This window comes from Salvia splendens, chromosome 4 (genome assembly GCF_004379255.2).
Source record: "Salvia splendens isolate huo1 chromosome 4, SspV2, whole genome shotgun sequence".
Taxonomy (NCBI): Eukaryota; Viridiplantae; Streptophyta; class Magnoliopsida; order Lamiales; family Lamiaceae; genus Salvia; species Salvia splendens.
This window is the reverse complement of record NC_056035.1, coordinates 34,167,213-34,310,170: the sequence shown is the minus strand read 5'-3', so window position 1 is coordinate 34,310,170 and position 142,958 is coordinate 34,167,213. Positions and strand designations below refer to the sequence as shown.

The 142,958-nt window shown below is 38.1% G+C and overlaps 11 protein-coding genes, 3 long non-coding RNA genes and 3 pseudogenes across 18 annotated transcripts; 3 read left to right on the top strand and 14 right to left on the bottom strand.

Moving 5' to 3' along the window:
- Positions 1-3,924: 3,924 nt before the first annotated feature.
- On the bottom strand, positions 3,925-8,528 carry LOC121801031 (annotated as a pseudogene).
- Positions 8,529-13,403: 4,875 nt separating this feature from the next.
- LOC121797754 (sugar transporter ERD6-like 16) lies at positions 13,404-16,493 on the bottom strand. Its single transcript, XM_042196460.1, has 17 exons — positions 16,278-16,493; positions 16,075-16,137; positions 15,899-15,988; positions 15,752-15,811; positions 15,582-15,647; positions 15,439-15,504; positions 15,281-15,356; positions 15,118-15,182; positions 14,946-15,038; positions 14,781-14,861; positions 14,565-14,696; positions 14,420-14,482; positions 14,284-14,343; positions 14,129-14,182; positions 13,982-14,041; positions 13,778-13,892; positions 13,404-13,700 (listed from the first exon to the last, which is right to left on the bottom strand). The coding sequence occupies exons 1-17, from the start codon at positions 16,434-16,436 to the stop codon at positions 13,585-13,587; spliced, it is 1,419 nt and encodes a 472-aa protein (XP_042052394.1). The 5' UTR covers positions 16,437-16,493; the 3' UTR covers positions 13,404-13,584.
- Positions 16,494-21,076: 4,583 nt separating this feature from the next.
- On the bottom strand, positions 21,077-25,492 carry LOC121801269 (7-dehydrocholesterol reductase-like). 3 transcript variants are annotated; one of them, XM_042200721.1, is made up of 14 exons: positions 25,389-25,492; positions 24,767-24,899; positions 24,279-24,501; positions 24,093-24,148; positions 23,728-23,830; positions 23,579-23,644; positions 23,283-23,396; positions 23,020-23,146; positions 22,819-22,919; positions 22,384-22,509; positions 22,226-22,290; positions 21,898-21,979; positions 21,738-21,820; positions 21,077-21,242 (listed from the first exon to the last, which is right to left on the bottom strand). In XM_042200721.1, exons 2-14 carry the CDS (start codon positions 24,859-24,861, stop codon positions 21,176-21,178), a joined length of 1,308 nt encoding a protein of 435 aa, XP_042056655.1. In that variant the 5' UTR covers positions 24,862-24,899; positions 25,389-25,492; the 3' UTR covers positions 21,077-21,175. The 3 variants fall into 3 exon arrangements, with proteins under 3 accessions (XP_042056655.1, XP_042056657.1, XP_042056656.1); XM_042200723.1 differs by lacking the exon at positions 25,389-25,492 and adding an exon at positions 25,225-25,373; XM_042200722.1 differs by lacking the exon at positions 25,389-25,492 and adding an exon at positions 25,133-25,282.
- A 1,213-nt stretch (positions 25,493-26,705) lies between these two features.
- On the bottom strand, positions 26,706-31,980 carry LOC121799592 (squamosa promoter-binding-like protein 7). The gene is made up of 10 exons (XM_042198998.1): positions 31,350-31,980; positions 30,647-30,819; positions 30,156-30,370; positions 29,996-30,070; positions 29,781-29,888; positions 29,254-29,371; positions 28,485-28,620; positions 28,145-28,301; positions 27,453-27,986; positions 26,706-27,233 (listed from the first exon to the last, which is right to left on the bottom strand). The coding sequence occupies exons 1-10, from the start codon at positions 31,868-31,870 to the stop codon at positions 26,943-26,945; spliced, it is 2,328 nt and encodes a 775-aa protein (XP_042054932.1). The 5' UTR covers positions 31,871-31,980; the 3' UTR covers positions 26,706-26,942.
- A 14,157-nt stretch (positions 31,981-46,137) lies between these two features.
- On the top strand, positions 46,138-47,869 carry LOC121799279. The gene is made up of 3 exons (XR_006050235.1): positions 46,138-46,544; positions 47,148-47,242; positions 47,535-47,869. It is a non-coding gene; the product is annotated as an uncharacterized LOC121799279 (long non-coding RNA).
- A 3,284-nt stretch (positions 47,870-51,153) lies between these two features.
- LOC121801030 (protein DOS2-like) lies at positions 51,154-52,368 on the top strand. Its single transcript, XM_042200502.1, has one exon. The coding sequence runs from the start codon at positions 51,154-51,156 to the stop codon at positions 52,366-52,368; it is 1,215 nt and encodes a 404-aa protein (XP_042056436.1).
- An 858-nt stretch (positions 52,369-53,226) lies between these two features.
- Positions 53,227-56,300, bottom strand: LOC121801476 (BI1-like protein). Its single transcript, XM_042200975.1, has 4 exons — positions 55,939-56,300; positions 53,929-54,042; positions 53,687-53,844; positions 53,227-53,605 (listed from the first exon to the last, which is right to left on the bottom strand). Exons 1-4 carry the CDS (start codon positions 56,204-56,206, stop codon positions 53,402-53,404), a joined length of 744 nt encoding a protein of 247 aa, XP_042056909.1. The 5' UTR covers positions 56,207-56,300; the 3' UTR covers positions 53,227-53,401.
- Positions 56,301-57,148: 848 nt separating this feature from the next.
- Positions 57,149-57,746, bottom strand: LOC121801029 (heavy metal-associated isoprenylated plant protein 19-like). The gene is made up of 3 exons (XM_042200500.1): positions 57,720-57,746; positions 57,526-57,607; positions 57,149-57,408 (listed from the first exon to the last, which is right to left on the bottom strand). The coding sequence occupies exons 1-3, from the start codon at positions 57,744-57,746 to the stop codon at positions 57,149-57,151; spliced, it is 369 nt and encodes a 122-aa protein (XP_042056434.1).
- An 8,567-nt stretch (positions 57,747-66,313) lies between these two features.
- On the bottom strand, positions 66,314-67,653 carry LOC121798824. Its single transcript, XR_006050097.1, has 3 exons — positions 67,320-67,653; positions 66,788-66,849; positions 66,314-66,527 (listed from the first exon to the last, which is right to left on the bottom strand). It is a non-coding gene; the product is annotated as an uncharacterized LOC121798824 (long non-coding RNA).
- Positions 67,654-68,936: 1,283 nt separating this feature from the next.
- On the top strand, positions 68,937-76,647 carry LOC121799586. Its single transcript, XM_042198994.1, has 14 exons — positions 68,937-69,263; positions 70,213-70,294; positions 71,145-71,248; positions 71,740-71,866; positions 72,482-72,576; positions 73,067-73,190; positions 73,283-73,363; positions 73,856-73,954; positions 74,371-74,526; positions 74,624-74,684; positions 74,766-74,836; positions 75,049-75,093; positions 75,733-75,909; positions 75,997-76,647. The coding sequence occupies exons 1-14, from the start codon at positions 69,226-69,228 to the stop codon at positions 76,435-76,437; spliced, it is 1,701 nt and encodes a 566-aa protein (XP_042054928.1). The 5' UTR covers positions 68,937-69,225; the 3' UTR covers positions 76,438-76,647.
- Positions 76,648-76,972: 325 nt separating this feature from the next.
- Positions 76,973-78,661, bottom strand: LOC121800343. Its single transcript, XR_006050481.1, has 3 exons — positions 78,261-78,661; positions 78,038-78,168; positions 76,973-77,947 (listed from the first exon to the last, which is right to left on the bottom strand). It is a non-coding gene; the product is annotated as an uncharacterized LOC121800343 (long non-coding RNA).
- A 9,071-nt stretch (positions 78,662-87,732) lies between these two features.
- Positions 87,733-90,137, bottom strand: LOC121801485 (endo-1,3;1,4-beta-D-glucanase-like). Its single transcript, XM_042200985.1, has 7 exons — positions 89,842-90,137; positions 89,225-89,246; positions 88,858-88,978; positions 88,673-88,763; positions 88,500-88,589; positions 88,160-88,260; positions 87,733-88,034 (listed from the first exon to the last, which is right to left on the bottom strand). The coding sequence occupies exons 1-7, from the start codon at positions 89,987-89,989 to the stop codon at positions 87,894-87,896; spliced, it is 714 nt and encodes a 237-aa protein (XP_042056919.1). The 5' UTR covers positions 89,990-90,137; the 3' UTR covers positions 87,733-87,893.
- A 3,491-nt stretch (positions 90,138-93,628) lies between these two features.
- Positions 93,629-102,962, bottom strand: LOC121801028 (annotated as a pseudogene).
- A 7,818-nt stretch (positions 102,963-110,780) lies between these two features.
- On the bottom strand, positions 110,781-113,609 carry LOC121798217 (pentatricopeptide repeat-containing protein At5g19020, mitochondrial-like). Its single transcript, XM_042197108.1, has one exon. It carries the CDS (start codon positions 113,564-113,566, stop codon positions 111,503-111,505), a length of 2,064 nt encoding a protein of 687 aa, XP_042053042.1. The 5' UTR covers positions 113,567-113,609; the 3' UTR covers positions 110,781-111,502.
- On the bottom strand, positions 110,877-111,438 carry LOC121801027 (annotated as a pseudogene).
- Positions 113,610-116,753: 3,144 nt separating the features above from the next.
- On the bottom strand, positions 116,754-118,786 carry LOC121798807 (uncharacterized protein At5g19025-like). The gene is made up of 2 exons (XM_042197998.1): positions 118,011-118,786; positions 116,754-117,010 (listed from the first exon to the last, which is right to left on the bottom strand). Exons 1-2 carry the CDS (start codon positions 118,742-118,744, stop codon positions 116,974-116,976), a joined length of 771 nt encoding a protein of 256 aa, XP_042053932.1. The 5' UTR covers positions 118,745-118,786; the 3' UTR covers positions 116,754-116,973.
- A 7,089-nt stretch (positions 118,787-125,875) lies between these two features.
- LOC121799582 (DUF21 domain-containing protein At4g14240-like) lies at positions 125,876-131,580 on the bottom strand. 3 transcript variants are annotated; one of them, XM_042198989.1, is made up of 16 exons: positions 131,349-131,580; positions 130,673-130,741; positions 130,483-130,589; positions 129,477-130,397; positions 128,901-128,977; positions 128,575-128,658; positions 128,365-128,478; positions 127,964-128,047; positions 127,808-127,879; positions 127,639-127,706; positions 127,473-127,560; positions 127,325-127,398; positions 126,938-127,232; positions 126,812-126,858; positions 126,674-126,746; positions 125,876-126,569 (listed from the first exon to the last, which is right to left on the bottom strand). In XM_042198989.1, exons 4-16 carry the CDS (start codon positions 129,721-129,723, stop codon positions 126,525-126,527), a joined length of 1,368 nt encoding a protein of 455 aa, XP_042054923.1. In that variant the 5' UTR covers positions 129,724-130,397; positions 130,483-130,589; positions 130,673-130,741; positions 131,349-131,580; the 3' UTR covers positions 125,876-126,524. The 3 variants fall into 3 exon arrangements, with proteins under 3 accessions (XP_042054923.1, XP_042054921.1, XP_042054922.1); XM_042198987.1 differs by having other exon boundaries at positions 129,477-130,589; XM_042198988.1 differs by having other exon boundaries at positions 129,477-130,589; positions 130,673-131,580.
- Positions 131,581-142,958: the final 11,378 nt, after the last annotated feature.

Below are 142,958 nucleotides of genomic sequence, written 5' to 3'. Positions count from 1 at the left end.
GAACCTTGAACCGGCGGTTCGGCGGTTTGAACCGCCGGTTCAACCGAATTTCTTTAAAAATTATTATTTATAAAATTTGATTTTTATATTTAAAATCAATTTTTACAAACAAATGAATACAAGAAATTCGTAATAGCCCATATATATTTGATGGGCTTGCGAATTTATGAAACCATTTTTGGTTGTTTCTCTTTTATAGAGACATCCTTGAATGTTTTATGTTCCACTTTCGATGTGGGACAAACTCATTCTTGGTTGTTTCTCTTTTATAGAGACATCCTTCAATGTTTTATGTTCCACTTTTGATGTGTGACAAAATCATTCTTGGTTGTTTCTTTTTTATAGAGACATCCTTGAATATTTTATGTTCCACTTTCGATGTGGGACAAAATCATTCTTAGTTGTTTCTCTTTTAGAGCATCCACAGTGGTTATAGCCCAGCAATAGCCCAGTCATAGCCTAGCCACAAACTCCTCCTGCCACATCATCAATACTAAAAATCCTCCTGCCACATCAGAAATAGCCCAGCCATAGCCTAGCCATATCATAAATAGCCCAGCCACATCAATAGCCACATCACTAATAACACAATATACGGAATTTAATTTACGAGACATATACGAGAAACATTAATAATACTATTTTAATTTTTTTTAAAAAGTACAATAAATTAAAAAAATACAAAATTTTTAAAAAAGTACATTAATAAAAAATACAAGTGGTGCGAATGAAAATGAAGTGCAAATCGCGTATATATAGTGTTTCGAAAATTAAAAATAAAAAATAAAAAATTCACTAGGCTATGCGCTGGGCGATCCGGGCGCTGCAATGGAGCCGAGCGGATCGCCCAACACATAGCCCAACGGATTTTGACCGCCTAGCGCTAGGCGAAATTGATTTCCGGAAAACCGCTCGGCGGTTTTCGGCTCCTCCAATGGTTCGCCTAGCGACCGCCTAGCGACCGCCTAGCGCCGGCGGTGTGATAGGCGGTGCGATAGGCGCCATTGTGGATGCTCTTATAGAGACATCCTTGAATGTTTTATGTTCCACTTTCGATGTGAGACAAAATATGTTGAAGTACTTTCTTTTATAACTACATATTTAGAGCATTCATTCATCTTTTTCTAATGTGAGATACAAAACTTTCTTTTGTCTCTACTTTTCTTCATGTTTTGTACGATATATATAAACAAAATTATTATTCAAATATATTCTTGATTGATAAAAATAAAGAATTATTGAGAAATATGATTTGTATATAGAAAATATTTATTTGTATAATAATTATTGTTAGGTTTATACAATTTGTATAAGAATTATTCTTTCAATGTGTATAATATTATTTATTAGTTAACATATACATAAATTTATAAACATAAGCAAATCATTAATGATAAATAAAATATTAAGTAGTGTTTATTAATTTTTGTAAATAAAATATATTCATTATAAGTTGAAATACACTCTCTATAATTCAATACACTATAATTCAAGTAGTGTTTTCCCTATAATTCAATACACTCTCTTCCTATTTAAATGCTCAAGTCCAATATTAAGTATTGATATTTTAAAAATCAAAAGGTTTAACTTTAAGTAGTGTTTATTAATTTTTGTAAATAAAATATATTCATTATAAGTTGTAATTTTTAGTCTTATTCAAATTTATTATCAATAAAATTGTAACTTTCACCTTATTGTTTGAAATTTGTTTAAGCACATTTTATACATAATAAAGACTAAAAAGACAAAAAAAAATTACTCCATACTTAAAGTTGGATTTGATTTTTAAAATGCCAATACTTGGATGAGAGTATATTGGATTAAATATTCCATATTTAATGATTTGCTTAGGTTTATAAATTTATATATATGTTAACTAATAAATAATATTATACACATTGAAAGAATAATTCTTATACAAATTGTATAAACCTAACAATAATTATTATACAAATAAATATTTTCTATATACAAATCATATTTCTCAATAATTCTTTATTTTTATCAATCAAGAATATATTTGAATAATAATTTTGTTTATATATATTATACAAAACATGAAGAAAAGTAGAAGATAAAAGAAAGTTTTGTATCACACATTGGAAAAAGATGAATGAATGCTCTAAACATGTAGTTATAAAAGAAAATACTTCAACATATTTTTTCACATCGAAAGTGAAACAAAAAACATTCAAGGATGTCTCTATAAAAGAGAAACAACCAAAAATGATTTTGTCACACATCGAAAGTGAAACATAAAACATTCAAGGATGTCTCTATAAAAGAAAAACAACCAAAAATGATTTTGTCCCACATCGAAAGTGAAACATAAAACATTCAAGGATGTCTCTATAAAAAAGAAACAACCAAGAATGGTTTCATAAATTCACAAGCCCATCAAATATCTATGGGCTATTATGAATTTCTTGTATTCATTTATTTGTAAAAATTGTTTTTAAGTATAAAAATCAATTTTTATAAATAAAAAGTATTTTTTTTAAAAAAAAATTCGGTTGAACCGCCGGTTCATGCCAAAAACCGGCGGTTTTGAAACGCCTCGTGAACCTGCGGTTTTTTTAACCGGAACCGGAACCGCCGGGACCCTTGGCAGGCCGGTTCCGGTTCATGCATATGATGAACCGTGAACCGCCGGTTCATGAACCGGAACCGGTGGTTCGGAACCGTTGTGCATGCCTAACTTTTGATATGAGCCATACTAATGAAACTTTATTAGAAGAAATTCTATGTTCAATATCATTCGCAACAATCCTTGTGTTTCCAAAAAAAATCATTCATGTAAAAAATTCAATCTTTTATGATTTGTGATGAATATATTATGATAATAGATTTTGCCCCCTCCAATCTTTAATATTCACAAAAATTCAATCTTTTATGATTTGTGATGAATATAGTTGTAGGTGACAACATGTAGAATTTTGCACTAATATGATTTAAAAAGAAAAAGAAAAGAATAGTTGGATAGAACATGGGGGCCGTATTTGGAGGCTCAGTTTTGATACCATAGTATGTTGGAGATAGCCCAAAACTGTACTGCTAGCTATCACCATAAAACAGGAAAAATTTGGATCTTTAGTAGTACAACACTAAATTCACCAAATCCTCTATGAAAGCATTTATATCTCTTATATTTTTGTAAGTAGTAAAACTTAGTACTATTTCTCAAGATCTTCATTTTGTGCTCCACCTTTGATCAAATGGAGGTTCAGTTGCAAAGGAGCTATATTGAATCTAGTAAAACCTTGTTTCGTGAGGTAACAACACGACATGGGGAAACTGCTGATCATAATTTGTTTTGTTGTTTGTTGGTTTTGATGTTTTTGTGTTTGTTTGGTTGAAGGGACTCTTGGATGGTCAGTTTATTCAGCTGCTGATGCTTCGAGATGAGAGCAATCCTGATTTTGTGATGGAAGTGGTGACCCTTTTTCTTTGAAGATTGTCAACAAATTCTGAATCAACTCTCCCAGACCTTGTCATTATTCCCTCTCTATCTCTCTCTATGATTCTATCTATCTATCTATATATGTGTGAGTGTGTGAGTGTGTGTGTGTTTTACAGTAATAATAGTTGTTGGTTGCTGCATGTGTGCAGGAATGAGCAGAGTGTGGACTTTAAGAAGGTTGATGCTAATGTACACCAACTGAAAGGTAGCAGCTCAAGGTAATAACATGCTATCTGTGTTTGTTTGTGTGATTTTGGAATTCTAATCTAACTTTGATTTTTATGGTGAATGTACTACAAGACTGGATTTCTTGGTCTCAATTCTCAACATGGTCTGTTTGTATGATGTAATAAAAGTATCAAGATTAAAATCAAAGGCTAACTTGTAGATAACATTGAGTAAGACTTTTACAGTATTGGGGCTGCGAGAGTGACAAGTGCTTGTATTGCCTTCCGCAGCTTATGTGACGACCAAAACGTTCAAGGGTATGTATGGCTTCTGGATCTTCGTCTTGAAACGTGATTGCTGTCCAACACTCTTACCAAACCACCACTGTTCTCATCTATAGTTATCTGCCCGTCTTTGGACAGCATGCCCGTTGCTAGCACGCCAAGATTCTTCACTATATACATCGTCTTCAGGAACAGCTCATTGCCTCCTAAGATCACTGCACCAAGAATTTCCCCCAAAAACATATCCTGCAAAAGGTCAACGGAGACCTGAAGTAAAAGTCACAATTAAAAACATAGGTGGCAATTTTAAGATGTTTCTACCATACCACATGTTGATATCTGGGATGAGTCCTTTTTAACGAGTGCAGTCTTGAAAACAGACGCCTTGCGAATATTGATTCAGGTGTCTTGTTTGTGAGGCGGAGGCTGGCTAAAATCCCATTGAATCGACTGACTCGTCGTTGTACGTTGAGTGGGACTAGTGTGATTTTGTGTCCAGACTCAAAAACTCTTTTTGCAGCTGAAGGATCAAGAAACATGTTGAGCTCTGCAAATTTGTTTGTTGGAGTGTTGATGACATTTCCTTTATCTGTTTCATTTTTGCCAATGTGCCCTCCAACTAACAATATCTCCTGCAGATTTAGTGAAAGAATCAACAGAAATTATTACACAAACATAACACTAATCTTATCTTTTTCTTGCTTTTGTCCACATACCTCAATGGCAGAAGTCGACTTCTCGCCCGAAAGAATAATCTTTGCAACATTTGTCAATGGCCCATTTGTCAAAATAGTAACTTTTGATCCGGGCGTGAGAGACTCTATTAATGACTGCCATATCTCAAGAGTTAGGGGCTGTCTTAGTTCAGGGTGTTCAGTATCTCTAGGAGCTCCAAATTTCACTGAATTTTCTGCTGTATACCTCCGAGGGCTACGTGGTAAATCACGAGCAAGTCCATAGAGGGTGTCGGAGTCAAGAAAGCCGCCACTACCATGTGGGATGGCCTTGATGTACTTGCAGTCTCCAATAGCTGAGAAAATGGGATCAGTCTGGTTGACTGCAAACACATCTCCTAGACCAACGGGAATGTCATCGCGTCCCATCATGTGTAAAAGGTCATAGACAACATCAATCGTTGCTGCATTCGCCCATCCTGTAGGACTCACTATGATTGCCTACATGCAACTAATGTGCTTATTAGAAACTACTAACGGAGATAGAAAGAAAAAAAGTGAAGGATGCAAAGAATGGATTCACCTTGAGATCTACAACTTCAACAGGTAGTTTTAGGAGATAAAAGAGTGCTAGAAAATCTCCAGCACTCATATCCATGTCGAAAACGACCTTCTTTCCAAGCTGCCTTCCTTTAAGGTCTGGCCTGTACAGGACTTCTTTGTAGTGAGGAAATTGCTTTGTGAAATTGAACTTTCCAGATTGTTCTTTTTTGTTCAAAACCTGAAACATTATCACATCATTCTTAACTTCTCATGATCTCATGAAGCAAGAGATGTGAGATTATGGAGAGAAAAAAAACTCACAAACTCACATTTAGAAAGTTCCCAAAAAATTATCTGTTCAATTTGCTGTTTCTGTCGCGATTAGGCTTAGCTCTCACAGCTACAAGAACGCGTACGCCTCCTTCACCAGTCACTTCTGCAGTATATCCATCCTAAGTAATATAGCAACACATCAGAAGTATGCTCTAGGCACATCTAGCTACAAATGAATTAGGTAAGAGAGGTGGTAAGATGAATAACCTTGCACCTGCCCTTCCCATTCTTCGCAATGCGAAATGGATCGCGCAGTCCAGTCTGAACATGGCCGCTGTGAACACCATCTCTTCTTAAACCAAACTTTGGTTTTCGGACTCCATTGAATAATGGGTTTGATCCATCCGATGCACCATATGGCTCGTTTGAGGTGATCTGTCACGACCGCCCTTCTAGGGTATAATAAATGCGGCGATCGCGACTTAAACGGACTCAAATGTAACAAGGAAAATAGGCTAGGGTTTCATCAAAAAGGTTTGACCAAAGTATTTAATGAACAATTAAGTATAGGAAAAGAAGGTCACGCTTTAGCAATGAAATCCAATGAAGAATGACTACCATAATTTAGGTCAAAAGGGCAAGGCTCAAAATAATCCAAAACGTAACATGTCTCAATCTCTCAAACAAGAATTCAATAGTTTCAGTATTAACCCAAAGATAAGAGTAATCATGTTTTAGCGGAAGCATCCAAGAGAAAAGTGAAGTCATGTGTGAAGACACGACGACACTCGGAGTTCCAAGACAGTCTCATAAATTTAATTAATTTTCTCAACACCACCAACCGCTCGTCGCCACTCAACCTGCACATAAGGAAAACACATGCAGGGCTGAGTACTATAATAATACTCATGGGGCTCATGCCGAAAACATTTTCAATAAAAGTATTATTTATCATGCCATACATAAGTAACCATCGGGGTTTAGCTTTAGAAAGGCCCGAGACACTCAAAATCATTTCTCATTGTAAAAGTCAATTGATCAGTCATTTTCCCATAGACGTTAACCATACCTGCCAATACATGACATGGAATGTGGCCACAAACCAAGTCACTAGACCGGCCAGCCCGTACGCTAGCACACAGTCTACCAAAGGTGTACACTAGTCCAAGTAGGGTTTGCGGCCCTACGAGGACCCGAATTCGATTTAAATAATAATGGCTTCAAGCCATATCAGATAGGCACGTTAAAATCAAACAAGGCATGATAAACACAATTTCATTCCCATCGATAAAACATTTAGGACATCGTCCTTATTTAAAAGAAAGCCCACCTCGTCTGCTTAGATCTTAAGTACTTTCTTCCCCTTGCTATCACGCTGAGAGCGCGAGTTATCACCTTTAAATTATGTGTAACACAAATCAGTCTCAATCATTGACTCAAAATCATGCATGTCCCCAACGTTTCCCTTTTGCCCATCGATTCGTTGTATATTTATCATTCACAATCAAGACATGCTCTTCATATCCATTTATTCACACACAACTCCAGATCTATCATCAAATCAAGGTCACGCATGAGTGTTCCTCAACACACATCACACGCACGCACACACACAACACGCACACACACGCACGCCGACACACACACACACATCCCATTCATCAATTGGGTTCCCCTTTTTCACTCGATCTATATGCATGATGGTTCAAGAACATCGATTAAACGATTGGATGAGGAAAGACAGATCAAACAAAAATACCTCTTCTTGATAGAAACGATCGGTAGAAACAAAGTATAATCTTGATTCTTCAAAAATTCTTGAGGCTTCAACTTAAATTCTTCTCAAAAGATGAAGAATTCAAGGAGAAAAATAGAAGAAAAATTGAGAGGGAGTGGGAGAAGTGAGAGGCGTGAATTTGGGAGAGAGAGGCGTGTAGTTTTTATTTAGGTTTAGGGTTTCTCTATTATTTATAGAGTGCAAGATATAATATTTAATTAAATAAATTAAAGATTTGAAAAGATATGGAAGAGTGGAAGTTGGCGTGAATTAGGAGAGAAAATTAGGAGGAATTCGAAATCTAGGGTATTTAACCTATGATTTAATTTGGTATTTCACGGAGTAGAATAAAATAATACGGAGCAGAATAAAAATAAAAATACTCCCAATAATATATGGAGTAGGCAATTTTATTCCTTCTCCCAAAAGGAATTAAACTCAAATCCTAATAAAAATAGGATATGGCAAGATCTCCTTAGGTATGGTAAGATTTGCTAGAATATTTATATTTATTCATGGAAGGGAATAAATAAGGGATCAAAATATATAATAAACAATTCCTTCTTCCCTTAAATAAGGGGAAATTTCGAAATATCCCTAGGAATAAGGTAGGGGTCGAATTTCTCATGGAGAAATAAAGAATAATCGGGTTTTAGATTTAATTAGGATAATTATCCCAACAAATAATTAAATCCAGGAAAAAATAGAATTCCTCTCCAATAAATAATAGTGGTCGAAAATTTCAAATAAAAAGGGCAAGGTAATTATTGATGATCCTATTTGATCTCACTTACCCTTAGAAAATAATTCACCACAATATATTTCACCCTGCATCGATTATTCAAACAGTCACGTCATAATTCAACAAGATTGACTATTCCATATTCTCGTCACGTCTTCAACGATATTGACCATTCAATGGCCACGTCATTTCTCCAACAATGTTGACTATTCAAACCAAGTCTCAACTCCAAAGCACAATTAGGTCACATAGAAATCAAGCAATTAATTCACTCGTCAATTAATCCACATACTTCACGACATTAAAACATTTAATGCAAAATTTTAGGGTTCGAAAATTATGATTCAAAAAGTGGGGCGTTACATGATCACTGTGATATTCATGTACTCCATTTCAGCAAACTCATTCTCCCCATTAACGTTGTTTTCTGTGAGCATGATGGAAGCTGCCACACCCGATAGGAATGAATCCCACATGAAATAACTCTGCACTAAGTGATGTTTTTTTCACAAAGTTGTTATTCTACTTCATCTAGTTAAAACCAAATGATGTTTCTGCAACTGCGTACCGTGAAGAACTCATCATCAAACCATGTGTCGCGAGCCATTTTCAAGGACTTGAAGCAGTACTGCGCCTCTCAAACTCCTCAAAGAAGTTCACAGTTATGGGGATGGTGTTGGTGGCATCCAGTGGCACAAGAGTGATTGGGGTCCCAGAATGTATCACCTGATCACACAAACAAATGCCCCACGGCCCGGGTTAACATATCTAGAAGCTTCTGGAAACTTAAGTTTTATCTGGTTCAAATTACATCAATTGGAGTAGATCCGTAACTACGGCACTTCTAGCGAAGAACAAGGTTGCTTTCATCAATGGCACTCTTCTTCGGCCGGCCGATGATGATCTATTGTTTTCGGCGTGGCTTTGATGCAATAGTATGGTTGTATCATGGATCAGGAACTCCATTTCGCCCCAGATCTGCTCGAGCATCATGTATATCGACAATGCACATGAGATCTGGTCTGGTCTACGTGATCGGTTCTCTCAATTGGATACAGCTAGAGCCTATCAGCTGCGGCAGAAAATCATGTCGCTCACGCAAGGGAATGATGATATTAACACCTATTTCACTAATTTGAGAATACTTTGGTATGAATACAGGCACTCTCAACCTATTGCTTGGTGTGTTTGTGGCACATGTCGATGCAATAGTGCATCCAAGTGGCATGCATATCAAGAAGAAGAGTGTAGCATGCAGTTTTTGATCAGACTGAACTCAAGTTTTTCACAGATCCGATCGAGCATCCTATCTATGATTCATTTGCCTTCTTTATCCAAGGTTTTCTCCCTTGTTTTGCAGGAGGAAAGGCAGCGTACAATTGATGGCAACACATCCTACACCTCAGTTGTCACTCCTTCAATGAGTGAACAGTTATACTCTGCCAATGCTGCTCAATCTTACAATAGGAGTAGGTTGTGCTCTCATTGTGGTAAAACCAATCATACAGTGGATAAATGTTTTGTTTTGCATGGATTTCCACCTAGCTTTGGCAAGGGAAAAGGAAAATTCAATCCTAAGGATAGCAGTTTTCCAAAATCTGTCAACTATGTGGAGAATAGCTTTGATGAATATGATAAGGCTGCTTTCTCCAATAGAGCTGTTGTGCCATCTCCTGAGCAGTGTCAACAGCTTATTCAACTCCTGCAAACTCAACTTCCTGCTACGGCCACTCCCCCTCCATCATCATCTTCAGCCTCACCAAATGATCTCCCATCCACAAACTGTACCTCATTCACAGGTACTATCTCATTCATTCCTTTTGTTGCTTCAGTGACTACATCAAATCCTCATTAGCTGCTAGATACAGGCGCCACTCACCATGTTCGTTGTGATTTGTCTGTGTTTGACACTTATTCATCTATCAAAAATGCATCGGTGCACCTTCCTAATGGTGCAACTGCCCCAGTCACACATATTGGTTCCATCATCTTAAACTCATCTATAACTCTCATACCTGTCCTTTGTGTTCCCAGCTTCACTTTTAATTTGATCTCTATCAGTTCTCTAACTTCCTCACTTCAATGCACTGTTGTCTTCACTAATAATTCCTTTGAAATTCAGGGAGCTTCTCAGACAACTGTGATTGGGAGGGGTAGTCGAATAGGGAATCTATACACCTTAGAGACTTCTGATCTAGAAAAGAATCAAGGCTTTTCCATGCCTTCTGCCATCTCTTCCTTTAGCTAATTCTTCTGTTGTTTCTTCTTCTTTTTCAGCCTCTACTGTAATTCCTTGTACAAATATTGTTACTGGAATTGATGTATGGCACCAAAGGTTGGGACATTTATCCTATGACAAATTAAAATCCATGTCTGATATACTTCATTTCACACATAAAACTGCCTCTTTATGTGAGATTTGTCCCCTTGCTAAACAGAAACATTTGTCATTCATGAGATAGAAAGTATAGCTGCTAATTGTTTTGATCTTGTGCATTGTGATACCCAGGGACCCTTCCAAACTCCCACTAATCAAGGTTTCAGATATTTCCTCACTCTAGTGGATGATTGCTCTAGATTCGTTTGGACTTTCTTGATGCAAAATAAATCTGATGCTGGAGTGATACTACCCTAATTTTTTAATACAGTTCTCACTCAATTTGGGAGGAAAATCAAAGCCATTCGGTGTGATAATGCACCTGAACTCAATATCCCCTCTCTGTATACCTCCTTTGGCACTGTCTTGCAACATTCATGAGTTGAAACCCCTCAACAAAATGCCAGGGTCGAGAGGAAACATCAGCACTTACTAAATGTTGCTAGAAGCCTTCTTTTCCAATCTTTCTTACCTATCCAATTTTGGGGGGATTGAATTCTTAGTGCCTATTATCTTATAAATAGGATTCCCTCCTCTGTTTTGCCAAACAACTCAACCCCTTTTGAAATCCTTTTCCAGAAAGCACCATCTTATTCAGACTTGAGAGTAATAGGATGTCTGTGCTATGCTTCAACACTTCAAAAAGGCAGAGATGAATTCTCCCCTAGAGCAACTAAGTGCATTTTGCTTGGATATCATTCAGACTACAAGGGATATAAACTATTGAATTTGATGAGTATGCAAGAACTCATCACAAGAGATGTAGTTTAGAACTCATCACAAGAGACGTAGTTTTTCATGAGGATGTCTTCCCTCTCTCACACTTAACTCCATCTCATTTTCCACATCCTTCAGAAACACCAGAAATAAATCCAGATATTTCACTCCCTGCACCTGCTATTCCTTCTTCTTCCTCTAGTTCAGAAAATGACAGTTCTAACTCTAATATTTCTAGAACTGGAAGAACAATAAAGCCACCATCTCACCTCACTGACTTTATTTGTAATTATGTCAGCTCCAATTCTCCATATCCAATCTCTGCCTACTTCACTCTATCCAAACTTTCTCCTGAGTATCTCAAATACATTATCATCATGTATGTCGTTTATGAGCCTGCAACATATAACCAAGCCTCACAATACCATGAGTGGCAGCAAACTATGCAAGATGAGCTTTCTGCATTTGCTAGAACAGAGACTTGGTTTGTAACTGTTCTACCACTTGGAAAAGTACCTATTGATTGCAAATGGGTCTACAAGGTGAAGTATAATCCTGATGCATCGGTTGAGAGATATAAAGCAAGGTTTGTGGCCAAGGGCTTCACTCAATTAGAGGGTGTGGACTTTCTGGACACTTTTTCCCATGTGGCTAAGCTGACTACGGTTAAACTCTTATTAGCTCTTGCTGCAATACATGGGTGGTCCCTATCTCACCTTGACATAAACAATGCCTTTCTCTATGGAGATCTTGAGAAAGACATATACATGACTCTTCCACCAGGCTATAAAGTGGACTGGCAGACTGTTGAAGGGGCAACTCCACAATCAACACTAGTTTGCAAATTAAAGAAGTCTCTCTATGGCTTAAAACAAGCATCTAGGCAATGGTACTTGAAGTTTTCAGAAGTATTGAAGGGCTTTGGTCTGCAACAGTCTGCATCAGACCATTCATTATTCTTCAAGAATGATCAAGCTGGTTTCTTTGGACACTAGTTTTCAAATTAAAGAAGTCTCTCTATGGCTTAAAACAAGCATCTAGGCAATGGTACTTGAAGTTTTCAGAAGTATTGAAGGGCTTTGATCTGCAACAGTCTGCATCAGACCATTCATTATTCTTCAAGAATGTTCAAGCTGGTTTCTTTGGCATTGTTGTATATGTGGATGACATTTTAGTAGCCACAACTAACCTTGAAATGACAGAGAACTTCAAAAACTTCTTGTCACAACATTTCAAACTCAAGTATTTAGGAGTTCCTAAATACTTTTTTAGAGTTGAAATAGCAAGAAACAAGAAAGGAATTCTAATATCTCAAAGAAAGTATGTCATGGACTTGCTGAGAGACACTGGAATGCTAGGATGCAAGCCTTCATCAGTGCATATGGATCCATTAAAGAAACTGAGAATGGATTCAGGAAAGCCCATGGAAGGTGCATCAAAGTATAGAAGACTCATTGGCAGATTGCTATATCTATGCATTACTAGGCCGGATGTGACTTTTGTTGTTCATAAATTGAGTCAATATGTATCTAATCCTACTGATGAACATTGGGAAGCTGCAGAGAAAGTTCTGAGATATCTAAAGGGATGTCCAGGCCATGGACTATTCTACTCAAGCAGTTGCAAGCTCAATCTCAACATCTTCTGTGATGCAGATTGGGCTTCATATCAGGACACAAGAAAATCAATGACAGGATATTACTTGTATCTTGGAAGCTCTTTGATATCTTGGAAAGCTAAGAAACAAAACACTATCTCTAGATCATCAGCAGAGGCTGAGTATAGTGCAATGGCACAAGCTACATGTGAGGTGGTGTGGTCTGTGGCCCAGCTTGCTGATTTTGGGATTAAAGTAGAGAAGGTTGTGCCCTTATATTGTGACAATCAATCGGCTATATACATCTATTCGAATCCAGTTTTTCATAAAAGAACAAAGCACAAAGAGATAGATTGCCACACTGTGAGGGAAAAGTTCTTGGAAGGAGTCATTAAGCCTCTACATATCAGAAACAACTTGCAAGTTGCTGATATCTTCACTAAGCCATTAGGGCCGATGGCATTCCATTCTATACTCAACAATATGAATATTGAGAGCCTCTACAATCCATCTTGAAGGGGTATGTGAAAGTTAAAGAATGGAAATGCAAAAAGGAAGAGTTCATGCATGGAATGAAGAGTGAGGGAGCTCACTCATGCATGGGAGAAAATAGGCGTGGAGTTTTTTGATATGGAACATGCGAGAGCTGACTCATCATCTAGTCGGAGTCTAGTCAGCATGGAGTTAGTTAGGAAGGTTGTTAGGAGTTAGTTACTTCAACACAAATATCTTGTTGTAGTATAAATAGCTAGCTAAGAAGCTTTTGTATTATGATTTTTTTGAAGAATCCATAAATAAAATCTTCTTTCCTCTCGATCTAGTTATCCAATATGGATCATATGAATTCGGTTTCATGATTTTCACACAGAGTTTGAACTTTGAAGCCAACAACAAAGGCAATATACAGATCAATATAATGAAATGTTGTTGGCTTTGTTTTGTGTGAAGAATAAACATTGGTAGAATTGATATTCATGAGCTTAGAGAGGCCTGAATTTCTTCCAAAGTTTTTCCTTTTGTCTCAGGCATGATCTTCGCCACAAACACTATTGTCAGCGCGCAAAATGCAGCATAGATCGAAAACGTACCTAAAAATTAAAATTTCAAACGCATTAGAGGTTGATGAAAATTTTTTGAGGATGAAGTGAAGAATGATGCTTCTTACCAGCAGAACTCCAGGCCATCATGTAGTTGAAGGTGAAGGAAATCAACCATGCACCTAACCAGTTCACTAAAACTACAACACTCCCTGCTACACCTTTTATATGAATTGGGAAAATCTGGAAAAAAAAAAAAAAGATAATGTCAACACCACCAACATGTATGTATGTGTGTTTTGTGTTTGGTTGTAATGAAAAATGTGGAGTACCTCTGACATGACCACCCAGGGAACTGGTCCTGTCCCTACAGAGAAGGCTGATATGTATACCTTTTTCACAAATAAAATAAAAAAACATAAATCAGCCCATTACTCTAATAATTGCTTCCTCTACAAATTCATTAAGCTCATTTTTACCAGTACTCCAGACACAGCAAGAAATGGGACACATTCAGCCAAGAGATTTTGCTCCTGTTTTGTTACAAAACCAAACAAAATAAACATTTCTTCAATTTTACAAAAACTGGATCATATACTAATGCTATGTTTGTGCATTGCAATTTGCTTCAAACCTTAAGGAAAAATGAAGCCCCTGTCAAGATGCATCCAAGGCATGTTCCTGCTGAGGATATCTGAAAAACGAAAAAAAAAATCGAATAAATTTTGTGATTCTTGTTTCTGCAAAGGATTTGAATGAAGACCACTCACCATGAGAAGAGGCCTTCTTCCTGATTTATCCATTAGTACTGCTCCAACCATAGTTATAGGAACCTGTCACAAATACTTCTCACTTTAACAATCTTCAAAGTTATACTAGTACAAAATTAATTATTTAATTATTTGTAGCAAATACCTGAATTATGGCATATGCAATAGTCCCAGCTTTTCCTGAAGAAAAACCTGCAGCTACAAATGTTTCACTAGAGTAGAAACCAATCCCATTTATTCCTCCAAACTGCTGAAAAACCATCAATCCCACACCAACCTGAAACGTACACACAAACCTCGGTTACACCAAACAAGCCAAATCTGCATTTAACTCATACACATGAATGGTGTTGATCCTTACAGTGACCGGACGAATGTATTTGGGGTCGAACAAGTCCACTATTCTAACTTTAGGTTGATCTAGTAGAACATCAATGCTGGCCTAAATACACAATAATGTCAAGATAAACGCGTTAAACCAGTCTCAACTGAACAAAACAAATTGAGCACAAAGGAGATGTAGTACTTGAATTTCATTGGCTTCTTGCACTATATCAGCATTCTTGCCGCGAAGTCTGTGCAATGCTGATTCGAACTCTTTCTTCCGCCCTACTTTCGCCTGCAAGAAGCACAGTTTATGGATCCGAATGTTTAGTTTGAATTTTATTTCTTGATCAAATTATTGGGGTGAATCTCACCAGCCATCTAGGGGATTCCGGGACGAAGAATAGGCCAACGAGAATTAAAAGGCAAGGGATCAGCCCTGTGTATATCAAAACATGGCAAGTTAGAAACAGAAATCAGCTATAGCAGAGATTTATGATGATTTTTTTAACCTAAATTTTATTTTTTTGAACTAACCAGTTAAAGCTAATGTTCTCCATGTTACAACTGATCCAACAATGTATGCAGTTGATGCTCCACAGACAATCATAAGCTGAAAAAAATTGTGAGAAAAAACACTTCTTTAAAATGTTATTCTAACTCTCTGTCTCAACAAATTGAGGCCTTTCCCTTACCTGATTCAACGTTGCAAGTCCCCCGCGAAGATTCTTTGGCGCAATTTCAGCAATGAAGACAGGAACCTGTTTGCATAAACATGATTTTAAGACTGGTTCATTTGAAGTAAGACACCATGGATTAAGACAAGATAAAAGCTTACCACATAGGAGAATATTCCTATGCCGTAGCCAGTGCAGAACCTTCCAACATCAAGAAACAGAGCTTCCTGCATTCAAATAAACATTTTACCAAAGAATTAGAGAAGAAGTGAAAATTTAGTATAAAAAATTTAAGAAATCACTAGAAATTATGGTTGAAAAACACGCTAACCATGGAGAAATAGACAGCCAGCCACCCTGTGATGCAGAACACAGCTGACATTCTCATTGCCTGTCCCATGAAAATAACCAAGAAATTTTTGTAAACAGATCAAAATCTGAAGTTTGCAACATCTAAAAAAACTCATGCTATTGGTACCCCTTTTCGACCAACGTAATCTGCGAGTCTACCGCTTGTAACCGCTCCAATCATAGCACCAATGGTTATTATGGATCCAAACATAGAGAACTGCATGAATAATTGGTTAAAGATCTCACCTTTCCATCTTTTTCATTATCAAGAACATTAGAAAAATAAAAGAACTCAATTAGTACCTCAGATATAGATAGATTTAAGTCCTGTCTTATAGCCGATTGAGTAGGTGAAGTATATCCCACCTGCAAAGAAATTAACTTGAGCTACTAAACATTCTTTTTTTTTGGGTTTGATCCCTTTTGTGTTACATATTTGATCTTCACAAGCAACAAAACAAGAAAGCGGACATATTTTCAAAAAAAAAAAAAACCATAGGACTTACACATGATCCAAACTGAAATGATCCACAAACAGCAACACAAGTACTCAACAAAACCATCGAAATCGATCCGTTTTGTTGGTCCGAATCGAGGCAGTTGGCCTTGTGTATAAAGGGCTTCTCCAGGCCATGTTCAACATCTTTGTGTTGATCAATAGCCATATCTATGTTACTTGTGATTAAGAAAAAGAAAAATGGTGCATGCAATAATGGAAAATGGAGGCGTACATTTATACTGGATGAGTTAGGCGTGTGTGTACATGCAGCTGCGGATTAGTAAGATTCGATAAAAAAAATGAATTGAGTTGAGTTGTGCAATCTTAATGATTAGGTACTAAAATAATATTAAGATGGGTGTTTTTAGTAGAATTCATGTGAATTCGAAGCTGTCACTGACGTGGGATCTTGTCTACTTCATATGGAGGGGTCAGATTTTACTCTGCAATTTGTAACAAAATAAATCTACTCTGCAATAGGCATGTGAGTGTGGATATATTGATATGTGCACTGTGATGAAGTGAAATCAAACTATATATGTCATGATTTTCAGATATTGAACCTATGGTTTTCAACTTCTAATAAATAATTTAATTGTATGGGAGATTGCAGAATGGAAATTAATTCAAATTCTGTATGTTAAGTATGGTCTCAATATAAAAAGTGGAAATGCAAACAAGGAAAATAGTCAAAAATAGATAGTAGTATTAGGCAAATCGTGTTGACCTGTATAACTAAAATTCAAACTATTACTTAAATAATGGCAACACAGCTCAGTGCTAGAGAGTGTCTTTAATTAACTTCTGTAAATTTGATTCAAATCTTAAATTGGTTTGTGGAAATTAATAATCAGATATAATTCATGTTAAAAAAAATTAGCCGATCCATCTCCTGATATTTGATTATTGGAAAAACACATATGGAGGTTCTTATACTAGTATAATTTGTTTCATCATGCACTTTTATAAATTTTTGTTTCATCATGTCTTTGTATAAATGCATCATGTTTTATTAAAAAATGTTATACTTTTTTATTTAGTTAGGTCTTTATACCAATACATTTTAATTTAAAAGGTTATATATTATTTTTAATTTAGTTAGATCTTTATTTAGCATACTTCGTAATTTAATTTATTTAATTTTTTTTCTCTTATTAATTTTGATATTAGTTTAGTTGCGAACTTATTATTTGTTGAAAAAATGAAAAAAGTTATTGATATTACATGTTATTAACTTATAGTTTTTTCAGTTTTTCAATAATTCACGAATTCATATTGCAACGGAATATTTTCAACAATATTAACAATAAAAAAGTGCTCATATACTTGCGATCAATGTTTTAAAAACCGGACCGGACCGGCCGGTTCGACCGGTCGGACCGCGAACCGGTAGGTAGTCCGGTCCGGTTCACCCCTTTAAACCACCACTGCATTGAACCGCCGTGAACCGATGGAACCGGCTGGTCGGACCGGTTGGACCGTGAACCGGAAACCGATTTTCTATTTTTTTTAAAAAAAAATTTATAAATTTGTTGTTGGTAGAGGTTGAACTCATGACCACTCTTCTAGTTAAGAAGACCTCTACCACTCCACCACATGGGCTCATTGAACAATTTGAACATTAAATATTTTTATACATTAACCATTAATTTTATCTACAAAAACTAATAATTCATTTTAATTTTATTATTCTTTAATATAATTGTTAATTATAATATATATAATTATCATCCTTTATATTTTAATGATGATCTACTTATCACCTATATTATTATTAGTACCATATAAGATTCATTATTTACTATAAATAAATTTTTTATATTACATACTTAATTTATATACCCTAGCTATTGACATTAATGAATAATCATATCTAAACTAATTAATAAGTACTTAATTCGTATTTAATTATATATTATTTTACGAAATAAATTTTCTTAAATTAATATAAACATTATCTATTTTAATACATGAAATATTAAATTCTTTATCTAGACTAACTAATATTAAATATATATATCTGAATATATTTACTAAATTTTAATATTATTTATATTTATACATCACTAATTATCTATAAGGTTTAATGTTTTGTGATATATTATTAATTGTAAATCATTTACTAAATTTAATACTATATTTTTATATATATTTGCAACAGTAAAACGGTTAGACCTGTGGTTCGACCGGTTGGACCGGTTGAACCGTGAACCAGTAACGTCGCCGGTTCGCTTGCCGGTCCGGTTTTTAAAACATTGCTTGCGATCGAGTTGAACAACTTTTAGTTAATATACCAGAAATGAACAGGCTATCAACCTAAACTAATAATGCTAATAACGGCACATATTATCAATTTCATAGTCAAAACGCAACATCAAATTCATTTTCATAATTATAATTAATAAAGGGGCAAAATACTATACTAGAAAAGTTTTCTTTAATTAAAAAACTTGATTTATCCCATATTATATTATTATTAACCCAATAAACAAAATATATTAAGACGAAGAAAAGTAATACCAAGTTACGAACGAAGTTGCACTTTATAATTTTTATTTTTATTTTTATAGTATTCCTTCATTTAAAGCAATAAAACGTAAACACGCCTATTTTCATATACTTAGATTCATTTAAGAGGAGAGTAAAAATTGTCAGTTATACTCAATTCGAATAAAAGTTTTCAAAATACAATATGTATAAGATCGACGTGTACGGACGAGAAACAAGCTATCATTATATGGAGTACTATCAATTTTGAATTTATTAGTATTTAAAAAAAGAAAATATTTTTTTATAATATCGGTGATCATCATGATTGCTGTAATCAACAAAATCAGTCGACACTTACATTTTGTTGGTTGGATTCCAAATTAAAACTAATACTAATACTAATACTAATACTAATACTAATACTAATACTAATATTATATGGAATTCAACATATATAATCTTGCAAGTTGCACCATCAAATACAAATTATTGTAAAATTGTTTACACCTTACCTTGTCCTGGCTGCTGGTTTCCAAATTTATAAAAAAGGCATTTGTTTTCTTACCGCTTTAGTTAATTATTTATTTATTTTTATACTCCATATCCAAAACCATCATTTTCATACTCCAAATTATAGACGATCCATCCGTTTTTTAAGTGCCAGTATTTGTTTTTTTGCCCATTTTTAATGTCAAAATACAAAAAATTTGAGTAAAATATATATGCTAAGCACTTATCTTTGACACCTTGGTTGTGTTTCTTTCCATTGCTGTAACAAGTGGTTATATAAGGAACTTACGTAGAATCGGGCTAGCATGTCTATTTTGTAGGTGTTCAATTTTAAATTATACGAATTTGATCTCAATTATTTAGCATATAAGATGTGGTTATTATTTTTATACGTCTCTATAATATTAATTATAAACTCAAATATACACAAACAGCCCCTAAGAGCAGATGTAGAAAATTTATTTGCGTAAGCTTAAATCGAATATATAAAATGCAGTGGTTCATATAAATTAGAGATTAGTTTTGGCCATTGATATTTCATATTTGTATAATTTATTATTGCTATGAAAAAGCATTGTTATAATGCATAAATAGCATTTTTTTTGTAAATTTTTTTAGTAATAAAATACTAAATTGATGATCGTGAAATATCTTTATATTATTATCCATTTCTATTTATTATAGAGAGATAATAATTTGATTCAAAAAAATGGTGACATCAGTGAAAAAAAGTTAGGTTTTTGACTAAATTATACTACCAATTATCTCCGTTTCTATATAAACTGAAATCATAACATGCCACATTATAACTGAATAACATCGTATAAAAAATCTATATTATCAAGTTATGAATGATTTTTACAAGATCTAAAATTCATATATATATATATATATATATATATATATATATATATATATATATATATATATATATATATATATATATTTAGAAAAGACACCAGTCTTGTCTTTCAATTTTGAAAGACTAATCTCCACCGTAGAACGTGTTACATGCTTAACCGGGAAATTATTTGAGCTTGTCCAAAGGCCTAGGAAAAAATACTACTTCTATAAAACAAAAAAATTTAATAAAAAAGTTCATCAATGTGCAGTGAGGCTGATTTGGGCTGTTTATTTTAGTAGAGAATCACAAGTATCTTTCTTTTCTTTATTCGTGTTGCGTGACTCCTTTCTGAAAATATCTCCCCTAAACTACTGCATATTTTTGGCATGACATGAAGTTTATATTTTTCTATTTTGGACTATTGTACTGTGTGATTTGCAACAATCAGCACCAATCATTTCGTAAATATTCAAGCAGTGGAGGTCCTTCTTTATAAGCACAGAAATTTACAAATAAAATCCAAAGAAATAGAATTGTTATAGATCCATCTATCTCATCTCACTATTTTAAGAGGCTGTTGTTCATGAATGGGAGCTGTTTTCTGCAGATTGTGTTGTTTCGTAGCAAAGACTGGAACTTGTGCATAAGCTATGGTTGAGTTGATTTATTTGATGCTTCAATTTATAGGGATAATGTGTTTTGAACTAAGTAAATCTCATTCATCTGATTATATCAATGTTTGATCTTCTGAAAGATAATGCTTTTCCAAGAACTTCTCTTTGATACAAAAATTATTTTTAAGGGTGATGGTTTCATTTTGTGATGCTTTTCCCAATAAAAAATCATTTTGATCACAAGGATTTAATGCAACTGGTCTTGATCATAGATTTGCTTTGCTGCCCAGAAAAATATTGATATTTAAAATGGAAGTTCATGCAGTAACTGAGAAACCGTGTCAAATCTACAAACAAAAACAGAAGCAGCATTTAATTAATAGATCAAAAATGATCAATGCAAGTGAGTCCTCAACAATGTCAAAATATTGAAAGATCCACAAATTACTAGTAAATTCCAGGTATAATCCTGCTAGGGACCTTGTCGCAATACAGCTTCCAGTACTTGCCATACCTGCACCAAACAGAAATAATTTCCAATCAAAATGTTACAATCAATGAACACATGATCTATAATCTTACCACATTCATAAATCAAACATGTAATGCAATACTGACCCAGTCTACGATATGCGGGAGTTGTGCTAAAATGAGATTCACGGTGATATGCTTCTATTCATGGCTAAAAGCAACCGGCCGGGATCATTCAATACAACGGTATGAACATGATACCAAGGCAAATCCATGGAAAATACCCCTTTAGTGAAGAAAAATAGACACTAAGTAGCTTTATTGCATTGGAAAGGTTATACCATGACTATCCTATAGACTTCCCCTGTTCAGTAGATTACTTCCTAACAAGGGTTAGGATTCTATATTTTATTCGTAATAATGGAAGAATTATGTTCATAAGAACAACGACAAGCAAATTTATTCTTTACTCGATAAGTACCAATATGCAATGGTGAATTGATATAACATCTACGTGAAGATAATGATGTGTGCTTACTTTGTTTTGCATCTGTCATCATCCCTCTTAGCTCGGTCAAAAAGAAGAATTGTAAGGAACACCACATAAAAGTATGGGAGAAACTGCAAGTTAGATGAGAGGAGGCCGGGGTTAGGAAGGTGTTAAGTTTAAAACTTAAAAATGTTGGTGAGAAGCTTACATGGTCGAACAGAGCTGGTACAGTCCAGAAGAAGGCTCCCAGGATTTCCGGTACATAATGGAAGTGACGAGCTAAGCCCCACCTGTCGAAGCATAATTTACTTTTGTTATTTCTTTACGTATTAAGTTTTGATCAACCCGTGTTCCAAATCATCATTTAGTGAAATATTTTGAGCTGATGAGTGTGAAGCCTGAAGCTAATGTGGAAAGGTGATATGAAGCAATAAACCGCACCAACGTTACGTGTACAAAGATAGGTCTTTGTATGACCGGTAGTCGTTGTGTTTGGAACTTACTTTTACATGTAATGTATTTGGAGCATGACTTACCATCCTGATGTCAGTAAAAGGCTGTTTTTTGTCTGACCGGTAGTAGTTGTGTATGAGGCAACAATCTACATCAAATTTGAAAAAGACAAACTAACAATTTAATAACTCTTTCACCAATACGATAACTAAACAGTGAGATCACGGATCATTATCACTACCTTGGATGGTGCTTTTCCCCAGACCAGGCATTTCCCATTCGTCCTCCTAAATTCTTGCCTTTGCCTGTCACAATCATAGTTTATGTATATGCAGAGTATGCCTGCCACAAGAATCAATATTGCAAGCTGCAAAACAAAGTTAATTAAGGGCAAGTTAGAGATAAGAAACTGATATAAGGTTGAGCAAGATCTCAGTCGCAGAGTACTGGCCATGGCATAAGTCTACTATCATTCAGAATTTCAGCCAAACCATGATTATGCTAATTTGTTGTATATGTAAAAGTTGTGGTTTTATTGTTTTTACTTTCCTATAAGGAACCTGAACAAAGATCTTCGCACCTATGCAAAAAGTAGTAGGGAGGCATCTAAAGAAGCCAAAATCTTGCATATTGCTTTATCACTATTTGACTAAATGCTAAGTAACTGAAAAAATACCTTAACTCCAAGATTCAAAGGGTGATTGACAAGGTACATGCCAGGAGATGTATATATAGATGGGACCCACACCAAACAACCCCAACAGATGTAAAAGCCAGCTGAAAATGCATCAAGTAATTTGGAGTTATGGAAACAACAATCACCCAATCATGAGGAAACTTGAGATACAATCAATATAGTGCAAATGCAAAACCAGACCTCTATCATGAGCTATATCCATTGTGTTCCAATATCCGGCTTCCCACCAAAAGAATTTGGTTACATATACCAACATTAATATTGTGTTAACCAACATAGAATCGGATAGCTTTCCATATGTTTCGTACTGCAGGGGGGAACAACATAGAGTGGCCAATTGCCATCATAAGCAAATTTTCGCATTTTGAGATAGTTAAAGACAACTAAAATAATCACGAGCGAAGACAAGAGTTTCCATGAACAATGATTTCAGGCAGCATTACCTGCTTTATGCAATAGGTAACAGCAAGAACAGCCCAAGACATCATCCCAAATCTGCAGTTTGTGAACACTTTGATATCGAAGTTCTCGCCAATGCGAGGATAAAGCTCCATTCCCTGAAAAGAGATAGCGCATCAATCTTTGACTTCCGGTTAAGTGGTTATTGTATCAGCAAACTAATTTCCACAATTTATGTACAAAGATTCCATCTGTCTTTCATTAAGTTACTGCTTTTTTGTGCTACACAGCTGTAGGGAAGGAAACAAAGATACAATGAGGATATAACCAAATTTCTCACCCAATAGAAATCAATAATTAGGTTTCCAGACGATCCAGAATCTGTTGAAGATGGCGCAACATGACCCTTGAGAAAAATAGAGTAAGTGTCAGATAAAAACATGTACAACTGAGAACAAATGGAATATCTACATAACCAGGAATACTTACTTTGATGTACAAGAATATACAAAAGATGAAGCTCCCTAAAATTAGTGCAGAAAATATCTCTCCCAAATGGTCGTAAACTATTGTAGGATTGAAAATTCCAAACCTGCGAAAAATTACAAAGATATCCATAAACCACCTTGGCTTAAAACATTACTACATTTAACCACTTGTGGAATATATATATCAAGAAACAGTGCTTGAGAGATTTTGAGCAAGAACTACACCTTCGTGTCAACAAGCACTTAGCAACTAACTGCACAATGCTCAGTTTCGAAGAGAATGCCGAAATGAACATTATGATAGTACTTCAGAAATCTAAGAAATAAAGCGTGCCAGTTGTGAGAAAACTCTTCAAAGATCCTTACCACCAGAGGCCAAGATACGTAACCAGTGTCACCACATATGCTAGAACTCCATTAGCCTGTGATAAGAATACGGGAAAACAAAACAAGACTGAAGCCTTTAATGCACGGTGAAAGACACACAAAAGAAACCCAAACACGGAAATCTATATATTGTTTCCACCATAGCAGCACAGACAGACATACTACCTTATACACAGGCTTATTCCCAGCAGGTGAAACCGGGCCCTCGACCCTTTTCCCGGGGAGCAGCAGCTGGAGGGCAGCCTCAAAAGCGGCATAACAAGCAATGATCTTCCATGCAGTGGCAGTGGGCTTTGGCCAGATATCGATCAATCCCTGCTGGCCATGCTGCCTTAGGTAATCCCATGTTTGCAACACGGATCCATCAGCATGCACCATTGTATACCATCTGCACGAACATCATTCAATGCATACTGTGAACAATCGCATCTAATAAAGTCAGTCAACGCCAATGATGTGTTTAGGTCAAGTCGCAGCAAATCCAATTACATAAATCTAGCACTGAAAAATCAATAAAAACAACCGAATCGAGAATCGATCTAGCGACAAAAACGGCTTTCACAGAAGGAGACCACAAAAACCTTCAATTGGGATTCAATAATCGGATTTGATTAGCACCAAAACTAACAAAACAGAGAAAGGGGAGAACTTACAGTAGAATCACAAACGGCGGACAGAGAGATAGGAGAGAGAGCATAGAGGCATAAGTGAGTAAGGGCGCGTGCACCAAATCGGCTTCTGCCCCCATTTCTCTTCGTCTTCGAGAGTGAAGTGAGAAGCTCCGGACTGCAGATTTAAACCAGACGCCAAAAACAGTTATGAATTTATATATGGAAAAGTAAGACAGACGTGCCTACGCATTATCGTAAGTATCCTCTATTTTTTTACAAAAATAAAGTCATTTCTGATCATTTACTACATCACATCCAATCACATTCTCATACCCACACATCTCTCTTCCCTGCCAACACAAATAACTTCAATAATTGCAACACACGAAATCCATAAATCTACCATACCTATAAATTCATCGAAATTTAAGGGCAGAACAAGGAAACAAACTAGGTTGATATCAATGGGTTGTCGAAAGTCTGTGGATTATATACTATACCTCTGACTTCAGTTATTAAAGATGCAATCTTCAGTTTTCGATTTATTTGAAAAAGAAATAGGATAAGAAGCCTAATATTAGGCCTCGAGGAGATTAAATCTACTGCACAGCTTTTTCAATGCAAGAATTATCGATCCCATAATAAGTATAGGAGCATTGCATACCTGAGCAAGAATTAGGAATCTGAGATTTGATTCTAGGTTTGTATCGGTAGTTCACAGGCTTGTGAATTAAGCTAAGACTCTAATATTTCATTAAAAAAAAGTAAATATTAAATGCACAGTGCTCCTCATGTTAAATACTCCATCCGTCCACTTTAGAAATCTCGGTCACTTTTGCACACTCATTTTATAAAAATATAATAGGTAAAGTAAGAGAAAGAATAAATTAGAGAAAACTCTTCTCAACATTATTATCTCTCATGCTTTATCATTTCTCCATTTTAACGATTTATTATCATTTTTATAAAATGAGTGCGAAAAAGTGACCAGGACTCCTAAAGTGAGACGGAGGAAGTAGAAGAGTTAAAATTATGTGATTATTTTTTATAGAGGTTCGTCGTAACATTCTAAATGTTTATTTATCGAAATTAATACTTTAAAAAGTATAGAATTAAATATAAAATTATGAAATTCTTAAACTCGAAACCGTAAATTCAATTAGCATTAACAAAATTTAGTTTGTTGCATATGAATTGAGCTAAGAACTCTACTTTATAAAAAAAAGAAAAACTATTATCTACATATCTTTAAAATGTTAAATAGAGGAGTTAAAATTTTGGAAAATAAATAATTAAAAACAATATAATGAAATTCATAAAATCAAACTGTAAAGATAATTAATATTCACTTATCATGTATCAAACATTAATTTATTGTATGTATTAATTGAGCTACAAACTTTAATATTATGTAAAGAAAATAGAAAATAGTAGGAGTATTTTATAGCTTCAACATATTAAATAAATGAGTTAAAAACATATAATTATTTTATTTGATCGAGTTTTGACCATAACGTTCTAAATATTAAAAATAAAAAATATCAGTTGAATAAAATAATTTATTAAAAACTTTTCTAGAAGCTACATGAAAGTTGATTAGGTTAGTTTTATAATTAAAAAAGTGAACTTACATTTGAAAAAAGAAAATGCAGAGACAATTAATCAAATTAAAAACACAATAAATAAAATTGTAGTACTACATAAAAATAAAAAGTATCCTCTCCGTCCTATAATAGATATCATAGTTGGGTGATGACATGTGATATTAGGAGATGTTATTTTGAGGTGAAAGAGAATTTTATATATTGAGTGAGAGAATTTTTTTTATAAAGTCTTATGACATTTTTATAGGACAAACTAAAAATGAGAAAACACAACATCTAATATTTATAAATCTCATTGCGAAAAGAAGTTGTTCACTTGCAGCAAGACAGGAGTAAGTTTTTTGTAGTGCTAGCGTGACTAGAATTAGAGCTCCTTATTTTGAGACTATAGTGTTCACTCATTATAAATTGCATTTGAAAATTATATACTCAAACGTCTAATATAAACCTTACAAGAATAAAGTTCACAAGGTACACCATTATCATGACCAACAGAGTTACAAAACACCCTAAGATTACAACTATCTTCAAAGCTATGGCAAGATGCACAATCAAGATCCACGTGCAACGCGCTGTACATTCGACTACAGTGTAGCCAAGACAGGCGGCCGTATCTATTTAGGGTTGTCAAACAAGCACCTCCGGATAGTGGTGGCGATCTGGTCGACCTTTTGAGGGTGGAAGAGGGCGACACAGGCTCCCAAACAGATGCAAACGGCAGCAACAGCCGTCATGAGGGGCCGCGAAGTTAGAAATGTACGTGATGACATGAGACTGGGTGATTTTTGTGGCCGATAATGACTGTTGACATTCATGACTACCTCTTTGTTGATGAGAGGAGCTGTTGCAGCAACAGCATCCAGTGATGAAGCCTCTCTTCCCCAGGGAATGTCGCCTAGCGTTTCCTGCAAAGTTTAAAATGGCACCGCAACATCAAATGCCAGTTCCATTTAGATTTTCTGCTATAAGTGATATCAAGAATTGGTCAATTGCCTCTTATTCAGATTTGTGTATTTTTTGAATTTCATGTACATGAACTTCTGATGAACATATTTTGCTTAGGTAAATATCTATTATTGATAAACTGAATATCCAACAAAAACTAGGAAATTTGGTAACCATACCGTTTTAGTGGCACTAGCTTGCACAACGAAACGACCATCTTTGCTTTGATGTTGAACATTTCCATCCGATGCAGAGGTCGCTGCAGGACCTCTATCCTGTGTTCTGTGGTCAAGCATAAGCCGTACAATCCCCATTTTTGTCTTTAATGACCTCATATCGGAATCAGATACTTCAGCAACATCAGTTTTATCTATTGAAGATTCCAACGAGCGAAATACTCTCTCCAAAATTACAGAGGGTCCTTTCTCTATCAGAAAGTCTAACAAATAGTTGAATCTTTGTGCGTCTGAAGAGGTCAATGATTTCCCCGACACTGGTTTCTTCAACGACCATCCTAAATCTAAAAGAAACCCCGAGAAACGTGTTTGTCTTGAGGCTAGGACTCCGCATGCAGGCCTTGAAAGTGGCGCAGGTTGTTCTTGGGAGGATGTTGAGGTATCAAAGGTTCGTTGCAAGATCTCTATTTCTTCGCAAGTTTCTTTATTGCCAAAAAAGATCGGAATGAAGTTTGATAGACCAGACTGGTTCTCAACCTGTACAAGCAGCTCAGTCACGGAATAAGGAAACACAACAATGCCAATGTTTTATCATTCCAATTCGTATTCTTTTTGATGCGTAATGAGAAACAACCACATAATTAGTTTACACAAGAACACCGAAAGAGCAAAGGTGAGTCGACCACAATCCTCACCTCAATGAATGCCGGCCCAGAGAGATTCATGTCAGTTTCAGGAACAGATATCTTAACCAGTTGATGGTTAAAATAGTTGGTCTCTCCTTTCTTACAGCACAGAGACGAGACACAAATTTTGTACGCCAAGTACCGTCCATCACAAGAGACTAGAAATCTGCCAAAGGCAATCGAAGAAACTACTTGTCACCTTGAAGAAATCCATATTAATGAGAAATTGAAATATTACATGAAGATCAGAAAAGGTTAAGCCATATGAAACACAGGTATTCTTGAAAAAGAAGAAACCTTGAGGAATAAAGTCAAGCAATATCTTATCAGGAGTAGAATCCATATATACCGAAACTTAGGTTGGAGCAGGTCACTTCCACAAGCTACAAACTCCATCTGCCTGCCGGCCTCAAAGCAAGTCGGGTAGATATAATGAAGCTTAGGATATTTATCCTTTATGCTGACTGGTATTACTGAATGTGCATCTGTTTTCACAAGAATCCAGCAAGATATCGGAAGGTAATTAGAGATAAATTTTTCTTCCCAGTGCATCAATCAAATAGTCCATAACTCCAGGGAGAAAAATGTTCCACTTATTCCCATCCACTCAAAATATCATAATCTTGGGATAAAATGTAGTCAAATATTCTTAAAGAATCTAACTCTTAAGTCGTCGGCATGCATTGTTTATTGAAAATAGCCGGCATGCATTATTGACTGGAAATGCAAACACAATTTAAGGATATCAAAAGTTTTAAATTTTGTGCCTGCTGTTGATTCAAAGTTAATTTATTCATCTTTAGTCTGAAAATGTAAAACACAGTTCACTTCCTTACACGATAAGACAACTTCAACCGCAAATGAATTCGCAGAACATATCCAAACACAATTTTAAGCGCTTCAAGCTCAATCCAGAAACAGAGCAATCTATTCCTCGGCAGTTTACAAAATTTGTGAAGGTGACGTTCATGAATCGATTGAACTAAACTACAACAAACTTTGAAGGTAGTTTATACAACTAAATCTTTGCAACTGACAAAATAAACAAATAAATTGATGGGTGATCACAGATGTCAACAAACCAAGACCATTAATCATACAGTAGAACTCAAACCAACCTTTTGTGACACGGAATATCATATCATTGACATAAACAAGCATTGTCCCTTTTCCAGATAGCATGCTCCCAGGCGAGCCAATAAGATCTTTTATGCATGAAGCTGGTTTATCCAATAACTGTTCGAGGCAAGAATACAGAATAGCTAGGAATAAGATATCTGTAAGGCCTGTACTTAACAATAAAATGTCCGTACCATGACTAGATACATAATTCAAGAAGGGCGGGCATGGATCATAACTATTTATGAACTATCATATCATGCAAGAAGACGTGTATGAATCCTGATTATTTAGAGGAGCTATATCCAATTGATGTAATCAACATAACTGTAAGCAACAATACAAAAGTATTTAACTATCATTGTTCGTTTCTCTGACACTACATTTAGACTTAGAGTGCAGCCTCCCCATATATATCATTTTATCGTTTATCTTAAGCTCAACTTATGCTATATGGATGAGGACTAAAACTTTACGAGTATCCATATTTGCACCAAAGATATGAAGAATATAGATCTGGGATTACCTTAAGCCACATTGGCTTTGGCATTGCTATGAAAGCTGTCAAAATTGTACAACCTGGACGGATATAACCCTCCAACTCAACAGGCATGCTAGCCAACCATTCAAATATCTAACCAAAAATAGTAAGAAAAATGTTAAACCCATCACTTTACTGATAGAGATAATATTGATATATCTCCCTTATATACTAAACTGCAATAAGAATCTGTTGAATACTTGCAGTCTCAGCCGTCGAGGAAACTCAGCAGGGTTCCAGTCATACAGCTTAAAGGATATTCGACCAGTTGGACACTGAGAGGAGTTTAGAAGCAAAAGGGATTAAACTCAGCTAGAGTGAAAAGTAAATAAAAGACAGATGCATGAGATAGATGGTTACCACGGAGGAAAAATTGTCACTGTAAGATGCAGCGCGTTTAGAGTTTGGACTGTGCTTATGCCCGTTAATATGAATTTCACCGGGTACAGGAAACGGTGCAACCCTCTCACCAAGAAAACTCTGGGCATCTGGATCAGAAGATACTGCCGTGACATGTCCATCCAATTTCAACAATATTTCCTTTTCTTCAATCTGAATGCTCGGACTCGCTCCATCTGGAGCATCAACAATTCATTTAGGATGGTCAAGAACATGCAAAATGCTAGCTAATTCCCCCACAATCGTTTAAGAAAAAAACAAAATCATATCGTGGAGCAATAATTCCTCATAATTTTTCAATTTCTAGCAACATATGATCTTAGGTTCCTTCTAAGATTTAAGTATCTAAACACTTAGAAGCATTCCCCAAATCATAAGGACTGTGGGAAATGAGGTGGTTCAAAGCTGGTAAAATTGTAAATTATCATCTGCACCATATACAACTGTCATACCTTTTCCTCCATCATCATCTTCCTTGACATCATCAACCAAAACAACTTGTGGAGGTTCCTTATCTGTGCCTCCTCTAGACTCATTAGATTTTCTTCGACGTCTGTCATTGTGTTTTTCTAATTTTCTCCGGCAACTTCGTTTACCCTCATCAAAATTGGACAAGAGATGAAACCTGCCAGCATCATGACATATTTACATGTGAGAAAAAATTGCCTAGGGTAAGTTAACTTCAGCGAGAAAGATACAAAACTTCTGCTAACTCCATTACAGTTGAGTTGGATTATGATTTGCATCAATGAAACAAGTGATTGATTTCCTCACTACTCTTACTCAGGCATATATAAGCCTCAACTCAACTTGTATATCGAACTGACATAATCTGCATCCCCGTTAGAAGGAGCATTACCATGAACGACAATGATTTAGTACAGTGCAGAAAATTAAATACCATCTCTTGTAATTTGAAAACCTAATATCCCAAGTGAGAGGGAAGAAAGATCCAATTGACAAAGGAATAAACATAAGCAATACACACCCAATGTTCTATTATTAAATGCACTGGATAAAAAAGGGAACCAATTAACCAACTTCCCGAATAACCATCATGAAACTCACAGAATCAAAATCAATCCATGTTCTCACTTCACAACTGATGAAATCAATCCTCACAGAATCAAAATCAATAGGAAAAAAAAAACTTACTTTCCACACTGCTGGCAGTATCTCTTGCTCTCCCCATCGAGCACCACGACGGCGGCGTGAGCGCACTGGAGGCAGACGCGGTGGCGCTTGTGATAGCCTTTGAGCTCACTGATGTCGGCCTCGCAGCCCGGCACCTGGCAGAGGAGCGGGCCCGCGGCAGGGGCCCGGACCGCTCGGGTCCGCTTCTTCCCGGGGAGAACGGATTCCTCCTCCTCCTCCAATTTCTTGTCCAATTCGGGGCACGCGCACGGAACCACTCCCGCCACGAAATTCGGGCAAAGCAATCTCGGGTCCCGCTTCCTGACCCGGCCCAGACTCTCCGACTGCTGGCTTTGGTCGGATCCGGGCTCCTGCTCCGGCCCTGACCCGGGCTCGGAGATGGCGAAAGGGGTGTTGAGGGCTTCGTCGATGTCGAAATCCAGGAAATCGGACCAGTCGAAGAGGGCGGATTCGGTGGGGTCGGCGGCCGTGAATGGGAGATACACTGGGCTAGGGATTGGCGGCGGCGAGTTGTGCTCCATTTCTTGACTGCGGCGGAAATGCAGGAATTTGGCGGAGTGGGAGAGGAGGGATTACGAAAAAAATTTGATCTTGATGGTTTATCTATGATTTAAAGCAAAGGTGGACTTGGTTGCAGGTTATGGCGGTAGGTGTGTAGGTGGTTAACCGAAGGCCTTTAGAGCATCCACTACGCGTCCCGCGCGGCTCGCGTTCCGTCCTGGAGGGACGGTTCCGCCGCGGGACGCGTTGCAACGTTCGTCCCGTCCCGTAGCCCGTCCCCAGCCGTCCCGTAGCTCGTAGCCGCGAGACAAGGGACGCGTCGTTCCGACACGCGCCCGGGCGACGTGTCGCGCCCCCGATGTATGCGTGACGCCCACTCGCTGGCCCGCGAGTGGGCGTCGTCACGGATGACGCAATAATTCGTTTTTTTTTTAAATTCGAATTTTAATAAAAAAAAAATTATTTTTCAAACGGTAATGTCACCGTTAATTTTTTATTTTCTTTTTTTTTATTTTTTATTTATTTACTCTATAAATAATCCTATTTCATACTCATTTCACACACAAACACACATCTATTCCTCTCAAATCCTCTCTATAACCACTCCAATTTCATCTTAAATCAACTCAAACAAATGGATCCTTTTGAGCAAATGCGTCAACTAATGGAACAATCACTTGAAGAAGATCGACGCCGAGAGGCGGAGGAAGCCGCGCCGCCTCCAAGACGCTCCCGGACATACATCCATCGCAACCGCGCCGCCTCCACGACGCTCCCGGACATACATACATCCATCAACTAATGGATCCTTTTTAATTTTAATGTTGTTTTAATTTTAATAAAGTGTGTTTGTTTTAATTGAATTGTGTTGGAAAAAAAAATAAAAATGAAATTTAATGAATAGTAATTTAAGGGACGGTTAAGGGACGGAGCGTTGCAGTTTCCGTCCCTTAGTTAAGGGATGGAGGAATAAAGTATAGTGGTGCCCTCAAATAGTAGTTTAAGGGACGGTGGGGGGACGGTGGGGGACAGCGTAGTGGATGCTCTTATTATCTGAGAAATCTCAAATAGTGATGACAGAATAATGATGCCTGTTGTAATGGTTTATTCTTTTCATTCAACTTAAGATCAACCGTGCATTACATCAATCTATATAGGAGGAGGCTATACAAAATAAGGTAAGATCTACCCTAATTTTAATTACCTTATTCTCGGTAATTTACAATCAATTCCATATCTCCACAATTTTTTGCACTTTGATTTGATTCTCATAATCTTCTCACATTGATTTACTTATTTCTTTCCAACACTCCCCTCAAGTTAAGTAAGGGGATCATCCATACTTAACTTGCCCAATACTTCATAGAAACTTCTGGAGTCCACAGCTTTGGTAAGAATATCAGCTAGCTGGTCTTCTGATCGGACAAACGGTAGTTCCACAATCTTGGCTTCAATGTTGTCTTTGATGAAGTGTCGATCAACTTCAACATGTTTTGTCCGGTCATGTTGTATTGGGTTCTCAGATATGCTGAAAGCTGCCTTGTTATCACAGAATAATTTGCAGGGTCCGGAAGGCATCAATTCCAACTCGGTCATTAGTCTTTTTAGCCACAGGATCTCAGTCAATCCACTCTTAATTCCTCAAAATTCTGCTTCAGCACTCGACAAAGCTACCACCTTTTGTTTCTTACTTCGCCAGGTGACCAAATTGCCACCAACGAATGTGAAATACCCTGCGGTTGACTTTCAATCAGTTGGATTTCCGGCCCAATCAGCATCTGTGAATCCGTGTATGTCCATATGACCATGCTTCTTAAACATCACTCCATGTCCCGGAGTTCCTTTTAGGTATCTAACGATCCGCAGTGCTACTTCCCAATGGGCTTCTTGGGGTTTGTGCATAAACTGACTCACCACCCCAACTGCGTATGCGATGTCCGGTCTCGTATGTGACCAGTAAATTAGCTTTCAAACCAAGCGTTGATACCTTGTGCGATGAGTAGGTTCTGCTCCTTCTACTATCTGTAGTCCATGATTCTGCACCATAGGAGTATCTGTTGGCTTGCAATCCAACATCCTAGTTTCTTCCAGTAGATCGAGTACATACTTTCTCTGATTAATGAAGATTCTCTTCTTTGATCTCAATACTTCTATTCCCAGAAAGTACTTCAGCAGTCCAAGGTCCTTCATATGAAATTCTGAAAACAAGTTCTGCCTCAACAGTTTGATTTCTTCCTCGTCATCGCCGGTGAGGATCATGTCATCTACATAGATGATCAGGCAGGTAATCTTTCCTTCCCTCTTTTTCAGAAACAAAGTATGATCAGAGTTGCTCTGCTTATACTCGTACTTCTTCATTACTTCGGTGAATCTCCCAAACCATGCTCGAGGTGACTGTTTCAATCCATACAACGTCTTCTTGAGTTTGCATACTTGTCCACTTTTGAAGTCTTCAGAGAAGCCTGGTGGGGCTTCCATGTATATTGGTTTCGAGAGTTCACCATGCAGGAAGGCATTAGTAACGTCAAACTGGTGTAGGGGCCACTCCTGGTTGGCTGCAATGGAGAATAGGACTCGGATAGTGTTGATTTTGGCAACTGGGGAGAATGTCTCGGCATAATCGACTCCATATGTTTGAGTGTATCCTTTGGCCACCAATCTCGCCTTGTATCTCTCAATCGATCCATCTAGTCTCCTTTTGATGGTGAAGACCCACCTGCATCCTATAACTCGCACACCTTCTGGCTTGACACATACATCCCACGTCTCGTTCTTCATCAGTGCAATCATTTCTATCATCATCGCTTTCCTCCAATGAGGCATTCTCATAGCCTCCTCTGCTGTTTGAGGTACCTCTTCTTCTTCATATAGAGCGGTTGTGAACGCCCTAGCCATTTCTATGAGGTTGGCTTTAGCAAGATTTGCTATTGAATACCTGCTCTTAGCCCCGATTCTCTCCGGAATGTATCTTTTAGGTGGAACCCCTCGAGTGTTGCGCTGGGGAAGGATGTACCGACCAGTATCTCCATCAATGGCAGTGACTTCATCTGTGCCAGGATTGTCAATAGGAATAGATGTACTTTCAGGTTCAAGATCGGGAGTTACCTCAGATATCACTGGAGGAGGATACTGCGGCATGGTTGGCTGAGGAGGATCTACAGTAGACGTGACCTGCTCGGCGGTGGCACTAGCTTGTTCTGTTGGTTCCGCCTCGGAGATGCTTGATTGAGACACCAACCAACTTGGGGGTCCACTTATCTCTCCTAGGTCATTTCCACTACTCTCCCCCTGACCTCTAAGTTGGGTTTGGTAAAAATACTCACACTCAAGGAAGTTACAATTCATAGTAGTGATTATTTTCCTAGATGACGGATCATAGCACCTATATCCCTTCTGATTAATCACATACCCAAGAAGACACATTTCACAGCGCACACAGAAAATTTCGTCTGTTCGTGTTTTGGAACGTGTACATAGACAGAGCATCCAAAAATTTTAAGCGGAAGAGTGAGAGTTTCAGGGATTTTTGACATTTTTGAAAGGACTTGAAGTGGTGTTTTCATATTAAGTACTTTCGTAGGAAGACAGTTAAGAAGGTAAACTGAGGTAGCAACTGCTTCTGGCCAAAGAAATTTCGGGACATTTGAATAAAAAAACAGAGCTCGAGTTATTTCAAGAAGAATTCGGTTTTTTCTTTCAGCTACACCGTTTTGCTCCGGTGTATAGGGACAGGAGGTTTGGTGCACTAACCCGTGTGTTTTAAAAAAAAATTCCATGTCTTTATTGACAAATTCCCTCCCATTGTTTGACCGAAGAACCGAGACAGTTTTGTGAAATTGTGTCTGAATCATTTAAAAAAATATGGCAAATTTTTCAAACACTTCAGATTTATTTCGCAAAAAATACACCCAAGTCATTCTTGTGCAATCATCAACAAACAGGAGAAAATACTTAAAACCATGATCACCAGTAATAGGCGCAGGGCCCCACACTTCAGCATGAACTAGGGAAAAATGTCTTTAACAAGCGTATTACTGGATTTAAAATACTGTCTATGATTCTTAGCCAAAACACACGACTCACAAGAAATGTCTTTAAGATGCGAAAATTTCGGAAAAAGTAATTTAAAATAACCCGCAGACGGATGACCCAACCTTCGGTGCCACAACCAAGCTTCCCTATTAGCAGATCCGTGAGCAAGCATCGCGGCGCCACCTTGGTGAGCTATCTCGTCCACATAATAGATGCCTTGACGCTCAATACCACGCCCAATTATCCTCCTCGTCCTGATATCCTGCAACACACAGAAATTCGGGTGCATCAATAAAGTACAGTTCAGCTCCTTAGTCACGTGACTAATAGACATCAGTTTGTGAGACAATTTCGGCACATAGAGACAATTATTGAGTTTCAAATTTGGAGATATTTCAATAGTTCCACTTCCATGTACAGATGTTAATTCGCCATCTGCGGTTTGAATCTGGCTTTTAATTGCTCCATTAAAAGTAGAAAAATCCTCCCTATCATAAGTCATAGTATCTGTAGCTCCGCAATAAAAAATCCACTCACTTTCAGTATGACCCTTCAAATTTTTTGCCATGCACACAATATGGGTGTTTTCAAGGGGTGCAAAATAATTAGGACTAACAAAAGGATTTTTCGAAACTGGGGGGTTAGTTTTGTATTTTCGGCTTTCAGAGGATTCAATTGCATAGACAAAACATTTTGGGGCAAATTATGTGATTTATCGGATCTGGGGGACTTATGTGCAATGGGAAAAGCTGGATGGGGTATATTTTGACATTTTGGGGAACTAAGGGACTGATGTATAAACACAAAATGGGGGTTAGGGTTAAACAACCCTAACCCGTTACCTCCGAATAGTCCGTCGTTCCTCCTAAACTCGGTGATTGCTGCCTCCCCAATTGCTCCGCCTCTGTTCTCCGGCCATCCTTGAGCGTCGGCGGCCTCTTGTTTGCCCGCTCCGATCGCCGGGAATGTGCCCCATCCACTTTCGGTTACACCGATCGCCAATCTTGCTTTAGCCTTTTGGTTCTCATCCCACCATTCCGGGAATCCAACAAGAAGGAAACACGATTCCTTCGTGTGTTTGTGTTTTCCACAGTATGAGTACCACAATTTTGACTTGTCTTGTTTGAATGGCCGGGGATTTGGGGCGGTTGGTGTGCCGAGGCGATGCGGCGGTTGTCCACTCCTCTGCTGGTTGCGGGCCGCGAATCCGATCTCGATCCCGCCCGATGATGATGTATCGTTGGTTGCGACGGTGGATTCGATGGTGGTTGCTGGCATGACCCTAAGCCGGGCAGTCTCCCTCTTAATCCAACCGTACGCGGCCTCGGCTGAGGGCCACGGTTTGTCTTTGAGCACCTCCCATTTCATTTGGTCGTACCTCGGGTTCAGGCCGGTAAGAATTTTGAAAAGCCGCCGTGTTTCAATGTATTTTCAGAATTGTCTGATTCCTTTGCACAACACGTGACGGGTTGTTCTTGGCACTGATCCACGTCTATCCATGTTCCATGTAAGTGCCGCCAATATGTTTCAAGGCTCTGTTCTCCTTGTTTAACATTTTCTGCCTTCTCCTCTAGATCGAACAGTAGGAAGGGATCGGACGTGCTTTCGAACGTCACGGCTAGGCTTTTCCATACGGCCTCTGCCGTTTGGTGATGGGCGAAATCGATGACGATATCAGTTTCGATGTTGTCTAGAATCCACGAGAAAACGATTAAGTCCGTTTCCTCCCACTTCGTATAACCGGCCGTTCCTCGTTCGGGCGGTGGCGGGTTGCCGTTGATGTGTCGGAGTACACTCCTACTCCCGATCTGAATTTTCATGAGCCGCGCCCATATTGAGTAATTTGTTCCATTGAGCTTCACGGCTATGGTAACATTCTTACTCACTCTCAGTTTGTGGTCGTCTGGGAGATTTGGTTTGGTTTCGGTTTCTTTGGTTCCATCCTCGGCCATGACTTGGTTTTTGCCTTAGGTCGGGAAAGGTTTATTGGGCTAAGATGATGTTTTTTTCCGAGCGTTTGCTTTGATGCCATGTTGAAATGGTTTATTCTTTTCATTCAACTTAAGATCAATCGTGCATTACATCAATCTATATAGGAGGGAGGCTATACAAAATAAGGTAAGATCTACCCTAATTCTAATTACCTTATTCTCGGTAATTTACAATCAATTCCATATCTCCACAATTATTTGCACTTCGATTTGATTCCCATAATCTTCTCACATTGATTTACTTGATTTCTTTCCAACAATACCATTGGAAAGCCAATCTCTCTATTGTAGTACGTACATTTTTTCGTATCATATTTTCTGTTGTATTATTGTATGTATGTAAAAAAAATATTAAATAATGGCAATGTATATTTGTCTTTAGCTCTATAAATGAATGGCTCTTACACTTTTTTTAATGATTGGGATATAAATCTATCATCTTAGTGTTAAATATAGGATACAGCAACTTTTTCTCTACGAGTAGACGAGTTCACACGAAATAATGCTTTCTTTTATGATTCTAATATTCTATATAGTAGGAGTATAAAGTAACTTTTAATGAAACTTAATTAGAGACATATGGGTTGGTTTAACTTTATAGGGTTTTTTCTTTCCTTAAATGTGTGTAATATCCCCAATATGTATGTCTGTATATCACAAGTTGTTACTATTAATTTGAGCTATTCTCACATTAGGGCTTTTTATCGTTGAAAATTAAATAAGTAACTAGGATGGTGAGTGATTGAGGAGAACAATCTTCTCACATTCAAAGCTTTTTGGGTTTTACTATTATGAAACCACAATTATCGACCTCATATAAAAACTTTACTTATATCAACTTCACCTACTACAATGATTAACTCCAAAGGAAGCTAGTAAATGTGGAATCCTGATTTGAGTGTTGACAGTGAGTGATATATAAACAAATGCATAAACATGCTAGCATTTGCCACTATTCTTGGACGATATTTTTCTCTTAATATTTTATATAAAGATTAATTATTATCCTCAAACTTTCAATCATAATTATTACCCATGAGGACTGAAGAATCATGTATTTTTATCGCAATGGATGTTTCATAAAATTTTATATATTTATTGGCGAACGTAATGTGAATAAATAAACTAAGTGTTGTTCAGCTACTACCACTAATTCTCCGTTCTTAAAGAATATGCACTTTGGGTTCGGCACGGGTTTTAATATAAATTTGGTAAAGTAAGAGAGAGGTAGAGAGAAAAAGTAAATAAAGTGTTATTAGTGGAGAATGAGTCACACCCTATTAGAGAGAAAATAGTTTCCAAAATTAGAAAGTGCATATTCTTATGGGACGGACTAAAAAGGAAATAGTGCATATTTTTGTGGGACGGAGGAAGTATATAATTATATGTTTAAAATTTGTGAAATTATTTTAAATGAAAAAGGTGGCTATGACTAGTTATTATATGATTATAGATTCAATCTCATGAACCAAATATAATGGTGTTTAGGGGCGTAGCCAATGTATTGGCAGGTGGGGCATTTGCCCCTCCTCAAATTATCCCACATACATATATTTATCTATACTTTCATTACAATAAAGATATAATGCACAATTTATTCACTAAATGTCCCTCCTTAAATTCTTAAAAAATTTCTCTAAATATATTTTTGCCCATCTTGAGACTTTATCCTAGCTCCGCCCTTGAGGGTGTTGATTGTAATGGCTTATTATGATGTGATTATCCATTTAAGATTAAATTGTGAAATTATTTTTTCAGAATGACTATGAGTTTTATCATATGATTATCCATCTAGGATTAAATTGTAATATTAAATCTCATAAACTAAATATAATTAGATATAATATTTAAAATTGAACATGGCCAATATATATTTAATCATTGTGAGATATAATTTTTAAAATCAAGCATGTCCAATATATATTCAATTATAAGATATAATTTTCCAGACCGAACTAATAGTCAAGGATTAATCTCTTTGATCTCTTTTAGATAATTAAACCAAAAATGTGGAGCACTATTTGCCATAAAAATGAACTTAGAGACTCATGGTTGCGCTTGTTCATTAAAATACTGTTTTAAAGTTGAATTTACAGGGGCTCCTATAGACTATAGTCATATGACTCATATATAGATATTTTTATTTTCTGCTTCACGAAAAGGTGAGGATATATATATTTTCATAATCATGATTTCCACATGTTCGACTTTTGGAGTAAATCAAACACATTAATTAAATTGAATGATTCCCTTACTTTTGTATATTCTCTGTAATGTTGATGAGCTTTTAAGTTAAAGTCTCACAACCAGTGTGTCTGTTTTATCAAAGCTATGTGAAGGTCGATCTTGTAAATTTATTACAGTATAACTTATTGTTCATATATATATTAATGATTCTTCTATGTTAATCTTTAATAAGATATTATAGTATTTATCTCTTAAGGAGTTCTACATAACAAACTGATTAAAAATTACGTCCATATTCATTGAGCATCTATGATAGTAACATTTTAGTTATGATTAACAAATTATAATAATAAATTGATAAAATTTAATAGAAGACAATAATTAGTAATTAAATATTTAAAAATTATGATTAGAATAATCAATATTAAAATATTATTTAGTGCTCAATTTCAGCTGTTGTGAGTTGCTTTATTTTAAGTTATACTTATCAAAGTCCCTATTTATCATTGAAAACTAAAAAATTCAAACTTTTGAAATATATATTGACATATCAACCACATCCATCTCTTCACGTCAAACTAAAGCAAGGCCAAAAGGGTCAAAACCTCCCAAAACCATTATCTAATTGCAGATTAAACCATAATTTTATTAATTAACATTAAAATTTATAAGGTTAACTTCAAGGTCGTTGGACAGTTGCACCAAATTATTAGGAGAGTCGTTGCACTCAAATGATCATATTGCTTACAACTTAAGTGATCAATCATATAGTACTACTATTATTTATTTTTGGTTTAGTTTTCCCCAATCAAAGTTAAATAATTATTATAAATATTACTACTAATTTTTATGCCTTCAATAATTTTGGTCGGCCATTTTTATAATATTATGATTATGATATGCACATAAAGTCAAAACAAGCTTTGAAATTCTAGAATTTCATGAGATTCCACTCAACTTTTCTTTAATCTAAATAATTTTGTTTTCATACCTATATGTCAATTCAGTACTATAGTATCATCTTTGAAATTGGGCCCAAACTTATGGGCCTTGAAATTAAATTAAAAAATGGGCATGTTTAGTTATTAAGTGAACATTGGGCTGAAAATACTTGTTTCAACTGATTTATTTGAGTCGTCACCTCCGGCTCCGCTGCAATCGAGTCGACGCGCCACCACCACCTCCGGTCTCGGCCTTATCCCATCAGCCGCCCCCCCCCCTGACCCTGCTTGAGGTTGGTTATTTGACTCAAATTTGGGGTTTAAAGCTCAATTTTTTTGGTGTGATGTAGAGCTCGGATATCTTTCTGTTTGTTTTTATCTGCGAGATTGTGAGGATGTGAGTGATGCTGAAATTGATTGGTGAGGTTGTTGGATGTTTTATGCACTGTTATATGAGAAGTCATTTATATGAAGTTCACTGCACACAACATGTTCGATGAAATGCTCGTTCAGTGTATATATTTTTAATTATGTTAATTTCGATTATGTGATTGACCTATCCAATTAGCCGAGCCTGTCGATCGAGTAACTGAACATCCCGATCGGTGTCGGCTACAGCTGCACCAAGTTATTTTTTAGAGAGCGTTGCATTCAAATCAGTTAAATGATCATAATGTGTCGGCGTATATTTCTTTTTGGTTTAGGCTATCCCCATTCAAATATCAAATGAGATTGCAAAGAATAATTTTATATGCCTTCAATGATTTCGGTCGGCCATTTTTCTTAATTGTATGAATCTTTATTGTTATGGTAGTTTTTTTTCCTATGAAATGCAAACGAAAATCATCTGATCAGTATAGTTTCCTATTTGCGAAGTATTAGAGACTATAGAGAAACCAAAGGCAAACATGTATGGAAGGATACAAGAATTCCGTGATAAAAGTGTAATCTTTAGTGTATCTGTGTTTTTCTCATTTGAGATGCTGCAAATTTTGGCTGCTGAAGTTAATTTTCTAATTTCTGGTTGCCCTAAAATCTGAAGAGTCTGATTTTGAGCCATAAAAATGGGAGAGAAGAAGAAGGCAGGTGCTATGTTGGTTCGCCTTGTGTCGGCAGCTGGAACTGGATTCTTCTATGTCGTGAAGAAGACGAAGAGGCTCCATACCAACAATATCAAGCTGGAGTTCCGAAAGTATGATCCACGTGTCAATCGCCATGTTTTGTTCACGGAGGCGAAGATGAAGTGAGTATGAACTCCTATTTGCAGGCACCATGTGCGTTTCTGCTTGCCTTTTGTTGTGAACTGATTATGCGGTTAGTTTTGAATTGAATAATGTTGGATTGATAATGCTATTTGTTTGGATAGAAAGTCTTGGAATCGTGTTTCCAATAATACCGTTTGAAGTTTAAATTTTAACGTAATACATTGATTAGGGTTGGAATCAAATGTGGCATCTGCTGGCTTTGGCATTGGCCTTTAAAGATTTAGCTGGGTTTTTACTTTCAATGCTGCTTGTAGTTTATTCTTGATTTATTGATATTCCCATGTCCACCATCGGTTCTTATTAGGCCTTTCAATCCCATTTGTTGTATTCAAGTGAAATTTCTAGTCAATTCGTGCATTGTGATTTGGCCTAACATCTATATTAGTATCATTGTTGATGAGGACCCTACCTACCAAAGTTCTTGGTTTGGATCTTATGATTTGGTTATTTCTATGTCCATAGTCAAGAACATGAATAATGTTTTGAACAAATGAAAGCTGAGTCATCATCCTTCATTTTCTTCTAGCGTGACTCTCTAATAATCAAATTGCTTGTAGATAAATCTAAAGGAGAATTGAATTAGTTTACAGATACAAGTTTCAATGTTTCAATACAAAGTTTGTTCCAACTTAATGAAAAACAATGGAAATATAAATTTCTGTTTGAAGAAGCTCAAATTTGTAAAAAAGAGCAAAAACGAAACAAAGATGTTACGAACGAAATTAGTCTGCGTGACTCAAATCATGCTTAGTCAGATTATAGTTTAGTAAATTCAATTTTGGTAATCACCCAAAACTCAAATGAATTTGCCATAATTGTTTCACATGGTTGCAACTCCATATTCTCTTCCTCTAAAATAAATTAGAGACAGGTTCATCCAATGTTAATTGCGGGCATCTCGATATTAAATCCCTAATCAAATCACCATTGCAGTGGACTTGAATAAATACTTTGAGGGATTAAAGATTGGAAAAAATTACTAGGAGTCTGGGTGAGGGGATAATAAACAAATAATGTACTAGTAGTGGTGACGGGAATTTGAATAACCCCCAATTTGATCGTTTTCAAGAGAATCTTTTGGCTTTGATTTTCATAACCTCTGCATAGTGTTCTTTTTTTTTTATCCCACATCGAGTTACAGAAAAACTGAAATGAGTTATAACAGCATCAACAATGGCGCCCGTCCCGGCAGAATTCCGATCGGCGTGCCGAAATTCCGCGGCGGACGTCCGCCATTGTGCATGGTATGCACGGATACGAAATTCCGCCGAGGACACCTCAGTTCCGCGGCGTTTACGCGGAATTCCGTCGCGACGCCGCGCGGACGTCCGCCATTGCGTTGACTCCCACGGACGTCCGCGCGGAATTCTCGTTTATTGCATTAAATGTTTTTTTTAAAATTTCTATAAATACGTCCCGTTGAACTTTATTTCATTCGCACCACTTGTATTAACGATTATCTCTCTCTACATTTCTTTTATATATCCGGAATGGCTGGTAGTGGTAGTGGTGGACATTATGAACACATGATGCGTCTGATTCATGCACGTGTGCGGGAATCAGCGGAGAGGGAGGAACAAGCGGCCTTGGCGCCAGCGGTACCTCGACCCATCTATCGTCGAACTATAATACCCCGGGACCACCTCGCTGCCCACGCTCGGTTGTATGAGGATTAATTTGCGCCGGAGCCACGGTTTGGGGAGAACCTGTTCCGGCGACGGTTTATGATGCATCGTCCGCTTTTTCTGCATATCATGGGCGCTTTGGAGCGTCGATACGGGTATTTCAAGGTGCGGGAGGATGCGGCTGGTAAACCCGGCCACACGCCGATTCAGAAGTGCACTGTCGCAATCAGGCAGCTGGCATACGGAGGCGCGGCCGACATGTTCGACGAGTACCTCCACATCGGCGAGACGACTGCCCGCGATTGCCTGAAGTATTTTTGTCAGGGCGTTAGGGAGATATTCGGGGATAGGTATCTTCGGAGGCCTACCCCCGAAGATTGTCAGGCTCTGCTGGATATGCACGGGAATTAGCTCGGGTTTCCGGGGATGTTAGACAGCATAGATTGTATGTACTGGGAATGGAAGAACTACCCCGCTGCCTGGAAAGGGATGTACACTACTGGTTTCAAGGCCAAGAATCCCACGATGATCCTTGAAGCGGTAGCTGACTACCGGCTGTGGACTTGGCATGCCTATTTTGGAGTAGTCGGGTCTAACAACGACATCAACGTCCTCCAGTCGTCGCCCCTTTTCAACGAGTAGTGCATGGGCATTGGTCCGGCCGTCAACTTCGTCGCCAACGGCAACCATCACAATATGGGATATTATTTGGCGGTGGGATATACCCTATGTGGCCCGTCTTTGTGAAGACGATCAGATGCCCAACAGATGAAAAGAAGATATATTTTGCGGGTCGCCAGAAGGCAGCGCGCAAAGATGTGGAGCGGGCATTTGGTGTGCTCCAGGCTCGATGGGCGACAGTGAAGGGTCCAACACGGCTGTGGTATGTTGACAGCATCGCCGACATCATGTACGCATGTATTATCATGCACAACATGATTGTCGAAGATGAAGGTCCATCACTGACTGATTGGACCAATGATGATGCTGGTGCTGCGGGTCCAAGCCACGGCGTGGCCACTAGCAATGTACGCATGGGGATACCCCATGACGATGTCGATCGAGTCTGTGCATTTGCCGACATGCGCCAAAGACAAGCCCATGTTCGGCTCCAGAACGATATTATTGAAGAAGTATGGCAGCGGAGGGGTCGTCGTTGATGTAGTTTTTAGTTTTTAATTATTGAAATGTTTTTTTTAATTTGGTGAAATATACTTTTCTTTTTTTATTTAATGGAATTTTTTTTCCCTATTTGTGTCGAAATTTTAATTCCGTAAATTGTTTAGTTCCGGAAATTGTTTAATTTGTGAATTTGTGGTTTTTTTAATTTTGGGAAGTCCTTGGGGATGTCAGCCACTGTGCAATGGGAAGTCCTTATGACGTGGCAGTGCAGTGGGAAGTCCGTATGACGTGGCAGGAGGTGTTTTTAGGAATTCCGCCAGAAATTATGCGCCACTGCTGATGCTCTGAAGTGAGTGATATGGGAGGGTGTACGCATGGGTTGTGGGGCCCGGTTACACGCGCTAGAGATTTAAACCTTAAACGGTTGTGGATTAGGTTGTTATGCCGAGGGTTTTTCCTCTTAAAAAAAAAACGTCCGATGTGAATAAAAAGGAAATTGTTAAAGACTTGGAAATTGTGAAACCTAAAAGCTGAGACTTAAGTGAAACCTAACATCCCGAGAATGTGGAAATTGTATGTATGTTTTCTGATTTCCATTCCCCAACGTCTAATTTCTCTTAGTAAATAATTTTAAATTTTATATTTTCGGTTCTTTGGTTGACATCTGCTTACTATGTGACCAGAAGGCAATCTTTGAAAGGTGAGTTACTTCCTCCGTATGCGAATAAGGGTTTCGTTTTTTCATCTTCATGCGTCCGCAAATAGGGTTACGGTTCATAATTACTATAACTGGTAAAAATGCCTCACTATCCACTAATTCATTTCATTCACTATCCACTAATTCATTCCATTCACGTATCATTTTAAACAAGTGAAGTGAGATTTATATTCCAATAATATCTTCCACCCACTTTCTTAACATTTTATAAATACGTGCCAGAAAGAAAGTTGACGGAAGTGTGGAATCTCCAAGTAAGTGCCCATATAGTAATTTACTTTGTATCCTTCATATTTTAGTGTCTAATCTTTGCTCTTATTTTTGCTATTCTATCATAGGTGGGACCATCATAGCCTAAGCACTAGAAATAACAAAGTAACAACTAAAAAAACAAACAATTGAACTTGGATTTCACTGAAGAACTCATATTCCTAACATTAGAGGCTTATTTTGAAACTAAAGGGTGTGTTTGGTTGGTCTGTTAGGCTTCCTAACTGAGTCATTTCTATGCTTAGCAGATGTGTCATTTAGCATTTCTTGATGGCCCGACTTTTGGGACAAGGCCCGGCGAAATAATCGTAATTCTTGAGTTAGGGAAACTTGACAATGTACCTCATTTACCATTTCTGTGTTGTTGCGTTACGCGATTTTCAGTGGAAATATCCCAAATTACCCCAGCTTCCCTATTTCCCCTTCAATTCACAATTCGAAACCAATGCTATTCTTTTCCTTCTTCGCGTCGGAGAAGACATACACGGTGACCCAAGGAGAAAGCTCTCTAAATCCGGCAAGGGCGGCCATATCAACGACGAGGTTAGGTTTTTCTCAATTTAGCTTCGACATATTCGTGTTTTCCATGGGTTCCGAATATGAATGTGACCCAAAATTCAATTATGAGATTCAGCAATAGATTATTATTAATACCACTTCCAGAAAATGTTATGTAATTTTGCATTTTGTCAAACTTAGATTTACACTTGTAGCATCAATTAATTGGATCTGTTAATATGGATGTTTATGTTTCCAATTTTTGTTGGTTTCATCTTGTATATGTGTAAAATGCATAAATACCAGTACTTGAAATTTTTGTAAAATTTTAGTGAATCCTATATATATGAATTTACACTCTATTCTTTGTCCAACTCTGTGTGAATGTGTATTTTTCCAATTTCTGAGGAAGATAGATTCAATGTTAAAAGAAAGTACATTGATTGAAATTTTCATTATTTTGTGCGAATTGTCGTGAATAAAGGAAAAAATTTCATCCACATTGCTTCTGTTTTGCTTTCACATGATGCCATTATGGCTTTATCAGCTGCCAAATTGAGGTTTGTGGTGAAATATTGTTTCCTTTCATTAACCCTTTATGTTTGAGCTTTCCTAAAATTATAGTATCTGATAATGATTCCATTTCAGCGGAGTAACGGATGCCTGAGTGGCAGGCAGCTATTGCTTCGAGTTTCACAAAGTTGGAATTGCTTGATCTAAGTGGGAATGTTTCAGTCTCTCTGGTACTGATAATTCAATAGCAGCAAATTATATGAATATGTTGATATGTTTTAGGGGAATAATGTTTAGTCTTGTTTTTAAAATTTGCTTAAAATAAATACTTCATCAGTGACAGTGGTCTTGTGATGATCTGCAATGTCTTCCGTGAAACATTATCAAAACTTCTACTTGCTCTTTGCCCCAACATCACCTCGAGTAATGATATATCCTGCATCCATGTGACTTCCTTTTCTGATAAAATGTTTCTCAAATCATTTTTGTTGGAACTCATTTTTATGCCTTCCTTGTCTGTAGGTGGCATTCTATTTGCTGCCCGTCCGGAACTTTTATGGACTGTGGAATGACCATATGTGATCCAAATTGTGATAAGTCCATTGACGAAGAGGATGTAGCAAGATGCACCTACAGAAAATGAAGTCGGATTAAATTTCTACACCAATACGACAACATTATTGAGTATTTGCGAGTTTAAATCCATATCGGTGCTTTGCTTTGATAAAGGGCTTCAGCCGATGAATTTACAAGATGTGGCGGCGTGGGTGACAAAATAAGGTGAAACTTTCTAATTAGAATGTATTAGGTCATTGGAGGGTATTATTTTAAATACAAAAAAATTTCATGGGTAAAAATGTCTTTTTCGTATCTCAGTATCATGGATACCAAACAACAGATGCGGTTTTTGTAACTTAAGAAAAAGATTTGAAAAAAAAACAAACTTATGAAAAAGATTATCATTTCTTGCTCAACACCATTTCTTAAGAAATGCAAACATATGAACCAAACTAGTCCTAAAAGATCAGTAGTATATCATTTGGAACAACTCAAGATCTAATTAGCATTGCCGTGTAAGAACATCAGTAATGACGTCCGTCTTGGCGGACGTCCGACCGGCGTGCCGGACGTCCGTAGCGATGTCCATGCGGATGTCTGCCATTGCAGAGATACGACGGACGTCAATGCGGACATCCCGATTTTTAATTTTTTTTGTTTAAAACTCTATATATACAGCTCGTTGAACTTCATTTCATTCGCACCACTTGTTTTAACAAGTTTCTCTCTCTCTAAATTTCTTTTATATATCCGTAATGGCTAGTAGTGGTAGTGGTAGTGGTGGGCATTATGAACACATGATGCGGCCGATTCATGCACGTGTGCGGGAGGCAGCGGATAGGGAGGAACAAGCGGCCTTGGAGCCGGCGATACCTCGACCCATCCATCGTCGATCTATAGTACCCCGGGACCAGCTCGTTGCACACCGTCGGTTGTACGAGGATTACTTCACTCCGGAGCCACGATATGGGGAGAACATGTTCCGGCGACGTTTTAGGATCCATCGTCCGCTCTTTCTGCGTATCGTGGGCGCTTTAGAGCGTCGATACGGGTATTTCAGGGTGCGGGAGGATGTGGCTGGTAAACCCGGCCACACGCCGATTCAGAAGTGCACTGCCGCAATCAGGCAGTTGGCATACGGAGGCGCGACCGACATGTTCGACGAGTACCTCCACATCGGTGAGACGACTATCCGCGACTGCATGAAGTATTTTTATCAGGGCGTTAGGGAGATATTCGGGGATAGGTATCTTCGGAGGACTACCCCCGAAGATTGTTAGGCTTTGCGGGATATGCACGGGAATCAGCACAGGTTTCCGGGAATGTTAGGCAGCATAGATTGTATGCACTGGGAATGGAAGAACTGTCCCGCTGCCTGGAAAGGGATGTACACTACTAGTTTCAAGGCCAAGAATCCCACGATGATCCTTGAAGCGGTAGCTGACTACCGACTGTGGATTTGACATGCCTATTTTGGAGTAGCCGGGTCTAACAACGACATCAACGTCCTCTAGTCGTCGCCCCTTTTCAACGAGCAGTGCATGCGCGTCGGTCTGGCCGTCAATTTCGTCCCCAACGGTAACCAGCATAGTATGGGCTATTATTTAGCGGATAGGATATACCCGATGTGGCCGGTCTTTGTGAAGACAATCAGATGCCCAACTGATGAAAAGAAGATATACTTTGCGCAACGTCAGGAGGCAGCGAGCAAGGATGTGGAACGAGCATTTGGTGTGCTCTAGTCTCGATGGGCCCCAGTGAAGGGTCCATCACGGCTGTGGTATGTTGATAGCATCGCCGACATCATGTACGCATGTATTATCATGCACAACATGATTGTCGAAGATGAAGGTCCAGCGCTGACTGATTGAGCCAATGATGATGCTGATGCTGCTGGTCCAAGCCACGGCGTGGCCACTGGCAATGTACGCATGGGGATACCCCATGACGATGTCGATCGAGTCCGTGCATTCGCCAACATGCGCCAAAAACAAGCTCATGTTCGACTCTAGAACGATATAATTGAAGAAGTATGGCAGCGGAGGGGTCGTCGTTGATGGAGTTTTTAATTGTTGAAATGTATTTTTTTTTATTTTGGTGTAATGTACTTTTCTTTTTTTTAATTAATGAAATTTTTATTCTGTATCCGTTTCGAATTTTTAATTCCGTAAATTGTTTAAATCCGTAAATTGTTTAATTTGTGAATTTTTATTAATGTGGGAAGTCCGTCAGGATGTTCTTAGGGATGTCCACCACTGTGCAGTGGGATGTCCGTATGACGTGGCATCCACAGTGGGAAGTCCGTATGACGTGGCAGGAGGTGTTTTTGGAATATACGCGGGGATGTCCGCCGGGACATCCGCACCACTGCGGATGTCCTAAGAGCATCTCCAATAGCGGCGAGCGCACCGGCTCGCCGATTTTTGGCGCTCGCCGGTCCGCTCGCCGAACTATTGCAGCCGGCGAGTACCAAATCGGCGAGCGCACGCCGATTCCCGAGCGCTCGCCGATCGGCTGGCCGCTATTGGAGGCTCCCGATCGGCGAGCAAAAATTTTAATTTTTTTTATGTAATGTTTTTTTATGAAACTCATTCTTGGTTGTTTCTCTTTTATAGAGACATCCGTGAATGTTTTATGTTCCACTTTCGATGTGGGACAAACTCATTCTTGGTTGTTTCTCTTTTATAGAGACATCCTTAAATGTTTTATGTTCCACTTTCGATGTGGGACAAACTCATTCTTGGTTGTTTCCCTTTTATAGAGACATCCTTGAATGTTTTATGTTCCACTTTCGATGTGGGACAAACTCATTCTTGGTTGTTTCCCTTTTATAGAGACATCCTTGAATGTTTTATGTTCCACTTTCGATGTGGGACAAACTCATTCTTGGTTGTTTCTCTTTTATAGAGACATCCTTGAATGTTTTATGTTCCACTTTCGATGTGGGACAAACTCATTAATGAGGATGTTGTAATGTTATTTTAATTTTAATGAAGTGTGTTTTTTTTAATGTACTTTTTTTAATTTAAATAATATTATTGAATTTTTTCGTATCTGTGTCGTAAATTTAATTCCGTATTTTGTGTGATTGTCAATTATTTATTTTATATAATTTTGAGTAATGTGGCTAGGCTATTGTTAAGTTATTGCTGGACTATTTGCTTGTCCTGATGATGTGGCAAGAGGATTTTTAATGCTGATGATGTGGCAGGAGGAGTTTGTGGCTGGGCTATGGCGGATCTATTGTTATTGTTGATGCCCTAAGTAACTTAGATCTATTGCACATTTTTAAAAAACTTTTCACTCAAAAGTTGCATTTATAAAAAAGTAAAAATATGATTATTTTATTATGGAGTATTCAACATTGAATAAAATTGTCGCAAAATATATGTTCCGGTATAGATTTACATTTTACGGTAGTGGATCGCCTATACATATATTCAATTGACAAAAAACAAAAATTGTAGGAGTAAAATACACATCACACGCGTGTATATATATACATACACAAATCCACGATCTGTATCTATCACCTTCTTCCCAATAAGGCATCACTTACCCAATTTGTCCCCTTTCTACTCCGATGGACTTCTTCAAATCAGTCTTCTCGGAGCCCTCCCCCTCCCCTTCCCCACCTACAACCCCCACCTCCCCAAACCCCTCTCCCGCCCCATCTTGGGGAATCGGATCCTCCCTCCTCAAAACCATAGCCTCAAAATCCGAATCCTTAATCGACAACTACTACAAAGATCTCCAGGAATTCAGCTCCGGCATCAAGAAAGAGACCTCCGTCATCCGCCAAGCCGCCACCCGCGCCGTCCAAGACCTCCCCGCCCGCCTCGAGTCCGGCGCCGCCATCGCCCAGGAGTCGCTCGAGGCCGTGGGTCAGGCGATTGACAACGTGGGCTCCACAGTCTCCGACATAATCGGTAAGGATTTGAACTTTGCCTCAAATGATAGTCATTTGGATCAGGGCGATGATGACAATAGCGTAGGAATTAGTGATAGCCGTGATGCGGAATTGGGTTTCAGTGCTAGTGTTAAGCCCTATAGTAGGATTGATGCGATGGTTCGCGCCGTGCAATGTGATATCCGTACTTATATTGATGAAGTGGAGGAGAGTGGCTATGCCGATTGGAGGTTGGGGTTTGTGTTGGAGGAGAGGAGGGGGGAGATTGAGGGGCTGCTCGGAGAGGATGGCGCGGTCGCTGAGATTTACGGCGAGGTTGTGCCGGTTAAGGTTGATGAAGAGACGTTTTGGTGCAGGTACTTTTATCGGGTTGATAGGGTTGTGAGAGCGGAGGAGGCCAGATTGAGGATGGTGAAGAGGGCCATTTCCGGGGAGGAAGAGGAGGAATTGAGTTGGGATGTCGATGACGATGATGATGATGAGGATAATGGTGAATGTAGGTTTAGAGATGAGTTGAAGGAGGGTGAGGTGGTGGAGGAGAAGGGAAAAGGGGTGGAAGGGTTGGGGGATGGAGATGAAGAAAAGGAAGGAGGAAGGGATGGCGAGGGTGGTGGTGTGTCGGGTGTAAAGGGTGAAAATGAGAGTTTGGGGGGGAGATCAGTGTGCAATGAGAAGGAGGCTTCATCGGATGGGAAGCTAGGGAGTGATATCTCGATCATCTCAAGCCAACGGTCATCGCACGCGGATGATCTTGGATGGGACGAGATTGAAGATATTAGGAGTGTTGATGAGAGCAATGTTGATCTTGGGAAGAAGTTGGTTGCTGAGGAGGAAGATGATGAAGAGCTCACTTGGGATATTGAAGATGATGATGACCACCATGTTTAACCTGTCATGTGAATGATATAGTAATGTATTCTGCCAAATGTTGATAACACTATGCAGTCTAGCTCTTTATGCACCTTTTAATGCTTCCGTTCTATTCTTAACATTGTGTATATCCCCTTTTGGAACGATTGTATTGTGTCAGGATTCGAACCGTGACTCATTTCTTGATTATACATCATGTTGAATCTTTCTACCTATGTTTTTGTTGCTAGTGTTCAGATGATGCACTGAATATGACTTCTTCTGACTGTTGATTGACATATTAATGGGCAAATTCATGCATGAAAAGGGAGTTTCCTTTATCTATTCATGTTACCACATGCTATAATTTGATGGGAGGCTTATGTAATATCAATAGATTGATCAAAGGTCGGAGTGTAATACTATTAATTACACCTTCCAAATTGTAAATTAAGCCACTCTTGTGTGTGCGGTGTTCTCCACGAAGGCAAGATAAGAGGTTGCAATACAGGGGGCAGAAGACGGAGGAGAAAGGGGGATACGATCGGCAGTGGAGGAGGAGGAGGAGGGGGAAAGAAGGTGAGGAGAAGGGTTGACGTACTCCCTCTCTAATAAGCATTTCAGTAGTAAACAAAATCGTATATTGATAATGTGGAGTAAATTAGAGAACTTAGATTAAAGGCAAGGGTCAAATGATAAAATTGACACCATTTTTAATATAAAGTTCTGCAATGAAACGCTTGCCATCTGTGAAGTATTTGGAAACTGTGATAGAGTTTCCGAGTTGTATGCAAAATAAGTTTAGGGTTTAGGGGCATATGATGCATCATTTATCCAGTGACACTGGATTCTAAAGTATATCCGTTGCTTCACAAATTTCTAAGGAATAACAGAAAGTAGGGACAAATTGTGAATTCCTTATTCACATTTAAGTTGGGATAATATTTTGTTCGAGCACACAACTCAAGTGCAGTGACGTTAACATTTTCATAGTTTCCACATCAACCAAAACAAAACACTTCAATTATCTAAACACATAGGAGCGTCTATGCACTAGTAATTAGAGTGTGCCTCAGTTATCTTGTTTCAGCATCCGCAGAATGGTAAGGAACAGGTTGAGAACGTCGAGATAAAGGGTGACCGATGCCCAGATGTACTCATCGTATGTGAAGCGCTTGATTAGGTTCTCAGTATCATAAACAATGTATCCTGAGAAGATTATGGCACTGATCGCGCTGTAGACAGCGACAGAGGTAGATCCCAATGGGTATACCATCTGCATTTACCACAGTGGAATACAGTTTAACAGCTAATTCCAACATATGGAAAGAAAAATAGATCGGAAGAGAGGAAGTACCTGAATAAAACTGGTCAAGATCAAGATGAACAGGCTAGTAAACAAGATTGGTCCCAGAAAGCTGAAGTCTTTTCCTTTCTTAGCAGCCCAGAAGGTGTAGCCAGTCAGTGCTGAAACTACAGCTGAGGTCAATATCAAGGCTTCAAGCACAAGTCTTCCTGTACGTGATGGCAGAGTAGGGAGAAGGATTAGACAAACAAACCCCGTGTCGAACTCCTGCGATTTTGTAGTAAGTTACCAACCTTCAGTGTTAGCGCAGCTCACTCCAACAGTTAGACTCATAGAAGCAGTGAAGAGTCCGAGGAAAACCAAGTTCAATGGATGCTTCTGGCGATAGATATGGAGTGGCCACAACACTGTCATACAAATCAAGTTTCTGTTAAATGCTCCAAACATAACAGAAACATATTAAAATCAATATTATTTGATGCAATTGCTCCTCTGTACTTGATAGACATTGTATCGGAACAATCATATTCCGTAAGTAAGAAAGTTCCAGTCAGATAGAGAAATGCACAACATAAACCTCACGTAAATTGAAGAAATGGTCACTTAATCTTAGCTATCAGTAAATAACACAGCATGTGTAGCTAACAGTTTGCCATATGTATATGTTAACTTCCTACACATTCTATCAATCTAACAAAAAACAATACATTGGTACAGAAAATCATGATTTGTGAATTATAGCCCACAGGTGAAGGAAAAACCATAATTCAGTAGAGTTACTGTGAGTAATTAAACATTCCATTATCAGGAGAATCATCTAAAACTTTAAGATAAAAGTGATAAACCACGTCATATATACTCCACGGTCAGACCTGAAGGTATGAGACCACATTCAGATGATATCTATCAACATAAGAGCATCCACAACGGTGGTGGGAGTGAAGGCCGCCGTCCGTGCCAGCGGCGAGGACGAGGACCGCCGCAGCTGGCACGGCGCTGCTCGATGCATGACGGCTTATGATTGGGCAACGGCCTTTGAATTATTTTTTTATTTTAAAAATCGTTTTTAAATTATATAAAATGATTAAAAAAAAAAATTTCCAAATCCCAAAAATATGACCGTTTTTTCCCCTTTTTCTGAATTTTTTTGAGTTTTTTATTTTTTATTTTTTTTCCCCCAAAATCATCTATAAATACACACATTCATCATCCATTTATCACATCAATTCATCTCCCATTCATCTCTCATTCTTAAAATTCTCATACAAACTATCAACACATTCATCCCTCATTCAAAACCTCAAATGGATTTCACCCATATTATGGCGGAAGCGGAACGCGAAGAACAAGAATACTACGAACAACATCGTGCCGCTTACGAAGCATATCTACCCAAGGTGGTCGACGTTCGTGAAGATGCTCCACAACCCGCACGACCTGAGGCGGGTTCTTTTTGCGCAGCGCCAAGAGTCCGCGCGGAAAGACGTTGAAAGAGCCTTCAGGGTCCTTCAAGCCCAATTTAACATTGTGAAGGCCCCGGCTCGGCTGTGGTACGTGAATAATATCGCCGACATCATGTTCACGTGTATTATCTTACACAACATGATTATAGCCTACGAAGGGCCAAGAGCGGCTAGCTTCTACGACGAGGATGAAGCCGGAAGCTCAACAGCGAGGTCTCCCCCACGCCGAGGTGAGCATACTACGGTTGGCCAGAGGATCGAGACAAGACACACAATGCGCGATACCCGAACCCACATTCAGCTACAAGAAGACCTAATCAAACACATGTGGGCGAAATTCGGCAACGAGTAGTGATTTTTTTAATTTTTAGTATTTTAATTATATAATTTTTAATTTTTAGGATTTTAATTATGTCGTTTTTTATTTTATTTGTCATTTGTAATATTATTTATGTTTTTTTAATGAATTTTAATATTATAGAAATGTTTATGTTTAATTGAATATTAAATTAATTGTGCTCGTCCTTGCGGAAGAGCACAGTTGTGGGTGTTGTGCTCTTGCCAGAGAGCAGACATGAATAGTACCGCCCGGGCCCACAACCGTGCCGCTGGCAAGAGCACGGTTGTGGATGCTCTAAGCACCTATTAACCAGCTGCACATCTGCAAATTTAACCTACCTCATGCGAGTCAGTTCCCAGATCTATTTAGTATTTGATTGGAAGGCACAAAAGTTAGGTTAATACGAGGTGTAATCACAATTTTCAATCATAAATGTGGCCGATTCATCAAAATTAATCAATCATCAGAGGAAAGAGTGCAATTAAATTGATCGCACTCACAGATGAAGGGAGTGAAGACGAGGAAAAGCAGTAAGCCAGAATTGGCGCGAAGGAGGTCGTTAATCGGCGCGTAGAGAACAGTGGCGGCGGTGACTGCGGTGGTTACTAGGATCTGCGCCGCCAGTATGCCGTAGACTTTGCGTATGAATCCCCATCGCAGCAGATTCTCACCGTGGCCGATTCCAGGGTAGAGGCGCTCCCCGGACTCTATGTCAATGTCTCCGACCTTGTGGGCATCGGCAGTACTGACGGCGGTGTAGGTGTGCATCTTGCAGATCTGACGGTTGGATGATTCTCGCCGACCTTTCCTTCTCTCTCTACGAATTTCGATTGCTTAGAAATGGAATGCAATGAATGTGCCTTTTTAATCGATTCGTGGTAATTTGCTTCCCTATCCCATCCACTTGTTAATTATTGAATTATAATTTATTTTTTTATTTATTTTGCAACTAATCATATTATTGGATGTCAACTAAAAAGTCACATTATATGATCTTCCAACAAATCAAATTTTTAATATTGACATAAGTTGATAGTTTAATTTCGCCACGTTGTTGGACGTCAACAATAACGACGTCACATTATATGTAGTCGTATTATACAAAGTTAAATAAATACTATATGATTTATATCAAGAAAAAATGAGCTGGAAGTGGGAAACGAGCAAAGAAACGAGAAACATGAATACAACTTATGAAATGATTTAATTTATCATTTTGCTGCCTTTAATATGACACAGTTTTGTTGATGTGTGTCATGTAAATAACTCATTAATTTATGCCAACATGGAAACCCTAATGAGTTGTAAAATAAGAACAAATCGATAGTTTGATCATTTACAAGCAGATTTTAAAACGGGTATGTCGCATGGAGAATCAAAAATTGGCGAAAGTTAGGGATTTACAAGCAAATAGTATACCATTATCGGACGGTTGGCATTCGAGCTGCGTTAAATAAACATAAAGTTTTAAGAGGGCATTGATGAGTGCAAGGTGTATAAGCACTACATTGAGTGCACGCACACATGTTGCAAAAATGCCGGTCGTTCAAAGGAGCTTTTTGATTGCTATGTCATTCCTTTCTGTGTATCTGTTAACATATGGTATTTAGTATATTACACTTTTCAATTGGTCTTGAATATAATTGTTCTCTAACGAGCAAAGGTCATTCTTCCTACTCTAACATTTTCTCCACAGGATGTGCACATGTTTCACATGATTGTACAAGAATTTGTGTTTTCATCATTGAACATCATGTGGTTTTCACCGTCTCCATAATAGTGATCTCGCCAATAACTCATACTACCTTCTTCCCCGCTGCAATTCATCTCTTCTTCCTCATCCTCATTCCCCACAAGCTCTACTTTCTTCCCCGTCTTCTTCCTCAATTTCTTCAACACCTTGTGCGGATCGATCTTTCCTATCACTACCACCCTGTCCTCCGCCATGTCAGTCATCACCGTCTCCACGCCTGTGGATCGGAACAACTTGTTGATTCAAGATTATATATATAGTATTTTTTTGGAAATGTGTTATGGCCTTGAGATATAAATTGCCTATAAAGAGAAATGGATATATATGATGAAACCTTTGAGTTTGGAAATTGCTCTGCCAACTCTTCTTTCACAGGCATTGCAATGCATAGGAACCCTGTATTCTGCCTCCACAACCTGTTGTTTTCCAATTGTCATGGAAATCATTTTGTTGCTTTTATTACATAGCCACACATCAAAATTTATAAAGCATACATATATATGTAATATTTGAATGTGTGTATCTTACTCTGTCTGCTTTCTTGTAGCAATCCATTGAGATATTCATTGGAATTGAAGAAAGAAATGAATTATTTTAGGCAGGAATCTGGAGGATGTTGTAGGTGGATACACTTTTTTTCCCCACTTTTCTAGGGAAGGAGAAATACTGTTAGTTATTTCAGTTATTTAGATGGCCCTACGGTAGTATTATATCTGATTTGGTATATGTTCTCCAACTAGTTTGGTCTGCTTTAGAAGTCAAATCTTGTGGTGAATTAATTTTTTCAAGAGTAAGTTCACATTTTAAAATTGATTATTTAAGGATTAAAATCATAAATATGTAAAACAATTTTAATGTACAGTCCCAAAACATATATTTATGCATATGCACATTTGATATAAATTGTATGCAATTTGCATTGTTTATGAAATTAATCAAAACTTCTTTCTTATCCCTACCACAAAACCAACAATCATAATTTTAGTTATATTGTATTAATGGACAGGATAAACACTTCAATATTGTCCATATCAAATAATTAATAAACAATAATAATCATTAATACCAAAGAGTCATACAAATATAAAGATACAATAGCTAAGTATGCACCACATAAAAAAGTTTCAACTATAACAATAACATATTAGTTCATAAGTTTTGAAAAAAAAGTTATAAGCAATATTAATATTGGAATTACAAATATAATCAACCTCATAGTTACATGTTAAATATTATAATAAAGAAAATAAATCAAATAGATAGAAATGTCATTCATGGGCTTAGGAGTATTTATTTTCATCTAAAAAAATTGATATATCAAAAAGATAGCTCAAAAGATATTAATGACCCTTAAAAGATATTTTCAAATATTACGGACCAAATTGCTTTCTTGGCAAAGTTTGCAAGCAAAAAAAAAACATTCCCTCTTTATTTAACAATATGTCACCCTTTATATAGGGTATAAAGTATGTGTATATAGTAAGATTTACACTCCAAGTATTATTGGGAACCAAGTATGATTTGTGACAAACACAGATTTTGCATGTTTTTAAGGACTAAATTTGACTTGTTTTAAATGTCAATCATGCAAATTATGTTCTTAAATTGCATATGTTATACTTTTTGTATTTTTGACGTGTTTGTTGATAAATGATAGAAAAAGATAGAAAAAGATGAAAATAAGGCTAAAGTAAAGCACCCTCTGTTCGAGCTCATTCTGCCAGCGATTTTGAAATCCAGTCAGTGCTTACTACATGCCATTCTCTTCGTCTTCGAAAGAGCTTCGCGTGGATATCTTGCATGTCTCAATCGGAGTTCTGTGGAGAAAGTTATGACAATTCTACGAAAGTTGCGCAGTGCAGTCAAAGCTGGCGGGAATTTATGCGGAAATTCACGGAAGAAAAGAAATTATTATATTCTGAAACCAAATCTCTCATATTTCTTGTAGGGCACGAAATTTATCAAAAATAAACATTTTTCCAGCCTATAAATACCTCTGAACCTAATTCATAATTTTTATCTCAGAGCCTCCAATCCTTCTTCCTCTCTACAATTCTTCCATTCCATATTCCACCCTTAAATTCATCCATCTTCCATTGAAGCGGAGTTCTGCAGATCCAGGCAAGAGAAGACTGAAGATTGAAGATTCAACCTTGGGTTTTATCAATTTCTTTCATGTCTCGTACTTTATTTGTAGTTTTTACTTGTCTATGAGTTAAACATCAATTGTGGAATTTTTGTGAAGATATTCGATTGATTTTCCTTGTTAGCTCTTGTAGTTATTTGATTTATCCTTGCGCTTTCTATATTCAATTGATTAGCTACCTCTTGAATACATGTTAGAGTTGATTAGAGTACTCGGGGGACGAAATAGTTGACTTGGAAAATGGATAATTCACACTTTAATTCAACAGAACTCGGGAGAGTTGAGGTTTCACGTGAGGTCATTGGTCTTAACGATCTTTTAGGAGTTAGATGTTAGAGATTTAAAGGGGACTTTTATTTCAACACCTAATCTACGGATTTCTCACCTCGGGAGAGGGTTTAATCCAGTTAAGTGACCGACTTAATAACTCTAGAGACCGTAATTCAAGAAAGTCGATTGTGTTTTGGATCCTAATATTCTACATTCCTATGCGTGCTTTGTATCATTGTTTATATGCTTTCTTTTTATTTGTTTATTTATTTTTCAGTCTAGTTTAATAAAATCAAACCCAAAAAAAACATATGTGTCTTTAAATAGTATATGACGCTTAGTATATGATAGCCAGTTGCAATCTTATTCCCTGTGTTCGATATCCCGGTACTGACCTTTAGCTATAATAGATCTACCCTGGAAACTTGCAGGTATTTTAGCACTAATAAATAGTGCATCAAGTTTTTGGCGCCGTTGCCGGGGAATATTATTGCTTTAAGCTGATATTGTAAAATGGTTGATAATACTAATTTAGAGTGTAATATTTTGTATAGTTTTATTTTAATTTTTTTGTTTTATTTGTTTTGCAAGGAGCACGAAGCATAACAATGGATTACTCCAGTACAAGATAGAATTATCTGCTACAACACTTGATATGCTCCGTAGAGCGTGGGTGAGATATATACATTTGATTGCTCCCTTGTTTGTATTAGTTTTCTTCTTTAGTTTTCTCCTCCGTAGAGCTGATGTTTCTCCGTATAGTTGAAGTTTAAAAGAAAATTTATAAAAAAATCCTTTCTTTTAACTTTTCTTTCTCGTTGTTTTTTTTTTGTTTTTTTGTTTTTTTTTGCTTTTTATACTTTTACTTCTAATTTTCTTTTTTTTTCCTAAAAAAAAAACTTAAAAAAAAAACCTCCTTCCCCTCTTTATATTTTATTTTCTCCACACAATTCACACACTCATACTCCAAATTCACACCACTTAATCACATTTTTTGAATTCCACTCATTCGTATGCTCAACTGTCAACCAACCAAGGTATGTTCTTTTAATTTCTGAGCTTTGATTTTGAATTTTTCCTTGAATGGCCTTGTTGTCGATTTATATATTGGAAGTTTGGATTGAAGTTTGATGGAGGATGATGAGTTTATGAGTCTTGGATTTTTGGAATTAATTATTGTTGGGTGTACTTGAGTATGTTGATCTTGTTGGATGAAAATTGAATATCACTTTGGTTTGATTGTTGATACACATAGTTCATGTTCATAGTATTGCGAGGCTATTTTATCTTGCATGAATTGTGTATATTTCTAGAGCTTAAATTTTTTTTTTGCTTGATCTTAGTATATTGTTGAAAATTTTTGCAATTAATTGGGGGATAGAGAAGATTACGGAGGATGAAAAATGATCATGTTAAGGTAGATAATTTGATTTGCATATTTTATGCCTTGATATGATTAAAGTTTAGGGGATTGCCACATGTTATGCATTGTACTCTACTATAATTTTCTTCATTCTATGCTCACATTGCGAAATTGTAGGTACATAAGGCATCCCAAAGAAAATCCCGAGAATGGGGGATATTTTATGAGCCTCAAAGAACGTCAAGCTAAAGACGTTAACCAAGCGCTTGTTGGGAGGCAACCCAACATTGGTATCTTTTTTATTTAGTTAGATTTGTTTTCTTAGTTCACTCACATCTCCACCGACTTTTCAAACTTATTCTTAACGTAGTTTTGAATAAGTTTGGGGGATGAAGTGGTGGACCGTGAGTTTAGTTGTTTTTGTTTGTTTTTATTTGTTTTTTTTAAATAAACCCGAGGTGAATCTTGTCATGAGCATAACATAGAAAATTTAGAAATACTCATGTTTAGGAACCTCAGACCGAGTTGCCTATGATAAAAATTTCGTGTATGTGTTGGTTGAGTTGACTTGATGCATTGATTTGAAGGTTTAGTGAAAAGGTGCATAAATAATGAATTGCTTATTTGCCTTGAATCATGCTCATACCTTGTAAGACTTGAGCCATAAATTTATTTCTTGTGTGATTTATCTGCATTCATGTATTTGTTTCTAGAACTTGCTCCTAGTCTGCCTAAGTTTGCATAGTGTTTAAATGATAAAAGTGGACATTAGGCCATCCTTCTTAGCTACTTTATATATCCAAATTTATGACCTTATTCAAAATATTTTTCCCTAGCTAGCCACTTTGAGCCTTTAAAGCCTTTTTCTTTGGAAGCTAAATAAAAGGGAATATCCATACACTCTTGGTGAATTTTAGTTTATATTTTGTGAAAAGAGTTGGAGAGATAAGGTAGAAAGAAAAGTAGTGTGCTTAGTTGAGAAAAGTGCATAGACATCTATGGTTTGAATGAGATAATTGGCTGTGCATAGAAAGAAAAAAAGAAAAGATGTACAAAAGAAAAAAAGAAAAGATGTACAAAAGAAAAAAAATCAAAGGAATTTGGGAAGTGAGAAGAAATTTAGACAAAGTCTAGAATTTACTGAGATTCGAATTGTTGGTGCGGTGCTATGTTTGATGTAGTAGAAATTGATCATTTTTGCTATGTTTGGGATTAATCACTTTTTAGCCATATTTCCTCAACTTACCAAAGAGCCTACATTATAACCGAAAATAAAGACCTTTCGGATTTTTGATTTTAATCACATAAAGTAGAGTAGGGATTAGACATCGAGCAATCCTATGGTAAACTTTGCATATTGCATGATCTGAGAGCATATATTCTTTACCTTATACACTTTGAGAGTGAGTGATAAACACACTTCTAAACACTTGTGAGCGCATGTACTTCAAGGTGATCAACGAGCTAGTAATGAAAATGCACTAATAAGCTTTGCTTGATTTGATTTGTATTCTTGTCACACTCTTTATTTCTTGTTACAATTTTTGAGGCAACTATGAAGTCTAGTTCTTAGCATCCGTGTTACTTTAGTAGTTTTTCTCTTATTTTGTTTGAGGACAAACAAATAATTAAGTTTGGGGGAGTTGACAAACACAGATTTTGCATGTTTTTAAGGACTAGATTTGACTTGTTTTAAATGTCAATCATGCAAATTATGTTCTTAAATTGTATATGTTATACATTTGGTATTTTTGACGTGTTTGTTGATAAATGATAGAAAAAAATAGAAAAATGTGAAAAAGGCCAAAGTGCAGCAGCCTCTGTTCGAGCCCATTCTGCCAGCGATTTTGAAATCCAGTCAGAGCTTACTACATGCCATTCGCTCCGTCTTCGAAAGAGCTTCGCGTGGATATCTTGCATGTCTCAATCGGAGTTCTGTGGAGAAAGTTATGACTATTCTACGAACATTGCGCAGTGCAGTCAAAGCTGGCGGGAATTTATGCGGAAATTCACGGAAGAAAAGAAATTATTATATTCTCAAGCCAAATCTCTCATATTTCTTGTAGGGCACGAAATTTATCAAAAATAAACATTTTTCCAGCCTATAAATACCTCTGAACCTAATTCATAATTTTTATCTCAGAGCCTCCAATCCTTCTCACTCTCTACACTTCTTCCATTCTATGTTCCACCCTTAAATTCATCCATCTTCCATTGGAGCGGAGTTCTGCAGATCCAGGCAATAGAAGACTGAAGATTGAAGATTCAACCTTGGGTTTTATCAACTTCTTTCATGTCTCGTACTTTATTTGTAGTTTTTACTTGTCTATGAGTTAAACATCAATTGTGGAATTTTTTGTGAAGATATTCGATTGATTTTCCTTATTAGCTCTTGTAGTTATTTGATTTATCCTTGCGCTTTCTATATTCAATTGATTAGCTACCTCTTGAATACATGTTAGAGTTGATTAGAGTACTCGGGGGACGAAATAGTTGACTTGGAAAATGGATAATTCACACTTTAATTCAACAGAACTCGGGAGAGTTGAGGTTTCACGTGAGGTCATTGGTCTTAACGATCTTTTAGGAGTTAGATGTTAGAGATTTAAAGGGGACTTTGATTTCAACACCTAATCTAAAGATTTCTCACATCGGGAGGTGGTTTAATCCAGTTGAGTGACCGACTTAATAACTCTAGAGACCGTAATTCAAGAAAGTCGATTGTGTTTTGGATCATAATATTCTACATTCCTATGCCTACTTTGTATCATTGTTTATATGCTTTCTTTTTATTTGTTTATTTATTTTTCAGTCTAGTTTAATAAAATCAAACAAAAAAAACATCTGTGTCTTTAAATAGTATATGTCGCCTAGTATATGATAGCCAGTTGTAATCTTATTCCATGTGTTCGATATCCCGGTACTGACCTTTAGCTATACTAGATCTACCCTGTAAACTTGCAGCTATTTTTAGTGCTAATAAATAGTGCATCAATTTAATTATAAGATCACACAAAATAATTCATTAAATTCACGCAATTAAAATCAAAAGAACAAAACTTAAACATGTGTAGCACCAGTGAAATTGTTACATATAGGGGTGGGAAATTATACCGAAATACCGAAATATCGGACTTACCGTACCGAAAAAAATACTGAAAATACCGATTCTTTGGTATACCGCAGTTTCCGGTACGGTATGATACCGTACCACAGTGTTTCGGTACGGTAACAGTATCAATTTTTCTATACCGCGGTATACCGGTATACCGATAGATTATTATATATATATATTAATATTAAATATGTTATAATATATATTACATTTATATATATATTATATTAAAAAAATTTAAAAATAGAATTCTCTAAAATTTAAAAAAATTTAAATGTAATATTTTGGATATATGTTATATTAAATTTTAAAAAATGTATATTACATTTATATATATTATATTAAATAAAATTTAAAAAAATTTTTATGTAATATATATATTACATTTATAAATATTTTGGATACAATAGTTTTTTTTTCAGTATACCGTACGGTATGGTAACGGTATAAAAAATTATCATACCGGAATTCCGATATACCGGAAATTCGGTACGGTATCAGTATGGAATTTTGACATATCGTAATTTCCGGTACGGTATGCGGTATGCAGTGGCGGAGCCAGAGATTTCATAATGGGGGGTCCAAAATTAAACTTAAAAAAAAATTACATAAATTAAATTATAAGGTTCAAAATGTAAAAGTCAAATGCAATCACATCATAACATTTGTCTTCTATTCTTCATCTTCTGAAACCGCTGCATAATAGTTTCATTGGTAACTTTAACAAACACATCCTTTTCGATGTAAGGAACTAAGCAATCATTCAATAGTTGGTCTCCCATGCTATTACGTAGAGAAGTCTTGATGATCTTCATTGCTGAAAAGGCTCTTTCTACTGATGCAGTGGCAACTGGTAAGATCAATGACAACTTAACTAATGAATAAACCATTGGAAAAACTTCATGTTTCCTTGTAGAAACCATCTTTTGAGCAAGACCACTGATTCCTGATATTTGTGAAAACTTTTCATCTATGCGCACATCGAAAATAAAGTTCTCAAGTTGACTTTTAAGCTCGGACAAAGCAACTTCAGAAAATTCAGAAGGATAATACCGTGCAAGACGAAGCAGCTTCTCCAAATCAAATGCAGAAAATCAACCTTACTTTTATCTTCATTCGATAATTCTTGAGGTTGAATAAGTGAATGTTCAACTGATGAAGAATCAACGGAAGAAAGTTTCTTGAAATAACGATCCATATACCTACAAAAATAGTCAACACTGATTAAGTTCAAAATATTTGATATTTTCTGTATGCAAAACTATTAACACACACATCAAATAAAGAATTGGAGTTATAAAATTCCAACTACAGAACCACCGTAGTCCGTAGCCATTGAATTACATAAGCTATCTTCTTTCTCCCCCTTTGAATTATTATTGCAGCCAAACAAAAAAACAACCTATGTAGAAAAATTAATTGAATTATATTTGAGTTTTGAATATACCTAGTTCTAGTTTACCAGATTTCAGACTTGGAACGACAGAATGAATACGCTAAATTCAGACTTGGATTGGAACGACAGAATGAATACGCTAAATTCAGATTTGGATTGGAACGGCAGAATGAATACGCTAAATTAAGAGGCACGATTCATATATATTTTGCTGAAACCTATCTCTAATATTATATTTATTATAAATTATAATTATTGTGAAATTACTAAAATACCCCTAAGTTTTTTAAGAATTAGTGGGGGGACCATGGGCTCCCCTGGCCCCACCCTCCCTCCGCCCCTAGTTACAGATGCTAAGATATACACTACTATATTTAAAATAAAAAAAAGGAAGCTAACGAGTACAAGCCCTCAATCTTTAAATTATAGAATTAGGTCGTTCGATTAATCAAAAATTCGGTTTTTGCTCAGGCCGAATTGAAATATAACAAGAAGTTGATATATTGGGCCATGGTGAACTAAATGTATCTAATTACTAGTACAAGTTTCAAACCTAATTTTATATCCATTTGTTTAATGCTGGTCAGATCAAAACTGCATACTGAAAGTCACCCCCAACTAGGGGTGTGCATTCGGGTTTCGGTTCGGTTTTTCACCCAAACCGAACCGAAACCGAAAAACCGAATTTAGGCTAAAATCAAAACCGAACCGAAACCGAAAACCGAAAAACCGAAAACCGAAAAAACCAAAAACCGAACTTAAAAAACCGAAATAAACCGAAAAACCGAAATTTTGTGCAATTTTAAAAGGCCTAAAAACTTAAAATCGAAAATAACACAAAAAATCATAGTAACACAAATAACATCCACCAAAACATAATAAAAAATAAAGTTTCATGATATCTAATTAATTTACAACATATTATAACAAATTAACAATGTAAATCCATTCCCAAGTCTTCAATCTTCTTCGTTCCACGGGATGAGCTTTGGCCATATCTTTTGGCCATAATTTTTATCATAAGCTTTGAATCAACTTCGTAAAATCTGAAATACAAAATAATACATAAGTTAATGTACAATGAAGCATAGAATATATGAATGTATAAGGAAACTGGAAATGCTACTAACAGTAGATAGGTTGAGAAAATAAGAATAAAAAAAATTTGAATCTGGGGCAGCAGATCTGGATGATTAAGGGAAGCATCCAATTTTTAAATATCATAACACTTAATTTAAGCATATGAATTCAGCTTCAATACTTGCAATATTCATTTTTAAATACCTAGAATTCAAGCTAAGCATACCAGTAATATTCTTGTCTCTGGGAATTTCTTGTCTCTGGGAATGTCTACGAGCAACGCAGGACCTGCCCAAATGTGAAATTCATGCCATTACAAACCATTTCAAGCAGATACAGCAATCAAACCATCAAATGCAGCAAATCCAGATAATGCAGAAGTTATTAAAGCTCATTTAGCTGAAGCAACCTAACTTCACTTGACAGCATTTGACTCGTTAGCCCGAGAGCAAGTTTCATAAGTAAGACCACATAAATAAGGTGAAATATACTTCGAATTCCTAAACTGTTCATCTAACAACAAGGAAATCAGATGGCAATATTATTATAAATATATGAGACCTAAAATTCCAGATCCAATTAAGCATAAATTAGTAAACCGATTTGGGAGAAACTAATCTGCTAGTTGAGTTGCTAAAAACAGAGATCATAACTACGCATAGTAGATTCAAAGTGATAGCCTAACCAAATCTGCAGTGTAGAAATCCAATTCGAGGTGGAAATCAGCAATTACAGAGAGTGAATTGAAGAATGGTTACCATTGAGTACTCTGAGGTCAAGGGTATCGGCATCAAAGCCTTGTTCGGAGTAGTTCGAAGTAGAAATGGCCAGGCGCGTCGACGTGAGTGCCGGCGTGGAGCGGCAATTTGAGCTCGGAGAAATTGAAGTCGGAGCCGTTCTTCATGCTCCTGAGCAGCGTGAGGAACTTGCCGAGTCTGTTGGAGGCTTAGAGCTCGTGAGATTTAGCCTTTAGGGTTAGAGACTTAGAGTGGAAACCGGAGTTGAGAGTGGAGGAAGAGAGATTGAGAATTGAGAATGGAGGTGGAGAAATTGAGAATGGAGGCGGAGAGGCCGATTGGAAATGGATGCAGAAATTTTTTTAGGGTTAGAGTTATATATATATTTTATTATATTTATATTAAATAAATTCGGTTATTCGGTTTTTCGGTTTTTTTCTTCGCCCGAACCGAACCGAACCGAAAAACCGAAATTTTTATATTTTCAAAACCGAACCGAACCGAAAAACCGAAATAACCGAACCGAATTTCAAAATTTCGGTTTGGTTCGGTTCGGATATTCGGTTTTCGGTTTTTTTGCTCACCCCTACCCCCAACACCAAAAAGAGAGAAAAAAAACCCTTTCATAATCTTTAATTATTCTACCCATATTAACGAAACTTATAAACTTTTACTCGGAAGACCCTTCAAGATCTTGAATTATCTACTCATGAATTCATTAAATTTACAATCTTTTTTTCCTACTATTCAGATAATGACATGTTGATGCCGTTAATTAAAGGATTAATTTGACATTATAGTGACACTATATTAAAAAAAACTAGTAGTAATAAAAATATGACATGCTAATATATGGCAGGTGTGGAACTAAGAGCAAGCAACTAAACATGTAATCAGAGATTGTTGTAGGCGACATTCTCTTGCAATTTTGGGACCATTTTTAGAAGCTTACAGCAACATCCCTTTTGAATTTTCAATTTTGAAACCCTAATTTATTTCCCAGCAATTAACACTTGTATCACTACAAACACAATAACAGTCACTTAATCACATTCTTTTTTTTTTCAAAACTCATACTTACAGTATTATTTTTATTTAGTTATTTGTACTTTACTATACTATATTCTATATAGAAAAGCGACATTTATTCAATTTATTGGCTGCCGAAATGAATGAGAATGCTAAAACTGAATAAAATGAAAGTGCTATTTTATTAAATGAAGAAATAGAATGTGGCGTACAAAATAAATACAACATTTATGACTTAACGTAGTAATTCACAAATATATTTAATGGGAAATGCCTTGTGGATATTACGTTGACGTATACACAACTACACAAGTAACACAATAAAAAAAATATCAGTTAAATAAAAACATTAATTAAATAAATTATGTTAAATTGGTTGGATTATACTTATCCATTAATCAATAATGAGACTGCAAATTAATCAATCCAAACTTATCATAAAGAACTAAGATGAATGTGATATCAAAATTTAATTTTCATTAGACCAGAAATCCTTATTTAATGACAGTTAAAATAAGGAAAAATAAATATTGTACTTGAAACATAAATCAACACAACTTGCAAGGTCAAACTGAAATTTCCTAAAACGTTTCATGCTTTTTCTTTTTCTTTCTGATTTCAGAAATCAACAACAAAAAAACAAAATCAGAAGAGCCAGATTCCAGTTCGAATCTCTCTCTCTCTGCCTCTCTCTTCTGAGAAGAAATAGAAACGTCATACTATAAGAAACTGTGCTGCTTTTTGAGCCATTTTCTAATCTGTGACGATACACACATACATACTTGTATATCGCGATTTATGTTTCAATTGCATGATTTATTTCGTATATTGTTTTCTATAATTCGACAAGAAGAGTGAAGGGGGTGGTCAGGAAAGATCTTGATTGCTTGAATCTCTAATGGAACAGCTCATCAACTTCATTATAAGACCGCCAAGGTGAGAAAAATCAAATCTGAAAATTCTACAGCAATATTTGTGTTTGTTTAATGATTTCAAGTTTCAATCTTTTTTCAAAGTCTGATGTGAATTTTGCCTATTTTCATGCGTGTGTGAGAGAGATTGGATTTACTGTCGGAATTGTGTGTGCATTTTTGGTAGTGGGAATTGTATACATCCCACCTTTATGAGAATTTTATTTCTTTTTAACTAATTTTGACTACTATTGGTTTGATCTTACAATTGTTTGTATTCGGTGCATCGGTGGTTAGGTATTTGCGAAAATCATGTATCTGAATTTGGGTTGTGAATTCTACTTCCAGTTTTAGAATGCTGCTGAAGTTTTTTTATTTCTTTTTATTGGCTGAATTTTACTTTCTTGTAAAATTGATTCTCTGGTTAATATAATGAGTATTATCAGCGAAAGTTTGGAGTCTTGATCTTGAAGTGATTAGCGAGTAAGAATTAATTTTTAGGGGAGGTTTCCGGCTTGATTGAAACCTTCAATTGGGATTAAAATTTTCATCTCACTCATGATTAACGGAGAATCCTTGACAGAGTTGATGCCCTTATAGCATAGGCTAACATAGTTTCATTTATTTCATGAGATTAACTAATTAGTGAATTCTGATATACCCTAACTTAGATTTGCATGAAGGAGCAATCAAAGATGTTTTGTTTTCCTTTGAGCATTGATTTAGCCAGGATTATTCAACATTGTGTAGGGATTCGAGTACTGCATCGAACACTCTTAAACATAATGCAGTCTGTTATAGTTGAAGGGTAAGAAATAACACATATATAATGTAATTAATATATGTAAATGTTGGCTCAACTGGTTCTAAATGTAACGACTGCAGAATATTTATGGCCTGGCTAGTTTTTCTATTTTCTTTGGTTCATATGATGGACTAACCAACTGATTCAGCTTCCTTTATCTGGATTGCAGAGCTGAATACAATCCAAAAAATGATTTGTTAGACCAAGAATTTTTGCTAAAAGGCAAGTGGTACCAGAGGAAAGATCTGGAGGTAAACAGTCCTTATATATAACCATCATTAAACATCAGTTCCCCCGCTGCCTGCATTGCATTTATATTATCACAACTAGTTCTAATACTGATAGAGATCAAGCTAATGATCTCCATTATCTCTTGAGATTATTTTCATTATTATGGAGATTGTTGAAGATTACAATTGATAGAGATCAAGCTAATGATCTCCATTATCTCTTGAGATTATTTTCATTATTATGGAGATTGTTGAAAGGTTACTTTAAATGTTGAGGATTTGTTTCTTTGTTTGTCTACAGGTTGATCCTTATAAATAGCTCCTCTTTAGAAGAGCTAGATATCTCGGAAAATAAAGTGTATTAGGACGGTATCAACTGTAGGCCTCTTCGGAGGATTATCTTGGCCTCTTTGGAGGATTGTTCTTCTTTTATATTTATTGAATCTCAGTTCTTGTTTTACTTCCGCCTTTCACTCCATATCAAATACGTTCATATGCTTACTTGGCTATGTTTATACATGTTATATCTGCTGCTACTGGACTGTCTTACTGTTTCTTGATGCCATGCCAATGGCTTATCGGGCTTAAAGTTTATTTTCCAGCTGGTTTTTCTTGTAACATGACATGAGCTCACACTTAGATTTGTTATTCTTCCTCATTTTTTTTCAAGCCTTCACTTTTCTCATTAGTCATTTATCAATGTCGTTTGTTTTTTTTATATCTTCCTCGTCAGCTTGAAATTTAAGGTTCTTATATTAATTAACTGTTATTTTAGGTTGTGTTTCATAGGCAAATATTGGGTCTGACTCATGATGTTTTCCTCCCAATCCAGAAACATTTAGTGAGATAAAGTGATATGTTTGACCTGCAGGTTAAAAATAGCCGAGGAGATGTTCTGCAATGTAGCCATTACATGCCCGTTGTCCCTCCTGAAGGAAGTACACTACCCTGTGTAATCTATTGTCATGGAAATAGGTTAGTTATTCTGATAACTGGAGAATTATTCTGGTGGAAGTTCCGGAACCCTTTCATCAGCGTAATTGGGTTTGTTTGAATAGGGTTTGTTTGAATTGGGTTCCAACTCTCAATTACTGTTCCGTCTTCCATCAGCTCTGCTTGCTCTTGGACTTTAGCTATTGCTGTTTCCTTGCTTTATGTTATACGCTTTATGTTATACTCCGATTTTATATGTTCTGCATGCCATCGCCCAGAATCACACAGCAAATTTGTTGAAACTTTGTTCTTGTAACCTTGAATGTGAGGGTGGGGGGGTGGAGGTACAATTAACACTATATTGATTGGTTACGAGTTATGATCCAACATTTATTGAATTGTCACATATCTTGATGAATCAGTACTCCCTTTATATTTGAAACCATGCATATCATGTGGAAGCTTGATGTTTAGTTTGTCCCTTTATTCCAATTCATTTCACAAAGTAGCTCTTTGTCTTGGACTTTCTGCAGTGGCTGCCGTACAGATGCCAGCGAAGCTGCTGTTATATTGTTACTATCAAACATCACAGTTTTTACTCTGGACTTCTCTGGTTCTGGACTCTCTGGTGGGGAGCATGTTACTTTGGGTTGGAATGAAGTAAGTGGACTGAAAGTCATCTCATCTTTGCTTGCTTTCTTTGACCTTTTTTAGTGCCAATAGTCTGGAAGAAATATAATGGAGGTGGTCTAAACATATCATGTTTTCCAATTTTTCTTACTCTGGCTATAATCTTCAGGGATTTGTTTATCTCAGTTTTAGGACCAATTTCTTGAAAGTAACTTTTATTCTTCGACTTTTGTAACATTTAAATGTTTAGTTTGAGACTGATTACACCAGATACTGAAATTTTCCAGCCATATTAGCCACTTTTAAATATTAAGTCCATTTTATTTTTATAAAAAATAGATGATTTTTAACCAGGCTTATCTATCTGGAATTTGTGGGTCCTCACTATCTATGAGGAAGAGAGATGATAATGGATTCAAGAATAATGAGAGAACTTGAGGTGAATACTGTCTGTGGATGCTATGGATAAGTCTTAACACATTTTGGACATATATATAACGCCCAATATGGGGAGAATATAGCATTTTTGGACCTATCAGAGATTTAATACAAAATGTTTCTAATTATTTTCTTGTTCTATGGCTCTACTAGTCAAGTTAGATATTACTGTGTTTGAGTTTCATGTTAATTTTCTTGTTTTTGCAGAAAGATGATCTCAAAGCTGTGGTTGATTATCTACGTGCAGATGGAAATGTTTCTTTCATTGGATTGTGGGGTCGCTCCATGGGTGCTGTTACTAGGTCGTTATGCTGTTTCTTTTTCTAGAGATGCTTATTTATGAGTACCTTATGTATTCTGATGCATACTGTTTACATTTGTCAGTCCTGAGGGTGTGCTTTCGGGCAGAATTTTTATGTTCCTCAACTATCTATTTTTGTTTTTACTCTCTCCTTTTCTGGGGGTGGGGAGGTGTGGTTTACATGCTCTTCTTTACATTTACCTGATGTACGAAACTTTACTATGCTCAAAAGTTTGACGATATTGTGGTTACTTGAGTAAAGACTGATTAAAATAAGATAACATGGAATGTAATAGTTGTATGCCAAAAGCTCCTTAATGTATGTGCTTTATAAATACTGCTATTGAATACGAAAGAATATGGACAGCATATCTGGCTGTCTAGTTAATTCTGTATTTTGGTCATTTAAAATATGTCAAGTCTAAATACTATTCCTTCACTTTTTGCTCTAGCTTTCATCTAGTTAACATAGAAATATTTGCTTCTTTCAGCTTGATGTACGGAGCCGAGGATCCTTCAATTGCAGGAATGGTTTTGGATAGCCCCTTCTCTGATTTGGTAGATTTGATGATGGAACTGGTTGATACATACAAAGTTCGGCTCCCCAAATTCACTGTAAGCTGACCAGTAAGTTTTTGATTCAGTGAGGTTACCATCCTTTTACTAATCACTAATCAGGCTGCTCTTTATCTTTTCTCTTATTGTAGGTTAAGTTTGCTATCCAGTATATGAGAAAAGCTATCCAGAAGAAGGCAAAATTCGACATTATGGAGCTAAACACAATTAAGGTATCTTATCTGAACATTCATTCCATATCGCTTATGTCTTATGCCATCGTAATTCTGAACTCTGTTACATTCACATTTTTTTTTATCAAGTATGCTGTGTTAGTTATATATCTTAATTTCTTTAACCTCTTTGAACCTTTCTTTCGGAGAATGGGTTCGGTAACAGTCCAACAGGAGGCTGCGTCGGAAATAAAAACATACCCATTACCTGGTGTTCTAGGCTTCTAGCACAATACCCCCCATCCCATAAAAGATATCACACTTTCCTTTTTAGTTTGTCCCACAAAAAATGTCACATTTCCTTTTTTGGAAAAAGTTCCCTTTCACGTTAATATAAATATATTATTTTTTCTTTCCACTTAACACACAAAATAACACCTCCTAAAATCTTGTGTCAATTCCCAAGTGTGACATCTACTATGGGACGGAGGGAGTACAACATTTTACCATTTATGTTCTAGACCAAACTGGAACTCTTATTCTCATCTTCAGGTTGCAAAGTCTTGCTTTGTCCCGGTTCTGTTCGGCCATGCCATTGAAGATGATTTTATACAACCCCATCACTCTGATCGTGTTTTCGATGCTTATGTGGTAATAATTTCACCTTGTAAATATTTTCCTTTTTGTAAAGTTTTGCTTCATAGTTCATACATAGTTTGGTTGATGAGGTTCGCCATTGCAACTGGGCGATGCATTATTATGTCATGCATGTTATGTTGCACTGGGCCTTAGTAGTTGGTCTAACCTTCCGAATATGCTGTTGGACATTAGTTAACATGTCTTATACTTTAATTTGACCTTTTAATTATGGAAAAATTGATTAATATTTTATCTAGAGCGAGTGATTGAAGTATAAGACATGCCAACTGATGTTCAACTTATGTCAAATTGAAGTATACTTAAAAGGTCTTATACTTCAGTTTGGACAATAGCACCGGCTCATATCATCAAATTATTTTCTATTTGTTTAATTTCTATCTCTATATTTACAAAATCTTGATCCTCAGGGGGACAAGAATATTATCAAGTTCGAGGGGGATCACAACTCTCCCCGACCTCAGTTTTATTTTGATTCTGTAAGTATCTTTTTCAACAATGTATTACAACCACCTGAGGATGGAGGAGGTAGATACTTCGACTTGAGTAATGACTATTTCACCAGGGTAAACTGCTTGCTTTTTTACCAGCACTTTTGTCCTCTAATTTTAAATTAAACTGGAGGTGATGTTGATACATCATTCCTAATTTCAAAACCTTCAGGGTAGATGGAGCACGGTCCAGGATGTGGAGCTTTCAGATGAATTATTGGGTTCACCTTCTGGTACATATCTCATTGATGTTTTTCGATTATAGTTTCATATTTCAAGCAGATGTGAACTGGTTCATGTTTTGTCTAATTTAGGTCCGCCAGCTACTAGCACCGAGGATGCCATCAGGCAACTTCGCTCTAGGAGACCTATGAGTGCAACCGTGGTAAGTTACTGTTTCCAAGATTTCAGAGACATTAGGTCAACAAACTATAACCTATTATTTTACTCTACGGAAAGATCTTTCACTTCAAATTCTGTCTTGAGCAAGGAAGAATGGACACCAACCAACTCAGGAGTTGATCACTAAATTTCAGTATTTGCAGTCTATTTTTGGTTATCTGGATAATGGCTGATTGGTATGCTGTTATATTCTAGGTTCCAGCAGATATCTCATCCAAAGATGATCAACCTGATTCCGAGGTATTCGTCTTTTTCTGAAGTTCTCTTACATGTATCTTCTGAATTGTTTGTGCGTGTGCGTGTGCGTTACTACATAATTTTACTCTATCAAAAATTGAATGCCAAAGGAATTAACAATTTAGTTTGAACTTGTATTCCATTTCTGAGTCGAATGGAGCTTCTATGGAGAAGTATTCATCCATATTAGCCACCTCCTGCCAGAAGGGAGAGAATCAAGCGAGCTCTCCCCATTATGAAGAGGTGGCTTGGCAGTACTGCTCGGCATGGGGAAAGCTAAATTCTCCCTTTCTAATAACAACCCTGATGAACCTGCTAAATTCTCCATTTTATGCCTTACCGTTTGCCGTTTCATATGATATATCCCCAAGTATGAAGACTTACAACGGGGAAATACCATTTTATGCCTTACCGTGTGCCGTTTTATATGATATATCCCCAAGTATGAAGACTGACAAGTTCCAACACAATATCAATACCCTACTTGTTTTTTTGGGGCGGCTGGGGTCCGACTCAGAAACTGGAAATCCACGTGGAATTTCCATGTTGAAATGGTTCCTTTTTTTTCGTAAAATCGTTGATTTGCAAGAAATAAAATGATAGTTTTGACCCTAAGTCAAGCGAATTATATTTCTTCTGCAGGTGGAGAGTCGGAGCTCTGATGCTCAGCCATCGACTTCTAACATGATAAGCCTTGAATTCCCAAGAGATAGCCCTCATGGTTCTCTTGTGCCTGGATCAATAGATGATGACGAATATGTCGAGTACTCTCTTGATATGATGGCAGATTTCCCAAGCAATGTTGAAGAAGAAGAAAGGGTGAATACTAGCAATGTTTTTGGATTTGAGTTCTCTCCTTTATAAGTATGTTAAAATGTTGGTTTCTGATATTGCTCAATCTGCTAGATGTTGATGGTGGCCATATTCGAGTCGTTGAAGGACTCGAAGGAACCATCATCAAGCGTTGGCAGCAGTTCTCTCCCTAAACCAGAACCGGCACCAAAAGACGAAGCAGAAGGATCAATAATATTACCACAATCGCATACTTCTGAAAATCAATCATCTTCCGAAGCAGAAGCTTCTAAAACTTGCTCTCCTAGTGACACGCAGAAAGCCGAGACAAGCACAGTAAAGAAACCAACGAGCAATGCTGGTGCCTCACCTCCTAAGCAAGGAGAAACAAGCCAGCCGATGAAGTCTAAGATTGATGCGCCGTCAGAAGATCATAGGCAGTCCGATGGCGACATGGCTGACCGAACGAAAGTCACCATGGAAGTGGAGAAAAACCCCACAACAAATATCATCGACGGTTTGTTGCGTCGTTGGGATATCTTCAGAAACAGATAGTGTAGAGTCGTTGTTGGTGTGATGGAAAGAGATTGCATGTGGTGAGTGTGTCTGAAATAGGTTAGCATTTGCAGACAGGTACCACTTTGAAAATTTGATGTGTTTCATTTGCTGTAACTAACTAATGGTTGAATATTCTTTCCAAGGCTTGTACAGATGATTTGCTTACTCCTAACTGATCTCGAAATTATATGGTGATTCATTCGCTCAGTTTGTTTTGATTGTTGATAACTATTTAGTGGAGCTACTCCTACTCCTACTCTTCCAATTTGTTGAATTTTGGCGAGAGATTATTTAACTTCTTGTCATAGTAGTTCAATCACAAATCAAAATACTGGAGATGTTTGACACTCAAAATAATTAGGAATAACAACTAACTAATAGTAAACGTTAAGAAATAAATAGTATTTCAGCTGAGAGTTTGACAGCGATCAGTAGAAAAACAGCTAAGAGCATCTCCAGTGGTTGCCCGTCCCACTCGGACATTAGGACTTCCCAAAAATACATCCTGACACGTCACTAGGACTTCCCGCAATAAAATCAATCACAATTATTTAACAGAATTATAATTTTGACACGGAATACGGAAAAATTATGTAATACATAGTTGTCCGACTCGGATATACGGAAAAATTACATAATAAAAGGGAAAAAAATCCAAAAAAAACCGGACGTCCGACCGGACGTCCGACCCCCCCCTCCCACAATGGCGCCCGTCGACTCGGACGTCCTGCGGATATCCGAGGACGTGCGACGTCCTACCTGCATGGGCGTATCCGACCTTATTTTCCACAATGGCGGACGTCCAGTCGCCCGTCGCCTACGTCCGAGCCGGACGTCCTCTAACACAGAACACCTCTGCAGTTTCGCAACATGAAAGGCCATACTTTCCTCTCTGAGTTCTTGAATCGATGTCGATTTTTCGAATTTCACTTATTAATATTACAAACACAGTCTTTCTTCCCAATGCCTAACTTGTTTCTGAAGGGACATCGATGAGCACGGGGGGAGAAGTATTCATGGAAGTGGCGATTGCTGACTATACAGCCATTTCTAGTTTACCTCAGCATCTTGCAAGTTAAACAAGAGAGTCTATTGGAGGAGTTAGCATATTTTTCCTGAAATTCAACGTAGATTGGATGTGCATTTGATTAAACGACCTCGTACGACCTTGAATATGGCAAATGGAATCAGTCCGTCAGCAGTTGACGTCTACCCTTGAAGTTCAATACCAGTGGCTACCATTTCCACCTAGGGCATCGACTTTTCTACCAACGTACAGATCGGGTTTGGGCTGCATCCCATTGGATCCTTCGGGGCCATCCTCACCCCTTTCATTTTTACAGCTCGGGTGCTTCCTTGGGTAAGATGAGCCGGGAACGAGATATTGAGCAGGATTCCTAACTACTTTTCTCTGTTCTGTAGTCTCTGCTGATGCTGCTGTCGCTCCCACAATTACTGTAACGCAGAACTGAACCGATCACCTTCCCGGGCCTTGCAGCTGCCCCAGCTGCAAAAACGATCAGTAACAGTCGAGCACCCCCCCCCCCCCCCAAAAAAAAGAAAAGAAAAGATAAATACTCCACTTTTTATGGCACACCTTGGAAATTTTGAGGGACTTGGCCAGGAAATCGTGTCTCAGCTTCTTCAATGGAACATTTAGAGAGATCATTGGCAAGCTCAGCAGGTGCCGGGTTCGAATAGTCAGAATATAATACACCTGGCCTGCACCTGATCAAGTTCGTAATGTGTAAGCTTCACTATGTCCACTACTTTCTGGGGTCAGAGCAGCAGTGGTGTGATATAAACAGCAATGAGCTTACCGAGGCAAAGATGACTAGTGCTGTCTCTCGGGTGGGGCGGCAGCTCCATTTCCATAATGCTCCTCGAGATATGCAAATTGCTTCTTGAATTTATCAACAGCACTGAAAACAAAATTGTAAACAGATTGGATAGAATGTCGAAACCAATAAAATTTCCTGCTCAAGCCATCATGTGAGATAGTGCAAAATAAAGATCCAGCCATAACAAAATCCCAAGAGAAACGCCCAGGAACGGAGCCAGAAATTCTATATAAATGGGGCAAAAATACATATAAAGATATTTTAAGAATTATAGAAGGGACATATATAGAGGATATTTCAAAAAATTTAAAAATTAATAATCAAAATAGTATAAATAATTTTTTTCAGCCGGGGCAATTGCCCCTTGTGATGCTCATATGGATCCGTCCCTGCGCCTAGGTAAATGGAAAAACAAGAAAAACAAATGAAGTTAAAAGCATAATAAGTACCTAGGATACATAAAGCCTGTAGGTTCAGCTCCCTCTAAGAATTCCTTCAACATTTTTGGGTGGTATTCAAGAATCCTCTATATATCAGCTTTGGAGAGGAATTCCTTCGGGCACCCACCACCGATAATTATTAACGGTTGCTTCGTTTTCACGAAACAGTCCATGGTTTTCCCGGTATGCTTGGCAGCATTGACTGCATTCATTAGAGGTGGAAGAATTGTCCGACTGCTTGGAGGGGGCAACACTTAAGCGGTCACAAAGGCGGCGGCCCAACACTTATCCTTGGAGCGGTCGCCGACTACCGCATATGGATTTGACATGCATATTTTGGTATTGCCGGATCCAACAACGACTTGAACATGCTCTATTCTTCACCACTCTTCAATGATGTTTTGAATGGTGTAGCACCGGCGATCGACTTCACCGTCAATGGAAATGCATACCACATGGGTTACAATCTCGCCGATGGTATCTACCCAAGGTGGTCGACTTTCGTGAAGACGCTCAGCAACCCGCAAGACCCGAGGCGGGTTCTTTTTGCGCAGCGTCAAGAGTCCGCTCGGAAATACGTCGAAAGAGCTTTTGGGGTCCTTCAAGCCCGATTCAACATTGTGAAGGCCCCGTCTCGGCTGTGGTACGTTAAAAATATCGCCAACATCATGTAAATATGTATTATCTTGCACAACATGATTATAGCTGACGAATGACCGATGGCGGCTAGCTTTTACGACGAGGATGAAGCCGGAAGCTCAACCGCGAGGTCTCCCTGACATACTTGGATTTTACATGGTTTTAGAGGGTGGTTTTGTATGAATTTGATCATATATCGTCTATTATTAGGCGTGTTTATATCTACTTCTCTATTATGTTGGTATGTTGACCATTTTGTTAAGAATGTGTAGAAAATGTGCAAAATAAGTGGATGTGCAGCAGCCTTGGTTTGAGACAATTTTACTGGAGATTTTGAATTTCAATCAACTCCCAATGCATATAATTATCTTCGGCTTCAAAAGAGCTTCGCGTGGGTATCTTAAACACCTCAATCAGAGCTCTGTAGAAGAAGTTATGGTCGTTTTACAAGCACTGCGCTGTCCAGAAAATCTCACGCGGCCGGGTGAATTGTTACACTATAATTCCACCCGGCCGGGTGTCGCAAATTGAGCGCTGGAAGGTCAGAAACTGGTCGAAAATCATCACCCGGCCGGGTGATATTTACCCTTTATAATTCCACCCGGCTGGGTACGTTGTTTTGGCGTATTTTTATGCCAAAAACGCGATTTTTGATGGGGATTAAAAGGAGAAAAAGCCTAGGGTTCAATCTATTCTACACTTACCGCCAAACACACATTCTCCCTCTCTCCGAAGAACTCTTGGAAGACGATTGAAGATTCAAGCTTCAATTCTTCCGCCAATTGTAACTCGTATCATAAATTCCATTGTTTTTCTTAGTTTCGGTTTGTTTTCTACCATGAACATGAGTATCTAAGCATCTTTCATGTAGAATTCTTGGTGAAGATGCATTGATTCATAGTTTTAATCCAATTGACTTCGGTTTATCTTGCTCTTGCAATTGTTTGAATTATTCTTGTGCTTTTTCCTATCAATTGCTTGATCACCAATTGGGAGTGTTAGGGTTTCTTAGAGTAATCGGGAGATGAAATATTTAATCTTGAAAGAGTAATAATTCACACATTAATTCAATAGAACTCGGGAGAGTTGAGATTTTGAGTGGGATCATTAATATAATCAAACTGTTAGGAGTTAAGTCTAAGAATTACAAGGGGACTTCAATTATTACACCTAATCTACAGATTTCTCACTTCGGGAGAGGGTTTAATCTATAATCGTGATTGATTCAACAATTCTGGAGACTTTAAATGGTAAATCTATTTCAATTGGGTTAGACTATGAGTTGCGCATCGGATCCCGGAATTATGCATATTTCTCCATCATCTTATACAACTTGCTTAATTGCTTTCTTGTTTAAGTGTTTTAATTTAATCTCTGAATTTATATGCTTTTAGTAGTTGTTAGTTTCAAAACCCAAAATTTCCTGATTGTCTGGATAGTAGTTGAAATTTGTTCGTGGTACTTAGGTTTACACTTAATTGTCTCTGTGGGATACGATATACTCTTGCTTGCTAAATGCTACAATAACCCCGTACACTTGCGGGTATTAATTGGGTAAAATAAAGTTGAGTCACTCCCCCACGCCGAGGTGTGCATACGACGGTGGGCGAGAGGATCGAAACAAGAAACACAATGCGCGATACCCGAGCCCACATTGAGCTACAAGAAGACCTAATCAAACACATTTTGGCGAAATTCGGCCACGAGTAGTGGGTTTTTTTAATTTTATGAATTTAATTATGTAATTTTTAATTTTTAGGATTTTAATTATGTACTTTTAATTTTTAGGATTTTAATTATGTAATTTTTAATTTTTTTGTAATTTGTAATAGTATTCCGGATATTTTTAATGCATTTTAATTTTGTGGAAATGTTTTTATTTAAATTGAATAATAGAATGATGGGACCCTTGAACTTGTCCTTGCGGAAGAGTACGGATGTGGGTGTTGTGCTCTTGCCTAAGAGCAGAGAGTAAAAGTGGATCCGGGCCCACATCTGTACTCGTTGGCAAGAGCACGGATGGGGATGCTCTAATAGCATCTACAATGGCGGCGAGCGGACCGGCTAGCCGATTCCCGGCGCTGGCCGGTCCGCTCGCCGAACCATTGCAGCAGGCGAGCGCCAAATCGACGAGAAAAACGGCGAGCGCACGCCGATTCCCGGGCGCTAGCCGATGAACTCGCCGATCGGCTGGCCGCCATTGCAGGCTCCCGATCGGCTAGCCGATTTTTTATTTTTTTTATTAATTTTTGAAACACTATATATATGCGATTTGCATGTCATTTTCAAATCGGCCGGCCGCCTCCAAGCACATGCCGACATGCGCCAAGTGGAAGTTCATATTCGACTCCAAAAGGATTTAATGGAAGAGTTGTGGGCGCGGAGGATTGCACGACGTTAGTTTTTTTTTAATTTTCTAATTTTTTTAATGTACCTTTTTTTTAATTTAAATAAAATTATTGCATTTTCTCGTATCTGTGTCGTAAGCTGAATTCCGTATTTTGTGTGATTGTTATTTTTATAATTTTGTTTATTATGGCTAGCCTATAACTAACCTATTGCTTGTCATGATGATATGACATGAGCAGTTTGTGGCTAGGTTACGACCGTCCTATTGCCATCGTGGATGCTCTAAGTAACAATGACAGATCAGGTGCGACATGCGTGCGTGTAATATCCATACCCACAACTTTTTGGTCAAAATGCGCTGTCCGCTTATATCTATTTCCTTTTTCTGTTTATGAGAGTGATACTTCCAAACGATTTGTGTTTCGATTTTCTTAATAAAAAAATATTTTGAAATACCGAATTCAACTATAGAATGTCCATTCAAATTTTATGTGAATTTTCTACCTAAGCATTAAAAGTGGATATAATAAGTTTAAGTTTTGTAGAGGCCCCAAACTTGGAGAAAATACTTGAAAACAAGTTACAGTGGTTTGAGATGCGATCACATCGACAATTTTCAACTTTTTTGAAAACTGAATTCTTTAACAAATAAATTAAATTGAAAATATTCAAAAGACCATAAACTATACTCTAATGCTTAGATGGAATTTATGGAAATAAAAGCATATATAAAGTCCCGACGAATTATTCTTCATCACACCGGTGAGGTCTTGATTTCGCGAGAATTAAGGACACAAACTGCTGCTTTTAATTATCTTTCACATTAAATAAATCTATTGCTTTCTAAAATATAATAAAAAAGAGTAAAATAATGGCTATTGTTGTCGGAATATCATATTCATAACATGGTTTTCAAGGACCACATTTCAATAACCCTAGAAAAGCAAGTCTAGTTATCACTAGTGGAGATTTTAGCCAACTTCAATTATAAGGCTATCCGTAACGCCGGCTCTTAACCGTCTCATCTCTTCACTATTTATGGGCCCCACTGTACTTTTCATCTTATCTCTTAACTAAGAGATAGCACATGCAACCCTTCATCTCTTAACTATTCATTCAATTTTATTTTTTTATTTTCAACAAATTCAATTAATAAAAACACACTTCATTAAATAAAATAAAATTACAATTTAAAATCCTAAAATCCTAAAATAATAAAAAGTGGAAAAAAATAAAAACACATAATAAAAAAGTGGAAAAAAAATTAAAATACATAATTTTAAAAACAATTTTATATAAATTATAAAAACTACTCCGCCGGCGAATCATCCCCTGAAGGCGGTGGCGGTGCACTCAAGCCACTTGTAGGCGGAATACCAATTTGTCTTGCCATATACTCAATTCCGGCAAGATGAGCTTGATATTGGGGAGGCGTCATGCAGGAAGTGTCAGCCATCGTGGCGGTCAAGTACATGTACAATAGGGTGTTCGGGCCCAAGACTGAGCCCGTCTGGCTTGATTCACCTCGGTCCCTCCTCCCCTAGCCGCCTTGGTCCCTTGCAGCCGACGGCGCCAACTGGAGGAGCCCCCTGCATCGGTGGTCGTGCCCTCAACCTCCTGTGAGGCGTTGCCTAACCCGCCCTCACTAGACGAGTATTGGCCACCCGCCGTGTGCTTCGTGCGTTTCGAGCTCGAGCCCGTGCTGGACTGGACACCGCCAGCCCACCTTTCAACGTCTTTGACCGCCTCCCAAACATCGACATGTTTGAATTCTTTGTTGTTGTCGTAAAAAAGACTCGCAAAGTCGCTCTCAGAATGTCGGCTCCACTGGCTCCGCTTTGGTAATTCGCCGCTTCATTCTTGTAGATCCCGCAAAAATTTTTGACATCTCTGTCAACTCGGTCAAAATGACTGCAGAGCATCTTCATGGTGAGGCGGCGTGAGCCCTTTTGCTTGTTCTCGTTGTAGGCGTCAGTGACCTTTTTCCCAAAAACACTTGTGGGTTTGTTGATTCCCGACGATAGGATCGTATGAGACTCTGACCCAAGCGTTGAACAGAGTCATCGTGTCTTTGCGGCTGTATGGATGACGACCTACATCCTCCTCCTCCTCGACCTCCTCCTCCTCTTCCTCCACGGCGTCGAATGCGCAACCCCCGGAGCTTCCACCGCCTCGTCCTCCTTCCGGACTGGGTTCAGCTGGAAAATCCTCCATAATTTGGGATAATCCTTGCAATTGACCATACCTCAGGGCGGGGGGACGAGAGTATGCATCCACGTCAAAATAGGGTGGTTGGTACGTCGCCGAAGTCGACGAGCCTTGGGTGCCCGGCGTCGACGAACCGGAACCGGAAGCACCCAAGACATTGTACATGCCCCCAGTCGCCAAACATGTTCAAGTCATAGCCGCCGGAGCTGCCAGAGTTTCCGTCGCCAGACATTTTGATATGAAAATTGGAGAGGTGAAATGAAAATTGGAGAAAAAAGAGAGATGAATTGAGAAGAATAGATTTGTGTTTGTAATATTACAGTTTTTAATTTTTAAATTTTTTTATTAAAATCGAATTTAAAAAAAATAATTTATTGCGTCAGCATGACGACGCCCACTCGCGGGCTGGCGAGTGGGCGTCACGCCTATCGCCAGCGCGCCACATGGCGCTGGCGCGTGGTGAGCTGTCTCGTGAACCCACCCTCCGAGACGAGACCGGGACGAGACGAAGGGCTGCATCGGCGTCTCGCTGCCGTCTCGTCTCTCCGAGACGCGTTGCGGATGCTCTAAGGCGTTTGGTGAGCTACAGGGGACGTGGCAACGTCATCATCAATTTCTCTCGTATTTTCTCTCTCCTCTCTCATTGTCACTAAGAGCATCTCCAATAACCGGCGTCACCACCGCGACGCCGATTTTTCGCCGACGCCGGTTTGACGCCGAACCATTGGAACCGGCGTCGGCGAAATCGGCGTCGCCATGCCGATTCCCGCGCTGACGCCGGTTCCGACGCCGATCCTCACGGGCGCCATTGTGCGTCCCGGATCGGCGCCAAATCGGCGTCGAATTTAATTTTTTTTTAATTCGAATTTTAAAAATTCGAATTTAAAAAAAAAATTTAAAAATACTATTTATTTATGAAAATTGTTTTTAATATTTAAAAACAATTTTTACAAATAAATTTATACAAGAAATTCGTAATAGCCCATATATATTTAATGGGCTTGCGAATTATGAAACCATTCTAGGTTGTCTCTCTTTTATAGAGACACCCTTGAATGTTTTATGTTCCACATTCGATGTGGGACAAAAACCACTCTAGGTAGTCTCTCTTTTATAGAGACATCCTTGAATGTTTTATGTTCCACATTCGATGTGGGACAAAAACCACTCTAGGTAGTCTCTCTTTTATAGAGACATCCTTGAATGTTTTATGTTTCACATTCGATGTGGGACAAAAATCATTCTAGGTTGTCTCTCTTTTATAGAGACATCCTTGAATGTTTTATGTTTCACATTCGATGTGGATTCTAGGTTGTCTCTCTTTTATAGAGACATCCTTGAATGTTTTATGTTTCACATTCGATGTGAGACAAAAATCATTCTAGGTTGTCTCTCTTTTATAGAGACATCTTTGAATGTTTTATGTTTCACATTCGATGTGGGACAAAAATCATTCTAGGTTGTCTCTCTTTTATAGAGACATCTTTGAATGTTTTATGTTTCACATTCGATGTGGGACAAAAATCATTCTAGGTTGTCTCTCTTTTATAGAGACATCCTTGAATGTTTTATGTTTCCATATAGAAATATTGTACTTTTTTAATTGTACTTTTTAATTTTTGTACTTTTTTTAAATTATTGTACTTTTTTTTAAAATTAATGTACTTTCTAAATTTTAATAGTATTATTCGAATTTCCCGTATTTGTCTCGTAAATTAAATTCCGTATGTTGATACGAGTGTAAATTAAATTATATAATTTTTATTAGTGATGTGGATAGGTAGTGTGAAGGCTATGTGAGGGCTATTTGATGTCCAGTTGATGTGGCAAGCTGATGTGGCAGGAGAATTGTAGTGCTGATGATGTGGCAGTGTGAAGGCTATTTGATGGCTATTTGACGTCCAGTGCTATTGGAGATGCTCTAATTTCTCTCATCCTCTGTAATTCTGTCTTTCCTTCTCTCTCCTCCTAGTAATACGTTCACTCCCTCTCCCCTCCCGTAGACATTTACTTTCTAATCTGCATCAATTTTGTTATAGGAGTACAATTTTCTCAGAAAACTCTTGGAACAATTTCGACTGTAAATTTGAGAAATGCCGCCAAGGTAACGACGGATGCACGCCTTTAAACGGCGGCGGTGAACCCGACGGCACCGGTGTTCCCGTTTCGGCAGGCGAATGGCATTGGCTACCGCTCACCGGCGCGGCGGATCTGGAGGATGGTCGATGCCTGCGCACAGGGGAGGCTCGAGTCCTCGATTTAGAGATTTTGTGTTGAACGAAAGAGATAGATAAAGAGGTAGAGGACGGAACAACGACGTACAACGATGAACATGCGGCGACTAGAGGAGAAATCGCCTATGACAGTATCAATTTGGGGGTGACGAATTGGAAACGAGAAGTGAGGTGATTTGGGGAAGAAAGAATTGAGACAGAAATGGCGTGAGAGAAGAGATAGGTCAGAGCGAGAGAGTTGATGCAGATCCAAAAATAGTAAATGGCCACAGGAGAAGAATGGAAGCGAGAGTATTTTACTCTATAGGAGGAAGAGGGAGTGACAATTAGTGACGATGAGAGGAGAGAGAGAAAATTGACGGTGATGTTGCCACGTCATAAATCGCTCACAACATGTTGACGCCTAGCATATCAATTCTCTGCCAGTAGAATTTACTTTCGGTTGACAAAATTAAATCTCATGATTAAATATGTATCATGTTTGGTTCATAAGATTGAACCCTTCAACTTAATCCTAAATGGAAAGTTTCATGATAATTACTTATAGCCTCCTCCCTCCAACTAAAATAATCCCACAACTTAATCCTAGATGGATAGTCTCATGATATTAGTCATGACAACCGAACACCAACTTTATGTATAGTATAGAATATACCCTTTTGATATTCTATGCACGTTGAGTATGCCAATCCATAGTTATAGTTTTAGATTATATACCACAGGTTGATAATTATGAGTCTGCAAACAATCATGAATATCCTTCATATTCAAAAGATTTAGGGGCCAAGTTCGGGAATCTACAGCGCCATACATATTTAATCATTTGACCTAGCTAATTTTTTTCTATACTTAATAATTGTATTTAAGTGGAATTTTTTCTTTCATTTTTCATGATTGTGTTTATATACGCGCGCATATATTTCAATGGCCATCATTAATTAGTTTTAAATTTGTATACAAATTTCACTTTAGTTTCTAATAATAAAGTGGTCAAGTATTAATCTAATTCAAGAGTAATTTTTTACATAATTTTAACACTATTCAGTACGTATAATAGTAGTAGAAGTTATAGTGACAATTAGCGATTTTCACCGGCCCAGTATTTTTTCGCCTGACATTACCATATTAATATTAATAAGAATGAACTACATCAATAGTCCATAAATTTTTAAAAAATCATAATAGATAATCCTTGGTCTTACGAGACAATCTCATTACTGGTCCTTTTTCACTATTAAGCCTATTTTTCCATAAAAATGTCTATTAAGACATATCGACCATTTTTTACTTTCATAAAATTAGGGTACCTAGTACTACTATGATATTTTCTTTATCTCGGTCTCTAGTATTTAAAAAAAAATAGTAGTGTAAGTGTAATTATCTTACCGATCACAGATTTTAAAAAAAAGCTAAAACACAATAAAAATCAAATCAACGAAAAACATGATTGTTCTAAGCAAAATAGAATGAACACAAATAAAACACCAACGGTGGAGATAGAGGATCCGAAAACTTAAATATGATTAGTAAAACTAAACTCCAACTGAGGAAAAAAAAAAAAAAAAAAAAAAAAACTCCAACTAAGTCCGACAATTACAAATCAACTTAAATATTGTAATGCGTGGTTTGCGCTACACAACCCAAAACATCAAGATTCCAGTAACAACAAATTCATCACAGATTATTGGTATATTACAAGCTGCTAACAGTAGACACCGAAACAATATAATGGAGATGCAAATTTACTTGAGATGTTTAATGAACCACTCTAGCATGTCTCTGTGAGCCTCCTCAGCACTTTTCACTGCTCCTTCGTCTTCGTCTTTGTACCTCACGGACCAACCGTGTGAACATCCTGGGAATATCTTCACAAAGCTATCCACCTGCACAAATCAAGATCCCCATTACTGTTTGCCAAAACTCTATTTATGTCTTACGGAATTTGCAAGAAATTGAGCAGTAGAAACGCAAGCGGAAAGGAACTGCAAAAAAGACTCGGGCTTTTTACCTCAGGCTTTGAGTTTAAGGCAGCTTCAAATTGTTTGACAACCTCTGGTGGAGATACATGGTCAATCTCAGCTCCAAGTATTGATAATGGGACCTTAACTCCTGAGAATTGTGAGATAATGTAGAATTTTTATCAGGATTAGTCGTCTTGGTTTCTTCATACATTCTTAGGGTGTGTTTGAATTGGTAGATAAGAATATATTAAAACGGAGGAAGGTTACAAAGCAGCATACACCTTACTCCCATGTTTTAATAAATATGATACAAATAAGTGATAATACAAAACATACCAATATAGGTAAGTCACTGGAATGTCTATGTTTAAAACTAAATAGTTTTACCCTGAATATCTTCTACCGAGACGAGAGAAGGATGGATCAACACCCCAGCTTGGATATAAGGATACTTTGAAAGCTCCACAACCACCTTGGCTGAAACGAGATTACAGTCATGGTCATAAATTCATGAAAGTGAATAGAATTTGTGTAACCGAATAAGTAAAAACATAACTAACCTCCCCAGCAGAAGCCGACAGCTCCAATCTTGGTTATCCCTTTGCTTTTCAGAGCTTCAATAACTGGCTTTGCATCTTCAAATCCTTGATCCTACAAACGCAGAAGTAATGTCATTTATATAAACTTCAATCCTACAAAAAGGAGAGCTGATTGATCGATTCTAAAGCAAAAAAGGCTTACTCACAGGTCCATGAGTTTTGAGCCATTCAGTAATCGGCTTCTGATCAGGTACATAGGGATCTCCGTGGAGGAAGTCTGGCACCACGGCATAAAATCCAGTAGCCCCAACTTTGTCCGCAAGCTTCCTATATCATTGAAATGCCACATTAATTAATATCATATGAATTCATATTTTGTATCAACATATGAGGCAAAACAAAATCCTAATTATGAACAGAAACCCGAGAGAACACTGATCCTTCCTATTGACACTACCAACTATAAGCCGGTAGCCATGTTATCAGATAAAATTCACGAGCGCATTACAAGTTGAAAAATTTTCACATAGCAAAATCAAGAAAAGTAACTAGTGAGAAGTTCATGGGAAGTACCTTAAATTTGGAGCTTCATATCCTGCACATACAAAACCAAATGAAACTTAAAACACAAAACTATCAATGCTAAATTCCTATACAAAATTATTATGTTAAAAGACACAGCAGATAACATCGATTTCACTACACAAAACAACCTTTTTCAATAGAGAGAGAAGGGATGTATTATCGGCTAAAAAGTTCTCTCTCAGAGTGATGTGTTTGTGTTGGAAATTGGAACCTAAACACTTAAGAAACTCCACTCACCAATTGATATAATACCACCGACTATTCATGAAGCTAATCAATATCTATAACCAAAGGTAAAACTTTTCATTGAACAAGGACTAGTTATAATACTCACAAATCATCACTAAAAATTCAATAGAATATCGAAAAATGAGCCCTAGAACACGCAAACATAACAACAAACCTCCAATCCTAAATAACAGTAGCAGTAAATCAACACATACCCCAAAAACAAAATTGCAAATAACATCTTGTTTGTTTGCAAGACAAAATAAGACTGCACAATGGATTAGCAAAGATCTAAACAAGCATGATTGGAAAAGGAAAAAGATAGAAACTTTACAAATCCCAAATCAAATATTCGAAGAAAGGCAAGGGTATTTTACCAAAAACATCAGAAATCAAAATGACAGCAGCGTTGGAATCAGCAGGGCCAGAAACATAAGAGCTAAGGCCTCCAATTTCTTCAACTTTCCCACTTCCACTGCCTGAGCTTGGAACGGGTGGATTCTCACAACACTGAGCTCCAGACATTTGATTCTTCGAATTTTCTGTTTCCGTGTGTGTTTTGTATTCTCAAAATAAAATTTCTTTGGAGTATCAATTAAATTTAAAGTTCTATCGAAGTAAGAACTTTTCAGATAAAGATTTATGAAAAATTAATACTCCCTTCTATACGCAAAGGAGAGTTCCATTTTTTTTCATTTTAGTTAGTTCATGAATAGAAGCCCAATTCATTTTTAATTTATTTTTTTATATTTTTTAAAATTCATACTACTTAGAAGCTATATTTTAATCACGGAAATTTATTTTTTTATATTTTTTAAAATTCATACTACTTAGAAGCTATATTTTAATCACGGAAAGGAGGTGGGTGCGTGTGATTTAATCAGAGTGATTGAATTTGAATTACAGCATCCACAATGGGGCGGATGTCCTGGCGGACATCCCAAAAACACCTCCTGCCACGTCATAAAGACTTTTCACTGCACTGTCACGTCATAAGGACATCCCACTGTACAGTGGCGAACATCCCCAAGGACATCCCGACGGACTTCCCACAATAATAAAAATTCACAAATTCACCAAATTAAATAATTTACGGAATTAAAATTTCGACACAAATACGGTGAAATTGCAACCACTTTATTAAAAAAACATACATAGTACAAAAAAAACATACATAATTATTAAAAAAAATTACATAGTTAAAAAAAACCGCCGTTTCACTCCTCGGATTCCCCGCCGCCAGTACCCTCGTCGTCCCCGGCGGTAGTCCCCTCGTTGCCACTCTGTGCCATGTCTCCCAACCCCAAATCGCGCCGCATACTGTTGATGATATCCTTCAGCGACGACCTGTAATGGCGATCGGTCGATATCCGCCATTCAACCATTGCACGTAACAGGGTTTCATGTTGCGCGACGCAGGCGAGTGAGGGGAGCTCGGGATCGTTTTGGGTAGGAGCTGCCGATTGGGCCTCGGCAGACCCGCTGGCGCTTCCACTCGCCATCCGCGCCGCGGACTTTTGCCCCACCGGGCGACGGCGGCGGGCCGACGATGAAGGTGTCGGGAACTCTGCCTCGGCGGGGCGGGGGGGGGGGGAGTTCGTGGGAACCAGCACTGCTACTGTACTCCCCGGAGGCGCTGATCTTCGTCCGCTTCGGCCAGCCAGATTCAACACCTGCAGTAAACTTGGCCGAAGTCTGCACTACAAGATACACCTCCCAATATTTGAATTCCCTGAAGCCTGCCGCAGCGTCTTTGAACTGAAGGTGAGACAGAAGCTTCACATCTTCGGCAGACATGCCGCTGGTTGCCGAGCGGAGGTTGTTTGTGTAAATGCCGGCGAATCGGCTGAGCTGCCTCTTCAGCCGCGCCCACTGTTTCCGGCATTGCTCTCCGTTGTGAGGCTTCCCCCTGGCGGTTTGAATTGGAGGTAGCTTTGGCTAATGCGCCACCACATCCTGTCGATATGCCGGTTAGCCCCGATATATGGATCATCCACTATACTGATCCACGCCTTCGCTAGCGCGATGCACTCCTCTGTGCTCCAGACGATCCTCTTTTTCCCGCTGGATCTCTCCCCCACCTCAGCGGCCACCGCCTCACCATCGTATCCCACCGCAGGCGAGGTAGTGCCCCGTCCCCTGCCCCTCCCTCTCCTTGTCCTCCCTCTCCTCCATGTCGCCGATGGTGCGTCTGTGGGAGAATCCCGGATCGGAGATAGCCCCAACTCCTCAAACAAAAACATCTCGATGCCAGTGAACTGAGTCACGAGAGGAGTACTCGGGGGTTGTCCGTCGACAATAAATCCATATAGGGGCGATAGACATTGTCCACCGATGATTGTGGGACCCCTTGCCTACTCCACCTACAGCGACAGGTGAGCCCTGCATCATCTTCGACATCATCATCCAGGTCATCTGGGTGGCATCATCCCCGGCATTCCGACATCATCCCCGGCATTCCGACATCGTCCCCGACATTGGTCATTCCGACACTCACCCCGGGCATTTGGGGCATCATTCCATACCAAGGCGGGTACATGTTGTAGTACCCGTGCATCATCCCCGCTATCATTCGGGGTTGGGGCATCATCCCCGCCATTCCGGACATCGTGGCGGACATTGGGGTACTTCCGCCAAGGGAAAGATCGGTCTCTGTGACTCGCTCGTGGCAGGGGAATAACTATTGTGGTGCTTCATTTATCTTCGAAAGAAAAGTATTTAGAGAGAGGAAGATACTCGTTAATACAAGTGGTGCGAATGAAATGAAGTTCAACGAGCCGTATTTATAGAATTTTTGAAAAAAATAATAATAAAATAATCGGGACGTCCGTGGAGTTAACGCAATAGCGGACGTCCGCAAGGACGTCACGACGGACGTCCCGGGAACGCCGCGGAACTCCGATGTCCGCAGCGGACGTCCGTATCCGCGTCACCGTTGCACAATGGCGAACGTCCCACGCGGAACTCCGTCACACCGGCCGGACGTCCGCCGGGACGGGCGCTATTGTGGATGCTCTTACCATAACATGTGAACAATTAAGATGTAATCAAATTCCATTGGGGGACTAAATATTTGTATAATCACGTAATGATCTCAATTTTTTATGGTCTCATTATTTTATTTGAAAATATGCAAAGGAAAGAGGTTTCTAGAGTATTGAGTCATCATCGATTGTGACTTGTGAATCGACTTATCGATATGTTTATTTTAATAAAATCGGCTAAAAAATAATTTTGCTTCACCAATAAATTATGATAGTATTCCTTTAATCCTATTCGAGATATCCCACATTTTTATATTTAAAAATAATTCTATCTTTTTTATTAAAATATTTAATTATCCTTTTATGTCTACTTACTTTACTTAATAATTTCTCCTAAAATTTTATGTCCCTAAAAAATATAGATTATCTTGAATGAGATGGGTGGGGGTATTATTATAATTTTTGTTAACACATCTAAGAATCCGTTAGTTTCAGGCAGTGGCTGACCCATAATCTTGATACTGAGGATTCAAATTACCTCTGTCGAGATAAAGGTGACCCCTTCCTTGAACGGCGTGAGGTTTTATGTAGTTTTATTTTGTTTTAAGAGGAATTAATAAAGTAGAGATAAAGATGTTTTTATTTTAAAAAAGGATAATTCTAATTAGGATAAATTAAAAATGAAAGTGGATCATCTTCCGTAATGGAGAGTATTTGCATATTTTTAATGGCAATTTCGGTAGTACAGAACAGAGAAAAAGCTTTGGAAAGTGAGTAATAACATTTGGTTTTTAATTGGAAATTTTGTGGATCAGCTAAAAGCTGTGTACAGGAAGACTAGTAGCCACTAATTCTCCCAACAGAAACATGTGTACAAAGTAAAAATGGAAGGTTTACGATTTCTTGAATTGATAGTAACTAATGCACAGTTTTAACATAATAGCTTGAAAACTTGAGACAAAATGAGCATCAAATTATACCCTTACTCTCCCAATTCGGTTCTGTTTTTGGTATTTTTATTATAAAACGGTAACTCTCCCGAATTTCTATTTCGTTACATTTTAGTTTTATCTGTTTTTATGATATTAGGGAATATTGCACATCCTTAGAAGTAGGGACGCTACAAAAAAACAATACCATACAATCTAGAGTATGTCTGTAGTATTTGGACAGTAAAACATCAATGCAGTTTCATCAAATCACTTTTGTCAGATCTAAGGCATTAAACAAACACAACTATAACCAGGTGATCGCGCAAGGTTTTCGTTATGCATTGCTCTCCGCACCACGAAAGCATCTTTCCACCTGCCTGCATCTGCATACAGGTTAGACAGCGCAACTCTACCCGGGCAATCTGATGGTTTCAAACCAGCCAGATTTCGAGCAGCCCTTTCTAGTTTCTCCTACATCTATGATCTCGTACATTTTGCATGCTGCTAACAACGTGCCCCAAATGATAGCATCCGCCTCCATAGGCATGTTTTGTACAAGCTCTTCTGCTTCGTTCAGCCTCCCCGCTCAGCCTAACAGATCCACCATATATCTATAATGCTTACGGTTAGGTTCTACACCATACGTCGCTCTCATGCTCCTAAAATGGCTTTTAAATGGCTTTTCCCTTCTTCCACCAAACCGGCATGACAACAAGCACTCAAGACTCCAGTTAATGTGATTGAATCAGGCTTTATCTTTCGACTCTGCAAGTCTGCAAAAACCCTCAGGGACGCCTCTGCTTTCCCGTGCATGGCCAAGCCATAGATGATTGCAGTCCAAGGAGCTATATTTCTGGCCTTGTCTCGGATTTGATCAAATACTTCTAGAGCAGAATCAATGCTCCCGCATTTGGCATACATATCAATGATGGCTGTACTCAATATGTCGTTGATTGGTATTGAGTTATAATGGATGAACTCATGAGCCCATCTCCCCTCCTTCAATGCGCACAAGCCAGAGATCGCTGAGAAAACACTTCGTCTGGCTTAAACTGTTAAATGGCTAAGAAGAAGAAGGATTTTGGTAAAAGACTTGATTATTTTCTTCAACAATATGACACCCTTATATAGGGCATTACAAAGCTTGTGCTACAAGTATTCTTGGGCACCAAGCTAATATATTCTTGGGCACCAAGCTCATGTATTTCTTAGCCTCCAAGCTAATGTATTTCTTAGCCTCCAAGCTAATACAAAGCTTATCCTACAAGCTTATACCTTTCTTTTTCTAACACTCCCCCTCAAATTGAGTAGTGGGATCCCCGATACTCAATTTGTCAAGAACTCCTTCAAGACTCCTTGAGCTAACTGCCTTGGTCAGTATATCTGCTAGTTGATCTTCAGAACGTACAAAAGGGAATTCGACCACTCCTTCTTCAATTTTTTCCTTGATGAAGTGTCTATCCACCTCAACATGCTTTGTTCGGTCATGTTGGACTGGATTCTCTGAAATGCTTATGGCGACTTTGTTGTCGCAGTATAACTGACTCTTACTTGGAATATAATCAATCTCTGTCATCAATTTCCTCAACCACATGATCTCGGTCAGACCACTCTTAATTCCTCTGAATTCTGCCTCTGCACTAGACAGGGCTACCACCTTCTGCTTCTTACTCTTCCACGTTACCAAGTTTCCTCCAACGAATGTAAAGTAGCCTGAAGTCGACCTTCTATCCACTGGATTACCTGCCCAATCTGCATCAGTATACCCATGGATGTCTAAGTCTCCATTTTTCTTAAACACTATTCCGTGTCCGACGGTTCCCTTCAAATATCGAACTATTCTTAGTGCAGCTTCTAAGTGTTCGGCCTGGGGTTGATGCATAAATTGACTTACAACCCCTACAGCATAAGCGATGTCAGGTCTAGTGTGAGATAAATAGATGAGTCTCCCAACTAGTCGCTGATATTGCCCTCGATCTGCGGCCTCAGCTCCATCTTGTATCTTCAAGCCATGGTTTTGTACAATTGGGGTCTCGGCTGGCTTACACTCTAGTAGGCCGGTCTCTGCTAAGATGTCCAAGATGTACTTCTTCTGTCTCAAGAATATCCCCCGTGGTGAGCGAAGGACTTCAATTCCCAAGAAGTACTTGAGATCACCTAAATCCTTCATCTCAAATTCTTTGAAAAGCTTCTCCTTCAAATTCTCAATTTCCTTTGCATCATCGCCTGTAATAATCATGTCATCAACGTACACAATTAAACAGGTAGTCTTTCCCTCGTGCCTTTTCAGGAACAGTGTATGATCTGAATTGCTTTGCCTGTATCCATAGCTCTTCATTGCGTCTGCAAATCTACCAAACCAGACTCTCGGTGACTGCTTTAGCCCATACAGAGTCTTCCTCAATCGGCATCCTTCACCTGCCTTGAACTCATCAGAGAAGCCTGGTGGCGCCTCCATATATATTTCCTTTTTCAACTCCCCATGAAGAAAGGCGTTAGTGACGTCGAACTGGTACAGTGGCCAATCTCGATTGGCGGCAATGGAAAGTAGTACTCGGACTGTATCCATCTTAGCTACAGGAGAGAACGTTTCTGAGTAGTCTATTCCATAAGTCTGAGTGTACCCTTTAGCCACCAGTCGAGCTTTATACCGCTCGATACTTCCATCCGGTCTCCGCTTAATGGTGAACACCCATCTGCACCCAACTGGTTTCTTTCCTTCGGGGAGTATACACTTGTCCCAGGTGTGGTTACGCATTAAAGCATCTATCTCCTTTTTCATAGCTTCTCTCCAATGCTTGTTCCTCATCGCTTCATCGGCTGACTGTGGGATTTCCTCCTCGTCGTAGAGTGCTTCCTCGAACGCCTGAGCCATCTCAGTCAGGTGCCCTTTTGCCAAGTTAGCAATAGAGTATCTTGCCTTTCTGTTGATTCTTTCTGGACTGTACCTCTTTGGTGGTACTCCCCTGTTTGCCCTTGGAGGTAGTATATATCTCCCAGTGTCAGGATCGACTCCCTCAACTTCATCCATTTCAACTTCTTTAGGTTGATCACTATTCTCCCCCTGAGTCTCATCCACAACACTAGTTCCAGTAATCTCATTGACAGGGGCAAGAGTACTTACATTCGATATCAGGAGCGGAGAGTCACTACTAGGACTTGTGTCACCTGCCGCTTCAGTCTGCACCACGTCAGAGACTTGTCCAGCGGAGTTGCGTACTGCTTCCTCTGGTAGGTCCACTTCTGGTACACTTGGCATTGACACCCAGCTTAGTGGGTCACTATTAGGTGTCCTAATATCACACCCCCCCTGACCGCTAAGGTGGGTATAGAAGTACTCTGATTCAAGAAAGTCACAATTCATGGTCGTGTACATACGATTAGATTTAGGATCAAAGCATCTATAACCCTTTTGGTTCACCCCGTAACCCACAAATACACATTTAATAGCGCATGGGGATAATTTTGTTCGTTCATGTTTTGGTATATGGACAAAGACGGAGCAGCCAAAGATCCGAGGTTTTAGGGAAAGATGTTGAGGAATGGTCGTGTATAGGGCTAGGGTATCGACTAGCGTTTGAAACTTTAGGATATGGGTAGGTAGCCGATTTAGAAGGTAAGCGGAAGTGGCGAGGGCTTCAGGCCAGAAGGTCTTTGGGACTTGTGATTCAATGAGTATGGCACGGGTCATTTCTAGTAGGATTCTGTTTTTCCTTTCGGCTACCCCATTTTGTTCTGGAGTGTGGGCACTGGTGGTTTGGTGTATCATTCCCTTTTCTAGGATGAACTGTTTCATTTTGGAATTGACAAACTCCCCCCATTATCAGATCGAAGGGTTTTGATGGTTTTTGGTATTGTGTTTGGACAAGATTATAGAAGTGGACAAAGTTTTCGAAAACTTCAGATTTATGCTTCATAAAGTATACCCAAGTCATACGGGTACAATCGTCAACAAAGATAAGAAAGTATCTAAAGCCTTGTCCCCCAACTACTGGTGCGGGCCCCCAAACATCAGAATGTATTAAATCAAAAATAGATTTAGTACGAGAATTACTCAACGGATAGGGGTTTCTATGGCTTTTAGCTAAAACACAAGTTTCACAATGCATGCTCGATTTTAAAGTGATATTAGGAAATAACATTTTTAAATAACCCGGAGAAGGATGTCCTAGGCGTCGGTGCCAAAGCCAAGCTTCCCTATCAGCAGACCCGTGAGTTAGCATGGCAGCTCCTTTTTGGGCTATCTCATCCACGTAGTACAGCCCGTTACTTTCAGTGCCACGTCCAATAATCTCTCCGGTCCTGATATCCTGCAGTAGACAGAAATTCGGTTGCATTAGCAGTGTGCAATTTAATTCCCGAGTCACATGACTGATTGACAGTAGTTTATGGGAAAGTGAGGGAACATGCAAACAATTAGATAATTCTAAAGTTGGAGAAATCTTCACAGTCCCTGCCCCCTTTACAACAGTAAAATCCCCACTAGCAGTCTGAATATGAGATAGGTGAGGCTTGTGAGTTTTAGAAATATCTGACTCATCATAAGTCATCGTGTCAGTGGCCCCGCAATAAAAAATCCACCTATTGATTTTTCCAATACCTGCAGACATAGCACATGCTGTCCCAAAATTTTCTAGAACTTGAAACCTATTTTTACATTCAATGGGGGCTGATTTATAGCTTTCGAGCATGTTGGGGTTTATTTTAGAATTTCAGAATTTTATTGGGGCCAAATCAAACATATTTTCATCATGAGGTATATTTTGTAAAGGTAAGGAAGGCCGAGGGTTAGGTTGCAAACCTAACCCTAATACCGCGTTACCTCCCGCCGTCTCCCTCATTTCCTCTTCGTCGGATTTGGTTCCTCCAGCGGCAAACTGCGCGATTCTGACTGTTCTCGGTGGTGCGCCGATCAACTGCTCGTTGCCCCGGGTATGAGTAGTCGTGTCACGGCTGCCTTCGGTGGCGGCGAGGGTTGTGATTCCTCCATCCGTTCCAACAGCCGCGGCGGCGTGGCCTTTGCTCCACGGTGGCCGAGTAGCCGCCGATTTGTGCTTCAACTCCCACCATTCCGGATACCCTACCAATTCAAAGCATTGCTCTCTTGTGTGCTTGCGTTTTCCACAATTGGTACAAACCAATTTGGATCTATCATCATCCGTTCTTCGCTCATCGGATGTCCGTTGGTTCCATCCCCCATTTCCGCTACTGCCACCACGGCGTGGGGCGGTGGAGTGATTTGGCCTCCTCGCCGTGAATAGCCCTGCTCCGATTCCGTCTCCTGGGGGTTTTCCGTCTGTAGGACGGAGAATTTCCGATCGGGCATCTTCCCGCTTCGCTATGTTGTACGCTTGCTCGGCTGAGGGAAGTGGTTCCATTTTTAACACCTCTCTCTTTACGATTTCATACTTGTCATCCAATGCCGTAAGAAACTGATACAGTCTGTTTTGTTCAGTTTCTTCATTGTGGATCTGTATATCATCTGGGCATTTCATCCGGTTGGACCTCTTTTGGTCAATTCCTGTCCAGATCTCATTGAGATCGTTCCACACTTCCTCCAGTGTGGTCTTCCCCTGTTTTAGAGTGCTTGCCCTACGGTGTAGATCGTATATCTGTAACGAATCTCCACCGCTTTTGTATGTTACGGCCAGGCTGTCCCATATGTGCTTCGCCGTCGGTTGTTGAGCCACTCGGCAGACCAATTTGGTCTCGATATTTTGAACTAGCCACGTAAATACACAATGGTCGGCTTCCTGCCATTGTGTAAACGTTGGATCTGTTCTTGCTGGTGGGGATGAGACTCCAGTGATGTGAGATACCATCCCCCTTCCGCTAATCGCATTGTGCATCAGGATGGACCATACCGGATAGTTCTCTCCGTTGAGTTTAAACCCTACTGTCAAGGGTTGAGAATCGGTCTTGTATATTGGTTTTTCTGGTTTGTCGGGATTTTCTGGTGGTTGGTTTTGCATGAGGCTTTTTCGCATGAAATTTGAAAAGAGACGTGCAAACTCATCCGCTTCGGATGAGTTCGGGTCGCCGGTGATCACCTTTTCAGTTTCTGACATTTCTGCCTTTTACAGGTTCTTGGCCAAGAGGTTGGGAGAGGTTTAAGAGCGATGATGAGATTGATTCTGAGCTCCAAGAATCGTTGTTGGCTCTGATGCCATGTTAAATGGCTAAGAAGAAGAAGGATTTTGGTAAAAGACTTGATTATTTTCTTCAACAATATGACACCCTTATATAGGGCATTACAAAGCTTGTGCTACAAGTATTCTTGAGCACCAAGCTAATATATTCTTGGGCACCAAGCTCATGTATTTCTTAGCCTCCAAGCTAATGTATTTCTTAGCCTCCAAGCTAATACAAAGCTTATCCTACAAGCTTATACCTTTCTTTTTCTAACATAAACCCTTTACCAACCATTTCATTAAACACCTCAACAGCCAGACTATGATTTCCATTCTGTGCATAACCAGAAATCATTGAGTTCCAAGAGAAAACATCTTGCTGTGGCATTATAGTAAACAAACGTGCAGCATCATTTACCATGTCGTTCGTCATTAGCCCTGCAATAAGGGCATTCCAACGAGGTATATGATCCTTGGTTCCTTCTTCAAATTGCAAATAAGCAAATTCAACCTGCTGACAGGAAGCATATAAATGAATCAGTGTCGCCTGCATGAAGTCATAGAAGTTCATCCCCATCTTCAGTGTCAAAGCATGAAACTATCGACCCTCGAGCAATCTAGTTGCCTGTGCACAAGCAGAGACAATGTGAATAAGCATGACTTCACTAGGTCTTGAGTCGGTGTGCCTCATTTCGGAATTGAGCGCCAACGCCTCAGCCAACCTCCCAACTTGTAGATATCCACCAATCATCGTGTTCCAAGAGAACGTGTCCTTCCCTGGAATCTCTTCAAATAGGTCTGTAACAAATCAACCAGTCCTTTTACATAACCATTCAACATCACATTCCACGACACCACATTCCTATCCACCATATTATCAAAGATTATTCTTGCATCATGAAGAGAGGAAGAAACACTATAAAGAATAACTAAATTAGTCGAAACAATAGCATGCATATCAAGACCGAGTTTCACCACCAAGCCGTGCAGAAGCATTGCATTCATCCTAGTTCCATCAGCACGCGCATAAGCTGATAGCACACTCGGCATCGTCACTTCATTAGGAACCACTCCCAACAGTCTCATCTCCCTAAAAAGCGCAATCGCATCTCATTCTGAGCAAACCCCATGATCATGGTCGTATAGGAGACGCAATTTCTCAGCGGCATTTTCTCAGCCAATTTGTAGGCATCTCCCAAACGGCCGTTTTTTACATACCCTGAGATTAGTATGCTGAAGGAGAGACAGTCCAGGGTCGGGGAGCTTTCGAAAATGGATGTCGCGTACGAAAACATCCCAGTTTTGGAGTACATGTTGATCAAGCTGTTCTGTATGAAGAGACTGAAATTGAGGCCAGATTTTAGTATGAAACAATGCAGTTGCTGGCGATGGGAGATTAATGTGTTAGGATCGTCGACTTCAACATTTAGTTTGATATTGTCCGCTTTGGGTCAAGCCCGCACGGATTTGTTTTTGGGTCACTCCCAGAAGGCCTCAAACTAATTGGGGTTGGACAGGAATTATATACACCTTCCAACTTCCCTCACTCATCCGATGTGGGACGGGTTTGTACCCCAACAAACCTCCCCTCAAACCGAGACCACATCGGGAACGCAGTCGTCACGAACATGGGTCGTTCCAGCCCTGGCCCCTGGGTCATCCTGGGCCCGACTCTAACCCAAGTCCTTCAGGGCCCGACCCCTAACCGGGGCTTATCCAGGCACAACCCATAGCCACCTGGGCTCTGATACCACTTGTTAGGATCGTCGACTGCAACATTAGTTTGATATTGTCCGCTTTGGGTCAAGCCCGCACGAATTTGTTTTTGGGTCACTCTCAAAAGGCCTCAAACTAATTAGGGTTGGACAGGAATTATATACACCTTCCAACTTCCCTCACTCATCCGATGTGGGATGGGTTTGTACCCCAACAAACCTCCCCTCAAACCGAGACCACATCGGGAACGCAGTCGACACGAACATGAGTCGTTCCAGCCCTGGCCCCTGGGTCATCCTGGGCCCGACTCTAACCCAAGTCCTTCAGGGCCCGACCCTAACCGGGGCTCATCCTGGCACAACCCATAGCCACCTGGGCTCTGATACCACTTGTTAGGATCGTCAACTGCAACATTAGTTTGATATTGTCCGCTTTGGGTCAAGCCCGCACGGATTTGTTTTTGGGTCACTCCCAAAACGCCTCAAACTAATTGGGGTTGGACATGAATTATATACACCTTCCAACTTCCCTCCCTCATCCGATGTGGGATGGATTTGTAACCCAAAAAACCTCCCCTCAAACCGAGACCACATCGGGAACGCAGTCGACACGAACATGGGTCGTTCCAGCCCTGGCCCCTGGGTCATCCTGGGCCCGACTCTAACCCAAGTCCTTCAGGGCCCGACTCTAACCCGAGTCTTTCAGGGCCCGACCCTAACCGGGGCTCATCCAGGCACAACCCATAGCCACCTGGGCTCTGATACCACTTGTTAGGATCGTCGACTGCAACATTAGTTTGATATTGTCCGCTTTGGGTCAAGCCCGCACGGATTTGTTTTTGGGTCACTCCCAAAAGGCCTCAAACTAATTGGGGTTGGACAGGAATTATATACACCTTCTAACTTCCCTCACTCATCCGATGTGGGATGGGTTTGTACCCCAACAAACCTCCCCTCAAACCGAGACCACATCGGGAACGCAGTCGACACGAACATGAGTCGTTCCAGCCCTGGCCCCTGGGTCATCCTGGGCCCGACTCTAACCCAAGTCCTTCAGGGCCCGACCCTAACCGGGGCTCATCCAGGCACAACCCATAGCCACCTGGGCTCTGATACCACTTGTTAGGATCGTCAACTGCAACATTAGTTTGATATTGTCCGCTTTGGGTCAAGCCCGCACGGATTTGTTTTTGGGTCACTCCCAAAAGGCCTCAAACTAATTGGGGTTGGACATGAATTATATACACCTTCCAACTTCCCTCCCTCATCCGATGTGGGATGGATTTGTAACCCAAAAAACCTCCCCTCAAACCGAGACCACATCGGGAACGCAGTCGACACGAACATGGGTCGTTCCAGCCCTGGCCCCTGGGTCATCCTGCGCCCGACTCTAACCCAAGTCCTTCAGGGCCCGACCCTAACCGGGGCTCATCCAGGCACAACCCATAGCCACCTGGGCTCTGATACCACTTGTTAGGATCGTCGACTGCAACATTTAGTTTGATATTGTCCGCTTTGGGTCAAGCCCGTACGGATTTGTTTTTGGGTCACTCCCAGAAGGCCTCAAACTAATTGGGGTTGGACAGGAATTATATACACCTTCCAACTTCCCTCGCTCATCCGATGTGGGACGGGTTTGTACCCCAACATAATGAAGGGGAAGACGAGATGGATTTGAGCGCCGAATCTAGCGAAGTGGCGCTGTTGTGAAGAATGGAAACTGAGGCGAGAGCCATAAGTGAAGTGAAGGAAATGTGGGATTTTGGGTGTAACTACAAATATCATCTGATCTGAAAGAATTGTGTGAGCAAACACAAATCTTGTGATAGAAAAGGACAGTTAAAAATCAAACCTCGATTCAAATTGATTACTAATATTAGAAATATTGTGATAGTACAACAGAAAGAATTGCGTGATATAATCAGAAACAACATGGCAATCCAAGTCTAGCTAGCTAACTGCAAGGGCGTTTTGGGACTTTTGGCTATCATTTTCTTTTAGTGATGGGCTGGGCCTGGGTTCCCTTCCTACTTGGACTGAAGAGTCTAACGACGGCAATAATGTGGACTGGGTGTTTAAATTAATGTTTGGGCTCTCGACCCACTAATTACTTTCCCTATTTTATGCTTTAAGTAGATCGTCATAATATATTCTCTTTGCCAATTACTCCATGTCATTGTTATTGTGGGCATAAATTTTAAGAAATATAAAAAATAGTGTGTTAAAAAAGTTAGTGAAATATGGAATCTACTTTTTTTATATTAGTTTTATAATAAAATGTGAGTAAAGTGAGTTAGTGGAATGTGACACTTACTTACCATTTATGGTAAAAATGAAGCGTGGCTCTTATTGTAGGACGTACCAAAATGGCAAAGTGTGACTCTTATTGTGAGACGGAGGGAGTAATATTTTTTCCTGAATATTTAATTAAAAGTGATTAGCTTTCAGGTTAATTACCGCAAATAATTAAAAAAATCCATTGATTTAACTAATATTCTCTTCGTCTCACTTTAGGCATCCCGATTCATTTTAGTCCGTCCTACTTTAGGAGTCCTAGTTAGAATTTTTTCATAAAAAATAATAGGGCCCACACTTCACTAACCTCATTCCACTCACATTTTACAATAATATTTTAGTTTGAATAGAATGCATGCTTTCTACTGAATATTCATTCTATTCTTCACATCTTCTTAGTGATTTTTGTAATTCTCTTGTACTCCTTCCGTCCCACTTTATGAGTCTCAGTTGAGTTTGACATATATTTTAAGAAATGTGAAAAAGTTTGTAAAAAAGATAGTGGAATATGAGTCTCTTTTTTTATTTTATATTATCTTTTTGTTATTTGTAAAAGGCTTTACTACAAGCAAAATAAGATTGTAGCAAGAACTTTAATTGAAGATCTTACCATATCAGATGAGCTTTCTTTTTAATAAACCAAATATTTTTCGAGCATGACTTTAGTCATTTAAATTGCAATTATGTTTTGTCTTGTTGTATTTTATTTTATAGAAATACTTATCTATTTTGGGGTTAGAAAGGAGATTAACCTATTATGCTAGTTTAGATTAATCTAATTAAGATCCTAGTAAGATGAATGCCGCTATTCGGAGTAGTGTACACAAACAGACCGTCATAAAAGATGACCACCTTTCGGGTTCACAAATGTTCAAAATATGATAGTTTCTAAATAAAGTTAGAATGTGGTTGAACTTTAGCTCAGAAAAGAATTTAGTATGCTCGAGGATTTTTAGTGAAAAAACCCCATGCTTTCTCAAATTGGCAAGATAAAACTTGTTATTTATTTTATGATTATTTCGACATGTGTCTCTGAGTACATAAGTAATCAGTCATGCATATCTTTTCAGAAATGTACAAGTTAAGTGCAGTTGTTGATGAGGTGTTGAAAAATGTTAAATCTAAACTCTCGGCGATGCATGTCTTCATGCATGGTACCGCATGACTCTTTTAATTGCTTCTAATGTTAGAACAAATGATAATGTAGTGAAATTGTCATCTCTTATACTCCCTCCGTCCTAACTTAAGAGTCATGTTTTGTCATTTCCGTTCGTCCCAACTTAACAGTCTTATTTCACTTTTACCATAAGTAGTAAGCAAGCTCCACATTCCACCAATTTATTCCACTCACATTTTATTATAAAAGTATATATATAAGTGAGACTCATATTCCACTAACTTATTCAACCTATTTTTCTTTACATTTCTTAAAACACGTGCCCTAATTAATTAGGACTCTTAAGTTGGAACGGAGGGAGTATATAGTACCAATGTTCGATACTTATACTCTCTCGGATGTAAGTTGTTTTATTCATCTATTTTCCGAGCTAAGAATTGAAGTTATGTTATTTGATTCATTAATTTCTTTATTCCCTTTTCTATCACCTATTCTTTGATATACCATTAGTCACGTTTCTCTTATAAACTTTGTAATTCCTAACAAAGTGTAATAACATATTTTCGCCGCCTAACAATAATGTCATCTAGGATAGTGACAACTGGTATACAAGAAATAATAGTATTGTTACTCTATAAAATGGAGTCTCGGTTGCCGGGGATGATATTTTGCAGATGAGATGTGTTGAGAAAAGAGATCATTAAGTCCCAAGAAGATGTATGAGTTCCAAGAGTATTGAGAAATAAGAATAGCATTTATTATGATGTATGGTTCCTAGATACATTTATGTCTAGACTCCTATTTATACACATATATAATGTATCAAAAATGATTCAATGAATTCAGTTATTCAATCCAATATCCAATATGGTATCAAGAGCAGAAAAAAAATAGATCCTTGAACCAATTCAAAATTAGTTCTTTGGAACTCAGATTTTTCCTCATCACTGTTCCATACCCTTCCCAAACCAATTAGCCAAGATCAGGCAACAAATCATCCTTATCCAATCTCAGAAAAAACCATACAGCAACCCCTGATGCAATAAAAACCAAGATCAAGTGAGTACCACATCCTCAATGACCAAGCACACCAAGGAGACGTGCTTCAAACATGTCGGCTTCCCGGAATGGTGGGAAGATGGTCACAAATCAAACAAGAACAACACCGGTAAGGGAAGAATTGTCGTCGGGCGAGAAGGAGCAGACGGGAGCATTTTCCCAGCGGGCGACCAGGCGGCCGCCGGCGCTGGGAACGATGGCAGTCGTCCGATTGAGAGCTCAGCGGCGGGTAGCTGGTGGGGATCTGGTGGAGGAAGCGGAAAAGAAGAAGAATCGGCCAAGGCTTTGTATACACGTTCAATTGAAGGTAAAGGGTTTGGGGCTTTGCCACAAACCCTTGTTTTTTCTCCATCTCTCAATTTGCACCCCAAGAAAAATGGTTTATTAGGAAAAGAACCCCAAGTCACCCCAAAATTGCAAAACAGGCCCTTGATTCATGCTGGTATTCCAAAAACACCCCATATAGAATGTAGGAATCGTCATTCAATCCTAAATAATGATTTTGATATTTCCGTGGCTTGTAAAGTAAAAAAATCAGAAGTTAGGGATGAAAGGGGGTGGATATTTGATTGTGGAGCAACGGATACTATGTCATACGATAGGGCTGATTTTGGGGAATTAACAAAGTCAAAAAGAATATATATCGAGACAGGGGAGAGGATCTTGTTCCGGTAAAAGGGGCAAGGACTATTCGAACATCTCCAACATTGAAAATTGCTAATTGCCTTTATGTTCCCAGGTTATCACAAAAATTGATGTTTGTCTCCCATGTAACGCGATAACTCAACTGCAGACTCCTAATGCAACCGGGTTGTTGTTTTCTACAGGATATTCGAACGGGGATGACGATTGGGCGTGACACTGAATACCATGGGTTATATTATGTGGACGAGGTAGCTCAAACTGGCAGAGGGATGTTGGCTTACAGACCTACGGAACGAGAAATGTGGTTATGGCAGTTAGGACATTCGTCCTTGAGTTATTTAAATATTTTATTTCCGAATTCTCCTAAAAGCTTCACTTTTGAATGTCAGACATGTGTTTTGGCAAAAAGCCACAAACAATCTTTTAAATCGAGTAGTACTCAGGTTGATTCTGTTTTTTCTTTAATACACTCTGATGTTTGGGGTCCTTCGCCAGTAGTTGGGGGTAATGGATTTCGATATTTCGTTCTTTTTATTGATGATTGCACTCGCATGACTTGGGTATATTTTCTTAAAAATAAATCTGATGTTTTTTTGAAATTCTCTGATTTTTATACTATGATTCTTACCCAATTTCAAACCAAAATCAAGGTCCTTAGATCCGATAATGGGGAGAGTATGTCAACACTAAAATGAAAGATTTTTGTGCTGAAAAAGGTCTTATCCATCAAACATCATGTGCTTATACTCCGGAACAAAACGGGGTAGCTGAGAGAAAAAATCGTGCAATCCTAAACATAACTCGAGCCCTTATCCTTGATTCCAAAGTTCCAAATTTTTTCTGGCCTGAAGTCGTAGCCACATCTGTATATCTCCTCAATAGTCTTCCCACCAAAATTCTCGACCTTAAAAACCCCATCGAAAAATTTTCCACCATGTCCAATGTCCCTCGAACCTCGCATCTTCGGTTTTCGGTCTTTGTCCATATCCCCAAACACGAGCGTAACAAATTCTCACCCTGTGCAGATAAGTGCGTTTTCATTGGGTATGGGACTCATCAGAAAGGCTATAGGTGCTAATATCCAAAAACCCGCCAAGTTATCACCACAATGAACTGCACTTTCTTAGAAACCGAATTCTTTTACGCCACCCAACTTCCAAGTCAGGGGGAGAAGGAAATAAATACAATTGACTCGATAAGTTGGCTGCCTATGCCAAATAATCACTCCTCTACCGAAGGACTACCAGAGCCAGCTACATCTGTCGCCGAGCATGCCACGAACACACCCCAACCTATGGAGCTAGGTGACACACCAACAGTACCCGTTCCGATATCTGAGGTAACCAACCCTGAGAACTCTGTTAATCTTAGCACTAACAATGTTGCTACAGGAGGAGAAGAGAGAGAGATTATAGATGAAGACACCGGACAGTACATTCGACCTATCCGAAGTACTCGTGGAATTCCACCCAAACGGTACTCACCTGGAAGAACGAGCAGAAGGTCAAAATATCCAGTGGGAAGTGTGGCAAGAGCGAACTTAACCAAACTAGCTAGGGCATTTGAAGCAGCCCTCTATGGAGAAGAGGAAATTCCACAGACAGTAAAGGAAACATTAAAAATCAAGCATTGAAGGGATGCAATGATGGTAGAGCTAAAAGCCCTAGAGAGGAATAAAACATTCAAAAAGTGTCAACTTCTAAAGGGGAAACGAACTGTAGGTTGCAAATGGGTTTTTACTATCAAACGAAGACCAGACGGGTCCATTGAGAGATATAAGGCTCGCCTTGTGGCTAAAGGGTACACCCAGACATATGGAGTGGATTACTCTGAGACATTCTCGCCCGTGGCAAAGATGAATATTGTCCGAGTATTACTCTCTATTGCAGCAATCAAAGACTGGCCTGTTCACCAGTTTGATGTAACTAATGCTTTCTTACATGGTGAACTAAAGAAAGAAGTTTACATGGAGGCCCCTCCAGGTTTCGAAGAAGACTTCAAAGATGGGGAAGTCTGTCAATTGAAGAAAACCTTGTATGGCTTAAAACAATCGCCCAGAGCATGGTTTGGGAGATTCACAGGGGCAATGAAGAAGTATGATTATCAACAGAGCAATGCAGATCACACCCTCTTCATGAAGAAAAAAGGGGATAAAGTTACATGTTTGATAATCTACGTCGATGACATGATTATTACATGAGATAATTCTAAGGAGATAGAGGAGCTCAAGAAGAACGTGGCCACGGAATTCGAGATGAAAGATCTAGGGGCACTTAAGTACTTTCTCGGGGTCGAGGTCTTGAGATCAAAGGAAGGGATCTTCATAAATCAGAAAAAATACACTTTGGATCTTCTGGCAGAAACTGGCATGATGGAATGTAAACCTGCAGACACACCAATTGCAGTTAATCATGGGTTTCAAATCACAGAAGGAGCTCAACTAGCCGATAGAGAAAGGTATCAAAGGTTAGTTGGAAAATTGATTTATCTTTCACACACCAGACCGGACATAGCATATGCAGTAAGCGTGATAAGTCAATTTATGCACCGACCCCAAAGCGATCACCTTGAGGCAGCACTGAGAGTTGTTCGGTATCTCAAAGGTACCTTTGATCATGGAATAATGTTCAGACGAAGTGATCATCTGGAAATCCATGGATATACAGACGCTGATTGGGCTGGAAATCCAGTTGACAGAAGATCCACTTCGGGGCACTTCACGTTTGTTGGATGGAATCTTGTTACATGGAAGAGCAAGAAGCAAAAGGTCGTAGCACTATCAAGTGCAGAGGCAGAATTTAGAGGGATCAGAAATGGATTAACTGAGGTAATGTGGCCGAGGAGATTGTTGGGCGAACTAGGTTTTTTATTACAGAAGACGTGTCAAATTTTCTGTGATAATAAAGCTGCAATCGCAGAGAATCTAGTCCAACATGATTGGACGAAGCATGTTGAAATAGATAGACATTTCATCAAAGAGAAAATTGAAGAGGGAATCGTTGAGTTCCCATTTGTTCAATCTGGAGATCAACTTGCAGACATTTTGACCAAGGCAGTAGGAGCAAGAAACTATGCAGGGGCTCTTGCCAAGTTGGATATCGGGAATCCCGTTAACCAACTTGAGGGGGAGTGTTGAGAAAAGAGATCATTAAGTCCCAAGAAGATGCATGAGTTCCAAGAGTATTGGGAAATAAGAATAGCATTTATTATGATGTATGGTTTCTAGATACATTTATGTCTAGACTCCTATTTATACACATGTATAATGTATCAAAAATGATTCAATGAATTCAGTTATTCAATCCAATATCTAATAAGATATTATAAAAAACGCTTTATTACATTAAAGCTTAACTAGTTGGAATTTATTCCACTAGGATAAATAGGGAATTCAAAACTCTCAATACTATTTTGGATAAAGAAATTAATTAAGTTAAGCTAGCAGCAAGTTCAATTAACTAATGGAGTATATCTTAAACTTGATAAATAAATTAATGAAGAGCCCAGACTTGGTAATATGAATTTGAAAGTGGTCGATTTATATTTTCAAAATTGACTTTAGTTGAATTGAGCTAAATCTGATTATGAATAAGTCTCGGAGAATAAGAGCTAGCAAAACCTTATTGGATTCCTACCAAATATCATCAGTCTTTGTAGATAGTGGAAAAGGAATTAAATCACATGACTTAACTACATGGGATTTTCAAATTACTCTCGAAGGAATTTTGAAAATCAGCTCGCTCACTTTGTGATATTATCCCTTTCCTAAATTTAGAGTCGTTTGGTTTTTCAGATAGGATATAACAAGATAGTTAAGTTGAGATATTATTTTCGAGCCGAAAGTAATATAGTGTTTATATTGTTGTTTGGTTTTTCAGATAGGATATAACAAGATAGTTAAGTTGAGATATTATTTTCGAGCCGAAAGTAATATAGTGTTTATATTGTTGTTTGGTTAAATGGATACTTCACATAGTATTTGTTAAGTTGAGATATTATTTTCGAGTCGAAAGTAAGATAGCGTTTATATTGTTGTTTGGTTAAATGGATACTTCACATTGTATAAGATGTTAAATGACAAAAATGCCCTTCCGAGTAATTTTTTTTATCAAAATGTTGTGTGTATACTTAACACAGTATAAGATATTACCAAACATCATAAAATACACTATTTGAGCAATATTACTAAAGTCTAAACATTTAGTAAGACAGCTATCTTGAAAAATGTCTGCCTCAATAGCTAGAGTCAGGGGAACACCTAGATGCATATAAATGATAGAAATACATGAAACGAGATTCCAATATGCTAAGATTTTAAGAGTTCCTTACTATCTTTATCTATAAACAACTATAGACGTATCACACGATTGGTAGAACATAAAACTACATCTAATCAACTTATCAACACCAATGAAGCAAAGATAATTTCTCAAAACTCTATCTTCATAACTTGCATTTCAACCATGCTATAAGACTACATTCAAAAAATCGATCGCAAATCCCTAAACCATGCTAAATTGCGTCAATCCTGCAATCAAAATGAACAATGAAAAATGAAAATTTTAACTCCGAGATTGGCAACGGGGCAGCCACATTTAGCACGGCATGGCCATTAGGTGGCGCCATCTTCCTTAGCTCCGCCCTTAGGCACTCGTAATCAACGTTATCGTCGCTGCCCCCTTTCCACGGCAGCTCATTCACATCTCTCACCGCCTTGTTTCCATCGCCAGAGTGGAGCAGCTCCTTGCCCTGCAGCTGCAAATCGAACTTCATCGTTTTCTTCAGCCCTCTACACCCTATCCTCTTGCACGTTCTCGATCTGTGCCCGCATCAGATCTCGAAGAAGATAACAAAGCCGACGAATATCATGAAGATGATCAGCGGATTAGAGGCGAAATGGAACTGGAAATGTGCGGCTACGGTGGAGAAGGGGGGCAGGATGAGAGAGAGACCTGGAAGAGGTAGGAGAAGCAGGAGACGATTAAGAAGGCACCGCAGAAGAGGAAGAGGAAGAGGAAGAGGATGAAGATGAGTAGGTCTGAGGTGGTGGAACGAGGAAGAGCTCTCAGCTGGGAGCTGGTGAAGTTGGTGCCATGGGCTCTGCAGCTGAACTAGTGGGTATAACTTTTGGTTTTTAACTTTGGAAATTTTGTGTATCAGCTAAAAGCTTTGTACAGGACTGCTATAACCCGGTGATCGTGCAAGGTTTTTGTTTTGCATTGCTCTCCTCACCAGGAAAGCATCGTCCCACCTGCCTGCATCTGCATACAGGTTAGACAGCAGAACTCTACTCGGACCATGTGATGGTTCCACCCTTGCCAGATTTCGAGCAGCTCTTTCTCCTACATCTGTGTTCTCGTACATTTTACACGCTGCTAACAATGTGCCCCAAATGATAGCGTCCGCCTCCATAGGCATGGTTTGCACAAGGTCTTCAGCTTCGTTCAGCCTCCCAGCTCGGCCTAACAGATCCACCATACATCCATAATGCTTAATGTTAGGCTTTAAACCATATGTCGCTGTCATGTTCCTAAAATGGCTTTTCCCTGCTTCCACCAAACCAGCATGACAACAAGCGCTCAAGACTCCAATGAATGTGATCAAATTGGGCTTTATCTTTCGACTCTGCAGATCTGCAAAAATCATCAATGAAGCCTCTGCTTTCCCGTGCATGGCCAAGCCACATATGATTGCATTCCAAGGACAAACTTTTCTGGCTTTGTCTCGGATTTGATCAAATACTTCTAGAGCGGAATCAATGCTCCCACATTTGGCATACATATCAATGATGGCTGTACTCAATTTGTCGTTGATTGGTATTGAGTTGCAATGGATGAACTCATGAGCCCATCTCCCATCCTTCAGTGTGCTCAAGCCAGAGATGGCAGAGAAAACACTCACCATCGTGATTTCGTTTGGCTTAAACCCTTTACCAATCATTTCATGAAAAACTTCAATGGCCAGACTATGCTTCCCATTCTGTGCATAACCAGAAATCATCGAGCTCCAAGAGAAAACATCTCGCTTTGGCATTATACTGAACAAACGTGCAGCTTCATTTACTATGCCGTTCCTCATTAGCCCTGCAATAAGGGCATTCCAGCAAGCTACATGATACTTAGTTCCTTCCTCAAATTGCAAATAAGCAAGTTCGACCTGCTGACAGGCAACATATAAATGAATCAATGTCGCCTGCATGAAGTCATAGCAGTAGATCCCCATCTTCACTGCCAAAGCATGAAACTGTCGACCCTCGATCAATTTAGTTGCCTGTCCACAAGCAGAGACAATGTCAACAACCATGACTTCATTAGGTCTTGAACCGGTGTGCCTCATTTCACAATAGAGCGCCAAGGCCTCCCTCAACCTCCCAGTCTGCAGATATCCATCAATCATTGTGCCCCAAGAGACGACATCCTTCCGCGGAATCTCTTCAAATAGATCTCTAGCCAAATCAACCAGTCCTCCTTTTACATAACCATTCAACATCACATTCCACGACACCACATTCTTATCCACCATGTTATCAAATATCATTCTTGCATCATGAAGAGACGAAGAAACGCTATAAAGAAGAACTAAATTAGTCGAAACAATAACACGCATATCAAGACCGAGCTTCGCCACCAAGCCGTGCAGAAGCATTGCATTCATCCTAGTTCCATCAGCACGCGCATAAGATGATAGCACACTCGCCATCGTCACATCTCCCGGCCCCACTCCCAACAGTCTCATCTCCCTAAAAAGGGCAATCGCATCCCCATAGCACTCATTCTGAGCAAACCCCATAATCATGGTCGTATAGGAGACGCAATTTCTAAGCGGCAATTTCTCAAACAATTTGTAGGCATCTCCCAAACGGCCATTTTTTACGTACCATGATAGTATTATGTTGAAGGAGACATAGTCCAGCTTCGGGGAGCTTTCGAAAATTGATGTCGCGCACGAAAACATCCCGGTTTTGGAGTACATGCTGATCAAGCTGTTTTGTATGAAGACATTGAAATTGAGGCCTGATTTTAGTACGAGGCAATGCAGTTGCTGGCCGTGGGAGATTAATGAAGGGGAAGACGAGATGGATTTGAGCGCCGAAACTAGCGCAAATTCGAATGAAGTGGCGCTGTTCTTAAGAATGGTTTGGAGGGATTGAAGGGAAACTGTGCCGAGAGCCATAGAGATGTGAAGGAAATGTGGTGGGATTTTGGGTATAACAGCTAAGATCATTGATCGAATTAGCAGCCAGAAATAATTGTGTGAGAAACAGAAATCTTGCGATAGTATTAGAAATACTCCACTATTATTCCACTATTATTTTATTTTGTTGCGAGTGTGAATAGCAGTGGACAACCAAATAAAATAATATTATAATCATGAGCAATTTTAATAAATGATGATGGATTATTTACATAATAAACAATTAATCATAAATTATATTATTGCAACGTGAGAGTAAAAATGAAAAAAAGAGTACATTTTATAGCATTTATTTACATATAATGCCACAGTATATATGCCAATCAATATATGTTTCAAGAGTCCCTTTTTTAAAAAATGAGTTAATAATTAATCACACTCCTAATATGATAATTATGTACTATGGCAACCAATAATACCCAGGTCAAAAGCAAAAGATAAAAAAAATAAAAAGGAAAAAACAATAGCACCCACGACTGGAGCAAATGCATCCATCATTCACACTCCTTCCCTTTCCATTGAACATAAAATAGATAAGAGAGATAAACCACCGAACATAGTTTCGTTGTGGCCTCTTCCGTTAGTCTTCTATGGCACAATCTTCTCGAATCACGTATCCACTCTCCTCAATCCCAATCTTTCCGATCACCACATCTCTCCTGTCAGTGGCGGATCCAGAATCCCTAAACGGAAGGGGCGAAATGAAATTTATCGAAACTAACAGAGGGAAGGGGCAACGTCGGAAAGTATCGGAGGGGACGACAATAGAAAATTCACGATCGGGTGCGGATCGCCGGGGAGGGGCGGTCGCCCCTCCTGGTAAAAAAAAGTTACAGTTACCGTCATTTAGAAAATTACATTAGACTAAACATTATAAAAATAAATCTCCTATTGGATTTGCAAAATAAAGTATAATGTTGTAGAAACTAGATATCATTATTTTTTCGTCTATATTAATCATTATAGTAACGTTGATTAGATTGACTTTAATTGGATTAGGCTAAATTTGATTAGAGATAAATTTCAATGATAAGATCTTGTTAAATCTAATTGGTTCCCTAGCAAAATCCATTAGTACTTTCTTTTTTATTACGGGGAAGAGAATTACTATATGATACCACTTACTTCCTCCATCCACATCAAGAATTTTGATTAAAATGGGAACAAAAAGAAAGTTTGAAAAAGTCAGTGGAATGTGAATCTCATTTTTATATACTTTTTCTGTTCCTACAAAATATACACTTTGGGTTTGGCATGAATTTTAATACAAAATTGATAAAGTACGAGAGAGGTTGAGAGAAAAAGTAATTAAAGTATTGTTAGTGGAAAAAGAAGATAAAATAGTTTCCAAATTTAGGAAGTGCATATTCTTGCGGGGCGGATTACAAAGAAAAGAGTACATATTCTTATGAGACTAAGAGAGTATTAGTTTTATAATAGAATGTGAATATAACAGTGAGTGGAAATGGGAATAGGATCGTCTGCTGTGCCAAAGAGCACAACAGGAAATATTGTGGTTAAAACGCACAAAATTGTGCTTGAAACCTAGAAGCAGCCAAGGTATGTTTTCATTTCTTCCATTTTCATTTTTCTCTTTCTTTTTTCTTTACGTTTTTTAATTTCTGTTCTGCTCCTATAAGGGTGGCTACTGATTATATTCTAAAGTATTAGTATTTCTGAAATACAATTTGATGAGTTAGCTCCTAAAATTAGCTGAATCAAATGGAAAGAAATAAGAATATAAGGCGGAAAGAAATAAGAAAGAGAAAAAAGAAAATGGAAGAAATGAAAACATACCTTGGCGGCTGCTGCTGCGTTTCAAGCACAATTTTGTGCGTTTTAACCACAGTATTTCCTGTTGTGCTCTTTGGCACAACAGAGGATCCTATCCCGTGGAAATGAGGTCCACTTACCCAAAAAAAAAAAGAACAGCAAAGTGGACAATATTTTATGACAGACCGAAATAACAAATGTTGATAATATTTGGTGGACGGAGGGAGTATAATACATGAGAATTTCTAAATTTTCCTCAACTTATCAAAGGTCAATTTAAAAATATGAAAATTAAAGTCCACAATGTCAACCGATTACAAAAATAACAACAACAACAAATATCAACATAGTTTCAACACAATGTCAACAAAGTATCAACCGTTGACATTATTTTGACATATTTTATTGTTGTTGTATCTATTGAAATTTTCTAACGGTCCAGATTATAGTTTGAAGTTTGTACAATATTTAGAGTTTGCATTTGATTACATCCCACTTTATAAGTTCATATCTAAATTGAGAAAAAAGGTCGAGACTGAAATAAGAGCATCTCCAATGGCGGACGTTCGGTCGGACGTGCGCGACGGGCGACTGGGTCCGCCATTATGGCAGGGGAGGTCGGATACGAACGTCCCGTGAGGACGTCGGGTGTCCCCGGACGTCGGCGCGACGGGCGGGCGGACGTCCGCCATTGTGGCGTGGGTCGGACATCCGATTTTTAAATTTTTTTTAATTTTTTTTAAACTCTATATATACGGCTCGTTGAATTTTATTTCATTCGCACCACTTGTGTTAACAGATGCCCATGTTCGACTTCAGAACGATATTATCTAAGAGGTTTGGACGCGGAAGGGTTGACGTTGATGTTAGTACTTTTTTTTGTTTTATTACTATGCAATTTTTTTTTCAAATCATGTATTTTTTTTAAAATGAAGTTGTTAATTTTTCCCGTTCGTATTCGTGTTGAAATTTTATTTCCGTAAACGTAAATTGTTTTATTTGTAAATTTGTGATTTTTTTTATTGCGGGAAGTCCTAGTGGGAAGGGCGGATTGTGAAGGGGATGTCCTAGTGACGTGGCGGGAGGTGTTTTCGGGATATCCGAGTGGGACATCCGCCCACTGGAGATGCTCTTGAACAACCCAACGGAGTCTACAGTGTTCGCTGCATAAAATTTGATCCATCCATGTATAAAAAAATCATTGCAGTCGTCGCTCTATCCAAAACTAGCAGATCAAGCTGCGTTTATACTCTCTCTCATTAATCATTTCCAAAAATAAAGATGCATACACCTTTCAACATCAATTCAAACCATTTATCACTTCTTTGTCTATTTATAAAAATCATTGCAGTCGTCGCTCTATCCAAAACTAGCAGATCAAGCTGCGTTTATACTCTCTCTCATTAATCATTTCCAAAAATAAAGATGCATACACCTTTCAACATCAATTCAAACCATTTATCACTTATTTGTCTATTTATTTCAATTACTTTGGCATAGAGAAAGACAAGATACTCTTCCCCAATAATGTAGGTTTTTAAGGTTTAAGTTCCTATGTAAACTGGTAACATTGAAAGGAGATTGTTCTTTCTAATACAGTTCTAGAACATGAAACCGATGCCAAAAAGACAAAAAAATGGTCATTGTATGATCAAGACTCACCATCACCTTTGTTCTCCTCCAACAGCAAGAGACAGACTCCTATCAGATAAAAGCAGAAGAGCGGTGTAAATTTCAACTGATTTGAAGGAAAACGAGATAAAAACGCATATAATATGGCAGATGTTACAAAACATGAGATTGTCCCACACAATGCAAAGGAATAACGGCTATTTGCTTCAATAACTAGTCCGGGGAGTACCTAGATGCATAAAGAGTATAGACGATAGAATCACATGAGACGAGATGTCCATATGCTAAGACCCAAGTTCTGTTTTAAGACATTATACAGTCGGGGGTATCTTTAACAAATCCTTATTATGCTTATCTATAACCAGTACTAGATTCAGACAACATAAGCGAAGACAAGACAACAGAATCACCACTCCACTCAAAAAAGCTCCACGACAGTTTATCAACTGAAAACATTAGTGTGTGAGTTGGGGGGAGGGGTAAACTAGGATCCAATTCAGATTGAGACGAACCTATCAACAAACTGAACACTATCCACCTCAAACAACTACCGATCACATCATACATAAAATTCGTCAATTTTGGATTTTTACGAATCAACTTTAACACGTTTACACATTGTCCTATTATCGAAACTCTAAACCAGTGTATAAGGGCAGAATAGTAAGAACCTGTCAGGGTGTCAGAAAAAACTAACAATCTTTAAAGCTAATTTCTCAACAAAGTGAAGATCATATCCCCCTTAAACAACTACTGACCCATCACACAATTGGTAGAACATATAAATACATCTAATCAACGCCAATGAAGCAAAGATAATTCCTTAAAACTCTATCTACATAACTTGATTTCACACATAGGTCACGATACAACTTTACAGTGTTTTTCATAGTCAGTTAAAATGGGGCAAACCTATCTAGCCTCATTAGTTCACACAGCAATGAGATTGGCAAATTGAAGGAGTATAAGATTACAGTCACAAAATCGACCCCAAATCCCTAAACTATGCTAACATGCGCCAATCGTGCAATCAAAATGAAAAATGAAAAATGAAAAAAAATCGACTCACTTCTTGTGGCGCCGGCCGCGTTTCGGCCCCCAGCCTTCGAGCTTGGCAACGGGGCAGCCACATTTATCGCGAAAGAGTAGCACGGCACGGCCGTTAGGTGGCGCCATTTTCCTCAGCTCCGCCCTTAGGCACTCGTAATCAGGGTTATCGTCGCCGCCCCCTTTCCACGGCAGCTCATTGACATCTCTCACCGCCTTATTCCCATCGCCAGCGCGGAGCAGCTCCTCTCCCTGCAGCTGCAAATCGAACTCCATCGCCTTCTTCAGCCCTCTACACCCTTTCCTCTCGCACCTACTCGATCTGTGGCCGCAGCAGATCTCGAAGAACACAAAGAAGCCGACGAAGGAGACGACGAATAGCGTGAAGATGATCAGCTGCGACTGCGGATTAGAGGCGAAATGGCGCTGGAAATGCGCGGCCACGGTGGAGAAGGGGGGCAGGATGAGAGAGAGGGACTGGAAGAGGTAGGAGAAGCAGGAGACGATTAAGAAGGCGCCGGAGAAGAGGACGAGGATGAAGATGAGTAGGTCGAGGGTGGCGGAGGTGGAGTGGCGGCAGAGGGAGGGGCAATTTGAGGAATTTAGGGGGTGGGGCGCGGGGGTTTTGGGAATTGGGGTTTTTTTGAGGGAGGAGGATGGGGCCATGGCGGTGATGAAGTGGTGGAGATGGCGCATGTTAGTGATAAAAGGGGGGCGGTGGAAAAGTTGGGGAGGGAGAGTGGGGGTGGTGCGCATGTTAGCCGGGGAAGGCCGCGGAGGGGTAGTGCGTACGTTACTGGAGTCGTTCAAGAACCCTTTGCCTTGCAGAAATTAATATGGCCATTTAATTTTAGTATGTGAAAGTGAATATTCTTGTTGATTTTAATGCTCTTTGCGTCTTCAAACTTAATTTTCAAATACTACTTATCTTTGCCTAATTTACATATCCTAAACTTAATTTTGAATTGGTTTTCTGCGTTACAGATTTGTTGGATTTAATCTAACTATACTTGGACTTTGAAATATAGTACGATACTTTGACGTGCCGAATTGTATTAATATAAAAATAGGCAAATGTAACATCAATAATAATAGTACTATTACTCTATTTGGCACACATTGTATAGAAGGAATATTACTGTGACGGGAATAAGTTTCATGGCAAAAATAGCGTGTATGCTCCTCAACTTATTATTTCTAGGGGATTTTAAAAATAGTTTTATTAGAATGGAGAAGAGGCATTCAACGTAACATTCACAATTTTGCACGAGATCTTAAAACCAACAGCAATATATTCTACTCAATTTTTTTGAATCTCTGATGTAAAATCTGAGTAAGCATTTATGAGGTATATCCCATTCGGTATCAGGTATATCTAATACTCGAATTTCAACAATTTTCAATACCCGACTCAATAATTGCGAGTAAGAGGTGCCCGATATCCGATTGATATCGGATCGTGTAATACCCTTTACTTGCTACCCGTTTCTACACGGTACCCATGATACTAATAATACTACTATAAAGCTTCGGATATCAGGTCGGATCGGGGAATATAGCAATTATAGTCTTCACGAGTCTTCTCTTAAAAAATGAACTTTTGTTTTGGAGCTGTACCAAACTTTACTTGAATATCGCAATTCAATTAGAAATCGAACGAACCAATTCATTTAAGGGGACAAACAGTTAGCCAAACTTGAATTAATTTTTCAGCTGTCCAACAACTAAATTATAAAACTAGTAAGTACTACAAAGTATTTTGGGCTGATCACTATCAAGATTTTTTGGGTTAACAAGAAGACAACTACAAAAGCCCAAGTCTAAGATAGAAGAGCCTAGATACTAGGAAAATGTTTAATAGTCCCCAACCATTATTTTTGTAAAAATTCTCCTAAGCTACCATGCAATTATGTGGCAAGTTCCCAGCAATTATCATATGCAACAGCAAGCAATATCTTCAACAGTATGACCCCCCACCACCCACCCCACTTCCCCCAAGTTTTGTCTTTTTATCAACCAATGTGCTACTTGGAGGAAAATATTGTGATGGAGGTAATTTACTTAGTCACATCTCGATTTTATGCAGATAACATGAACTGCTTTTCTTGAATTATTATTGTACTATTCTACAGATGATTTAGATAAACAGACCCCTGCCCCCCACCACTACTGGATTTTGCCAAATCTTTTTTCTTGAGCTCAAAAGAGGTGTTGGCAAAAATGTCCCATTGTTATCAACACAAAGTGTTGTTGGTGTTGGAGTCTTTGTTTATGTGTCCATAATAAATTTGAAATTTATTTCAACTATGCAATATTCGAGCTTATATTAGCTGGATGTATGTGTTTGATCAATGTGATGGGAAACTTAATTTGATCATAAGGTCCACCTTGATCATGTCCTATAGTAGTTGAAGATCTTATCTTTGATTCTTTTGCTTTAACTTGAGATAAGATAATCTTCTTACTGTGTCTCTCTTTTTCCATGGCAAAATGGGACACATTTTTTTAGCAAAAAGACGCTGAAATTTGATATTGACTAGGAATAGGATGCATCCAAATTCCTCTACAGAGCATATATTATTAGCTAGTTCATTTAAAGTTTGAACTAATGTTAGATCATGTTACTAGAAATGTAGTATCATATCTAAGACCTTAAGCACTTCAAATCCCTAACAAGCAATAGGCTCACAGCTCGAGCACGAAATCCATCGGGATCCTAAAATTTCAAACACGGTCGTGTTTAGACTCAAGAAATTTGTTAGGGAACTCATAAAATGGTAATGAAGAAGATACAATCAGCTAGTCAAGTAGGGTCTGAAGAAAGGTGATGAGGGCCAACACACATCTAATCTTGAAACAACCCAACTGAAAATGACTAAGTCCAAGACAAGATAATGAAGTGGGGCTTCAGAACTGAAGGATCACAAATGATTAATATTAATAATCAAATTTTGATAGAAAAAATTATTACAGGTGAGGAAAAGTTATTGAAAATGTGGATTAAGATAGGGTTAGTGCACGTGATGTTTATGTACTGTGAGGGTACAAACTGTCCCTACAATTTGAACTACATTTGGAATTCTTAAACAGTTGGGAGAAGTTGTGCTTACGAATCAGGAAATGGTAAAGTGGAGAAGAATGGGGAGAGAGAAATTCTATATAAATAGAGTTTGTGTTACTATGCTTCTATGTTGGGACACGAATTTTTCAACGGATACATGTGTGTGTATTTAAAGTTTCCACACTTTTGCTATTTAATTCAATAAACACGAAACTGAAGATAAAATTAACATTTTTTTTAATAAATGAATATGTGTGTGAAGTTCAATCTCTATATATCTTCAATTCTTGCTGAGAAGCTTGAATTTAACAACGACAAGCAGGAGGACTTACGTCTTGTTTAATTCCAGATTAAACGTTGGATTTGTTGAAGAACATTTTCATCGATGTTCTAATATATTTTAGACTAAAGGCCCAAAATGGTCCCTAACATTTGGCGTTTTTTTTATTTTGGTCCAAAACATTATCTTTTGGATTATTCGGTCCCTCACATTTGAAATCGGGCCACTTTTAGTCCTAATTTGACGGAATTGGTTAAAATTGACGGAATGCAGTGGTCAACGTACTTTAAATCTATTTTGACCAGGTTAAGTTTTTATAAAAATTCAATTTTTTTTCTTTTTGAAAATAAAGCAAATTTGGTTCAATATAACACTAATTGATTTAATAAAATAAATATAACACTAATTGGTAAATCTCTCTCTCACTTCCATTCATCTTCTTCGTGGAGGCCTTCTTCTCAACGCAAGAAACCCTAGTTCTCGGAAGAACATCAAGTAACCCCAACTCCCCTCCCCAACCATGGACCGTTCGAATCACAGCAGAGAGACCGGTGAGAGTGGCGGTGGAAGTGACGTCCGATTCCGGTATGAATTTTGCCATTGCAAGAATCGGGCTTCGCTGAGAATCGTCAACACCCATGGAAAACCAACAAGGGGGAAGCTATACTTTGTTTGTGAGAGAAAAGATTGCCGTTTTTTCAAGTGGTGTGAGCCAATCGACGAAGATGACGCCGTGACATCTGCAATGCCGCTGCCGGATACCGAAAGTGAGAGTTTTAGTTTGATTTTGTCATCAATCGAGGAGAATAATAGGGCAATAGAGAAATTTCGTAGTGTTGTGATGTATGGATTTTGTTTCTTTGTTGTGGTGTTTGTTTGTATATTAGGGTTCAAGTAATGAAATTATGTTTCCAATGGTGAATCAAATCTGGAATCTTAATCAAATTTCAGTTCTTGGTGTATGTTGTACTCTAGAATGCTATGAATTGCAATCCAAAAGTGCGTTTCTTGGTGTTTGAAGGGCAAGAATATCTGCAACGTAATTTCCTCAAAATGTAAAGGACCAAAAAATGTATTCAAAATGTGAAGGACCAAATTGGCAGTGTAATCTTATATAAATACGTTGCATAAGAGTGCAAAAAATGTTTTCCATCTGGTGATTATCATTGATAGTTTATGTGTAACAGCCTAAACAATTTCACATCTTTAGCATCAACCCAAAAATGATATATATAGACACCTCCAACTCTAAAAGAAGAAAATAGAAGTCATGTAATTGGCCAAAATTGTAAAATGTGTACCTTTAAAACATCAAATGAAACCTCTATATACTAAGTCAAAATGAAGTTAGCAATTCAGAATGAAATTTTAAGATTGGGATATAACAAGTATCAACATACAATTCATGTCCCTTACAATCTGTTCATATTCAACATACATTAGCATAGTAGGGGTGGTAACAAGTAGGCAAAAAACCACCATAACCTACAACAAGTAGGCAAAAAATCAACCACTAGTTTATAAATTGAAACCACCATAACCTACAACAAGTAGGCAAAAAACCTAAACAATGGGCACTGCCCAAACCAAAATCAACCAAAACAATGGGGTAACACAATTGTGGTTGTTACAAAAACACATTAGCATAGTTTCAGTTCTTCACAGTTGATGAAGTAGCATGGTTGTCACCCACGGCTGAGGAGGGCTGATCCAAAAACATATCGGCAACAGCAGTTTGGCATCGTAGCCTATTGTGACCGGGTTGATGACACAATGTGCATTTTTGTACTGCTTCACCTCGCTGTCACTTCTTCCCTACAAAGCAGGTTGTTAACAATCAACATTAGTAAGGTTTATGTTTTTTGGGTTTATAACATGGAAGACAATTATACCTGCCAAAACCCATGGGCAGGCCTATGAGCCAGTGCCACGAGCCACGGGCATTCGCTATCCTTCTTGCTTCTTAGTACCCCTCGACAGTGAGCTATGCAACGAATGTTGTCATTTTTTTTCAACCTCAACTTCTTCCCCAACAATACTCCTTGGTCACGAATCAAGTCTTTGAAGTCTGACTTGGAATTAAAGTGCAACCCGATTTCCTATCTCGGGTCGTTCAGATCAGTGTCAGCCTTATATCTTCTAGTCAAACGCCTTGTATCGTCATCATGCTCTTGCTCTTCTTCATCTCCGGATGCCGAACTTGGTGAGTCACTAGGAAGTTGATCATTGTCGCTAGTATCATCAGGAATGTGCCTTGACATTGCATCCACGACCCTATTCCACCCTTCCACATGGGCAGCCATAATATTATCTTCATCCTTATCACTAAGTTCGTAGTCACTATCAACAAATGGAGGCACCTCCACATTGACCTCCTCAGCAACAACATCCACCTTGCTCTTCCCCTTATCATCAACATTAGCCTCTCCATGATCTTGTGTAAGGGCGTAGTCACTGTCAACATTAGCCTCAGCAACACCAACCTTCCTCTTCCCCTTATCAGCCGCATTTAGCCTTTCATCAGTCGACTTTCCATCATCTCCATGATCTTGTGTTACTTGACTGACCAAAACCACCCCTGTTGTTTCCACAACATATAGATCAACTATCCCGGCTTTTACTCCAATGTCAGCCATCTCCATGGAGGATTTATTGTCAAATAAGCGGACCAAGCCTTCTTTTAAATTCATCCCAGTCTTCAAGTAAAAGTACTCCAACACACTTACATCTAGACCAAGCTTCGTCTCAACAAACTCATCTACTTCAAGTTTCGACCATTTGTCCGGGTCACATCCGTGCATGTTCTCAGTCATCTCATCCACGTATTGTTTTCCACTGCTTTCACGACTTTCATCCATATATCCAGAATAGTGTACTTTTGTTATGAAGGTACCATCTGCAATAAAAAGAAAATGAGAACCATATCAGTCCTAAACATATACTGTAAACAATCAAATATTATGTTAACAAGTGTGGCCCCCACTACCAAGATTGTTCCCCAACTCCAGACCGTAAGCCTTTAAAATTCGAAGCAGCAACACACATCCCCAACCTTGGTCCCCACCAACACAAATCAAAGAATATACACACATACCCACATGCTCAGCACACTCAACACACCTGACCCACATGCTCAGCACACAGCGTGAAAATCCTAATCGAGACAAGACCCTAATCGCGTAATAAGTGAAAATCGAGACAAATCAATTCATAATAAGACAAAATCGAGCCAAGTCAATTCCTATTAAGACAAAATCGAGACAAATAGAGGACAAATTGACACAAACATTTGGGACCACTTTCGAAACGAGATTAAACATGCAGTAAAGCTTACCTTCTCGATTTTCACTCGGCGCTGGTTGACTGTGCAACGCCTTCCTCCTCCTCTCAAACGTGTATTTGTTATCACGCGGATCGCCAAAGCAACGGTGATAGGAGTCATACACGTACCAACTCATTGCAAACTGCTTTGGAATCGCCGGCTCGAAACTGGTTGAATCGCCTAATCTATTCGAATTTTGTGAAGAGTTTAGGGATTTAGGAGTGTTGAAGAAGGGTTTTGTTCGAAGAAGTGTTGATGAAGGATTCTGTTCGAATTCAAAGTGTTGCTGAAGTGTTGCTTCGCCTTTTCCTCTAAAATTTTTATTTTTTTTTTAAATTTTCATGTTTAAATTTTACATTTTTAAGTTTTTGATTAATTAGGTTAATTAGGTATTAGGCATTAATAAAACATAGTTATAACTATTAATCTGGTCAAAATAGATTTAAAGTACGTTGACCACTACATTCCGTCAATTTTAACCAATTCCGTCAAATTAGGACTAAAAGTGGCCCTATTTCAAATGTGAGGGACCGACTAATCCAAAAGATAATGTTTTGGACCAAAATAAAAAAAAAACGCCAAATGTTAGGGACCATTTTGGGCCTTTAGTCTATATTTTATTTTACAATGTTATGGGCATTTGTCGTATTCGGTGAGTCGGTGTACGATTATATTTGGTCAGCACGGATGTACTCGCAAATTTTGTGATGTCGATACTTGACAATGTATTCAGTGTTAGCACAGTTGCTTGCTTCGTCCTCTCGTCTTTTTATAGTTTTAATTTGAGATTATAAAAGTTGAATATTATGAATAAATGATTTGTTTTTTTTTTTGTTTTTGAGTTGGAAATAAAAATAAATAGAGTGTACTAGCTAGTTCAAAATAATCAATAGATAGGAGAGTACAACAGAGAGAAGGCAGACAAACAAAATGATTGAATTTGAATGCAAAGAGCAGAAAACAACATCTGAATTCTGAAACCTTCCTTGCATCATAAATTTGACTAATCCAAATACAGTACCAAAATCCCACCCTGAATATCAGGGCTTCTGATACTTCCATTTCCTCACTATGAGAATCAAATTTGATCAGTCCTTTTCAATTTCCCCACCCGTCCAATCTCCCCTCGACACCTGTCAACCACTTTCCTTCCACATTTCTCCACCTCTATATATATACACCACCCCACCTCATTATTTCATTGTATTCATTCATAAACTTGTTGAATTCAAGAATCATATACGACTACTTTTTGTTCTTTTGCCTACATTGATCTTCATCTTAGTTGTGCGGCAATCAATGGGCTTAGCTCGACAGAAGCTCCGGGTATGGGAGAAGTGTTCGCGCTACTTCCAAGAGCAGAGGACGCGCCTCCACATCATGTGGAGGTGCTCTGTCATTCTCATACGGTTGAAGCTCGAAGCCGTGAGCTTCGAGGACTGACAAAAGGAGATCATCAGCGTGGAATTGTCTCTCTGCTGAGGATGTGATGCTATAATGTAAAGGTACAATGGGATTATTCTAGCTACTAGGAAATTAATTTAGCTAAATTTTGTATTTTCAATAAGATGTACTATAATGTTATACTTCTGGCTCTAAATAGAATGATTTTAAGTAGAAAATAATAATTGAAACATTACCACCAAAACGAATAACTATGTCAATTATTTGTTGCTGGAATTGGATAAACTAGCTGTTTCTCTACTTACGGCTGATATATAATCAACAATTTATCCAACTCCATTTGATTCAAATTATGAAGCTGAGCTCAGACTATTCCTATTGAGTTGTTATGTACCAAACATTAGAATATACACCTATTTTCTCTACCAACAAAATGGACTCAACTCAAGCAGCCCTCTCTCTTCATCGATCATCCGAACTCATTTGATTTTCTGGAAGTTGACGCGGGTTTATACTGAAGCAACACAGAGACAAAAATAAGCACGTTTTTTCTTAAAAAATCAAATACACATCTTGGTTTGAAGATACACTTTTTTACAGAAAATATAAGTTACTTACAACTCCTTTCTGCATAGCTATCCTCCTAAAGGATGGAGATTGCACCAATGAAGCAGCTGCCATCACGCGTATTCTGCACCAAAAAATTTTTATGTTTTGCAGTTCAAACACACTTCTTAACCAAAGAGAGTTAGTTACCTTTTGTGCACATCAACAAATTCATCAGTCTCGTCAACAATTTCCTCCTGCAATAACAATTAACATCACAACTTCCACCAACAAAAAGTGAAATAAAGTAAATAACACGATAAAAATGATATATACCTGCAGAAGTTCTTCAAATACATCTTCCAAAGTGATGATGCCAACAACTTCACCATCTTCTGATTCACTCGGCGTTGAGTCCAGGTAGATATCAATAGCTACACTATCTGTCTTGTCCACTCTATTTGACAGCAATGGACTGATCAAGCTTGAGTCCATGTTTGAGTTCTCATTCCTAGCTTCAACAAACGAAGGCTTTGTTCTAGTTCCTTTCGACTTTACCACAGCAGCCATGTGACTGCTGCCTTTCTGAAACTCGTTCAGTATGTCATATAGAGGCATATCTGCTGGAACACTGTGAAAAATAGTTTAAAAGAAAATCCAGTATATATCAATCTTTGTATATGAAAATGTTTTTTATATGTATGAAAAAGTTGAAATGCCTACCAAGGGATTCTACGAATGGAAACATTGCTTACTGGTGTAGCTGTTTCTGGTCTCACTGTGAGGAGACTCTTTACCTAATAGTGAATATATTTCAAAACTTAGACTTTGTGGTTACCGAAAAACATGTACAATTCCGGAAAACCCTTACCAGTAAAACTCCAATGATGTTCCTCGGCCTCCCATGATAGACAGGAATTCGACTATGGCCACTAGCCATGATCCTACTTATAGCTTCCCTGAAAGAAGTTATATCTTTACAACGAATCACAAGACTAAACACAGGATACAGAAAAGAAAACACGAGTGATCTTTACCAGTCCAAGTTTGAGTCCAAATCCAAAGAAAATGTAGACTCGATTGGCGTCATGGCCTCCTCAGCGATCTATATGAGTCGCAGAAGAGAATGAGAGAAAGGAATAAAAACAGGCATGGTTTCAACAGAAAAAAATGCTGGTAAAGAGAAAATCAAGCTTCCAATCATACCTTCTTGGTTAAATCTAGTGCTCCACTGATAATAGTCGTCTCATCATGTGTGAGTTCGCCACCTTTCCCCGCCTACAGATATAATGACTGCTTAATGATGTTGAAGCAGAACAATAATCCTACGACTTAATCAGATCAACAACATAGTAGTAATACCTCCTCTCCATGAATAGACACAAAAGCCTTCAACTGATCTCTTCTGAAAAGTGGCTCACTATGTCCAAGCGCCCAATCCAGTAGCTAGAAATACATAAAAGAGACTAAACATGTAATGCGATACTATTGTACAACAAGAAACAAATTGGACAAATATTCAAGATTTTAAAGTATGAAAAATTAAATCCTGATTCAGAAGAATGCCACTTCACAAAGATATGCAAGTGAGACGCATGCTGATCTCAATGGACATCATGAGATTAAAATGTTAAGTGGCATCACATTTTGTATTAGTGTCAATGCAAATAAGCTGATTTCAGATCTGCCAAATGGGACTTGGCTAGTCTGAGATACAATAGAAAAAAGAAGTGAAATTTCTCCACTTTCTGATGATGAAATACCTTTCCAATCGGGTAAGAAATAGGATAGCATATAACCAACATTACTTGCACGAGCCAAATGAAATTTGCACCCATAGCAAGCCCATATCTAGCACATATGGCTTGAGGAATAACCTGACAAGATGAAACCAGGAGAGCGTGAATTATTACAACGAAAGCAACCATAAAGATTAAAACATTTAATATTAGGAGACACTATTGAGTAAATACCTCCCCAAAAATTAGAACAAAAGTCACGGACATTATAATGGCAACAAATGGATTGAACATCTTATCCAAGTACAGTGGAAGGGCCTGCAACATAGATGGAACTTGAGCACAGCCATTCAATGAAATACAAAATGCAGAATATTTTGAGGTTCAAACAAATTCGATACTATTTCATTCCATGTTCTGGTCTTTCATAACTCAAACTGACTTCTCTTCTCACTTTGCCTTATTGTTTATTTCCTCAACTACCTACTTCTATCAATATCTAAGGTTATTTGCTTTACTGATCTCAAATGAAAAATTGATATTAGCACAAAAACCGCTACCTCCATTGCAACAGCATTACATAAAAGCAATGTCACGAGAAGCTGGTGCTGCTTCTGAACCACTGGAAGTATTGCAACTGCAACCAATAATACTACCATCAATCCAAAGTGACACAGGAACGTTTCTCACCAAACAAAGAAAGGATCTTATATTATTTAGAATTAACAGATAATCATGCAAACCTCATGTATTCCTGATATAATTAACCATTTGCATTGAATATTAACATAGGATTGATTACTAAATGCATACAAACATTAAAGCAATTAAAATAATGACGATTATAACAAATAATTAAACCCCTAATTTCTAACTCCAGCTATAAATCAAAATCTCACCATCCATTTCACTGTCATCAATTATCCATTCCTCTTTTCACCAATCTCAGAATCATAACATATTTACTACTACATGTTTTATTTCATAGACTGAGTGAAGACTATATACTACATTTAATCGTTAATTTTGGAAACCCCTCAAATTACTCTGTGTGTGTGTGAATTGTAAAGATAAGGGCACTCTCTAAACATGCATTCGACGAATTTAGCAAATGTAGCATCGAAAAGAGGGCTGACCAGCCTGTTTCTTCTCGGATGGGGAGCCACTGCGGCGGAGGACCTCGAGCTCGACTTGTCCCAAGGGCATGAGGGCCAAGGTGAGGCCCGAACAAATTCCGGCGAAGACTACCAAGAAGCATGATATTCCGGCGTAGCTGTACCACAGAAACGTGCCGAATTCTACACCTGTCGACGTCGATACGGTGGCCGCCGCGGCTTTCGTATACAATATTCTCAGCAGCGCCACGCCATTGATTAATTGCATTCTTCAATCTTCCTTGTTCTCTCTTTCAAAGCCTCCTCATTTATACTAATCACATTCTAATCTACGTATTTAATGTATTTTACTTTTTCTATTTATGGTTATAGTCATTATTTTATTCATGTGCATATACTAATCTAATTCAAATAGTTTTAGTTGATATATTTTCTATGTACTGGTTTTTATTTATTCTATTTCAAATTATATTCATGATTTTATTTATTCACATATACGTACTAATCTAATTCGAACATTTGGATTGATATTATTTTCTATTTATTATTTATTGTATTTCTTGTTAGATTCATTATTTATTAATCCAGATATACTAATTCTACTGATTTCGATTGATATATTTCTATTTGATCTCTAGTTATTGTTTTTACTTATATAGAAGCGAAATCTAGCTGATTTTTATAGCTTTAGGAAAAATGTTTCTGTCAATATGATCGTTAATTTCTGCCACAGTTCTATAAACTGCAAAAGAAAAAAGAAAAAAGTGAAAGAAGAAAAAAAAGAGAATGCTACACCATAATCTATATACAATCAATTCACAGCACCAACAACGTTTATTTGGTCAATTAGGCCACCTAGAATTTGTAAACGCTAGGCCTCTGAGGAATTTTGCAGGAACCGGGCTTTGCGAGGGCCACATGTATAAATCGTCCCTCGAAGAACTGAACAGTGGATGAATTCAGCCAAGTGAGCAAGAATGCTTCTGACAAGTGACGATCTTATGAATCAAGGGCAGACGATGTTTACCTGCCCGTTCATCTCTTTAATGGCTGCTTGTGCATTCTCCTCTCCCACGAACCAGACATAAGCAAATCCGAGAGGTTGCTTAGTTTTCTTATCGAGTACAAGTTTGACTGCATTTTACGTGCAATCGACTGTCTGATTAGTTTTCAAGGGTATACAGAGTAAGATCTTGCATATTGTTACACTGTCACACCTCGACTGACTTGTCCATATCGCGAAAATGCTTCCTTCAGCCCTCCCTCCCCCGTTGATTGCGCTAGCCCTGTTTATTGCGACCAGAGAGTCCAATCCACCAGAACAGAGAAGAATAACGATAATTGGACAACACACGACTCAAGAGATCAGGTAATATAACAACTGTAATGCGAATTTTATTGCAAAATCAAACAACACATTGTATGATGGTGCAAACAATGCTTGTATCCATACCTAATAAATAGCACAAGAGAAGCAAAAGACCGACTCTTTTCTTAACAGAATCATAAAATAATCTCACACATTCAGAACAACAATCCAAGCCATAAATTTAACTTTCAGTTACATAAACCATACAAACGACGGATGTACTATATATGTGTATTAATTACTATTACTGATTCAAAAATACATCCTAAAAATGAAATAAACGGTCTAACTATTTTAGTTTATATTCACAAATGAGTATAGGAAGCATTTCAACTTTAATTAAGAGGCAGAAAACACACACACACACACACATTGTAAATACCATTCTCTATGCCAATAAAACAGCATTTCACAACAGTTCTAAAAGAAAAAAAATTCTTAAGAAACTAGATTGTTATTACAAACAAAATGTCAATTACAAAATCAAAGTACTTCAAAATTATGAGTTTGATAGCAAGCTGTACCTTTTACGAAGACTACGACACTGGAGGGATGCTCTTCTTCCGATTCAACGGAAGAGCTCAAATTTGAGCTACATTGAGCTTTGATGTTGGGAATTTTAGTTGGAGCAGATATTGAGATTGTGAAATTGGGGGTTTTCGATTTCAAGGGCCTTTCAATCGCATAATAATTACTACTTGGAAATTTAGGGCACAAAATTATTGGTTTACAGTTACAAGGTGTGCAAAAGTTGGCCATTTGGAACCCTAGAATTTTATCTAAATTGCAATTTTTACACAATCCTGAGTTTTATTATTCGGATTGGGCTGGAATTTAAATGGGCTTATGTGTCACAATTGATTTTTTAAAAATATATGGACCTAAGATATTATTGAAGAGCAGAAGCCCAAAAGTGAGTGCTTGTGGATATTAGGCCTACAAGCCCAAAAGTGAGTATTTATGTTTTTATTTTTAATAGCTAATGAAAAGAAATTTAAAGACTGTATTTGTATTATACTTGAGTGGATTTGAATCCAAAGTTGGAGATCTTTAGGCGTCAGGCTGCTTGTGTTCTTTTAATTTACTAGCAATATGTCTCTATAGGCTATAGTGTATTCTGAAATAGTATATATCTTGTTGGTGCACTGTAAAATTATAATTCCAACACATTTAAATAGGTAGATTAGAGTATATAATTTAACAGAAATAAAAACTCAGTTTGTTTTTTTCGTGGAGATGGTAAGGAAAAGCAAATTCATGTACCACATTTCTTTTCATCGTTTGTCGGTCAACTCGAAAAAAATTTGTAATTTAGTGCATGTTAATTTTAATAATTGAATATGACAGCATAATGATGCATGTACGAAATTTTATTGTTAAAATGAATGAAATAAACACAAATAACATTCAATAGGTGTTCCACATATCAGTGGATGTCAAAAATCTTAGCTAGTCAAAAACTATAATAATTGATCATACTTGAGTGTACTGATTTTGGACTATTTCTATCCATATCAATATGGTCATAGTTTTGAAACTTTGAAATACATGAGGGCAGGAACAAAATGCATTTGTGTTACACAAATTTGATAAAGACAAAAAAGCTTCATATAAGCTGACAACATATACTATATCGTTACATCAATTAATAGGGTTCACTTCTACATATACAAACATATTTGACACTAAATTTTTGTTCAACAGCCGTCCACAAACATGCTACGTGGATGAAAATAAGTGGATTTAAGTATGAATTTTCGAAAAACGAAAAATATATCATCAGGATATTAAAAAAAAAATTGCATTTTATTTAGTGGAAAAATCTTTCAATCCTTAATGATGAGGACATTTTGAGTTTTTGCCACACACTTAACAAGTGAAATTAAATTCGATACAATTTTTTAATGATAAATAACCCTACCACGTACCGCTAATAATTGTAGGATTTTTTTTCATCGATTTATGAAACTTATCCTTTTAGTTTTTTTCAATTATTTTATCTCACAATTTTGTCAGATTTCATCAATATTGGTGAATTTGGAACTAAGAATTTAATTATGTAAAAAGACTAAAAAATAGAAAGACAACCAGGTAAATAGAAATTTCAGAAAGCATCTCAATAGTCTAGTAGAAAAGGGGAAGCGCTCAATTTTGTTAGCTATTGAAAAACGAATTTGAATAATCAATGACTCAACTTAAGATTGATTAGTTGATTATACAAATAATAATGTCGTTAGCGAGCTCTAAGAGCCATAACAACTATCAATAATGTTACACACATCTTATAAGAGTAGAAATTTTATTGTACGTAGAAAAGATTGCACCACTAAAAATGTATATATATATAATTATTTAATAATTAAATGCTAAAACCTCGACAAGTATTTAAAAAGCAGTAAGATTCGAATTCCGCTAGATTCTAATGTCCCTATTTGTCGATCTAAATTGCATGTCTATATTTGGAACATAGGAATGGGATTTATAGTAGGTATAATTCTATTACTATATAATAATTTGGCATTGTAAATTATGATACCATAGTGCATTACGTGACTAGACCACATTTAGTGCCCACTGCCCACTATAATATGTCTATTTTGGAAGGTAAAAATGTCGAAGCAATATGCCTTAATATGTACTTACCCAATTTAAATATATATTATGGAGGGTATATATGTTTTCCACTAAGCAATAGTTTTTTAATTATGCTAAAATCTTCATTGTCATTTACAATTAATTGTTATATTGAATGAGTTCAAGCCCTCTCTATTTTATTAGGATGCCATCAAAAATTTTTGTGCGACAAATTAAGTAGGTATTTAGGATGCTATCAGCCTATCACTAATATTTGTTCAATACTATATGATCTATGATTCTATATCGACCTATTATTAATGTGAAAGTCGTTGGACATACATAATTATCAAAGTGCAAGATGGGGATACGATCCATGAGTTCATGATTTATAATTAATGTGAGTTGTAAGTTGTGAAAGTGTAATTAATTGTACACAAGGATTATTTTATTATTGAAATTATTAAAAGAGAATTTCAGAAGAAAGAAAAAACAATCATTTGTATTATGTGTGTCATATTAAATCGTACAATTGACTGCTAATGTAATTTGACAATATGTACTAGTAATTAATTATGTGATCAATCACAATCACACACAAATCATATACGACACAACAACGTGCACAGCGCAAACATACAACCGACTGTCTCAATCCAATGAAGAAATATGTACTCATGTATCATTTCCTCGTTTCCTCAAAATATATTTTCAATTGCTCGAGTTATAATAGAATAATCAAAAACTACTAGTATATAATATGAATGGATAGAATATATTATTATTAAGGCTTCTATAATGTAAAAAGGGTTTTTGATATATATGAAAAATTATTTAGAAAATAAGTATAGTAGTATGAAATATTATAAAGCTATAATTTTAAATGACTAGATAGAATGATCATGTTATACTCTCTCTGTTCCATGTTATTTTATTCTATCTTCATCTTTATTATTTTATTCATCATTCATTTAATATACAATTTTTAATCTTAATACCAAATAAAAATATCTCTATTAACAAGGAACGGAGGAAGTATTATTTATTAGTATACGGGCAGTATAATGTTCCACATTGTACAGCCCATTTTAGCAATTTGAATTTATTTTGGGAAAATCGTACACAATGTATATTTTACTAACTTCTGTCTTATTAAAAAATAAATAAAATAAAATAAAATTCGAATATTCTATTCTTATCTTTCCTGGCCTACTCAACTTATTATTATCTTATAGGCACTAAATAAGGGTATTAATATTGTTGCCTTTTTCATTTTTTCCCTTTACAAAAGAAGACTATATTCTCGCTTGAAGTGACTTAATATTTTATTATCATGATTTAATAGGATAGACATATATAATTATATTTATCGATTATTAATATAATAAGCCTTAATGTCGACTTCTTTCTTTCTTTCTTCTTTTGAAAATAAGTTTGATCTGTAATTTGTCTTCTGGCGCGAGTAATTTTGTTTCGTTCAATATTTCATTTATGAAATGCTAACATCAGTCAACCTTAGCTTTTGAAGAATGTGTCGAAGACAAATGTAAATGAAATCATTGCAATAGATATATCCACAAATTCTCTTGTGGTTCCCATATGCGCACTAGATTTTTTTATTTTTGATATCACATTATTCACTTTAATAATTTATGTACAAAATATAACTCCAAAATATATTTGATTGGTTTAGTTGATAAAATATTAGCCTTATAGGCTATAGCATCTCTAGTGAGGGGTTTTTGGTTAGATTTAGTGTGGCTTATTTTTTTCAATTTATTTGGATATAGTCTAAGTTTTACTTGCTAGCTTACTATGCGAATAATTTGGAATAATTTATAATATATATTGTAGTAATACGATATGTAATTTATATTTAAAAACAATAATTTTTCTGTCAACATTGTCTAGATTTTATTCTTAAATTTTCAAATGAAAAATTGATTATAATTTCTATGCTAATAATATATGGAGTACTGATTATTCTGAAAAAAATGGAATTGAATAGTGTATGCGATGTTATATATGGATGCCATTTACATAGAATTATTTTTTTCCTCTAATAGCTAAACATCGATGTACAGTTGGCCATGATTCATAAATCATAACTATTGTTGGTTACGAGCGAATTAATGTTTCTTTATGGAGTATGTTAAAATGAGATTTCTCTGATGGAGAACTATAGATACACCTATCTTTGGTCCATGGAGTATTATATTTTCTTATTAGTATCGGACATTAGATGAGTGAGGGAAGTTGGAAGTTATATGTAAGTTAATGTTCAACTCTAATTAATTTAAAGTTTTTTCATAGTGATCCAAAAAAAAAATACATGCAGGTGGCCTCGGCTTAAAATGGACAATAGTAAACTAATATGCAGTCGACGGATCCTAACAGGGCAAACGTGCAGCTTAGTTCTTAAATTCAAAATCGAGCCAAAATTTAAGCTTTATGAAATCAAGGGAAAATGTTGAAATTTTGATTTGACCTCTCCATTAATGGCAATCGCAAGAAATTAAATTTCTTAAAAAGAAATCTTGGAAGACATATATTCTTGATGATAGAACCAATAACACAAGCACAATTAGCACACATTTCATCCTATGAAAAACTTTACAGATGACAATGGAATGAGAATCCATGATTCCCACGAAAGGCTTTTGAAATCATCGTCTCCTTTTCAATGAAGGATTATTGCAAATGGAGTACAATGAGATTAAGCCACTTTTAAATAAAGTTGATTTTGACCACTAACTCTGTGAACTTCTACTCCATATGTGCAAAAAGTATAAGAACAAATTATGTCTTTTTATCACATGTACCCTTTTTGAGTGAGTGGGTATATTAAACAAATACATACATTAATCAAAATCAAATCATATTATTTATTATTCAATTTAATCACTTCAATTCGACAAGTGACAACTATCAAGACATCCACAATACACTATTCTACAAGTGTTCGTTTGATAGATAAGTTGAGATTAGTTTGGTTAGATAAAAATAATGTTAAATTACTTAGTTTTGTGATTGGATAAAATTACTCTAACTAAAAACCACTAATTTACTTGAAAAAAACCACTAATTTACATTACAACACTAATATTTAGTCATATGCAAACAAACAAAAGATGATACCAGTGTTTTCCAAAACACCAAAAATATCCCTTTCTTCTGATAATCCCGCTTTTGTTTTACCCTTCTAATTTTCGCTAAAGGCCATTTTATATGTCTTGTTTATCATATATATATGGAGAGTGATAATCTTCTCAAGCTAAGCCTTTTTTGGTTTCCTATCATTTGAAACCCATCAATCTGTAGAAAAATATAGGGTTTTACAGATTGGGAGATGCAGTCAATATATTTTTTTTTTTCATTTTTGTCGACCTCATGTTATTTAATTATAAAGTTTAGACAAGGCTTATTTTTCGAAGAATTTTATAGTGACATACTAATTAAGTAATTTGGTGGCACGCGGATTAATTATTTTAATGGCTGCAAGACAAAGAGTACAGTTATAAAAGGGGATGGTATGCACGCAAATAATTAAAACCCATAATCATATCCATGATCCATCCCTTTCTTTACACTATTCAAGTTTCAATATTTTTATCATCATACTCCTATTTAATTTTATATTAGAAATAGTAAAAATTATTTTTTATTTCCAAGTCTAATAATTTAATAATGCATCCAATAATGCAAAAGTCAATTGAAATAATTAGTAGTAGTAAATACTAATAATCTTCAATAATATGACATTCTATGTATATTAAGACTTAAAAAATTAATTGACGAAATTAATATACATAGATTAAAAAAAATTGTAGCCACTCAAAATAGGGTATTCAAGCATTGTGCTTAATGGCAATAGCTATTCAAGCATGGTGTTTAATGGTGAGTTGTGGCTTTTTATCTTTGTTGTGGATGTTTGGCACTTTGCTAGTAGTTCTTTGGTTTGTCGAGAGTTCCTTTTGGGCTTGCTTTGTTTGCGGTGGTTGTAGGTTGTTTTTGGTATGATGCTTTTGTGGCGTTTCTTTGCTTTTGGGGAGCTTTAGTTTATTGTTCAAGCTTTTGTACTCCTTTGCTCACCATTTTTGAATGGTTTGAGCCTTTCTTTTAATAATAAAAAAAGTATTTTGTAGGAGGTGGTTGAGGTGATCCGTTCTGATGACAAACAACCATGCATTTAATTATTCTCCATCCAACTCGACCATTTCATTTCAATTATATTCTTATCTCTTAGCTTTTTTTTCTTCTGTTACTACTCTCTCCACAACCTCAAGCTTCACATCTTCCACCACTCCTTACCCCCTATCCCATCCCCGTCGACACCCATCGCTAGTGGCAAAGCTAGAATTTTATTGTTGGGGGACCCAAATAATATAACTAAAGAAAGTTGATGATCTCTCTTACTTTATTCTCTCTTTATCTTTCTTACTTTATCATCTCTATTACTTTTTTCTCTTTTTCTCTTTCTTACTTTATATTCTCTCTTACTTTTTCTCTCTTTCTCTTTTTTACTTTACTATTAGTAATTTAATTCACTAAGAGCATCTCCAATGGCGGCGAGCGGACAGGCTAGCCGATTCCCGGCGCTGGCCGGTCCGCTCGCAGAACCATTGGAACCGGCGAGCGCCATTTCGGCGAAAAAATCAGCCACCCGACGCCAATTTTCGGGCGCTGGCCGATCCGTTTGCCGGTCGGTTGGCCGCCATTGCAGGATCCCGATCGGCGAGCGATCGTCCAGCTTAATTTTTTTAGAATTTTTCGAAACATTATATATACGCGATTTGCACGTTATTTTCCTTTGCACCACTTGTTTTAACGATTTTTCTCTCCATCTTAATTTCTGTACAAGAGCAACAACGTGAAATGAGTAACGCGGGTGGTAGTAGTGGTGGTAGTGGTGGGGATGCTGAGGAGTACGAACGGCAAATGAACGAAGAGTTGGGGGCCTATACGTCCCGCGAGATAAACTGGTTGATACAAAGGGCCTTGCAGCCGGCGGTACCTCGACCTCCACCCGTTGTCCACCGACGAGCAGTGATTGATCGGGATCACGTAGCTGCACATCAGCGGCTATATGAAGACTACTTTGAGGAGGAGTCGCGGTTTGGGGAGCATCTTTTCAGGCGGCGTTTTAGGATGCGTAGGACAGTGTTTATGCGTATCGTTGATGCTTTGGAGCGTCGATATTTGTGTTTCCGGTTCAGGTACGATGCGGCTGGCGGACCCGGCCACACGCCTATACAAAAGTGCACTGCGGCAATCAGGCAGTTGGCCTACGGAGGCGCGGCAGACATGTGGGTCGAGTACCTCCACATCGGTGAGACGACTGCCCTGGATTGTCTGAAGTATTTCTGTCAGGGCGTCATTGAAATATTCCATGATCAGTATCTTTGAAGCCCTAACCCTGAAGAGTGCCAGGATCTGATGCAGATGCACGGGGAGAAGCATGGGTTCCCCAGGATATTGGGCAGCATAGATTGTATGCACTGGGAGTGGAAGAACTGCCCCGCTGCTTGGAAAGGGTTCTACAAGACCGGCTACAAGGGAAAGAATCCCACGATGATCCTCGAGGACGTAGCTGATTACCGACTGTGGATTTGGCATGCATATTTTGGGGTAGCCGGGTCGAACAACGATCTCAACGTCCTTAACTCGTCGTCCCTTTTCAACGAGCAGTGCCAGGGCGTCGGTCCGGCCATCAGTTTTAACGCCAATGGGAACCAGCATGATATGAGCTACTACTTGGCGGATGGGATATACCCTAGGTGGCCGGTCGTCGTGAAGATGATCAGATGCACATCAGATGAGAGGAAGACCTACTTTGCGGAACGGCAGGAGTCGGCGCGCAAGGACGTGGAGCGCGCATTTGGTGTGCTCCAGTCTCGATGGGCGGCAATTAGGGGTCCAACGCGTTTGTGGCATGTCGACTGCATTGCTGATATAATGTACGCCTGTATTATCTTGCACAACATGATTGTCGAAGATGAAGGTGTACAACTGACTAGTTGGGCCAATGGCGATGCTAATGAAGCCGGCCCAAGCCACGGCGTGGCCGCCCCCAACGTACGAAGGGGGGTACCTCACGATGAAGTCGGTCGCCTCAAGGCACATGCCGACATGCGCCAAGTGGATGCTCATATTCGACTCCAAAAGGATTTAATTGAAGAGTTGTGGGCGCGGAGGACTGCACGTCGTTAGATTTTTTTTGATTAATGTATTTTTTTTAATTAATGTACTTTTTTAATTTAAATATTATTATTGAATTTTCCCGTATCTATGTCGTAAATTTAATTCCGTATTTTGTGTGATTGTTAATTATTTATTTTTTATAATTTTGTTTATTGTGGCTAGCCTATTGCTAGCATATTGCTTATCCAGTTGCTTGTCCTGATGATGTGGCATAAGGAGTTTTAGTCCTGATGATGTGGCAGGAGGAGTTTGTGGCTAGCCTATGGCTGGCCTATTACCATTGGCGATTCTCTAAACACCATTACCTAAATTCTTGTATCAAAATAGAAACGTCTTACTTAAACCGGGACGAAGGGAATATAATATAGTAATTAGCGAAATTGGTTGAGGGGCCATGGGCCCCCTGTCCCTACGTGGCTTCGCCACTTCCCATCGCGCTCTCCCTCCTCTTCATTGCCCAACCTTCATCATTAATCAACAATATTTTATTGTTTCATTGAAAGTTTTTCGACGAACAAAATTATTCTTATTCTTCTTTTCTTGATTCACAAAAATGGTATTTATAGAGCCTAATTATCAAATTTTAGGCACACTATCTTCGTCAAATGTTAATTTTTTATATATTAAACAAATTTTTTCGATGAGTAATCAATTTATCTTCAAAATCTTTTCACTTCCACTTTCCTTAACTATCATAAAAATAAAAAAATCTTTTTTACTTCCATAATATAATTAAAATATCTATAATGATATTTTTGTTATTTTTATAAAATTCCTTTTTATATATGTATAGAAATCGTTTCTATCCATTATTATTGTTTTGATTATATAAATTCAATAGCCCATATATCTTTATGATCAGAAGAAGTTTTTATTCATTTTAGGATTTCTTTTGTGGATGCAACACTCAATTACAATTGATTTTGTGCCTTTCCTTTCATTCCCATGATAATATCACTTGAATGGACACAAAATAATTGTCGTCACCTGTTAGCTAGCTAGGTACCTCACAAAGTAATCTATTTTTTCAAAGGTATATATAAGAGCATCAGCAATGGAGGCGTCAAAACCGCGACGCCGATTTTTCGCCGACGCCGGTTCTGATGCCGAACCATTGCGACCGGCGTCGGCGAAATCGGCGTCAATTTCAGCGTACCCATGCCGATTCGTGTGGTGACGCCGGTTCTAACGCCGATTCGTGTGGTGACGCCGGTTCTAACGCCGATCCTCACGGCGCCATTGTAGGCCCCGGATCGGCGTCAGAATTAAATTTTTTTTTCGAAAACACTAGATATACGCGCTTTGGACGTCATTTTCATTCGCACCACTTGTTTTAACGAGTACTCTCTCTATCTTTCTTTCTGTACAAGATCAATTTAAGAAATGAGTAATGCCGGTGGTAGTGGTGGTGGTAGTGATGGGGATGCTGATGAGTACGAGCGTATGCTGAACGAAGAGCTAGATGCCTATACGAGTCGTGAGGTTGATCGATGGATGCAGAGTTATATGCAGTCACTGGTACCTCGCCCACGACTAGTTGTCCGCCGTTGACAAGTGGTTGATCGTGATCATGTAGCTGCACATCAGCGCCTGTTCACAGATTACTTCGCAGAGGAGCCGCGTTTTAACGCCAACCATTTCAGGCGTCGTTTTAGGATGAGGCGGGACTTGTTTATGCGTATTGTTAATGGTTTGGAGCAGCGATATTTGTATTTCCGGTTCAGGCACGATGCGGCTGGCAAACCCGGCCACACCCCTATTCAAAAGTGCACTGCGGCAATCAGGCAGTTGGCCTACGGCACTTCGGCAGACATGTGGGACGAATACCTCCACATCGGTGAGACGACTGTCATTGAATGTATGAAGTATTTCTGTTAGGGCGTGATTGAAGTATTCGGTGATAAGTATCTCCGAAAGCCTACCCCTGAAGATTGCCAGGATCTGCTGCGGATGCACGGGGAACAGCATGGGTTCCCGGGAATGTTAGGCAGCATAGATTGTATGCATTGGGAGTGGAAGAACTGTCCCGCTGCCTGGAAGGGGTTCTACACGACCGGCTACAAGGGAAAGAATCCCACGATGATCCTCGAGGCCGTTGCTGATTACCGGCTGTGGATTTGGCATGCGTATTTTGGGATAGCCGGTTCGAACAACGACCTAAACGCCCTCAACTCGTCGCCCCTTTTCAACGAGCAGTGCCAGAGCGTCGGTCCGGCCATCAGTTTTGTCGCCGACGGCAACCAGCATAATATGGGCTACTACTTGGCGGATGGGATATACCCTAGGTGGCCCGTCTTTGTGAAGACGATCCGGTGCGCATCAGATGCGAAGAAGGCCTACTTTGCGACGCGGCTGGAGTCGGCGCGAAAGGACGTGGAGCGTGCATTTGGTGTGCTTCAGGCGCGATGGGCTGCAGTTAAGGGACCAACGCGTTTGTGGCATGTCGACTGCATTGCTGATATAATGTACGCCTGTATTATCATGCACAACATGATTGTCGAAGATGAAGGTGTACAACTGACTGATTGGGCCAATGACGATGATGAAGCCGGTCCAAGACACGGCGTCGCCGCCGCCAACATACGAGGTGGGGTACCTCACGATGAAGAAGCCCGCCTCCAAGCACATGCCGACATGCGTCAGACGGAGGCTCATATTCGACTCCAAAAGGATTTAATTGAAGAGTTGTGGGCGCGGAGGATTGGAAGGCATTAGTTTTTATTTAAATTTATGTAATTTTTTTAAATGTATTTTTTAAAAATTAAATTAAATTCCGTATGTTGCTACAATTGTAAATTAAATTTATATAGTTGTTATTAGTGATGTGGATAGGCTATGTGAGGGCTATTTGATGTCCAGTTGCATGTCCAGATGATGTGGCATGAGGATTTTAGTGCTGGATGATGTGGCAGTGGGAAGGCTATGTGAGGGTTATGGGAGGTCCTAGACCATTGTGGATGCTCAAACGTTGCCCACCTATGCCGTACAAGTACCTTGGAGTCCTTTAATTTCGTTAAGATTAGGACTTAGAAGTAGAATATTGATTTGCAGAATTTTTTAGTAGTCTGGATGCGTAGCTCCAATATTCACAATGTAAAAGAGGGATGAGTGTTTGTAATTTGTGAAGATATTTTCTACTAATAATTTTATTATTTCATACTTCCTTCCTCTCGCCAAATTTTTTTGTTGTTCTGAAATGTCCCGCAAAAATGTATGCACCCTATTGTATCCATATTTTCTTTTTCTCACTCGTATTACCTACTTCATCTATTTCTCTATCACACTTTACCAATTTCACATTAAAACTCGTATCATCCACCAAAGGTATTCCATCCATTCCGCGATAGTTGAGTCGTTTC

What these genes read in the sequence shown, in the direction of transcription:
- LOC121799582 (XM_042198988.1), bottom strand. Translation starts at nt 129,723, where the DNA reads ATGCAATTAATCAATGGCGTGGCGCTGCTGAGAATATTGTATACGAAA. An exon ending in TTGTTCTAATTTTTGGGGAG is followed by an intron (nt 128,479 to 128,574) that starts GTATTTACTCAA and finishes TCATCTTGTCAG; the next exon opens with GTTATTCCTCAAGCCATATG. An exon ending in TTTGTTGATGTGCACAAAAG is followed by an intron (nt 126,747 to 126,811) that starts GTAACTAACTCT and finishes TTTTTGGTGCAG; the next exon opens with AATACGCGTGATGGCAGCTG.
- LOC121798807 (XM_042197998.1), bottom strand. Translation starts at nt 118,744, where the DNA reads ATGCGCACCACCCCCACTCTCCCTCCCCAACTTTTCCACCGCCCCCCT. An exon ending in CGCGGCCGGCGCCACAAGAA is followed by an intron (nt 117,011 to 118,010) that starts GTGAGTCGATTT and finishes TTTATCTGATAG; the next exon opens with GAGTCTGTCTCTTGCTGTTG.
- LOC121801269 (XM_042200721.1), bottom strand. Translation starts at nt 24,861, where the DNA reads ATGGGGGCAGAAGCCGATTTGGTGCACGCGCCCTTACTCACTTATGCC. An exon ending in GGGGAAAAGCACCATCCAAG is followed by an intron (nt 22,291 to 22,383) that starts GTAGTGATAATG and finishes AATTTGATGTAG; the next exon opens with ATTGTTGCCTCATACACAAC. An exon ending in TACCAGCTCTGTTCGACCAT is followed by an intron (nt 21,821 to 21,897) that starts GTAAGCTTCTCA and finishes TCTAACTTGCAG; the next exon opens with TTTCTCCCATACTTTTATGT.
- LOC121801485 (XM_042200985.1), bottom strand. Translation starts at nt 89,989, where the DNA reads ATGTCTGGAGCTCAGTGTTGTGAGAATCCACCCGTTCCAAGCTCAGGC. An exon ending in TTTGATTTCTGATGTTTTTG is followed by an intron (nt 89,247 to 89,841) that starts GTAAAATACCCT and finishes TTGTATGTGCAG; the next exon opens with GATATGAAGCTCCAAATTTA. An exon ending in TGTCGGCTTCTGCTGGGGAG is followed by an intron (nt 88,590 to 88,672) that starts GTTAGTTATGTT and finishes ATCTCGTTTCAG; the next exon opens with CCAAGGTGGTTGTGGAGCTT.
- LOC121801029 (XM_042200500.1), bottom strand. Translation starts at nt 57,746, where the DNA reads ATGGATTGCTACAAGAAAGCAGACAGA. An exon ending in GCTACAAGAAAGCAGACAGA is followed by an intron (nt 57,608 to 57,719) that starts GTAAGATACACA and finishes GGAAAACAACAG; the next exon opens with GTTGTGGAGGCAGAATACAG. An exon ending in AGCAATTTCCAAACTCAAAG is followed by an intron (nt 57,409 to 57,525) that starts GTTTCATCATAT and finishes TCCGATCCACAG; the next exon opens with GCGTGGAGACGGTGATGACT.
- LOC121799586 (XM_042198994.1), top strand. Translation starts at nt 69,226, where the DNA reads ATGGAACAGCTCATCAACTTCATTATAAGACCGCCAAG. An exon ending in ACCAGAGGAAAGATCTGGAG is followed by an intron (nt 70,295 to 71,144) that starts GTAAACAGTCCT and finishes TTTGACCTGCAG; the next exon opens with GTTAAAAATAGCCGAGGAGA. An exon ending in ATTATTGGGTTCACCTTCTG is followed by an intron (nt 74,685 to 74,765) that starts GTACATATCTCA and finishes TGTCTAATTTAG; the next exon opens with GTCCGCCAGCTACTAGCACC.
- LOC121801476 (XM_042200975.1), bottom strand. Translation starts at nt 56,206, where the DNA reads ATGCACACCTACACCGCCGTCAGTACTGCCGATGCCCACAAGGTCGGA. An exon ending in GAGCTGCGCTAACACTGAAG is followed by an intron (nt 53,845 to 53,928) that starts GTTGGTAACTTA and finishes CATCACGTACAG; the next exon opens with GAAGACTTGTGCTTGAAGCC. An exon ending in TCTTGACCAGTTTTATTCAG is followed by an intron (nt 53,606 to 53,686) that starts GTACTTCCTCTC and finishes TGGTAAATGCAG; the next exon opens with ATGGTATACCCATTGGGATC.
- LOC121801030 (XM_042200502.1), top strand. Translation starts at nt 51,154, where the DNA reads ATGGACTTCTTCAAATCAGTCTTCTCGGAGCCCTCCCCCTCCCCTTCC.
- LOC121799592 (XM_042198998.1), bottom strand. Translation starts at nt 31,870, where the DNA reads ATGGAGCACAACTCGCCGCCGCCAATCCCTAGCCCAGTGTATCTCCCA. An exon ending in GTGACAATTTTTCCTCCGTG is followed by an intron (nt 30,071 to 30,155) that starts GTAACCATCTAT and finishes AACTCCTCTCAG; the next exon opens with TGTCCAACTGGTCGAATATC. An exon ending in CTGGGCCGGCATTCATTGAG is followed by an intron (nt 27,987 to 28,144) that starts GTGAGGATTGTG and finishes CTGCTTGTACAG; the next exon opens with GTTGAGAACCAGTCTGGTCT.
- LOC121798217 (XM_042197108.1), bottom strand. Translation starts at nt 113,566, where the DNA reads ATGATCTTAGCTGTTATACCCAAAATCCCACCACATTTCCTTCACATC.
- LOC121797754 (XM_042196460.1), bottom strand. Translation starts at nt 16,436, where the DNA reads ATGGCTATTGATCAACACAAAGATGTTGAACATGGCCTGGAGAAGCCC. An exon ending in TAAATCTATCTATATCTGAG is followed by an intron (nt 15,989 to 16,074) that starts GTACTAATTGAG and finishes TTATTCATGCAG; the next exon opens with TTCTCTATGTTTGGATCCAT. An exon ending in GAAGAAGGCCTCTTCTCATG is followed by an intron (nt 14,344 to 14,419) that starts GTGAGTGGTCTT and finishes TTCGTTTTTCAG; the next exon opens with ATATCCTCAGCAGGAACATG.